This window comes from Athene noctua, chromosome 24, assembly GCF_965140245.1.
Source record: "Athene noctua chromosome 24, bAthNoc1.hap1.1, whole genome shotgun sequence".
Lineage (NCBI taxonomy): Eukaryota > Metazoa > Chordata > Aves > Strigiformes > Strigidae > Athene > Athene noctua.
The window spans coordinates 8,069,068-8,185,833 of record NC_134060.1 but is presented as its reverse complement, the minus strand read 5'-3'; the positions used below and the strand labels follow the sequence as shown (position 1 = coordinate 8,185,833).

Here is a 116,766-nt window from a genome sequence, read left to right as displayed (position 1 = left end):
TTTTAAGAGATATATTCTCAGCTGTTTAAAGCTGTTCAAAATGGGCTGTACTGCAGATCCGGGTGTGCCTGGCAGACTCCTGGAGGCCTTTCTGCAAACTCTTCCCCTCTGTCCTGATGGCCACCCCCTACTTGGGTGCTGTGGGCAGCTGCCTCCGTGAAGATACAGCTTTGCTTCCTCCTCCCTGCGTTAGCCAGCTCCTTTCACTTGGACTTGCTGTCTTATGTGCCCTCATCTTCAAGCGAGCACAGTCCTCCGGGCTGCTCTTTGTGTCGGGGGTGTTGGTGAGGTCCTTCACAGGGACCGGTCCTGCTGCCCCTGAAGAGTTGCCTCCAGCTCCTGCTGTCTCAACTCTAAGTTTTGATTAATGGGCACCTGTTTCTGCCTGCTAGGGAGGAGCGACATCACCAAGTTGTGTTACGAAACAGATTTCTGCAGGAAAAACAGCTCCCAGGGAAGGTAGAACTTTCTGACAGGGCCGAGGACTAGATGAATCTGCTAAAAGGTGTCTGGTGCTCTCCACTTGCCTTCCTTTCTTCCTCTCATGCACTGGTCTGTGTGACCAGATGTGAAGTGAAACATCCTTCCCTAACCAAACTAAGGTATTTTGGTGTTTTACACATTACCGACCTCTTAGAACAGTAGAATACAATTCCCATTTTTTGTGTAAACACAGGAATACAGTTTCTTTACCTTAATTGTCCTCATAGGTATAACCTGCAAGATAGCTAGCTGAACCTCAAGGAGCAAAGCACAGCTTAAAAAACAATGCATCAGTGATGTCTGGGTGGGACAGAAGAGCCAGACAATAACTAGCAGCAGACTAAGGTGGGTGGTGGGTCTGGGAGACACTGAACTGTGCAGCATTGCTCTGGTTCACAGCCTGATCCTCCATGAACTGGGAATGCGTTGGTAGGACATAACTTCCTTCTCCAGGCAACGATAAACCACGTTTGTTCTGGGGAAAATGTCAGTTAACTGTTGGGGTGCTGTCTCTCAGCTTCAACCTCTTCTGCTTCCTGGGCGTAAGGAACGGGCAGCGCTGGGAGCAGCTCAGATGATCAGTGTTTCGAAGCGCAGTCTCTTGCCCAGAGGACACGCTGTCCTTCTGACTTGTCTGCCTCTTGTTCCCCTGTCAAAATATTTCTTAGAGATCTGTCCCAGGCACTCCTGTCCCAAAGTCTTTTGATACGAAACACTGGCCTCTCTAGCAGCATTTCCCTTCAGATGGTGCGGTGTCTTTGCTGTCTGATTGTACTGACCTTTCAGATTTTTTCTTTAGATTTTTTCAGGTAGCTGTGACAACTTGAAACATTTATACGACCCATGTTCTGATTCTGCTTCTTGGAAATGTGTATGTTCTGACCGCTCCCAGCGGCGTGGTTTACCACAGGGTCTCAGGAGTGCTGCCTCTGGCAAAAGTCTCCGAAGTACCAGTCCTACGGCTGCTGTAGTTGGTTGTTTTTTCCACAGAGTATGACTTGGTTGGGGCAGCAAAACATGTAGCTTATAACAATACTGTTTCATTCTCAATTTAGCTATTCTGTTTCCTTTTCTTCCTGTCCTGCCTATGACATGCTTCTATGTCTGAATATGTAGTATTTCTTCTGTCTTACCCTCTCAGCTAAGTCCTGTGAAACTCCTCATCTGCCAAGTAGGCTTTAGCAGCTGCGAAATACCTGGCCCTTTGCTAGATATTTCTTTGCTCCACTGGAGGGAACCTGGGAGGTTCATTTTGATCCTTGTGTTCAGGCCTTGTGAAAGCAAACTGTTTGGAAACAAGTGAATGCACAATGTGGACGCCCACAGATGCAGGCTGTGCTGTTGCCTGGCCTCTGCAATGTGTGTCAAGGCAGTGGGATGGACTGAATGAAATGTTTAATTTCAAGAAGTAGTTATGCTGTAGAGGGAGAGATCTCTAGGTCTGCTTCCTCCTTGGAGCTCTTTTGGGGTCAGTGGTCCTCAAAGACTGAAATATTTGTCTGTGATATGCAGGACAAGAAAATACGTTGGTCGGAATAAGGAGTAATTATATTTTTCTTTCAGAAGGAGAAAAGGTAGCTACAGCAGCACTTTTCAGTAGGGTCTTGGCTTTGGTTTTCTGTGGAAATAACTTGTCCTCTGTGTCCAGTTCCCACAGAATGTACATGGGTGTCTACTAGAGTCTGGCCCAGCTCCTTGCTGCTTTCTGGGAGCCCAGAGGTCTCTCCTGATGCTCTTGGCTCCCTTCTGAGGCAGGGAGGTTGCCTTCCCTTCACATGCAGTTTGCAAGGATGTATCTCTGGGTCAGCAATAGTGGGATGGGAAAGGACCTTTGCAAGTTACTTGGTTTCTTATGTCTGAACAAAACTGCAACAGAAGAAAATGAAAGGGAAAGTGCAGCAGAAACCTACTCACTTGTGGATTAAAGGGGACAGGGTGTAGGACCTTCCTGTCTGGTGCTGTTGTGTCATCTAGGAATGAGAATGGAGGATCCCCTCAGCCTGTAGACAGGCTTAGGTCTAGATTTCACCAGATGTTCACCAGATTAGCTAGATTTCACTGAGTAGAAAAAACTATTCAGTAAAGGCTAGACCAAGTTACAGCTGTAGGAAGCCTGGGTGATCAGCCAGAGATGAAATGTATTCTTGGTAAGACATAAACCACCGTGTTACTTAACATTTATCTTAGTTTGTCAAACACAGTGATGTGCTCTAAATTAGCTGTCCACCCCTCCTCCTTGGGCAGTAACAACTCTTTTGCTGTATGCAATTTATATTTCAGAAGTGTAACTAGTTCTGGGGATCAACTACAGCCAGCCAGTGTAGTGTTGGGTAGAGGGACCCAGGTGGGAGAGGTTAAGGGCTTGTGCTCTCCTCTTCTTCCAGATGAGAGTTTCTTTTGCTAGTCTTTCTCTGTCCTCTTAAAGCAACTGAAACTGGATGGAAACAGTGGAAGGTTGGCCTTAACATAGGAAGGTTCCCTCAGGAGTTGGGTGACTGCAGTGTGTTATCTAGGGCAAATGGGCTGCCTTGACTTCCTTTTCCTGTGCAAGCTGCAGTGTCAGCAACACCCATCCTGCTCGGGCAGCCGAGCCCTACAGTTCACAAGCAGAAAAGGGGCATCGTCCCTTGTCTTGTGCACCAGCACAGCGTGCCCAGGCCTGGCAGTGTGCGGGGCTGCACCGGCGGCCTTGGAACCCACCTCATTTCTGTGTTCCAGAACTCCTGCTGGCACTGCACCCCCTGCTGCTGGGGGCTCTCCTGCCTTGCAGCTCCGTGGGAAACTCCTTTTGCTCCTTGCAGGGTGCAGCTCTCACAGCCCTGTCTTTGTGTTGTGCACAAGGGCAGATGTTTGGCAGTGCTGCTCCCCTGGGCTGGGCTGGGGTCGCAGCGCCGCAGTGAGCCCCGCGCACGCTTTAGATAGATCTGGGACGTAGGTGAGCTGCCCGACTCCCCGCGGGGGCTCGGCAGCCTGTACCAGGAAACCTCCCTGTCCCACCGGCTGGAGGGCACCCAGGGCAAGAGTCGACATGTACTTTGGGGCAATAAGGTAGCAGGAGATCTCTGCTTCGCCCAGTCAGTGCCATTAAAATGGACTCTCCTGCATTACTGGCCTCTCTGGCTGCCTGCTTCATTCCTCTTCCCTCCCTGGGATATTCAGTTGACCTGCAGCAACAGAGAGGTCCACATGTAGCATTAATATTAACATTAAGGTGCAAAGTCCCCTTCCCCACTGCCGCTAGCTACCGGATTCTTACTGAAGCAAACAAAGATGTAACCTAAAAATAATCGATGGGATTTGTGTGTCACCATCTTCTCAGGTCTGATCAAATTGTTCCCTTTTCATGCCAGCAGGCCCCGTCTGGGAACTTCTGTAACAGTTTTTCTGGGTGGAACAGCGTTTGCAGGAGTGCATTTTGATGACATTGGAGAGCACCTATGAAGGCAAATAACACTGGCACATGTGCCAGTGCAATTGTTGCAGTCAAATAACAGACTGAAATGTTTTAGGGAAGGTAGGTCTTTAATTCGACCTTGTGTTTGAAATGGGGCTGTCACTAATGCTGGGTGAGGTCAGCTGTGGCTTTATCGAGCCAAGTGGTGAGGATGAGACCTCTGGCCTCTCAGGGTTCCTGCCCCAGGGATCCACAGCCGAAGTATTTCACCAATGTCCATCCTGCCTGTCCTGCACCCCAGTTTGTGGCTGTTGCCTCTTGTCACACCATTTGCCACTACTGAGTTTGCTTCCATCCTTTTTGCAACTTCCAACAGCTGCAGGTAGTGATCAGTCTCCAAGCTATCCCAGCCTGGCTCCCTCCATAGGATGTGTCCCAGGGCTCCAACCGGGGTGGCAGCGCCTGTTCTCTGCCGGTTCTCTGCCCGTTCTCTGCCAGTGCCTCTCCAGTTCTCCACGTCTGAGCTGCACATGCTGTTCCAGATGCAGCATCCCCAGTACCAAGCAGAGGGGATACTAACTGTCCTTCTGCTGGCCGTGCTTCTCCTAGTGTAGTTTATCTTTCCTTATTCACAAGAGCACGCTGGCAACCTTCTCTGCTGAGAAAGGCCACAGTCAAACTGGTGCAGCTTTGCTGTTTGGTGGGGAAATCAGGGTATTTGCTGCAGCTCTGCATACTGCAGTTGGGTGTCTGGCAGGCTTAGATGGGGGGATTACAGGGTGTGCACGCAGCCAGTTTCTTCTGATAGCAGAACAGGTTGTGTGCCTTCTCCGAGGTGCTTTCAGCATGCGTATGTGCACTGAGCGGTTGTGATTGTCTGGCCCTTCAGGGCTGTCTCAGAAACCTCACGCCTCCTTCCTTGCAGAAACCAGTGCCAGCTCTTAACTGCAAAGAAAACCCAACAACATTTACTTGTTAAACAAGCCACGGTGAATAAAGGGAGCAGACAGAAACACATGTGATTTCTTTTCATAACACGAGTGACTCAGGCAGATGTTATGCCCATGACCTAAGTAATGGCAGTGCCACAGTGCACGTCTGGGGAAATCCCACGTGAAACCCGAGCAGAGCAGTGCCAGAGCTGCTGCCCCATGGCCACAGAGGGAGTGAGTCCCCTGTGTGTCCGTCCACCCTTTCTTCCCAGGCTGGAGGAGCACAAGAACCGAGGGATGTTTATAATGCTGCAGAGAGGGCAAGGAAACGAGCTGCCACAGCCTGGAATATTTTTCTGGCTGATGTTTCCCTGTATGGGGACTGACATGGCACAGTGGTCTCATCCTGTTGCTTTGCCCCACTGCAGCAAGTCTCCACCTCCAATGGAAGCATTTATCAAGCACTTGCTGCTGTGCTGGCTCCCAGGCCCAGCATCTGGAAGGAGATGAGAAGCCCAGAGGACAGATCTGCCAAGAGCGCTGCCCCCCCTGCCAAGGCCAGACCACCTCTGTGACCATGTGCCAGCAGAATCACAGAATCAATCAGGTTGGAAAAGCCCCTCGGGATCATCGAGTCCAACCCTCAGCCCAACTCTACGAAGTTCTCCCCTACCCCACATCCCCCCACAGCTCATCCCAGCCGCCCTGAAACCCCCCAGGGATGGGGACTCCCCCCTCCCTGGGCAGCCTGTTCCACTCTCTGACCACTCTTTCGGTGAAAAATCTTTTCCTCATGCCCAGCCTGACCCTCCCCTGTGGCAGTTTCCAGCCGTTCCCTCTTGTCCTGTCCCTGATCCCCTGGGAGCAGAGCCCAGCCCCAGCCTCTCTGCAATGTCCCGTCAGGAGCTGCAGAGAGGGATGAGGGCTCCCCTCAGCCTCCTCCTCCTCACACTGAACACTCCCAGCTCCTTCCCTGGCTCCTCACAGGATTTATTCTCCAGGCCCTTCCCCAGCCTCGCTGCCCTCCTCTGCCCTCGCTCCAGCCCCTCGAGATCTCTCTCGTATTGAGGTGCCCAGAACAGGACACAATACAATGGAAGCATTTGAACATGCACTTGCTGCTGTGCTGGCTCCCAGGCCCAGCATCTGGAAGGAGATGAGAAGCCCAGAGGACAGAACTGCCAAGAGTGCTGCCCCCCCCCCCGCCAAGGCCAGACCACCTCTGTGACCATGTGCCAGCAGCCCCCCTGCCCGGGGCTCCCCTCCCCGGGGGCAGCTGCAGGGCAGTGCTGCCTCAGCCCCGGCCTGCGCGGTGGTGGGTGACGGGGCAGCGTGAGGAGCCCTGGCCAGCACAGAGCCTCTGCCACTGTTCCCTACCACCGCCCGCTCGAGGAAGGGCCATGGGAGACAGTGTCAAACTCCAGGGTGCAGCCGGGGCACGTCTGAGCCACGTCTGAGCCGTGTCGCAAGTGCCAAGAGGGGAAGTGAGTCACTCACCTGCCAGCGAGCGCCGCGTCCTCCTTCCCGTCCGAGCCTCTCCCCGCTGGCTCCGCTGGTGGCAGGGATCTGCTGGGCTGGGGGCTGCTGGGTCAGGACTCCGTGGCCCCAAGGTAAGAGGTCCCTTTCCCTTCCGCTTGCTCTCCCAGGTGCTGGCCTCCCTCCCTGAGCTCCACAGGCTCCTTCTGCCTCTGGGTGTCTGGGGACACGGGTGGCTGCGTGTCCTCCCTGCTTCCCTGAGCATCTCAGACAGCTCCAGGGGCATCAGAGCCGTCCTTGTCCTCCCCACCTGGGTGTGCTGGGAAGATGTGTGCTTGCTCCCCGTGCCCAGCGAGCAGGGATGGGGCACGTCCTGACGGCGTGAGGGAGGCTGCACCGCTGGCGCCTTGGGGGCGGTGGGATGGGGGCTGCCCTCTGCCAGCAGCACCCACCCGGCTTTGCTTGGTCGCTGCGAAGGGAGGTGAGGAGCCCTGCCATGGACCCTCCTCCTGCCAGGAAGAGTTGGCAATGCTCAGAGCCTCTCAAGGAGCCCAGGTCCCTCATCCCACCAGTTTATGGACGGCCCCTGCCCTTGCTGCTGCCAGGCTGGGGTGGGGGGACAGGGCAGAGGCTGCCCAGGGCAGAGGCCAGGCAGCTGCAGCCAGGAGCAGCGTGACCAGGCACAGGCAGCTCAGTAAAGGCCTGGTTTTCCCTTCCAGCAGAGCTACGACAGCCTGGGGCTGGAGCACACAAATCCTGACGCAGTGGCCCCGGAGCTCACCCCTCCACCCAGTGAGGGCTGGACTTGGCCTCCACCTGCCAAAACCAGCCGGAGTCTGCCCCGCTCTCCGCTTCACCCACTGCTGGGCAGGCAGCCCCGCTCCCAGCAGGGGCATCTCCTGCCAGGCTGGGATATCCAGCGGCCCCACAGCCAGCGGCAGAAGCCGTGCAGCTATCAAATGGCTGCCAGGAAGCATCACTGCTCGCTGCCCCAGAAGGAGTTGTCGGCCGCTGTGGTGGATGTTATTTCCCTGCCAAGCAACCTAGGCTCCAGGGCACATTCCTGCCGAGTTGGTAATAAGGTGGGGACATGTTGTGCTGGGCTCTGAAATGGGCTGGCAGGGGAAAGCTACAGAGTTTATTTAGTTTCTTTCCTGCAACAAGCAGGTTGCAAAATTGTGCAGAGGTTGTGAGCTGAGTAGTGGAGACTCACAGGCAGCAATGCTTAGCATCAGATCATCAGTGCTCTGGCTTGAAAGGAACTTCATGTCCTTTCAAATCCTCACCCTGGCACTCCGGAACACATCCCGGTGCCTGGGACTGGAAGGGATCACACTCACCTGTGTGCTGGCCCTGCACACTGCATGAACACAGCTCAGCCTGGTGGCAGCTCCATGTTGATGTTTCATCTCGTCCCTGCTCACTGCTCTTGCCACTGAACAGGGCACCTGACAGTGCATGTGGGCTAAAATGCTGGTCCTCTGCACTCCGCGGAGAGCTCTTCTCCACTAATACAGTGTGGTTTTGCTCTTGGAAAGAGATCTCTGGATGTTTGCTGATAATACGTTTTCAAAACCTAGAGTTTCTGATACCTGCAAAATCTCTATGTCATCAAAAGTGGATACGTTGCTAACGGGTTCCATCTCAGGAGGAAACAACCCCAAGGAGACCCGTCAGAGGCAAGCAGTGAACACAAGGAGACGGGGTGCATCATTTACAGCAGCATGCACTTGCCATGAGAGTGCTGATACGGTGCCAGAACCAAGGGGAACAGCCTGCTGCCTATCAACCAGCCTGCATGGAGTTATCCCCAGAAAACATCATTTGGAAGAGCTGCTCCAGGATCCAGCATCCTGGTATAACAGCCTGAAGTACCATTAGTGCTACTTAACAGCATTTCATGGAAATCAGTTATAGTAAAAGAAAAATTAGATTGCAAGTTTGCTCGATAAAAAGTAAAGCCATATTCAAGATTTTTTTGTTAAACTTGGCCTTGCATGGCATTCAGTGTTGCCAGACTTTATGTGCAACCCCTGGCCTGGAAGAGTGGCAAACAACACTGAGAACAGGGCAGTCAAAAACTGCCAGGACCACTTAGTAAGCCAGACCACTGCGAACAAAATGCATCTTAATACTGGATTTGAAGTTATGCACTTGGAAACAGGCAGCAGTCCCAGGAGAGCAGGGGAGAAGAGTTCCCAGGCTGGAAGGGATGCGAGAAGCAGGGGGATAACAGGACTTGTCAATGCAAAGCAGACACAATGGAGTTTGGGCAGGGTGGGATGGACTGTTCTCACCCTTTCTCTATTGCTCGGTACTGGGAGTGCTGAATCTGTGCCCTCTTCTACTTTTCATGCTTTAAAAGCAACAGTTGAAAATGGAGATGATGGGGAAGGGAACTCCCCAGCTAATTAAGAGGTGGACAAGTGTGAGCCTGGCAAGAGGCCAGGTTACACGTCCAAGCGGTTGTTCTGGGCATTTCTGTGAATCTCAACAGCTCAAGGCCTAACCTCTGCATTTGAGGCAAAGCTGAAAAATGAGTAAATCTGGAGAGCAGTGAGGAGGCACTGGCCAGCACAGATGCGGTCAGGTCCCAGCTTGGGGCAGTTGGAGGTGTCCTGACTCCAGTGGGAGTGCTTGAATCAGAAAGCGAAGCTTATGACACTGCTAGAGCTTCCGCCCATCAGGTCTCTTTGTGTCTTCCACTGAATTTGGTTCATTTTTGTTGCTTGGTTCTCTGGGTTTTACGAAAGATCTTTTTTGCTGAACTTCACTGACATGTGTGTGCTCCACCAGTGTCAGAGCCAACAGAGGGCTGAACAGAGGAAGGATGAAGAGTTCCTCCCCAGCCCCAAACCTCCCGGGCTTTCATTTCCTCTAAGAACTTGGCTGCAGCAGGACAACAACTTTTGTTTGGCCGTTGCTACAGCCTTTGCAAGTGCCCCCCTTCCCTCTGTGACCAGATACCCTCACTGTTCGCTCTTCCCAAAGGCACGGACTGGCTGCCAGCCAACCTCACTAGCATTCTTTTATTTTGTTTTTAACTTAAGCTCCCAGGAGTAGTCTCACAGGCATAACTGGGGGTCTGTCTGGTCCATGAAGGGTCAGGTTCCTCGATCCATCTTTACAGCAGCTGATGGGGAAAGGGGAAAGAGGGAGGACAGCGGGTGTTGGAGGGAAGGAGACTGCTGCAGCCTGCACTCCAGCACAGATCTGTAGCATCAGTGCAGCAGCCTCATCTCACCCTTCAGGTCACCCTGACATGTCCTGACAGGGACAGAACCTGCTGTCCCCCTGTGCCCTGCTCTGCACAGCCCCCCCCCCCGCCGCAGCCCCCCGCGGAGGCATTGCGGGGCAGAGCAGAGCTGGGCTTCCCTCCCCAGGCAGGGCGTCGCTGCGCAGCAAACTCGCGCTGGGGGAGTTTGGGCCCCGCTCAGCTCATCGGGTTTCCGAGTCCCTTGGACACCCTGTGCTGTTGCTGTGGGGAACAAGGGTGATCCCACAGCAGCTCAGGGAGCGTCCCAGCTGTGGTGCGAGTTGTGCTGTCCATGCACCTCTGGGTGTTTTGGAGCTTCCCCCAAGCAGGGCCCAGAGCTGCAGGATATCCTGGCTTGTGCAGCAGTTTGGGGGCACTTCCACAACAGCCTGCCAGGCTGGGAGCTCGGCGGGGGCTCCTGGTGACTGCCAGGCACCTGGGTGCACAGCGGGCTTCTGCTCCCCCTGGGGCACCACGGTGTGTGCACCAGTGCTTCCCTCTGTCAGGGCCCTGGGAAAGGCTGTCTGCATGCTCCAGAGAAGAGCCAGGGAAGAGCTGACCCAGGCAAAGCAGCCCAGATGAGTGCTGGAGCTTTTCCTGCCCCAGACTGGGGACATCCAGCCACTGGCATGGACAGAGGGTGGGTTCTGGCACCACACCAGCTGCCCTGGCTCCCATCACCTGGAGGAGGCTGAGGAGGAGACCTCTGAGGAGGCTGCGGGGAGACGTCATCGCCCTCTCCAGCTACCTGAAAGGAAGCTGCAGACAGCTGGGGATGAGCCTCTTTAACCTAGTAGTAAGCGACAGGACAAGAGGTAATGGCCTCAAGTTGCGCCAGGGAAGGTTTAGACTAGATATTAGGAAGCATTTCTTTGCAGAAGGGGTTGTTAGGCAGTGGAATGGGCTGCCCAGGGAGGTGGTGGAGTCCCCATCCCTGGAGGGGTTGAAGAGTCGGGTTGATTTAGCACTTAAGAACATGGTGTAGTTGGGAACTGTCAGTGCTAGGTTAACGGTTGGACTGGATGATCTTCAAGGTCCTTTCCAATCTAGTTGATTCTGTGATTCTGAGATGCCGGAGGCCAGGCAAGCCAAAAGTCAGTGTTCTGGCAGAGCAGCATTGCTTCCATTCACCTTGCCGCCTCTATCAGTGCCCCATCTCCCCAGCTGATGACGAGGTTGCTGTGTCCCAGCTCAGAGCCAGGGCTCGCCAGCCCAGCAGTAAAAGCATGACCTGAAGGTGTCCCAAGGTCTGTGCCAGCTCCTGGCTCCTGGAGAAGTTCAGCTGGTGCCCTCAGCTGGTGTGGCCCAGGGGACACAACCCTCAGCCTGTCCCTGGTGGCTCTCCCAAGAGGTGAGACCACACCATGGGGGTCTCAGGTGCTCCTCCCAGCACGGACATGGCCAGGGCCTACCGTGGGCTGTTTGACATAGATGGATTCCATGAGAAGAGCCAGCAGGGCCCAGCCTTCCCAGGGGAGCACCAATGTGGATGGGCCTCTTCTGCTTCTGCTTGAGCCCACGTTGTTCCTCAGCAGCCTTGTTGCAGGCTCGGGCACCTCTTTGTGCTGGTGATGGACTTTGTGGCTCCATTCCTACGTATTTCACACTGAACCCAGGCACCAGACTCGGTGTTTCAGTTCCTGTAGGTGTCTGCAGGTGTGAGGTTTGTGCTGGACATGGCGCAGATGCTCCAAGCTCACATCTGCACTGTGCGCAGGTGTAAGAGCAGTGTCTGCATGGAGGGGAGGTTAACCATCAGCATGGCAGCTACAGCCTGGGATTCACAGCTTAGCTGGGACCATCTGTGCAGCTTTGCTTGTCACTGGTGTCTTCCTGAGCACCCCACCAATTTGTATCACTGGGGTCTTCAGGCTGCCACAAATAATGATGTGAAGGTGGAGGGGCCAGGTGAAGATCTGCCATGCTGTGGTGTCTCAGCGTCCGTTGAAGGTCCCTGAGATAAAAGAACGGCCAGAGTCTTGGGTCTGTTTATCCCCATCACAAGTGTGAAGGAGACTCTGCTAGGGAATGATTCTGTCCATGGAATATATGAGTTTCGTGGCACTTCCTTTCCTCAGTTATTAAGTGAAAGCTCTTCTGGCTTCTGCCATTCATCTGTTTGGAAGAAGGATGCTCAATTACTTTCTAATCCCAGATCTAACCAGGGACATGGTGTGGATTCCTAATTCCTATTCTGCCTTTAGAGGAAAATCCCAACTTTGCCCTCTTACAGCTTTATCAGAAGCAGAGATACTTTGAGGAAACGGCTTTAAGGGCTTTCCAGATCTTCACTGTGGTTACTTGCCTTTCCTCTACAGCTTAATTTATTTCTCATTTCCTTTAAGCTGATGTCACACGTTTCCTCTTCTTTAGTGACTCTGCAGTCATGCTGGAGTTGCTCCCATTCTGGTGTCCTGTTCTTGAGAGCTGCCTGCGTGAAGACCTTCCAGACTTAGGTCAGAGAAAATAACACTTGGAAGAAGACCAAACAGCCTCAGTGAAACACCCGTCACTGCTCTACTGAAGCTGAAGATGGACATATTGTGCTGAATACTTTCAACTGTGGTAAGCAGAAAATATACTTTATTAGCACTATTCCTCTTGGAATATACTTTTGCTGATGGCATAGCTTGTGTTATCATGGTCTTTGCACCTTGCAGCCACGAGCCAGTAAATTCTTATCTGGAGACCATGGCCCATGGGAGAGAGTGTAGCCTGGGAGCAGAATCCACAGTTGCCTCGGGCATGCTCTGCTGTGCAATTGGCTACTTTCACCTCTAGTTCTGCACACAACAGAGTTGATGATATAACCCACTTGGGATTCTTGGCTGGTGTACTAGTGTACAAGGCAGTGACTTGGGCTAGAGTTGCCGGGGATTTTGGTAATGCAGCGCAGGCTGCTGCAGCAGGTAACAGGACTCACACCCACCAGCCCACAACCTGACCACTGTGCCTGTTCTCTCTTCTGCTGGCACGAAGAATATTGACGTGTTTTATACAAAGGGGAACCACTTCAACAGGAAAGGCTCGGTGAGATCCTCCATATGGTACTCCAGGGTCTAGGGGCTTAGGACATCTCACAAGTACACGGAAGATGTGAGCTCATGTTCCTCAGGCTGAAGGGGGAAGTGGGTATTGAGTAAATTTAGTAGGAAATGGTGCCATGCTTTCTTCTAGCTGTATTTTGTAGAATTTCTGGCTTGACAAGCAAGAAGGGAAAAACAAGGTTTTCTTGGGATTCGCTGAAGGACCTTGGCATTGGCACTGCACAGCCTACTACTGCAAAGACAGATGAGCTTCACCAAGGTGCTGTTGGGGCCAGGAGATGGCACTGCCATTTCCCACAGCCAACCTTTTCCGGCAATTTCTAGCAGACTTAACAACATAAAGCACGTCCTTGCATTCATCTTTCCAGTCAGAGTGCAGCCCCTTAGCTCAAACCCATCTTTTGTGCAGGGCTTTGCAGTGGAGAGGGATGTGCAGGTTCATTCTCCCTTTCACCTCATCTGCTAAACCTGGTGGCTGATGGGCAGTCCTGGGGACCCCACCACTAAAACTCACCAGAGCTCCTGGGCAAAATTTGGAGGCTGCCATGCCCATGTACAGCATCAGAAATGGAGGGGTAGATGGACAGTGCCCCATGGCACAGACTAAAGGGACTTCGTGAATAGCAGTTGTGCCTGTGTATTGGGTGTGGGCACTTCATTAATTCTGCTGGAGGGATGCATCACCTTCCCTTCTTCACCCCCCAACTTTTGGTATGTTCAAGTCTGGTGCTACAGTGATAGAGCACCTGCCATTGCAAAGATTCCAGCCCAAGCACCAGAACTATTTGCAAAAGTTGGCAGATAGAGCAGTGGATTTATGATGGAGACTTTAAAAAAACTTAAGTTGTCTAATGATCTTAGGTAATTAGCACTTTTTTTTTTCCTTATTCTAACATTAGAATAAGGTACCAAACACAAAGGTCCCCACTAGTTTCTCTTGCCCCTGTACAGCCTCACTCCTTCCCTGAATGTCTGCATCTGCTAGGTGCCCTCTAGAGCTGAGAGATGCAAACCCTTCCAACTGGCGTCTGTCCTTACCGGAGATGGTCCCTCAGTGAGTGGGAGAGCTGGGCTTAGGCACAGACATTTATTTAAGACCATGTTGTGACAACTACCACTTTTCATACATAGATGAGGGTGTGGAAACAGATCCGTGAGATGACCAGTAGGATTTGCCTTGGGTCATGAATCAAAAGTAGAACAGGGAACAGAGCGCAGGCCCCTGGCTGCTCTGGGACCTCTGGGACCTGCTGCTCCTCAGAGATGTGCCAGACCTCTGTGGCCAGACCCCAAGGTGTCACAGCCCAGGCAACCCACACCTCCTTTTAGAGATCACTGGGTCCTCAGCAGGGTGACAGAGATCAAGGTGAAAGAGGACAGATACGTGTATCACCTGGCCAACTGCTAGTACTGCTACAGCTACTTGTTAATTCATAGGGAACGTGGCTGAAAGATTGAGTTTAAAGTCACTCAGACCTCAGTGCTGCCCATCATGCAGCAGCCTGTGAAGGTCCAGGGACAAGCTGTGGATATCGGTAGTTGTCATGTCCTTAGGGGACCTGTGAGGGGTGAGGCAGGACAGGCTTGGGAAGATGACTACTGTTTTCCTCTCCTAACATCTGGAAAGAAGTGCCAATGGGTTTGCAGAGTTTTCTGAAGAAAGGGAGAGCTTTTCTGAGCTAGAGCTGACTTCCCCATTTGCGGAGGAAAATTGCAAATGTGCAGATGTGTAGATGAGGAACCAACAGCACATGGGCACAAAGAGAGACTCAACCCAGAGAGGGTGAGGTGGGGGTTCATGCCACTATCTGCTGCTGGGGAAGATCCAGAAAGTTTCGAGGCAGGAGGGAGCCTTCTCCAGAAGCATCAAGTCTTTGGGGGAAAATGCTTGTTGTCTGTGGGGCTGGCAGAGCTGAGGCAAGCACGTTAGTGTGCAGCTCCTGGCATTCCCTCATAACTCACACAAGAAGTTTAGGCTTCATGATTGGTGATATAGTCTACTCACTCTTGAGGAAAACCAACATGTGCTGCAAATTAGGTTAAAAACCCAGCAAGTTTAGCATCAGTGAGCAGCCTAGTGTCCTTGCTGGTGGCTCTCAAGCTGCTTTACCTGCATTAGTTATCTTCCCATGAAGGAAGAAGGAGAGAAAACCAAGCAGATCTGCAGGATTGTGTCATGGAGAGGCAAGTGCCTGCCCAGCGTCAGACCAGGAGTTGGTGCTAGAGCCAAGAACACATGTGTGCATCCTCTGGATGGTAAAAGCAGCAGGTTAAAGTATACAAGGGATTAGACCAAATCCATGTAAATCTGAGGCAAGAACACGTACAGTATTGATGATGCAGGAATTTGGTATGTCCAAGCTGTAGGCAAGATTTGAATAAATACTAACTGAGGTGTGGGCTGGTAGTATTAAAAACCTGAAGGCATCTCTTTAGGGACAATGTTTGTCAGCAGCCTCACCAGCCACACAGGACAGTACAGAAGTGCTGCTGCTGACACTTGCATTTGATGCAGAAATGGAGGATAGGGGCTGGGGGGAAGGGAGCCAGATTGGTTTGATGACAACTTGAATTCAACATGATGGCACGATAGACAACAGCCAGGATTTCAAGAGAAATTAACCGTAGTTAAAATCAACAGTGTAGCACAAAACATCACCCTTTAGGATTAGTGACTCATCTTTGCACCAAGTAAAAATACTGAGAGGTCTGGTAGCCTGTAATGAAGTGAATGGGAGATCCTACAGTGCCTGCAACTAAGAAAACAAACAGGATCTTTACATGTGTAAGCAGGAAAATGTCAGAAAGCAGCAAGTAGAAGGCAACTCTGGAAATGGCACCATTAAGACATTTTTACCAGATACTGTTTTACTTCTGGAATTTCTAGGTTAAAATAAATGTAAAGTTAGAAAGAAAGCATTAGGAACCATGGGGGGGGGGGGGGGGGGGGGGAAGACCCAGAAAACCTGTTTGCTTATAGTAAAAGATTAAGAAGCTTGAGACAGAGCAGAGTAACAGATTATTTTATCTAAGAATCCTCAAGCAGAAAAATCTTTTGAGATTAGAGATTAGTGATCCAAGACCCACATTGCAGCAGACAATGCTGGATAAAGACAGAAAGTTTGGTGTGGAAATGGGATCAAAGAGAGGACTGGGGGGACAGGGCAGGGCAGGTGTCCGTGGCTGGAGCCAAGGCATGAGCAGAGCCCCTGTGGTCACAGTCACCTGAAAATGAAAGGTGGGGTCTGGCTTAGCAATGGCACCATACTGACCAGCTCATCTCACGATTTGTATTTTTAGGTAAGAATAAAAGCTACGTCAGGAAATTCTGCTTCAGACGCACCCACTCAGCATCACAATGTCTGGAAAATATAAAGGTGGTACCGAAGGTAGTGCGGATGTCTACATTTTATGCCACATAGACTCTGAGTTTCGCTACAACCTCTTCACTGTTTTCTACAGCATCATTTTCATTCTGGGCTTTGCTGCCAACTGCTATGTGCTCTGGATTTTCAGCCATATTTACCCCACCAAGAAACTCAATGAAATCAAGATATTCATGGTGAACCTGACAGTAGCTGACCTGCTCTTCTTGATTGTGATGCCGATGTGGATTGTTTACTATCACCACCATGGAGACTGGGTCATGCCCGAGTTCCTCTGTAATGTGGCTGGCTGTTTATTTTTTGTTAACACCTACTCTTCTGTTGCTTTTCTGATGGTCATCACATACAATCGTTACCAAGCTGTGACTAATCCCATTAAAGCTGCTCAGTTTACCACTCAGAGAAGGGGTATCTACTTATCAGCAGCTATCTGGATCATAATAGTGGGCAGCTCTTTGTATTACCTTTTTGACAATAATACTAATCAGGAGGAGATCGAGTCAAAGAATTTCACGCGGTGCTTTGAGCACTATGACACTTCTAGTGGTGTTTCAGCTGTTCTCGCCATTCATGTCATCATCTGTGTCCTCTTCTATATCATTTTCTTTTGTATACTAGGCTGGAACATCATCATTATCAGGACCCTGTTCTCCAAACCAGTGCAGCCACGGAAGAGTGCTCATGTCAAGCAAAGGGCACTCTGGATGGTTTGCACAGTGCTGGCTGTGTTCATCATATGCTTTGTACCTCATCACATAGTGCACCTGCCCTGGACCCTGACTGTTCTGGAGCAGTGGGAGAAGGATAACTGTGAGCTGCGCCAACAACTCAATGATGCTCACCAGGTGACTTTGTGCCTCTTGAGTATGAACTGTGTGTTGGACCCTATCATCTACTGCTTCCTCACCAAGAAGTTCCAGAAGCATCTTTCAGAAAACCTGAAAAGCATGAAAGGGAGTCGCAAGTGCTCCAGGCAAACCACGGACACGGTGATTGAGGGCACCATTCACCAAGAGGATGCCATTAGGATCTAGTTCAGCCCTGTTTTGACTGCAGATTGAGATGTGTGACTTAGTCACTCATCTTTTCTCAAGAAGAGGCACCCAGGGACACAACAGAGGACCAGGATTTTCTTTTTCCAAATAAGACAGAAGAATAGACACTCATTTCTTCTATCACATGCAAGTGGCAGAACTGGAACCTGTAGTAATCTGGTAGAATAGCACCTTCTGTCTGGGCTGATGTTCTTGTGGGCCCTGAAAACAGCTCAGACAATCTGCTTTTATGTGAAAGAAATGTACTATTGAGTCTCTGCAGTGAGCAGCTAGAAGCTAAGTCCACTGAAATCACCCATTGTGTCAGCCTGGATAGCACTGTCCCTGCTCCTTTGCCTGCCCAGCTCTCATGAAGAATCCAGTATCAGAGCTGTAAGAGACTTCTAAAAGGCCTGGAAGAACAGACTGAGCTGCTAGTATCAAGTGAATTTTCTAAGCAGCTTGCATGGTTCTGTGAAGAGAGTTTGAGTCGAAGAAGCTCTTGAGTGACTAGAGGGGATGTAGTCCAAGGAGTTCCTCAAATGCCATCAAAGAAGAGATCTGCACCTCTGATCCCTTCTTACCTACTCGCATGGTCTGCTGAGGTCCATGCTCGACAGATGTCTGGGAATAGCCATTGTGAACTTTTGCCTTTGATCCCAGCTCCTGAAAGAGTCAAGTAATTGGACTAGTAGGCAAGAAAAAAAAGAAATGGGTAATGCCTCAGCTCCCATCCCCAGAGAAGCATTATGTCCAAAGGGGATTATTATCTGCCCTGGATTCTTGTATGGTAGCAGATCTGGCAAACCAGTGGCCTCTTGCACTCTGTTTTATAATTTTTGGCTGGCTGCATGTGTCTGTGGAAATCCAATCTCACTTTGGAGGCTCCAGATAACAGAAGATTATTGTCAGCATGGGCATTATGATAAGAAGAAAAAAACCTTAAAATGCATCAGTATCTTTGTTCTTATTTATTTAAATTAGGGTTGTAGCAAGCAACTACACATTATTCCCCATCCTTTCTATTTCTGCTATGAAGAAATGAAGCTGACTAGTTCTTGCTATCCTACCACAAGTGAAGTATTAGGCCAGGTCATGGCCCCTTTCTGAGTAAATCCGTGCTGCACAGTGATGCAGTACTCTTGACAGACAGCATTCATGCTCTCCAGCAAGACTGGAGACTCCTCGCTCAGGGCTGGCTGCAGTCAGTTAGAGCACAGGGGAAAGTGGTTTTCCAGGGGTGCTGAGTTCTGTTACCAGTCATGAGATACTTGAGGTTCCTTTTCTAACCCAAATTGCTCAATCCAGCACAGGAAATTGGGCAGAGAAGGGAAGGGAACTTAAGTTGTTTTCACAACAGTTTTTGGTTCCCTAAACTACATAGGAGAGTCTGCCTGATGACAGGAAAAGTGTATCATCTGACCTGTGACACTGATTATTCATATGCAAGGACAGCAGTCTTCCTACACCCACCAGAGAATGTGAAAGACAAGCTCAAATCCAAAGATAGAACCAACGTTTGTATCAGACTTTGCCTATATTCAGGAGAGATACGGGTCCTTCAGATATATCTCCTGAAGACAGGCAGGCAGCTTTTATGCTCACTTATGCGAATGAGTAAAGAACTAAGATGTTTCTTTTTCTAATGCTACCTGCAAGGGCCAGCCACGCACTCAAGGCCCAGTGCCAGGTAGGGGAAAGAATCTGATCACAATCTGATGTGTTTCCCTCCTGGTGGTGCACTCTGCTTCAGCAATGGCCACCTATAAAGAAAAACTGCTGGCACCTCTTAGCAGAGAGAGAATTCCCCCACTACGTCCCTCAGCCATGCTCAAAGCTTTGCCCTGAATCAGCAGTCAACCGAGCCACAGCACACAGCAAGAAGGGTGATTTCTGTAATTTAAAAGCCTAAATCCTGCTTGCTGGAGGAATCTGCCTCTGTGTTTCTGCCCTTCCCAGATGGCACGTTCTGGCTGAGGAGCTCCTGCGGCTGGCAGACGGGAGGAGCTTTCCCCTTTCCCCCTTGGCACCCGATGCTGTAGGTGTAACAGCTGAGCTCTCTTCTTCACAGCCGCTAAAGCACTGAACAGATGGAGTTTGGCAACTCTTAGAGGAAATAAAAAGGGATATTACATGGAGATCTGGTAGATGCGTGATCTTCTTCTATTGATTCCTGGAAAGCTTTCAAGAGAGTTTACAGTTTAGGCTACTTACTGTGGGTAAATAACATATTTTACTCCACAGAAAACACTTGTAAGGCCAGTGTGGGCTCAGAGAACAAATGTAAACTGGCATCCAAGAGGATAAGTGGAGGAAAAAGCCCTGAGGACACTTCAGGAGATGTTGCAGTAATTAAGTCAGTAACAGTATGTTTTTAAAAACCAGCCTGAGCTTCTACTTCTGTTCCTGGAATTACTTTCTCAGTTTTACCGCAATGTTGCATTACTCTGCTTTGCAACAAAAAGGATCCTCAGAAGTTCTTCTGAATAAAATGTGTTTCCCAAGTGTTTTGCCCTTTCTCTTCTCCCACCTTACCATCTTTCTGTATTTATACTCAAAGGAAAAGCTGTGTGCCCTGGTTTCAGCTGGGATAAAGTTAATTTTCTTCCTAATAGCTGGTATAGTGCTGTGTTTTGGATTTAGGATGAGAATGTTGATAACACACTGTTTTAGTTGTTGTTGAGCAGTGTTTACACTAAGTCAAGGACTTTTCAGCTTCTCATACTGCCCTGGCAGCGAGGAGGGGGGACACAGGCAGTCAGGAGGAAGCCGCGGCCAGCAGAGCTGACCCCAGCTGCTTGGGAACTGGCTGGGCATCGGTTGGTTGGTGAGAAGCAATTGCATTGTGCATTGCTTGTTTTGTATGTTCTAACTCTTTACTGGTATATACTTTCCCTTCCTTTTGTTATTAAACTGTCTTTATCTCAACCCACGAAATGTTTGGGGTTTTTTTTACGATTCCCTCCCCGTCCCACTGTGGGGCAGGGAATGAGCAGACGCCTGGGTGGTGTTTAGCTGCCTGCCGGGTGACACCTCGGTGCCACGCTGACACAGCCTGAATTTGAGGGGTGTTATTTCTTTTTAAATCACCATGTGAATTCTTGAGAAGTGGTAAAATTAAAGGCTCAGCAAGTTTTGACCTGTTGAAAGGGGAAAGAAATTATTAGTACTTCTGAAAATTCTGCTAAAGTTCTGAGAAACCCAACCACAAAAAATAGCCGAACTCTCCGTCCTGCACACGTGGGAACTTTTCCACAGACACCCCATCAGGCGGCTCTGACGCTCCGGCCAGGCGGTGACAAACTCTTTTCAGTAACTGCACCGCAACAGACCCGCGGGGCGAGCAGCGGGGCGGCCCAGGCCCCAGCGGGGCACGGCCGCAAGCGCAGGGCAGCGCTGGCGCCTCTCGGCCGAGCCGGGGCCGCCGCCGCCCCGCTCGGCCGCTCTCGCCCGGCACTGGCGGGGCCGCTCCCCCGGCGCCCCGCGGCCCCGGCCCGGCCGCTCCCGCCCCGGCCCCGCCGCCGCCTCAGGGCCGGTGCCGTCACTTCCGGCGCCGCGCGCGCGGCTTCCGGGCGGCGCTGCGGCGGCGGGGGGAGGAGGCGCGGGGCCGCCGCTGCCATGTCCGCTGCGGGACGCGCGCCCGGGCCCGGCTCCGGAGCCGCCTCTCGGTAAGAGCCCGCTGAGGGGGGCCCGGCCCGCGGCTTTGCGGCCCCCTTCCGCTCCCCCCCCCCCCCCCCCCGCCGGAAGCGCGCTTCGCCCCGCGGAGCCGGCGCCCCCCCCTCCACACCCCCCGGGGCCCAGCGGGCCCGGGCTCCCCTCGGCCGCGGGGACGACGCGCGTGTAAAGCGTGTGCTTCCCCCCCCCCCGGCCCCGGCGTGGCCCGGGCAGCCGTCGGCGGGCGGTGCTGGGTTACAGACCCTCCGCCCCGCAGCGCGGCGGGGGGCACCCGGCAGTGCTGGGGCGTCAGCCGCTGCCGGTGGTGTGGGAAGAGCCGGGAAACAGCCCAAAGGTGCAGAAAGACACTCCCTGAGTCCCCCAGGTTAGCTCCGGGCTTGGAGGAGGGGCTGCCGCGAGGTAACCGGGAAGAGCTCGCCCTGGGCCGCGCCCGGGGCTCGGGGGCTGTGCACAGGGCCAGCAGCGGTAGGTGGCCCCGGCTCAGGGCAGCCCAGCCCGGACGGGGTTGGTTTGCGAGGAGACAGTTAAACACATCTGCGCTCCTTGGGTGGGTTGAGTCGCTCAGCTGGAGCTTGTGCAGACAGGTCCGGGAGGAGGTGTTTGGGCTTGGCAGGGCCACCCTCAGATGGGCTTCACAAGCTGTGCTGGATCCGGATCAGCTCTGCCGGACGTTCCTGGTTCTGGGAATGCTGCACAGAGTTGCCGAAGCTTTATGTGGAGCCAGCTCAAGCACAGCACGCCTTATTAGTTTGGTTTCTGTGCTGCATGGTGTGGCTAAATTGTTTCCAGACTGGAGCTAGTCCTTGATGCGACGTAGCTGCAGTAAGTCAGATGGAGCATCGTGCAGAAAAGCCTTGGTAGACTTTGCTTTCAGTGTGGAGCTAGCTCTGCTTCTGTGATGCACTCTTATCTGTAGTGTAGTAACTTCCAACTGGTAATTAAAAGTCAACCATACTGATTAAGATAAGATTTTACAATTATCTGCCTCTGTTGTTTGTTTTCCTTCAATTTTGTCTGTTGCAGATTATCTTAAATTCATGATAGTAAGGTTTTGTTGAGACTCATAGCAATTCACCTGCCTCAGGTCACTGTTTTCATTTTAAGCTACTTTGAAAAATCCGTGAAGATAGTGGCTTCCTCAACCCGCAAAAAACTCAAAACCCTCAGACTGTACTTATCATGTTCTGGGTTTTTTCTTACCAGCTCGTGGTGCTAGACTTATTACTTGTGCAGTTCTGCAATACAATTTTTGCCACACAAACAATGATAGGCAGGTACATTCTCACTGCTCTGTGTCTTAAAGGGAGCTGAGGTTAAGGTCTCAGGGTTTACAAGCCATTAGAATTATTTTACAGTCCTTCTGCAGCTTTTGCCTCCCTCTCAGCTCTTCCCTCCAACCTCAGCAGCAGTTTTGGCACCCTGGTCACTGTGTATTGTTGGGTTGTGTGACAGATTTGATTGAAAAACTGTGACTGGCCCATCACAGATGTGTGCCATAGCTGTAATAATTCCCGAGTAATTGGGGACTTCAGAAGGATTTATAGCTTCTCAAAACTTTGCTCTGTAAATATCCAGATGTTGAATGAGTTTTGGATTGAATATGTCAGAGTACACCTTATTAAATGGGTTTCCATGTTTTGTGTTAATGGGTTGGATTACTTCTACAGCAAGTTAATGTATGATTTCCTAACTTCCGTGTATCAAAGCGTAGTTTTATGTATGACTAAACATAAAAGTGGATAAAATATACTGGAATATTTTAATTGAATGAAAAGCCTAGCAGTAGTCTGTTCCCATGTGTAAGTCATGTTATGGTTAAAGATTCAAGGCTTAAAGCAGATAATACCTCATTGTGGACATGAGTAACTCAGTGCCCGTATTTTTAGTTATCAGAAGTAGGTTGGGTTTTTTTTCCCTTCCCTGCAAGTCAGTGCTCTCTTTTGTTTTGTTTTCCTGAAAGATGCTCCTAGAAAATGGATGTTTGTTAAAACTGGTACTGGGTCTGCAAAACCCTATGATCGAAAAGGACCTGTCAGGCTGGAGATGTGCAGGAAAGTTCTGAGTTGTTAAATGGAATCATGTCAGAATTTAACTAATGGTATTTTATGTATGATCTTGCACCAAGCAGTGTCTACAGACAACCCACCTCCAGGCAGCACTGTCTCTTGCAACGGTTCCTAAGTGTTTTTGTCACCTAAACCATGACCAGTGGCACACACTGGTTAGTCATAAGTTGAGGAAGGTCTTTTTCAGCTTTTTCTTGCTTTATCTTGTCCTTAATTTCATTCTTTCTTTCATCCTAATTTGTCTGGAAGTTTTTACTTTAATTGGTTAAAAGGCAGCAAACCAAGCCTCTCTCCAGCGTTGTTCTCTTCAGTGGCCCCTCTCCAGCACTGACTCAAGGATAGTTCGTGCAGAGGAGGCACTCCAGTACCTGAGAGAGTATCTTCAAATCCTTTCTTCCTTCTGGCAGCGGCTTCCAGAGCTTCAGTGAAGGTGGTGCTGCAAGGGTTCAGGTCTCATCCTAATGTCTTCCCCAATCCTGATGTTTAGGAGGGTGCTGTGGGCAGAAGAGATGGCATGTCATAGCAGGCTGCTCAGTGTCATATGGACCCAGCACACCACACTGCTGTCTTGTCTTTTCCAGGTTGTCACCGATCAGTCCTGTAACTAGGCAATATAACCAGAAAACAAGCTTTGTATTTATAAAAATAATTTAGCATTGTGATGAAGCTGATTGGGAACTTTTTCTGTCTCTTAAATAAACTTACGGGGTTGAAGGTATGGCTAGTCTTGTTTCAGAGGTGACTGAACAGTTCTTTGACTCTGCAGAAGTTTCTCTGAGCTGAGACCCATCTACAGAGCTCTTCTCACATCCCAAGAGCTTCTTATGAGTCTTGAAATTTGTGTTGTTAGTGTTTGAATACTGACAGCACTGTTTTTCTGAGAGTCACCAGCTGGAACGTAACATAAAGTGTACGTCAACTTTAAACCTTAGGTGACAGTTCATATTTCTATAAATATCGTACTGTCATATGAATTCCATTTTGAAGATTTTACAAATAGTCTCATGCGAATGTCTTTTCTGTGACAAATTTTTTGCCCTACTCTATTTGAGAGAGCTTAGGAAATTCTTCCTTAAATATGATTGACGTAAGATGATTGGGGTAAAAAAATGCATATTCAGGGCCAGGATCATTTGAAAAAGTAGGTGATTAGTCTTCAGAGCAGAAAACAAAGTGGCAGCTGTTTTCAAAACCACGTGGAAGTATTCTGTAGTAGGCTCGATTACTGGTTTCCTATCAAAATTTCCCCATGCTGCTTCTTTGGTAAAGGCATAGTTGTTCTCATATGCATATTGGGGAAAATACTGTCACAGAAGACAACCCGATTGGTTCAAGGCTTTGAAGTTTAACACAGAAGTCTGGTCCCATTTGCAATAGATCTGATGTTTTGGTCAATACATTTATAATAGCTCTTGAAAATTCAGAAGCTGTTGCCTTGAGTATCCCCAGTTTGGGTTATAGGGAGGGACGCTGGCCTTTCTAAAAGATAAAGGGTCTCAAAGATAACAGGGGCTACTTTTTTTTTCTTCATTAGCTTGGCTGGTATTCTGGAGAACGGTAAAAACACGCGAGGTTTAATTCTTTTTCTACTGTATCGTATTTTTTTACTATCCAGTAGTTAGCTGTTATGCCAAGACTGCTGCTATTTGATCTTTCTGGAGATGAGGAAAAATTAATTCTTCTGGCTTAAAAAAAAAGAGTTACAAAATAGTCACTCTTGCCTGACCTGAAGATAGCCAAAAAGTCCCCATGAGTCAGTGATACCACTGCTGTCAGCATTTTAAAGTAAGATAGCAAAAGCAGTTTGCCAGTTCTCTTGAGTTATTAGTCTGTCTAGTAGTTTTCCAGGACCTAAAGAGTTTAACTTTACACTGAAGAAAAAACAGCACCAAGCTATTCAGTAAGTTTCTCTAATCTCTGAATGCAATTAACTCTTTTGTTGATGCTGTTATAAAAAACCTATAGAATTGGTCTTTACTGAAAGTGTTAGTTCTTGCTGAACTACTACCAGAATCCAGTGTATGTCATGCAGGTTCCTTTTCCTGTGATGGAAGTAAAAAGCGGACTAGTTCAAGAGAGTACAAAAATTGGCAGGCTTCGTTAGCTGGAACGGGCCTAAGTCAAATATGACAGCTCTGTGGGAAGTTTCTTGATGTTGACAGGTTTTGGAGTTAAAAGGAAGCAGAGAATACTGTGGACTGTTCTTTCTCAAGAAGATACTAATTCCTTGGGCTGTCATTTAGCCTGAAGGCAGGTGTCATCCTGCTGCTTCTGCGAAACTTCCTCCTTGTTAGTCACTCACTCGCCCAGGGCCCCTGGCTGGGGATGGGCTCGTGGTCACAGGTGACAGCTACCAGGGCTCCCAGAGCTGGGGAAATGAGCTCTGCCTGTGTTCCCTGCCCATCCCAGTTGTCAAATAAAACTGATTGTAACTTAATGGAGTGTAGGGTTAAACAGTCACTGATTACAACTGCAGTAGCTTGCATAATGTGATTCACTTTGCAACTGGTATCAGCTAAAATTAAAATACACAATATTATCACTTGCCACAGTGCACCTAGTTACAGATATCTTAGTAAAACCATGACCTGGTCATTCATCAGTCTGCATTCATTTTGTGTTCTAGATTTTCTGCAGTCATCAGAAACTTCAGAACATACAGCACTATATTTGCTAGGATTTATTTGGTTGGTTAGGGATTAATTCTTAATGAGAAGGTCTGAAGAATGTGTGTTAGAGCAATGAAAATATATCTTCATGATCTTGTTTGCTTTCTCCTGGAAACTTGCACGTAGCAGAAGGTTGGAGGACTTGGTTTACATGATCCCTGAAGCAGTGTAATTAATTTTCTTTTTTTGTTTTGTTTGTTTTTTAAGTATTGACCAGAGAAAAAAACACACAGTGAAGTTTGAGTCTCTTCTTATGACCACAGTTGTGTGAACCCTGAAGTCTTATGCTTTTCTTTATCTCGTCTCCTCTTTTTCTTTCTCTGATTAAAAGCTGTAACTCAGGATATGCCTTAAGCTTAAAAAAAAATCACAAACAAAAAAAAACCACCCCCAAAACCCCCTTGATGGCTCTCCATTAATCTCTGTTCTTGATCTTTGTAATATGTGTAGTTGCCATTTGCCTGAATCTGGTAAAATAGTCTGACAGACCCCTGTGGATCAGGAACAGTCTCAAACAAAGCTTCTTATCTTAATGAAATATCAGACCTTTCCTGCTGAGTTTCCTTTGTCCAAATCTTTGGTATGTGTTGTCCTACTTCTTTGGGGCCTTCAAATGATTTTTTTGTGTATGTGGCAGAAGTTGAACATGCATTTGGTGACCCTGTGATGTTGCTGCTTGTGAATGAACCCAGAGGCTTGCTAATTGCAGTGGTGAGTAGTAATTCATGTTGGGTTTACTGAATGCATTGCTGTTCTACGTTTAGAAAAAGATTTGAAAGAATGCAGGGAGCAAAAGCTATTTTTTCTCTATAGTAGAGAAAAAGTTTCAAGTAGGACAGGTCGAAAGACTGAAAGTTTATATCACTGCAGTTTTGTTGTCTAGAAATATATTTTTGTTTTCTGGAGAAGAGAGTTGTTGAGTGGAATGAGTCATTGTGTTTAGAAGTTAATATATTTGAGTATTCTTGAACTGAAAATATTTTGTATGGGCTAAATATAAAAAGTTATGTAATGACTAGACTGGCAGATAATTCAAATAAATAATGACATGAAAGAGAAAAAAGGAAATGGGAATAGATGGAAGGACAGCAGGGAAGAGAAAGGAAATATGAATCTGTTTTACTGTGAAAGTTTTGTTGTCCTTGCTGCAGTATATTTTGAGGATTGTGTAGAAATTTTGTACTATTTTTGTGCATTTGAATGTAGCTTTTTTACTTATTGTCCTAATCTGGAGCATAAGTGGTTTAACCCCAGCCAGCAACTCAGCCCCACGCAGCGGCTTGCTCACTCCCCCGCGGTGGGATGGGGAAGAGAATCGGAAGAGTAAAAGCAATAAAACTCGTGGATTGAGATAAAGACAGTTTAATAGGAAAAGCAAAAGCTGCGTGCATAAGCAAAGTAAAACAAGGAATTCATTCCCCGCTTCCCCTGGGCAGGCAGGTGCTCAGCTATCTCCAGGACAGCCGGGCTCCATCACATGGTGACTGGGAAAGACAAACACCATCACTCCCAAAGTCCCCCCTTTTCTCTTTCTTCCCCCAAGTTTATGTGCTGAGCATGAGGCCATGTGGGCTGGGACAGCCCTGGGGTCAGTTGGGGTCGGCTGTCCTGGCTGTGCCGCCTCCCAGCTCCTTGTGCCCCCCCAGCCACTCGCTGGTGGGGTGGGGTGAGAGGCAGGAAAGGCCTTGGCTCTGTGTAAGCCCTGCTCAGCAGTAACTAAAACATCTCTGTGTTAGCAACACTCTCTTCAGCACAAATCCAAAACACAGCCCCATACTAGCTACGATGGAGAAAATTAACTCTATCCCAGCTAAAACCAGTGCAATAGGTAAGCTAGAAGCACTCATAGAAAGTAATAGCCCCTTTTATAAAAAATAATGTGTGACATACTCAGGATCAGCTCAGATATTCTTAGGTTGCATGTGAGTTGATCACTGGTAGCGCATGTTAATTATGATTCTTACTGAAAAAGACCCGAACTAACATGAAAGAAAAAGAGAATTGGGAGAAAGAGATCTTTGGGGTAGATCTAGGAAAAAAAGTCATCAGACATTTCTTTAGCAAAATTGTACCTGGAAGAGGAGATGAGGCATCTGTTTGTGAGATGTTAGTTCTTACTTGAAAGTTGACTGGTCTGCCAGGAACAGAAAGGGAAAAGGATTTTGCCAGTGATCTGGAGCAAGAAGTAGTGAATCTTTTACCATGTAAGTCTGTGTGTTTGATACCTGTTGGTAGTACTGTAATGCCAATTGTAAGTTCTGGGGTTGTTGAATTCCAAATGGAACGTGTTCATTCTTGGTTTGGGTGATTTGTGACACAATAGTATTAACTAGTTTTGGATATTGTAATCATATAAATTATTTTAAAGTATGATTAGGGATGGTTTTTTGATGGTGATTATGGAGAGCTCACCTCTCGATTATGCTCTCTGTGCTGTGACAAGTGTCTCTGAGATGCAGGGGAAGGAGGATTTCACTGGGCCTGGAGTAGTGCCAGGGTACCAGTGGCTCAGAAATGGTGGGGTGGGGTATATAGTGGAGACAGGCACTGTGCATGAAGCATTTTTATGAAGGGTAACAGCATTACAAACACAGGAAAAGAGAAGCACTATTGGGTCTGTATGGGTGGAAATCCCAGAGCTTAAATGTACTACTAGGATTATACTGTCAGCCCCTGGATCAGGGCAGTGGCAGTGATCAGGAGCTATTGAGATCAGAGAAGCTGTAAATCTGGGAGAGTTAGAGTGGGAGATTTCAGCTACCTGGACAGAGACCAGTTCTGTGCTTCATCAGGAGGTGAGGTAGAGAGAACATTCTTCTAACTCAGCAAAGGACTGCTTCCTACAGCAACCAAGTTTAAACCAACAAGAGAAGCTGCTTTTCAGAGTGTCGTGGCGCATAGGACCTACTTTAAGCTTGTAGTGGGATGGTTTATAGCAACCACAGTGCAGTTAGATATAACTGAGTAGAAGGGGACAGCAGACAAATCCAGCCCATGCATATTCCATTTCAAGAAATTAAAATACCTAAAAATGAAGCAAGTAGTTTAAAAATCCTTCAAACCATAAAAAGATCTGTCCCAAAAGTGAGCAGCCTACAGGGAGCTTGGAGTCTGTTCAAAAATTACTGTGTCAGAAGACAAGATATATCATTTGAAAGTGAATAAATGAATAAATTGCACTTCCCCCCCCCATTCCTGTGTGACTCTAAAAAACATAGTGGGGAAAAGGTGAGCATGTCAAAATTTAAAGCATGGCAGGTGAGAACAGGAAAATCTGTAGCATAGCAAAAGAATTGTCACAGGAAAATTAAAAAGGGTGAATAGTAAGTTGAAGAGCACCTTTCACAGGGGGTTCAAACGAGTAGTAATGCAGTCTCTAAATCCATCAAGAGCAGGAATCCAGGTAGGGGTTGTGTGGTTCTGCTCGGTGACCAAGGCTGATGGAATGGGCACCTGGGGAGGGTAAAGTGTAACAGAGAAGCTCAGTGAATTCCTTCTTGTCACTGTTATTGCTAATAGTGGGCTCTAGAGGACATGTGACTGACTTCCAGCAGTAAGATCATAGAGTTATAAAGGACAAAATCACTGCTTACTGGAAAATACAGTCCATTGGAAAAGAGTCAGCATGGCTTCTATAAAGGGAAGTTCCACCTTGTTGATATACTGGCGTTCTGCAAGTGCATGGGTAGAGGGAAGCAACAGGTATAATCAAATTTTTGTAAGATGTTTGACAAAGTTGTAGTTAGGAAGCTAAGTTTCCCCAGGCTTGGAGGAGAGGTTCTCTGTCAGTGGAAAGCTGGTGAAAGCATTTGGACTGCAGGGGCCTCATGAGGTGGCCTCCTTCAGTCTCCTGCTCACAGAAGGTAGGTTGCTCAGGGTCTTGTCCACTGGGGTTTTGAAAACGTGCAAGGGTGGACATTTCACCACCCTTGTGGATCACTCTTCCAGTGTGGGCCACTCACATGGTGAATACATTTTTCCTCACATTGAACTGGAGTTTTCCTTGCCACAATTTATGACCATTACCTCTTTCTCTAGGCACTTGAGATGAGTCTGGCTGAGTCTTTTCTATGATTTTTTTTTTTTTAGCCTAGCTTGAGAAAAGCCTTCACTGCTGCCAGGACTCAGCTGACTCATCCTGAATTTCTTGTCCACCAGGATCTCCAGTTTCTTTCCTGCATGACTGTGACCTCTCAGTTTGCTCCCAGCCTGTCCTGTTGCATGGGGTTGCTCCGTCCCCAGGGCAGCACACAGCACTTGCCCTTGTTGAACTTCATGAGGTCCCTGCCAGCCCGCTGTTCTAGCATGTCACAGTCCATCTGAATTGCAGTTCTGCTTCTCAGGCTTTTGGGCTGCACCCCCCAGTTTGATCTTATCCACAGGGTTTTTTGGATGGGATGTTGTGTACTGTTGCACTGGTCATGATGATGTTAATATTGTGTCCACTATCAGCTCTTGTATGTAGCTTTTTGTTACCAGCCACTAGCTAGATTGTAGACCTGTAATCACAGTCCTTTGTACCTGGCAGTCCAGAGAGCTTTTCATCCAGCACGTATTCTGTCCATAGTTTATACCTGCCCACCGTGGCTGCAAGAATGCTGAAGGGCTCTGCATTGCTAAAAGGAAATACAGAATATTTATAGCTCTTATTCCACAGAACAAATCATTTCACCAGAAAGGGCAGTCGGGTTGGCCAGGCACCATTTACCTTTGGTGGATCCATGCTTCTTGTTCCCAGTTGCTTTCTTGTCCTTCATGTGCATGTGAATGGTCTCCATGTGGATTTGCTCCACAGTCCCCTGAGATACTGGGGGGAGGCAGGCAAGTCTGACCAGCCTGTATCTCCCTTATTGCCTGTCCTGAAGGTGACAGACATTTGCCTTTTTGTATTCATCAGTCACCTCCTGGATTGATATGACCTTTCAAAAATGGTAGAAAACAGCTCGGTCTCTATTCTGTTTAGTTTTATGTAGTTGTGTACATCCAGTTTTCTTAAGGCAGTCTCTAATTTCATCTTTCTGTACAACTCTTAGTGTCTGGAAGCAGCAGGGACACACTGGTCCCTAAGGGAAGGGGTGCTAAGTGTAGCAGCAAGGCAGGCAGCAGCAGTGGCCTCACAGCGAGGGTGCAGTCCCTCAGGGCCCATGGGACGACAGCAGGTGATAGCTGGTAGCCGTGTTAAGGCCAGAGCCCTGGCTGGCAGATGGATCCACGGTGAGGCAGCTTTGCAGTCAAGCTGGAAAGTCAAGTCTGTAGCTCAGATGGGTACCAAAGGTGAGGCAGCTTAAAAAGCAACTCCCATGGCAGGGAGTGGAGACCTTCACTGAAGCCTCCAGTAGAGCTTTCTGGAAAAGCCATCCTCAAGGTCACCAGCTGTACTATCTTGGCCCTGAGCCCAGGTAACCAAACCCCCCGGGGCCCCTGACAGGCGGCACTTCCTTCCTCCAAGCTCTGCCATGAGGCGTGAGGACTTGGGAGGCCTGAGAGCAGACCTTGACAGTAAAGCCTGAAGCAAGGAAGACATTGACTGCCTCAGCCATTCCTGTGTCCTTGGTCAGTTGAGCGCCTGCCCTGCTCTGCATCTGACCAACATATTTCTTGATTTTTTGCTGCCAGTGTAATCACAGGAGCCCTTCTTGTTGCCCTTTGCATCCCCTGCCAGATTTGAGCCAGGCCAGGCTTCTAATCTCTGCATGCTTCATCAGTTCTGGTGAAGTCCTCACATGTATCTGAACTTTGCTTGACCTCCCATATATTTCCTTTTTGAGCTTAGTCAGAAATTCTCTGTCCAGCCAAAGTGTCCTCCTGCATCTGCTCATTTTCCTGTGTGTTGGGATGGACTGTTTTCTTGTAAGCACAAATCCCTGATGATCAGCCAGCTCTCCTGGGCTGCATTGGTCCTTCAGGCCCTCTTGTAGCACCATACCTATCAGATCAGTCTACTAAACAAACTGTAATCTGGCTATTTACTTTGTTTTTTCCTGGGATCCTGAACTCTTACCATGTCACATCACCACACACAAAAAATTTCTTTGATGCATTGAGAAACCTGGCTTTTGTTCACCCCACCGTGTTGCTCTCACAGGGGATACTGGGGTGGTTAAAGTCCCTCTTGCAAGCTGTGGTCTGTGATCACAAGGTTTCTTCAGCTGTTTAAAGATGGCTTCATTCACTTTTTGAGGGAGGATGTGTAGTGGACGTCCACCACACTACTCCACTTTTGGCTACCCTTCTTATTCTCACTGTGCAGGTCTGTCCATCATCCTGTAGTGGAGCTGGTTTGTCTGAGAGTTTTTGTCACCCTGTCTTACATCTGCTGTTCCCTACTCGGGGATGGAGCAGGTGCCTTACGAAGGGAAGCTGAGGGCTGGCACTCTGAATTCGAGAGAGAATGTAATCAAGGTGTAGGAAATCCTGAAGGGAGGGGCTGTGCTGAAAGCAGAGCTGCTCTCCCACTCCTGCTGTACTGGGACTGAAGCCGCTCAGAAGCTGATTGCTGTAAAACAGCGAGAAATTCTTGATGCAGCAGGTCATGCGCTGCCCTGGGCGGCTGTGGGAGCTGCGACAGCCCCCAGTTCAGAGAGGGATGGGACAGATCCGTGAGTGGATGCTGGAGGGTGAGGCAGGGATGTCCCCTCTGCGGTGTCACGCCTGTGGGTGCTGGAGCGCCGTGGGGGGGGTGATGGAGGGTGGCCAGGCTCATGCGCTCCCTGCGAGTGTCACCTGCGGACGGCGCTGGGCTGGGCCCTGCAGCCCGTTTGTCTGACCCGGGCGGGTGTTCTGTGCTCCCACCTGCTCCTGCCAGCAGGACTGATGCTGTGTGAAGCAAATGGTGTAATAAATCCACTTAATTAAAAGCAGTGGCTCTTACTGAGAACCTGAGCATTGAACACTATGTTTAAACTGTTTTCTTCCCCAGTAAAAAATCTCAAATATCCAGTACTTTATTCTTTCTTTAATATTTTTGAGCAGGTTACTCTAGCAACTGTTGTTGCTAAGACACAAATAGCTACAGATGTTCTCAGAACTGATTGCACCTTGATAAATACCATGGCTGCCTCTAATGCAAAATAACAGAAGAAATAAGTAAATTTACCGTAGTCGCAACCTTTTAAATGAAATTATAGTGAAAGTGGAGTACTGAAACAGTTTCTCTAATAGAACTGTAGTTTAACTTCGTGGTAGCCTCTGGTGGTAGCTGTGTGACTTTTTATACGTATTAGTGAAATATTTTATTGAAAATAAAGTTTAGAGCTGCATAATGTAAACAGTTCTTTTAGCGTGGTTAATATGATGCAGATTTGCTGTCAGACTTACAAGATTAAATATTTCAGGAAATTTTTTTGTTCAGGAAATCTATTTGAATATGTCTGAAGTGGCTTCTAGAAATTAAAGGCAGTATGCTCTGCTCTTTGAAAATTTGTTTTAGAAAGCTGTTAAGACAAACAACATTTTTTTCCCTCTGGAGCTGCAGCTCTAGACATTTGCCACCCATTTATCAGTTATCTAAACCACAAAAATGTATGCGAGCCAGAAGATACAGGGTATCTTATCGTTTGTGGTCTTTGAAAAAAGTCCGTTAAGTCTCAATGCAAGCTGAATCCTCGTGAACAGAGGAGGTAATTGAATTTTCTACTTTTCTTAGGTTTACATAAATTAACGTGCTTTGTTTTACAACTAAAAGGTTAATAGCAGTTTTGTGTTCTTGTGCCATGTGAGCTATGCATGTTAGATCTAACTAGAAAAAATTGCTGTCTTGTTTCTGGACTCAGGGGGAATTGTTTTTCTCAAGGGTGAAGATGTTATTTCCAAATTTCCCTTTTTTTGAAAACAGTTATTTTCCCCATTAAAAATTTCCCTGCTGTGTTTCAAAATCAAATTATCTGAATTGCATAAGAACCGGGAAATGAAGCTGCGTGTGTCACTGCTCAAGCGAAGTGAACTGCAGACAGCTTAACGTTGATATCCCTTCAAGGATTTAAAAATAACGTGAAAATTCCTATTAATGAAACAAACATTGCTTAGGGTAAAACTATATTTGTATTACCACATTTAATTTCAGTAATTTTCTCACTTTATAAATACTGCACTTTTTTTTCCATTTTAGGATTATGACATTTTAATCGAACCATGATTTTTCAGTCCTACAGGACTGTGTTTACAGGCTTGTCATGGCCACTCGTACATTCAAAAATAGGGCATACAATCTGCCTTCCCTGTAACTTTTACAGTGTTTTATTCTGAGTCATCCTCAGTTGATAAAGAAGGGAACTTCTTTACTTTAACTGCACCAGGAGGGAGCAGTAAACGGTCCAGCAGATCTCATGGCAAAGGTTTATTCTTTGGTATTCTTCACACTATTTTGCAAATATCCGTGTGTGTTGTGTGCGTGTGCCTGGGTGTGTGCATGAGGAGTGAGAAAAAGCAAAGAGTGGTTACCAGAGTATAAACCTTTGCCATGAGATTGGCTGGATTTGTTAAAGATACGAAATCAGCAGACTGGTGTGTAGCACAGCTTTCATTTGTTAACTCTGTTCTGGTTTGTTGTTGTTGTTTTGTTGTTGTTTTTTTTTTTTTTTTTTAAACGGCTGCTCTCTGCTGCTGAAGAAGAAAAATAGTAGAGAACTGTACTTATAAAAGAGAGGGATTTAACAAAACTAAGCTTGAGATATGGTGCCTTGAAGATGGATTTTATTGGAAATTTTTAAGAATTGTTTTGGCTACCAAGACTGTTGTCTGAGGAATTGATTGTTGATAGTGTTAGAAGCAGGATTTGGGGGTTCACAATTTAAAGTTAAAAACCTGAGTTCCTTTTCCCTCTTACCTTATTTTTATTTTCAAGCACCAGCGTAATGCACCTGTTCTCATCTGCTTGGCAGTGATGGGATGACTGTCAGATACTGAACGTGCAAACTTAATATGATATTTATAAATTAATTTGTGAGCACCATGGGAAGGAAATCATTAATTGTGTTACTTGCAGGTCTACTCGTGGAAGGAAGTTATTTCTATTAAGTCTTTCATTCCTTAGTGGAGGAAGAAAGCTAGATGGGCCCCTCCTCTTCTGCTCACCTCTGCCTTTATTTGCATGTTACTGGAGTTGCATTAGTGTATTAAATACTGCAACTCCCTTTTCTTTAAAATATTGTTGAAGTTTTTTTGGGTTTGTATTCAGACTCACCAAATAGAACATTTTACACACTAAGGCATCTATTTACTCATTCATTTTGTTTGCATTATTGTGATAGTACAACTTCATGAAGAATTTTCATTATCTTGTTTCTGCATGAAGGAAATAAAAATGAAGCTTAGTACACAAAATCATTCAATTCCTCACAGCTCCTTAAGGGGCTGTTTTATTACACAGACCAAACTACGAACCAGGCTGATGCTGTCGTTTCCCATGATCTTTAATCAAGCTGTTTAAAAACAAAATGAGAGAATCTTCAAAACTTTAGAGAATGCCTGTTTTTGTGAAATCCTCGTGTGATCCTGTAGGCAGTGGGCTGGATTTGCTTGCTTGATGTAGTCAGAACACAGTTTGGCTGTGTTGAATACCAAGTTGGAAATATTTCAGCAGCTTGACTGATGAAATATTATCACAGTTGGATATAAGAATGCTGAGATATGGGAAAGGATAAAATTGTAAAGAAACCTTCCTGTGGAACAAGGAGGTTATATCCATACACCTGCTCCCACCTTGGTGTGCAGGGGCACGGGTCACTGCCAGTGTGGGAGATGACAGTGTATTTTGCTTGAAGATTAAAACTTAAGTCATAAACTTTCAGAATAGAAAGCACTAGGTAGCTGTGCAGTGCATAGCAGTGTCAGTATGTATCCCTTCTCTCTTCACTTTTTGTGTTTATTTCTTTGGGTGTTTTTAATTAAATTTTTGAAAAAAGGGAGGGTGAGGGGATCCACCACATCCCACTGTGCCAAGTTCTGTTCTGCTCTCAAAGAAGCAGTTTGCACGTGGTGAGTGGCACAGAGTAAAAGCATATTGCAAGGCCAAACCCTGCTCAGGTTGGGTGGTGGCTTACATGGCTTTGGCTGCTCTCTCCCATACCATGTGTGTGTCATGTAGCAGCATGGGACACCACAAAATGCTCCAGTGGAAAATATGGGAAGCTTAGACTCTTCTGCTTAATTCATATATTCATTCCTATTTATGGTAAGGTACTGGCCCTTGAGTAAATAAGAAGTAGAAATAACTGCATAGATTACATTGTTATGCATACAAAACATTATGGCTACTGCTGTAAAAGACAATTAAAAATGTTTCTATAAATACATTAGCAAGAAAAGGTGGGCAAAGGAGAATCTCCATCCTTGATTGGATGCAGGAGTAAACATAGTGACAAAGGATGAAGAATAGGCTGAGGTACTTAATGCCTTCTTTGCCTCAGTCTTTAATATTATTGTAAGACCAGTTGTTCTCAGGGTACCCAACCCCCTGAGCCGGAAGACAGGCAGGGAGAGCAGAATGAAGCCCCCGTAATCCAAGGGGAAATGGTTAGTGACCTGCTACAGCACTTAGACACACACAAGTCTGTGGGGCCAGATGGGATCCACCCAAGGGCACTGAGGGAGCTGGCGGAGGTGCTCACCAAGCCACTTCCCATCATTTATCAGCCATCCTGGCTAACTGGGGAGGTCCCGTTGACTGGAGGTCAGCAAATGTGACGCCCATCTACAAGAAGGGCCAGAAGGAAGATCCGGGGAACTACAGGCCTGCAAGTCTGACCTCAGTGCTGGGGAAGGTTATGGAGCAGATCATCTTGAGTGCCACCACACAGCACGTACGGGACGAGCAGGAGGTCAGGCCCAGTCAGCATGGGTTTATGAAAGGCAGGTCCCATTTGACTGACCTGATCTCCTTCTGTGACAAGGTGACCCACTTCATGGATGAGGGAAAGGCTGTGGATGTTGTCTATCTGGACTTTAGTAAAGCCTTTGACACCATTTCCCACAGCATTCTCCTGGAGAAACTGGCTGCCTGTGGCTTAGAGGGGCGCACTCTTTGCTGGGTGAAATCTGGCTGATGGCCGGGCCCAGAGAGTTGTGGGGAACGGAGTTAAATCCGGCTGGTGGCCGGTCACACGTGGTGTTCCCAGGGCTCGGTACTGGGGCCACATCTGTTCAGTATCTTTATCAGTGATCTGGACGAGGGCATCGAGTGCACCCTCGGTAAGTTTGCAGATGACACCAAACCGGGTGGGAGTGTTGATCTGCTCGGGGGCAGACATGCTCTACAGAGGGATCTGGACAGGCTGGAGCGATGGGCCAAGGCCAATTGTATGAGGCTCAACAAGGCTCAGGGCCGGGTCCTGCTCTTGGGTCACAACAACCCCACACAACGCTACGGGCTTGGGGCAGAGTGGCTGGAAAACTGCCAGAGGAAAAGGACCTGGGGGGGTTGGTCGGCAGCCGGCTGAATATGAGCCAGCAGTGAGCCCAGGTGGCCAAGGCGGCCAACAGCACCCTGGCTTGTGTCAGGAATAGTGTGGCCAGCAGGACTAGGGCAGGGATCGTCCCCTGTGCTCGGCACTGGTGGGGCCGCACCTCGAATTCTCTGCTCAGTTTTGGGCCCCTCACTACAAGGCAGACATTGAGGTGCTGGAGCCTGTCCAGAGAAGAGCAACTGGTGAAGCTGGGGCAGGGTCTGGAGCACAGGTCTGCTGGGGAGCGGCTGAGGGAACTGGGGGCTTTAGTCTGGAGAAGAGGAGGCTGAGGGGAGACCTTACTGCTCTCTGCAACTCCCTGAAAGGAGGGTGCAGAGAGTGGGGATGAGCCTCTTAAACCAAGTAACAAGTGATAGAACAAGAGGTTTGAAATGACCTCAAGTTGCACCAGGGGAGGTTTAGATTGACTGTTAAAAAAAAATTTCGTCACTGAAATGGTTGTCAAGCATTGGAACAGGCTGCCCAGGGAGGTGGTTGAGTCACCATCCCTGGGGGTATTTAGATTACTTAAGGACATGGTTTAGTGTTGGACTTGGCAGTGCTAGGTTAATGGTTAGACTTGATCTTAAGGGTCTTTTCCAACCGAAATTGATTCTATGATTTTACTTTAACTTTCTGTTTAATAGATATAATTTCATTACTCTAACTAAAACATTGTTCTTAAGGAAATAGTGTCTTTTTTAAAGTAATATAAAACCGTATTCAAACAGGTTTTTTTCTAATCAGTGTAATTACTGCTTGTTGGTTTTATCACAGTATCCTTGACTTTAATTATTTGCAGCTTGAGAGAATAATTGTTCCTCACCTGAAATTTTATATTCAAAGCCAGGGAGATGGGCTTGAAAAGAACAGAATGAAAGTAAATAGCAGTCCAACCTGATGCTAATAACGAGTAGCTTTCAGAAACTATATCCAGAGTACCTAGTTCGAGAGAGTCTGACCAAGCTAGACTTTGCATTTTAGGATTTTTAAAACGGGATTTATTGCAAGAAACTGTACGTAGCTTGCCAGGGCTTTTAATAGGGAATTACTGTCCTAACGATCTTGTGCAGAACAGGAGGCAGGTCTGCAGTTTGTTCCTCTGCTTTGGCGCCTTCTGTTTTGAAGTTTAGATAATATGTCTCCATAAATTGAGCAAGCAAAATAAAATGACATGCAAAACACCTATCCTTGATATTTTACACTGTTGGTGTTTTGTGCAATTTGGAGTTATTGGCTATTGAAATAGGATGGCTATTGAAAACAAGTCTAGATTAAATAAATAGTCTTTAATTCACATATTACATAATAGTTTTTATCAGGTAAATAATGAAAACCACCCCATAAAAGGGGAATAATATGGTATTTTGCTGATTTTCAGAAGTGTAACACTTGACTAATTTTTCTCAACGTTTCTTTCATTGCTGCAACTCATTTGATGGCTTGTTGCACACTCAGTTACATTTTGTAATGGTTTTCTCATTCACAATCCCAGTGGCCCACAGAAGTATTCTCACCACCAGAATCTACTTTTCAGACCTCCCTCACACACACACACACAAATATAGATACATAGATGGGAAAAGTGAGCAAACCCTGGCTTCCCCCAAAGCTGTTAATCACTGACCTCTTCTCTTCTGAGGTTAGGAAGCATCAGCCCCCTTGGGGAGCTGTGGCTGTGCGTGGGATGGATGGCAGTTGCTGTTCTGCCTGGCAGTTGTGTTGGAACCCCCTGCCATGGGTGCAACTGCAGCAATTTGGACTCTCTATGGAACTGAAGATATCGAAGATCTGCTTTGATATCTCTTCTGTCACTGTCATGTTTTTAAAATGTTCTGTAATAGAAACTTTGTGATAAGCTTATCTGAAGCACAGTTGCCGTGGGTTTTATATGAGTTAAATCTAATTTTGGGATTTGAGGTGCCACAGAAAAAATAAAAAGCTGTGTTGTTTATCTTCAATTTTTAAAAATGAACTCTGTTCACGGCGAGCTGCTTACTGAGTAAGCTGCTCTGAGGTAGCTCAAGCTGAGCAGGTGCAAGGCGGTGGGTGGTGCCTCAGTGCACAGAATCACCAAATTGTCTGGGTTGGAAAAGAGCTTGAAGCTCCTCCAGCCCAACCATGACCCTCACCCTGACCGTTCCCAACTCCCCCAGATCCCTCAGCGCTGGCTCAGCCCGACTCTTCAACCCCCCCAGGGATCCCGGGGACTCCCCCCTGCCCTGGGCAGCCCATTCCAACGCCCAACAGCCCCTTCTGCACAGAAATCCTTCCTCAGAGCCAGCCTGACCCTGCCCTGGGCAGCTTGAGGCCATTCCCTCGGGGCCTGGCGCTGGGGCCTTGGCTCCAGAGACTCATCCCCCCTCTCTGCCCCCTCCTGGCAGGGAGTTGCAGAGGGCCAGGAGGTCTCCCCTCAGCCTCCTCTTCTCCAGACTGAACCCCCCCAGTTCCCCCAGCCGCTCCCCAGCAGACCTGTGCTCCAGACCCTGCCCCAGCTCCGTTCCCTTCTCTGGCCACCCTCGAGTCATTCCGGGCCGAGGAGGTGGCTCACAGCCCCCGGAGGTGCTGGGGCTGGCCGGAGGGCAGACTGTGCTGGCCGGGGTGTACGCCTGCCCGAGGACTGGAGCTGGCTGGCGGGCAGGGGGGGATTAGCCACGTTGGAGGGTGCTGTTAGGGAAACGAGTGCGGCCGCAGCAGCTGCTCCCCGGATCCTCCTTCGCTGGCGCTGAAGCTGTCAGCAGCTTTGCTGAGCCTCTCCGTGCAGGAGGAGGCAGGCAGGGAGCTCTCCTCCCCGGCTCCCCGCTTGCAGAGGTAATGGCAAGGAGAGGCTCTGGCCCTGCTCCTGCTAAAAGTGCTTTTCGTGCTTGGCCACAAGAAGACGTGTGGCAGCTCTGTGGGACAACTTGGTGATCGGGTGGGTGATACAGGTGGAAAGGCTGCAGAGCCGTTTGTATAGCACTGTGGCTTATGTCCTGTGTTTTGCCGAAGTGAAACATAAATAAGATGGTAAAATTATGGTTTCATTTACTGTGGCTGTTGCTGCAATGGGGCATCCTGCTGCCCCACTTGCACTACCCATCCTGCTGTCTCCCCCCCAGCACGGGGCTGTGTGAGACCAGAATTGATCCCACTTAAAACAGCTTAGCAGAAAGGTGGTGTTTGGGTGCCTCTTTTTTTTTTTCTTCCTTTTTCTTCAGAAGGTCGGATCCCAGATCCACACTGCTGTTCAGCCACACAAGTGCTTTTGTGGCCACAAAGGAAGGGGTGTCAGGTGAGCAAGATGGATTGCTGGAGGCAAGGAGGGACAGGAGCTCTTCCTTCAGCAGCAGCTTAAACTGTTTGTGGTGTAAGAGGCCTTTGTTGGAGAGAGACTCTGTCCCTCCTAGCTAGTCGGGTGTACTGGTTAAGTCCATCCCTTTCACCACAAATGCATGCTGCTGCTTGTTCTGCCCGCTTCTGTGTAACAGCAGCTGTGAGCACTCGGTCTTTGTGAGCTGTCTTCGGTCCAGGCTGCTGTTTCTGGAGGCATGCGGTATTCTCTAGAAGAAAGCATGAAGCCACCAGTTTTCACTTGCCATCTAGCCAAGTGGTTACTGCTCACCTGCTTTGGTTCACTCATTTGTTTCCAGGTGCTACAAGATGCCCTGCTCATCTAGGAAGAGTTTTGTTCACAAGTGTAACTAACATATTCTGATACAACTCTGGGAATCTTTTTGTCTACTTACTTAGATCTTTCTCAAAAACAAAATTAAAGGACTGCTCACAGCTTTTAAACAAAGCATGGAATGGGAAGTTACCACTCTATAGATCGAAGTGTAATGTGAAACCTTTTTCCATACTGAAGAATTTAGTTTGGGATTTTTCTAAGAAATTACACAATGAAACAAATGTGTCAAATAACAAAAATGAAGGACAGGGGACAGGATAGGACCCACTGGTATCAATTTAAAATATTCTTGCCGTTGGCCGTTGTATTTCTGTGCTCCTATTCATAATCTTTGAATGCCACAATTTCCTTTCAATCCTGATTTTTCTCTGTTATTCCTACAAATAGTAAAAAGGAAATAATCTTTTACATTTAAAATAAAACCGATTAAAACTGATGGAGGAAAAAATGGAGTGGTGACATAATTTATTTTGTGTACTTTCTTGTGTGTGGTGTGAATAGAGTAATTTCAAAAGAACCTGAGTTATTGATGAGACTGATTGTAAATTCAGTTGATTTACAGTTAAGGCAATAAAGGTAAGTAGGTTTGATTAGGGGAGGCAGCCTTGGAAAATACTCAAACCTCCATGAAATTCTGCCCTGGCATATACGATACACCCTGGCATGTAAGACCTTTACCTGTCCTCAAATAAGGGAGAAGAAATCCTTTGTGTTTTCATGGTTAATAAATGATTCCAGGCTGCAGAGCGTCCCTGTGCTCGGCACGTGGTGCTCCACCGCAGGCTGGCTGCACGTGCTAGGAGTTTTAAGTAGGTCTGGCAGGGGCCAGGAGGAGAAAATAACATTTGTTTTCAGGACACTGGAAAGTTTTTTCTGTTAATTTGTTTAGTCACTTTGAATGGGGACAATTTCATGATGTGAAGGTGCCTGAATGCTTTAGACAGGATGGGAAAACAGAAGGATGTAGAGAAAGGAGCTCCAGGTAGAGTGCTTTTGCATTTCCACTGAGATTTATCGCAAATCTTTCATGGCTGTGGAAGCAGGAAGAGCTTGTACCTCGGGACAGAAAGTTACTGTATTTCATTCCTTCCAAACCACGAAGTGTTTTTCAGCATTTCTTCTAATTTCTGTAATCTGGTTATGTCCTGCTCTGTGTGCAGTAATGCACATGTGCATGTGGAAGAAACAGCTCTGCTGGGATGGAAGAGAAGGTGCCTGCTTGCTTTTGGTGCAGTTGAGATGAAGCTTGTCTGAAGAAGTTAGGGTTTGTTTTTAATAAACTGGTTCTGAAATGAGAGGGTGAAAGGAGAGCAATCAAATGCGTAGGTCACACTGTTCACGCACACTGGTCAGACAGAGAGGGAAGCCGTGGAGGACATGTATCTTTATCTTTTGCTCAGCAAATTCAAAAAATTAATCAGATTGTGAAAGTGATCTGCAAAATTTCCTTTTCATGGTTTTAAAACCCTGGGGAATAGCAGCTCTTTGGTATAGTATATAAAATCTCTCTGCTAAATGCTACTGGGTTACTTAGCTTCCAAAATAAAACTTATTTTATACATTTTCATCAAATTTCTCATTTTGAAAAGGGAAATTGAAATAATAACCCTCTTTTGTGAATTTGGGTGTACAGTCTTGTCCTGATTTTTTTTTTGTTCGTTATATAAATGTTCTAAATTAAAACAGGTTAGATTGAATCACGCTGTTTACTGACCTAGTAGACCAGACTTGATCATTTAAAGTGTCTTTAAAATCATGGTGCACATGTCTGATTGAGACATTAGCTTCTGTAGTCAGTATGGTACAAGTAAATGTTGTAGAAATGTGCCACGTGCGTGAAAAAGTCTGGATCTTGAAGCTTAAAACTAAATCCCTTGTTTATGAAAGCTTTCCGTATATGAATTTCATCTTTTACTTAGGAGATGGCAACATGAGTTTAGAAAGCTTGTGGGTGGAATATGTAACAATTAATGTTCTCTGATAGCCTAAATGATAAGCCCCCCCAAAAGTACATAAAGCTATGAACACCTTTTTTTGACAGGCTTTGAAGACTGCCGAGGAACACACGATTTGAATCATTTAAGCATTAAAATAGTAATACCCATGGAAGAGCCACAAGACTTACCCGAACAACCAGTAAGTACATTTTTAAAGGCTGAAAATGAACATATAAAACGAATTGGTGATCTCACAAATTCAATATACAGTTATTTGAATTAATAATGGAAAATAAGGCTTATGCTTAGTATATTTATCCAGAGGTGAAAAATCATTTTGCTCTTAGTAAATTGTGTTGTACATTTAATTTACAATAATCATACGGGCATTAGTAATAAAAGGAATAGTTATGTGTGCTTAAACTCTATAGTGTTTCTATGTAAGATATTTACTTGTTATGATCAGAAAACAAGACTATTTCAAGCCTCGTCTAGAGAAACTAAAATTCACTATTTCAGTGACAGAACCAACACGGTGATTATTACAGTGTATATAGTGTTTAATTCTTCCTGTGCTTGAGATCTTGAAAAGGTCTCATGATCCATCATCTCCATAGGTGGAAAGCACTTTATAGATTCTTAATTTAACAGTATGTTCGAGTAAGGAAGCATGTCTTAGGTTAAAAATTGCTGTCCAGACATCTTAACATATTTGCAATGCTGTCTGTATTATCAGTAACTGATAATATCACGTCACAGAAGTTTTGGGTAGAGCGATTATTAATACAGTGCGGTATGAGATTAAATTCATGTATCTAACACATAATAGCATAGGAATTAAGCAAAAAAGTTTGTATTAATGTTATATTCCCAAATTAATCCTGATGAAAAGTTACAAATTGCCAAGTTACCTTCAGAGTGAAGCATATTTTAATTTTGGAGACCTTTTCAAATGCACACAAGACCAGAGTAATATGCTGAGGGCAATTTGGTAATGTCCTCATTGAAAAGATTTTGCTGCTTTTTTAATGTGAAAATTTTATGTTCTTCAGTTAACTAGTTAGAAAATACATTGTAATGTCATTTGTACAATTTTATGACTTAAGAACAAAGTTGAGTGAAATGGAGATGTAAATTTACAATTATTCAAAATATTGCTGGACACAACATACAGATTATATGCCTGAGTTAATGTGCACAAAATGAGAAACTAATTAGTAAAATACATAATTTGAACTCCAGATATTTGTAGGATTTAAAAAATAATTAAATGTGTGTATTAAAAAAGGAAATATCTGTAATTATATCCTTATATAATGAAAACTGTGTTTATAAAATTTTATTCTTCAAGGCATGAGAGACAGGGTACATCTAACTTTCAGTGCATGAAAGCATCCTCTGTAAGGAAGCTCTGCTGTAATTTTTAGCTGAAGATTTTCTTGGTAATTTCTTATAAGTATCTTACGCCAGTCAGTTATTCTGAGACAGAATATGAGATTATATTGATAAGTAAGTGAGGCGGTATTATGCATATAGTAGCACATTATTGCCAGGGGGAAATGAAAAGAACAATCATTTCAGTTTTTTGTACCATTTCTGAAACAAGTGAATTTTCCTAATTAAAAAAAAAAATGCAGTTGGCTTTGCAAAATCCTGTCAGCCTAGTAACGCAATGTTGATATTGTAGAATTCTTTTTTTCGCAAATGATTTTCCTTTTCTTAATCATGGGAGCACGATTAGTATGTTGCTTCAAAAAATAATGTTTATGGCAAACTGTTGATAACTGAATCCAGAAAGGAGCCTGTAGAGAAGTCATCAGGCTTTGGGTTCAGTGTATTCAAAAACAGTAATAAAAAAAAGAAATCCGGTCATTTTCTTGTGTTGGTGTGGTAATGATTGGTCCAAATGTATACAGTCTGTCTTTTCTAAATGAATGTTAGACTTCTCACCTCACATACTAGCGCCTGGCATGTTAAACAGGCATGTCTCTTGTCCCTTTTTTGGAATGTTTCTTCCCTTTTCAAGTCTGAATTAGAATGGAAAATTTCTGTGCACACTGCAGTGCTATAAAACAGAAACAGGCATGGGAAATAAGAGAGCGAAGGGGAGTTTGGGGAAAAATTGTCCAAAGTGACTTCCTGACATTCTCATCACAAAAAAAGTTATTAATTTATAGTAAGTTATTAATCTGGATTAGTTTTTAGAAGTAATCATGTACAGTAATCTCTCACTTGTTGAATGCATTGTGGATGCATGTAGTTGATTTCTGTAATACTTTATTTAATCCTTAATGCTAGAAAATTACAAAAATCTCTTTTTTATAAGGGATGTTGAACTTGTGTTACATTTATTGAAAGACATGTTTGGAAAGAGTTCTCACATCAGACAGCAAAAGCAAGCCAGAGTCAGTGGTAAGGAGAGAATGGTTCCAGAAAGACCCAACGCTGCCGAAAGTGTAGAGAAAAAACCAGTGGTCATGTGTTTGGGCTGAACATTTTTCTTAATTGAAATTGGCAAAGGGCTCGCAATAAAATTCTACATTCCTGACTTGTGTGCAGTCCTCTGTTCACAGTGGCATTGCCGCAGTGTTAAACGGCTTTGGCAGCATTTTCTCCAACAAGTCATCACCTTCCTTGTTGGCTGGCTGTGGGTGTGGGGGTGTCCCTAGGCTATGAATATCAGTTTTAGAGTTGGATTCAGTCGTAGAGCAACTGTTATCTGACATTAGGAGGAAAACTTTGTTTCTGCTTTGATTCTGACTCTAAATACAGCTGAACTCCAACACTGGTAGATCTGGGGAAGAAACAGAGTTTTCCAGCACAAAAAATAATTTGGATTTTTCAGTTATAGAAACAGCTAGAATGTCACTTGACTTTTTTGTCTTTTTTTTTTTAAAAAAAAAACCCAACAAACAAACAACATAAACCCAAAACTGATAGTGAAATAAAAAGATGGAGGTAGGAGCAAAGATATGTCATTCATTGTAGTGCAGCAGGACAGCTTAATCAGATGATGTCTGAAATTGCTAAAGCTGAAACTTGAATCACTAGGGTAGACCATATATTTTTCCTTGTTTGTTTGTTTTTTATTTTCTTATTTTTAAAATCAGTGAATTCACTTCTCCTGCACGAAAAATATTTGAACTGTGATCCTGTCACTCAAGAGGGTACAAAAAACCTCTCAGCACCTCTCCAGAGGTTCTAAGAGGGGAGTGTGTGTTGAAAGGAGGCATTTGAAGAGGTTTCAGCAGCCTTCTCTAATGCTCATGCAGGAGAGGATGGGTAGGTTCCCTGTGCAGGGTTTGGGCTGCAGTGTGATCATGCAGGGCTGGGATTATAGCACGTTATGGCAGCACTCTCTCCTTGTGCCCCAGACATCATCCGTAAGTTATTGTTACTAGGTGCTGTTCCTGCATTAAGTGTGTTTTATGACATGTGTCAGGAGAGAGAGAAAATGCTTTCCAAGCCCATGAAAGACTACGTTTAAAACTCCTCCCTCCCACTTAAACTTTTAGTGTAAATTGTAGTGATTAGTGATGGATAGAAAATGGGGTTTGCATCCTACTGAAGTTTCAAGACTTTGTAAATGTTATTGCTTAGCATTAAGACATTAGGGAGAATTTCTGTTAAAAACCTGCAGAGATAGGGACTAGCCGAGGCTAGCCAGTTGAGGCAGGGACATGATAGACTGAAATTCAAAATTGCTGTTTTGCTTGATATATGCTTCGTACTTACACTGTTATCCCATGTTCCAGACTAATTTAAAGAGAGTATGAAACCCTCTCCTGATATTTACTGATTTTTTAAAAAATGAGATTAGCTATTGACTTAAAGGAAAACTCATTTAAAACATTGTTCTCTCTACAACACCAAGGACATGTTTCTGGCAGGGGGGAAGGTCTCCCATCAGAGGACAAGGCACAGTGACCTTGTGCTGTAGATGCTCATCAAGATGGAAGTTCCAGTCCAGGGACCAAAGTCATCAGAGCAGCAGAGCAGTGGTTTGAGCTCAAGTCCTGACTATCAAGAGGCGTTTTAGGAACAGCTGTTCCATTCTGGTTGTGATAAAAATGTCAATAAAGTTGATGTGTTCTTGCAAAACCTTGCTTCTTGGGGGCGGGGGGTGGGAAGTTGGGGCTTTTCGTTGGGGTATTTTGGGGGGTTTTTTTTGGTAAGTGAGCTGATTTCTCTGTCCACTTCCAATATTAAAAAAACAAACAAACAAACAAAACCCTACTGAATTGAAGAAGCCAGAGCTTATTGAGTACCTGACTGGAAACAGCAGCATTCCTCCTGTGAAATCTCAAACTCAAGCTGCCAACTCTTAAGTTAATTTTTATTTTTATCCTCAATGTAACTTTGGTCTGAAGCCATTTGCTGCTGCTTTTTCTGGTGTGATTCATTTTCTTCTACTCCTTTCCTTAAGAACCCTGTGAGCAGCTTGGCACACCGGGCTATCTGGTGCAGTGTTGGTGGCTGACGTCCCTGCTCAGGAGTGGGTGGCAGGGTCCCGGGGAAGAGCTGAAGCACCTGCTGCAGGACAGAAGGATGCCAAGAAGGGTTGAGGGGCATCATGGATAGGCAGCAGCCATGCTCTGATAACTCGATACCCAAGGGAGCTGGAGGAACACTAGACTGCTGTCCCTTAGTGTTGTAGTTATCATCTTCAGACTGATGCAGCTCCTTTAGGCATTGGACCTCATGGCAGTGGGCACCAGTAGTGTGTATTCCTGGCCAGGCAGCAGAAGGGCTCTGAAGAAACCTGTGAAGCTGTGGGGCTGAAGAATCACAACAGGAGTTAAGGTCAATGCCAGTGTTACCAACTCTTTGCTCAGGTTGAAGCGATGAATGCCAGAAGGTTTGAGTCTGTGGTATCTAAGCCATTGTGTTGCCATAGTCTTTTGTCATTGCCTTTGCCTTGTTTATGTGTGTGATGAGGGCTAGTGAAGTTTGTAGTGTTCTGCTGTGAAATTCTGGAGGGAATAGCTGCTGGCAAGACTAGTGCAGAGATAAAAGCACACTGAACTCTAAAATACTGGTAACTTCATCAGGAAGAGAGGATTATCCTTTCAGCTTTCTCCTTTCCATCTTTACTGTTGATTACTGCTTTCCCCTTGCTGCCTTCTTGAGCCATTATCCTTTTTTATATCTCTGACTCCCACCTCTCTCTACCCAACAGGAATTCACCTGTGGTTTATTAATTTATTTTTAAAGAAAATTCTGAGCACATTTTGATCTCTCATGCTCAAATCGCATTTGCCTGGCATTTTATTTATACTCACCTGCGAGAGACAAACTTGAATAACATGGTGATGCCTCTATGCTGGCAGCTTTCATATGTGGCAGCAGTCTTTCTTTGATTACTGTACCCAAGTTGGGGGGCTGTAATCCCTGCAGCCTGATACCCACCATGTACCTTCCCAGACCCCCTTCCTAGAAAACGTGCTAAACAGTGCTAACTGCTGCGTGCCCTGCGGGGCCCGGGGTGAGCCCCGAATGCAGCTGGGTACTGAAACAGCAAGTTTGGCATCTAAGTGTGCTTCAGAAACATGGGAGGCTGTAAAACTTTCTGCTAGAGGGAGAAGTTGGGGGAGAGAAGTCTGTATATCACAGGAACATCTGGCTCAAAAGACTACAGTCTACAGAAACTCAGCCTGTCAATCTACCAAGGATTTCAAAGTAGTATTTGTAGCCTGCATGCAAAAAACTGAATTTGTGTTCAAGCCAGTGCTTTCTGTTGTGTAATACCTTGTACAGAAACTGGATCCAGCTGGCCACCTATAAAAACAGTAAATGCTCTTTTGTTTTTACTCAGAAAGGAAAATCATAGCTCCTAATTTATTACAGAAAAAATACTCAGGTTCCTATCTTTATATAACATTTAAATAAAGGGGGAAAAAAGCAAAGGACCCAAGTTTATAACAGTTGTGCTGCATCTATGCAGAATTTCTTAAAATTTATGGCTCTTTTATTCAATTTCCATAAAATTGTCCTTATCAGACATTTGTAGCTGTATATCCCATCATCTGTTACTTAAATAACATGACAATTTTGCTAACGTGTTCAGTATTGGCACTTGTTTTCTAATTAGGAAAAAGCTTGTTTTGAGATGAAGAACGCATGGTTACACTGGTTAGCTGTGGAGCTCAGTACAAGGCTTTCTGTATTTAAACACTATCTGAACTCTGTAGTAACCAGTGGGGATCTGCTAACTGAGGTCTGTGTGCATAGATTCAAGGACAGCTCGTGTTAGTTGTGTGTCTGAGTGCTTTTGTCTTTGCAGGTGAAAAAAGCCAAGATGCAGGAATCCAGAGAACAAAGCTTGAGGTATGTAATTGTGATTTTATTAATGTTCTTTTATCGTTATAAGCTTCCATTTTAGAAGCTTGCATATGGTTTTATATTTCACAGAAATAGGGCAAATATGTTACTTTTATATTTGATATAATTTTTAGATTCAATTCCCAATAAAGAAAAAAACCTGGCCCTTTGTTATTAAGCTTTTATAAAACTAGCTACAAAGAGTCTTAATTGCATCATCAAGCATCCTGTTTTTCATGGAATCTGATGAGACTGTCATGTACTGCACATAACATGCATTTATTCTGGTGAGACTCAGAATGTTTTAATAATATATGTGCTGTGATTCTCAGAAAAACTATGTGGATAACTGTTTTGAGAAATTAAACCCTCTCAAATTGATAGCTTCTATTTAAAGCTGTTGTGTCGTACTATTTTTAGCTTCATTAGATGCTTTCTGATGCATATCATATTTAGGAATTAATCACTATTATTATATAGTGAGAACAGCTGTATTAGGGTTTACTCTGTTCCTGTGAGTAGTAGCAAATACTGTGAAGAAAGATTTCTTTTTGAAGCCTCGGACAGCCCAGTGTGAATGAGGAGGAAACAGTGTGCATGCCATTCATGCAGGAGTGGATGTGGTATGTTGAATCCCTGAATGGGGACATTAGTAGATATTTCTTTTAAAAATCAAAGGGAATACTTTAACAGGAACCAGTGAACAAGCAGTGTGTGAAATTCATTATATGTCTAAAAGTTAGAAGTCTGAGCTGATGACTGACTGCAGGCTCCCTTTTCTGGCTGCTATGAGGTGAGATGGACCATGTCCTAGGAGGATTTTTTTCTCTCGGTTGGCTACAAATGAGCTGAGGGCAGCACGGGCAGGTCTGAACATGCTGCAGTGAATGGTGTTGGTTCTCCTTCAGCATGTTACCCTGCTTCAGTGCAATCACAGCTTTCCTACAGGCAGCAGCAGCAGCAGCCTCAAGATTTGAGTGTAAAATGCCTTGCATAGTATTTAAAAATAGAATGGGGGGGAGGGATAAAATTGTATTTCTAACCTGCTTAAATATTCTGTTTAAATATTCTGGCTGTATTTTGGTAAAACTCCATATGATTTTAAGTTTGACCTATGGAACAGTTTAAAATAATTTATTAGACCTGTTTCTCCTCAGCAACGTTATTTTCAGCCAGTGTCAATTCTCTGGCTGTATTTGTTTTAGCTGGATTGTGGATGTGGGGAAGAGAAGAGCTGTACCCAGTGAGGGTCGTATCTCTTGGGAGCATTAAGCACCTGTAAGAGTCTTAACACTTTTGTGAATACCTTGTGCTCTGTGGGTCAGGCCAGCCTGTGGGATGCTCTTGGTGGTGCAAGGCAGCCACAGTGCAAGTGAGAATTTGTCTCTGAGTCCGTGAGAATTGAAAAGTTGTAACTGAGGGAGTATAAGAGCACTTGGGATAGATGTGTCCCAAGAGCCACAGCTGCATGTGTTGAAGAGCAGCAGTGAGAAAGACAGCAAAAACATGGGCTGGTATGGTAGAGTCAGAAATGTTATTTTATCATTACATTTTCCACAGGAAGTGATCACAACAAGCAGCTCTCAACCTACTTGCGAACCATATGGCACTTAATAGCTGTAGGTTGACTGTCTGTGCCCCAGAATCACAGCATTTCTTTCCACAAAGAGCAACAGTACACACAGACCCTGAGTCTGTGTAGAAATATGTTTTCTTGCACAACTCATGCTTTATTATGCAAGGCTGTTGAGAATATATTGAGAAAGCTTTCCAAGGATTCTGGTTTTAAAGGTTTTCAGGGGGAAAAAGCCAGATTATGCATTTTGGTTAAGCTTCACTCCCTCTCACCAGCCCAAGGAAGGGAACACACCTCATAACCAAACCCATGGCACTTACTAGCCAGCTTCCCCCTTACTCTGTCCCAGGAAAGCTTTACCTCCTGTCCCAGGGGATTATCTGCAGCCCATCCTGGAGCAAGGAGTTGGACAAAAGGGGCCTGTCACAGCGAAGGAGCAGTCCAGGGCAGGACGCAGCTACCAGGGCACTGCTGGTTGATATCACACTCTCCTTGGCTTCTCCTTTCCCCCAGCCTGCAGGAGCTGAGTAAATGCTGCCGTGAGGGGTATGTGGTGGCCCTGCTGTCACAGACTCCCATGTCCACGGGAGGTTGCCTCGCTGCTGAGTTTGTCCCCAGAGACCAGTGTTGAAGCATCCTTGCACTGGGTGTCACTTCTGTACTTAAGAAATGTTTGCACGTTACTAGATTATTTTGGATTTGTCACGCACTGTTTCAGATACATGTCAATGTTTGCTTTGTTCATATGTAGAGTAGGAAGTACAGATAATTTCTTCATGAAACTGCTTTTTCCTTTTATGATTGCCTGGTTGGCTTTAGTTTTATTTAGTTCTGCAACACAGCTTTTCATGAAGTTTTGAGGCATCTGTGTGTTATTCTGGTATTTTCACACTGCAGTTTTATAAGGTGAAGAAGCCAACATAACTACTTATTGCTGCTGAGAGGGGGAGTTCTGCCTGTAGCTCCAGTGTGCACCAAGCATGGTGCTTGCTGCATCCCTCCGTGAGCAGAGTCTATTCGGTATCCCAGCAAAAATAGCTGCACAATTGTTGTGCTGGATGAGCAAATTCAAATCTCGTGGAGAGCCTGAAGGGTGCCTGAGCTGACACAGGGGAGCAGGAAGCTGTGCCCATGCAGCAGGAAAGAAATTCATACTTTCTGCCGCAGGCAGCAGCTCGAAGCTGCTAAGTTTGCTGAGCTGACAGTGAAGCTCCAGCCTTATCTTGAGAGACCAGTTGGGGAGTAAATGTACTGGAGCTGAAGCGGTGGGTTGACCCTGGCTGGACACCAGGTGCCCACCAGAGCCTCTCTATCACTCTCCCTTCTCAACTGGACAGAGAAGAAAAAATATAATGAAAGACTCGTGGGTTGAGATAAGGACAGGGAGAGATCATTCACCAGTTACTGTCATGGGCAAAGCAGACTCAACTTGAGGAAATTAGTTTCATTTATTACCAAAATCGGAGGCAAATAATGAGAAGTAAAACCAAATCTTAAAAACACCTTCCCCCACCAACCCCTTCTTCCTGGGCCCAGCTTTGCTCCCGATTTCTCTCCCTCCTCCTTGCAGTGGTGCAGGGGCAGGGACGGGGGTTGTGGTCAGTTCATCACCCCTTGTCTCTGCCGCTCCTTCCTCCTCAGGGGAGGACTCCTCACACTCTTCCCTGCTCCAGCGTGGGCTCCCTCCCACAGCAGACAGTCCTCCACGAACTACTCCAGCGTGAGTCCTTCTTACAGGCTGCAGCTTTTCCTGAACTGCTCCAGCGTGGGTCCCTGCGGGGTCACCAGTCCTGCCAGCAAACCTGCTCCAGCGTGGGCTCCTCTCTCCCCACGGGTCCACAGGTCCTGCCAGGAGCCTGCTCCAGCACGGGCTTCCCACGGGGTCACAGCCTCCTTTGGGCTTCCCCCTGCTCTGACATCGGGTCCCCCACGGGTCTCTGCTCTGGCACCTGCAGCACCTCCTTCCCCTCCTTCCTCACTGACCTTGGTGCCGACAGAGTTGTTTCTCTCACAGATTCTCACTCCTCTCTCCACATGCAGTTTTCTCTTGCACAGTTTTTCCCCCCCTTTTTACCACTGTCACTGATGGGCTCAGCCTTGGCCAGCAGCGGGTCCATCTTGGAGCCAGCTGGCACTGACTCTGTCAGACACAGGGGAAGCTTCTAGCAGCTCCTGACAGAAACCACCCCTGTAGCCACCCACCCTACTAAAGCTTTGCCATGCAAACCCCAATACAGTTTAACATCTAATTAGAGCTGCATACCTGTTTCTTGGGATCTCTCTGTGAACACCAAAGGATGCAGAGCTAGTTTCTGTTAGGAGCCAGTTTGCCTCGGTTAGGAAGGTTAATGCAGGAGTTATGATGCCCAAGGATGTGAATTTAAGAGTTCATAATGTTAATAATTAGCTTTTGTTTGTTCTGGCAGTCATGTGAGCAACGCAGAAGTCAGCGATCAGAAACCTGAATCTTCAAGCCTTGGTTCAAACCTTCCCATGTCCAGTGAGAGTAAGTATCTTCTGGAGTTCTTCTGCTCTCACTGTCTACTCTTTTTTTCCCCTGGTCTCGTTACTTTGCTTCATCAAGCACAAGCTTTGTCTCCTTGTAATCCTTAACTTGCCCTCACTATCAGTTGTGGTGCTTACCTGTTAATTCCTGACAGTAAGCAAATATCTCTTTCTAACAAATATTTTTGTGTCACTGCCCCCCAACTTACTGCTGGATACTGCTATGTCTTAGCCACCTTATACATGATTTTCCTTGAGGGTTGAGTTGTTCAGTAATGATTGTGAAAGATGTTATTTTTATAAACTGTTGTCTCTGCACAGCTGGTTGGGTCTTCTGTAATAATATGCCATACACTTAATCTTAGACTCTGAACTGTATTGGATGTCTGCAGAAATTCCTTATGAAATAAATGGAGAGGAAACTGAGGCAGAAAATAAAACAATTGCATAGTGAGAGGTGGAATGTGTCCTTTCTTCTGGAAAAAGAGGGCTGGAGGTTACCACAAAAGTAGGATTCCTGTGTAGAAGACCTTTGACTGCCCATACTTAAAGTGTAAATCAGATCAACTTGATTGAAAATATGTAATGTGTAACTTTCCATTGCTAACTGGTTGTATCTTTACTCTTTTAATGAATATGCTGTGATGTTGCAGTTGTAGGAGTTACCAGAAGTTTTAGCCTGCAAAATCTGCTGCCTAACTGGATAAGCCATTTATAAATTCCAGAAGTTGCATGCAGTAATATTATATTGCTGGTTTTTTTTCCTTTTTTACCCCATTACCTTATTCTTTATATGCTATTTTAAAAGTCACGGTTCTAGAAATACCATTACTACATTGCTATTCGGATAAATGTTGACATTCTTTTTATAAAAAAAAGACATTTTTGCACGAGGGATGTGAGAATATCTAAGTATTGAACGAAAGCCCTTAGGTCCGACAGTTCCCAGTTTGTGTTTTCTGTTGTATCCTTGTGCTACATGGGCTACATGGGCTTCAAACCATGTGCAAAGGCAAACACAGAGGTTCAGAGCACGTGGCTGATGCTTTGTGTTTCTCAGCTGCTTACACTCAGGTTACGCCAAGAGGAGGTTATTTAGGTAGCAGAATGCATATGTTAGTGTTGGGGTTGCCTGTGCAAACTAACTTGCTCCCCTTAGTGAATGTAACTGATAAGAGAGTTAACTACATGATTGTACAAGAGCAGTAAAGTTGCTAGGACTGTTCCAGATAGGGAAAGCTGGACTTGTTGCAGCACATTACTGGCATCTGGAGCAAATCCCAAGGCAAAGTACGCTGTTGTCCGTGACCATATTTCTTTTTGAAGGTTGTTAGTTGAGTCACTCCAGAAGGGAGAGGGGAAGTGCAGTCTCTTGTAATGTTAATGACGGAGGAACCAGGTCCCTGGACCCGTACAAGAGGTACACTGTGAGCCTGGACCCCTCCTAGGCCGGGCTGGAAGCTGGGTGCTTTGCCAGCTTCAAAGCCAGCTTCAGATGAGTTATCTGGATCCACAGCAGCACAGCTCTGTTTGCTAAGAATCTGGGTATGGTGCTTGGAGATCCGAGTGGTAAACCCGTGTACTGGGCGGATGTGCAGTCACAAAAGTCATGTCACTTGGAGATCAGGGCAGGTTTCGTGCACTACAGCAGTGAAGTGCCAGAGGAGCTGCGCAGTGCCAATTTTTGTGCCAGGGTGCCTGCACATCCTTGCTTTCCTAGTTTGATGCATGGCTGAGTATCAGGTCAGCTCATCTGAATACGTGGGGGTTTTTTAATGACTCTTGGATTAAGACATAGCAACTCAAGCCTCCTTCTCCACCCCAACCCAGAATGCTGTAACTGAGAACTGTCTCATGGGGTATACTAGAGCCAAGTGAGAAGATTTTGAACATTTCCTCCTTGGATTTCAGACTGAGTAACTGTCTTACCAGTTTTAGAGTGCAGTTCTTGTGGATTTATTCAAACAGAAAAATGGAGACATCCCATTAGATGTAACTGCCACATTTCTTTAGAGGTCGTCTGAATTTGGACTCTGAGCATTGTGCACTGCAGCTCCGTTTGTTGTCCCTTTTTGTGTGGGATTAAGTTTGTTGAGCTGGAAACTGCTCCTGTTTAAAGGAAAGACAGGTGCTAGAGCCATGCTCAGGGGAGAGTATGTAGAAAAATGAAGGGGAAGAGGAAAGTTTGGCAAAACAAGCATCTGCCCTGGTCTCTGCTCTGGGACACAGTGTTAAGCTTGGCACAGATGAAGATCCTTTGGCATGTGCAAGGTTTTAGGCACGACTAAAAGTTTTATCATGACAGCTGCAAAAGATGACAGTACCAACTGGTAAAGAGAAAAAACATTGTTACGAAGGGAGAAATAGTATTGTCTGAATCATCTACCTGCTGTGAACGGGCAAGAAAAACGTTTTTGTGCCAGTTTAACAGTGCATTTTTTGAGAATTTGCTTTGAAACAGATATTCAAGGCACTAAAAAGCCTTTGTGAATCCTTTGTCTTGGTTAAAATGTACTGTGCATGCTGATATTTAATTGCCACTATTTGTTGGGTTTTGAAATCACCTATGTAATTATACAAACTGGTTTTTTTCAGTTATGACGTGCACTGATTATATCCCAAGGTCATCAAATGATTATACCTCACAAATGTATTCTGCAAAGTAAGTCAAACAATTTTTACTGAATTCTGTACTTCTCCTTTTTGAAGTAATCTTTTTGCATCTTTATGCCTTTCTGTAATGCTGCAAATCACGCTTTCATATGTGCTGGCAACAGATACTCATTGCTGTGGATACTGAAGCTGATACAATTCACCCTTTGGCTTCAGTGGCTGTTCTTTTAGGATCACAAGGGTAAATGAGTCCCTTCAAGTAACTAACAACTCAGTAGTGTTGTTGAATAATACCCATAACATTTGAGGAATAAACAAACTGCACATAAATGACTAGGAGGAGAATACAGGATTTTCTCGTCATTCACCATATTTGGGGATCTTAACAGTTCTTCCCACTGCAGCATAGTAGGCTTTAAGCCCCCACGCTTGCTTTTGTACAGTCTGTTTGTGTGTTCCAGTGATTTTGACACATACTATTATATTGTATTAGCTTTAGAATTTGGTGTTGTGAGGCATGATTAGTGGAACTAATTGCTCATGCCTGTTGGAACGGGGAGTTTGTTCTTCCCTTCTCACCCTGCCCTCCCAGTCCTGGAATAAGTACTGGTGCTCTCGTATCATTGAGGAGAGAGTTTCCCCTGGTGTCACTACAAGAAACTGGCAGCATAATAGAAAACCAAGAGCCTGTTGTATTGGAAACACAAGTGAGTTACTACACTAAGAGCACCTGTCAGTGTGTATTGTTTCTCCTTTCTAAAGCAATTTTTTGGTGTGTCTCCTGATTTGGAGGCTGAAAGATGCATGTGTAAATAGTTCTTTTTTACTTTTGTTCTCTCTTTTTCATAAGGCCATATGCACATATCCTTTCTGTACCTGTTTCGGAAACAATGAGCCCTTACCCTGGTCAGACTCAGTACCAAGCACTACAGCAGTCTCAGCCCTACACCATCTACCCCCAGACCACCCAAACCTATGGACTACCTCCTTTTGGTAAGAAGTAACTTTTCAGACTTCTTAGTGCCTGAAATTACTGTCCTATGCCTCGTTAAAAAGCCAGCGTTAAGCTTAACCACGTGTATTGGAGAGAAGAGTTTTGTAGAAAAGCACATGCCTAACTTAAATTGTTGATCTGTACTGATGTCTAGATGGGACTTCATATTATAAAATATTATTTCTCACAAAGCTTTCTTCATTGACATTAATTTGGGCGTCTCCCCGTGAAGCTTGCCAGATAGTTCTTAGTTTGGGATCATAATTTTCTCCAATTGTGTTTGTGCACTTCCCTTGTCGGTGAAATCACGCAAGACCCTGTACTACAGCATCTCTGCTGAAGGCATTTTTCCTTTCCTTTTTGCTGGCCAGGATTATAACTTCTTTGTTATTTAATCTTTCAACAAATGTAGATTTCATACTAAAATGTTTCCAAGTTTACTAGGCAAATAAGTTTGCTTAAGTTGCTCTAATACTTGATCCTTCTATTAGCCATCCCAGTTTTTGCAGATGCTTGAAGGGTAAGAGGCCTGTTACAACTGAGCAGCTAAAGCTTAATGACAGAATTATTCACCCTGTGCTTCCCTTATAGCAACGGAGGGAGAAACACACCTCTGGGGTGTTAGTCTGTTCTAGAAGATAATGGCCATCTTCTTCCGTGATGTATAAAGGGAGTTGAGGATGAGTAGTACAGACAGAAAAAAATCTAAATTCTGAGTGGGTTAGCTAATGAAAGGAGCTGCCTGGTCTTTCCTTGTACTCTGTATATTAAAGTGTCAGGCACTGGGGAAGATACCCCTCAGGGGGATAGATTGGCTATCCCCCTGCATGTATGAAATTTTTAAACTGATTATTAAAAATCAGTATTTTAAATTCTCTCTTCATTTTTAACCCTGGTTGATTTCATATGTAAATATTGTATAATGTTGCCAGCTCTCAAATATGTGTGGTGGCAGAGGCTGTTTTTCCCCTTAGCACCTAGCTCTGATGAGAGGGGAGAGCATCACCTTCCCACGCACCGCGTGTGCTGTCAGGGGGCCGCGCAGCTGTGAGACAGCCGTGAAGTGTCTGTCTCAGGGGCTTGTGGTCATGCTGCATAACTGAATGAACAGACCCTCCTGCAGATTTATCTGTAGTGCTAAAATCGTGGTATCTTGAAGTGTAAAAGGGTGAATTTTTACGTATCTGAAGAGCTAGATGTCTTTGAATAAAACTGACAACATGAGGAAAGGCTGAGAGAATTGGGTTTGTTCAGCCTTGAGAAAAGAAGGCTTAGGGGAGACTTTACCATTGTGTTCCAGGGTGGCTATAAAGAGAATGGAGACTCCCTTTTTACAAGGAGTGATGTGGAAAAGACAGGTCATAGGTACAAGTTACTCCTGGGAAGTTTCCAACTGGACACAAGAGGAAAGTTTTTCACAATGAGACCAATCAGCCACTGGAATAATCTCCTCAGGGCAGTGGTGGATTCTCCAACCTTGGACACTTTTAAGATTCAGCTGGACAGGTGCTGGGCCATCTTGTCTAGACGTGCTTTTGCCAACAAAGGTTGGACCAGATGGCCCTTGAGGTCCCCTCCAACCTGGGATTCTAAGATTTTGTGATTTATGGCTTTTGTTTGCTGCTGACAGAGCAAGAACTTTTTATATAAATTACAAAATAATTGATTTGTCATGGTATGTCTGAAAGATGATGTAGAAAAGATAATCCAACTGAGCTCCGTTTTATTAGACATGTTACATTACTAATACTGTTTAAAGTAATACGGCACAAATTGGTATGAGAAAGGTCAATATGTAAAATGAATCTACATGCCTGCCTTTTTTTTTCATATATATACACCTGGGATTCATGAAAAGCCATTTTCTTGTGGTTGAGGGGTCCTTAGGAAGAAAGCAATGGTTTTGTAGTATCTAGGATGCAAGGGTTTAATCAAACATGATCTCCCAAATCTCCTTTGCCCTGTATTGATGCTGAGATATGTTGTTCTGACTGATCACTTGAACACCATAAAGTGGGAGCTTTGCAGGGTGCAAGTGTTGGGCTGTTATATTAGCAACTCAGGGCCCTTCAGGAGAGTAGGGTCATTTGGGTGGCTGTTGGTATTTGCTGCTTCTCCATTTCTAGTTCAGCCCCTGCCAGTAAGGTTCAAGTATGACTGCTGCAGCAGAGGTTTTTAGAAACAACCGACCCTCTCCACCACCTCTCATGTCTCAGGATTTCTGGTTGGACGAGGAATTAGTTGACTCTGTGTTACATGTCCTGGGGAGCCGAAGGTCTGCTTGTTGTGTTTTCTGAGCTCCCTTCATTCCTCCAGAAGAGCTTTTCCCTGGAAAGCTGAAGCAGTGCGGAGAAGTCTGATGCTGTGTCCATACTCAAAGTCTTCAGTTGCCAGTGCAGTTTGTCTGCTGTCTCTCTAAATACTGTTCCTTGTCTTTTTGTCTGGTTGTAGTTGGGTGTTGTCACAATGGTCTGTTACCTACAAACCATGCCTGACCCCATGTTATGGTTGCTGGAACGTACTCCTCATCCCCGGGTGACTGCACTTTGGTTTCAATGCCTTGTTGCACTGGTTTTTGCTCTATCTGAACAGTGGCTGGTGTTTTCCTTTACTTCATTTATTTGATGTTTATTGCTAGTTTGTTGTGGGTGGTGCACTGCGGCTGCTTTGTATGTTCTTAGGTGTTTTACTGTGTCACGTGTTGGGGTTTTTTTTAAGGCAAATATGTGTAAATACGTGTATGTAAATACACTCCCTTGAAGTGTTAGGCCAAGGTGTTTAAAAAGGTGTTTTCAACTTAATTCTAACATTTTTGGGGGAGGGAGGATGTAGGGGGTTTTGCTAGTGTTTTGTATGTGTGTGATGTTTGGGGAGGGGGGGGATGTTTGGGTTTTTTTAATCCAAAGGTTCTGGAATTTGGGGGTACTTAACCGCTTCAGTGTTATATTATGAATGTAACAGTAGAAATTCTCTGAAGACCTAGGCAAGAGATCAGCATTTTCTGTTGACTTCATAGGAACTTTTGTTGGTTAAAAATCTTTTGAAATGTGATCAGTTACTGAAATGCCTTGGTATGGATTTTGAGGTCTATTATTAAATACCTAAATTTTTAGTCTGAATTTAAGTGTTAGGAAGATGTTAAAAGTTGTATTTCCAATAATGGAAATCGTGCTGGAGTGGTACCTGCTCGATCATACTGAGAAGATAGACCTTGCATGGTGTGGTGGACAGGTGAAGGGTAGAGGACTGAACCTGCACAATGCAGAGGAAATTCTACAAATTGTTTCTGCTCACAAAATCTCCATCGAGCAGGTGAGGACTTGGCCAGATTGGTCAGATGTTTTACCAGCATCAAAGGGCCTGTTCCAGAGGTTTGCATGACTTTGCACTGTGTATTTGTTTCTGTGCCAAAAAGAAGGCATTACGGATGTTTCCATCTAACTGGAACAAAGAAGATGTATTTTAAGTTTGAAATTCAAGCAAGCCCACAAACACAAGAATAGTCTAGAGATCACTCGAGTTAGGATGCTGCTTTCAGAGAAGAGGTAACCTTTGCTTTTGCCAATTTATCACCCCTCCTTCTGCTGTAATACTTTTTTGATGGTGTTTGGTGCATTGTTCTCCATGGAACATACTTGTGGTCTGGAGAGATTTTCTTAAAGAAGCATTAAAATAAGAGTAGCAACATACAAGCTGCATATGTGTGTCTGTAAGTTGGTGTCAGAAACACTGTGGATGTGATGGTTTACATTAACTCAGGACAAACCTACAATTGATGGGCTATCCTGGTGGGGCCTTTCCATGTACACAGACGTGTCCTGTGACATTCTCCTGGGGTTCTGCTGTTGGACATGGAGGGATCTTGTTTCCCCTTGCCCAGCTTCGTCTCTGTCATCCTTGAGGCTGTGTTAGCTAAGTGCTGTCTTGCAGAATGAGAGGGAAGGACACGTGCCATCAGGCCAGGAGTGTGCCTTGCTGTGTGGAAAAGAGAACTTGTCTACACTGAGAGACGTACAAAGATACAGGATATACTGAGAGATATACAGAGTCCTGGAAAGCAGGGGCTGAAAGGTGCCTTAACACACGACCCGAGTCAGCTCCTGCACTTGCATCCAGCCAACCCTGCCAACACCTCTGATGTGTGTGTTTGACCTGGTGTTACACTCCTCATGTGATAATTATCCTACAGCATCCAGAGTTGGTTTGTGTTTCGTTGTCACAGTTACTAGGCACCTCTGTGTGTCCTGTGACTGTCTCATGTTGCTGTCTGCTCCTTGTCCATCTGTCTTGCACTGTATGGAACTGTTGGTTACTGTCCCCTCTAAAAACTAATCAGCTATTTGAAGATTGTGACACTCCCTTTCCAGACTAAACAAATACAGCAAGTCCCACTCTCCTTAGACGATCTGTTTCCCATATGTTCTACTCTGGAGTTTCTGCAATATAGCTACAGTCTTCCTTAAATCAGTTTTTCCCTTTTGTTTGCTAATTATCATGGTTCTAGTGGTTTGAAACAGTAATGAAGATGCAACTTGAGAGTTGAAGAATCAAAATCCTGATGTGGCTGTACAGATAGGTGAATGACTTAATCTGACTCATAGGTAACACTTTAAGATCAGGTATGTAAATAAATCAAAGAGCTGTTGCAGAATTTAGTTCTGACAGAGCTGCAGCATGGAGTGAGCTTTTGAAGCTGCTGCTCTTGTCCAGCTCTGGAGAGTCTCACGTGTCTTCTGGGTAAGAGACTTAGAGCTTGTAGCCCGTGGCTTGTCCTGCTAGCGGGGTGAAAGGCTGCAGGTGGCTTCAGGTACTGTTTTTTGGGGGGTTTAAGAAGGAGGGTGGTCTTACTGCTGGCCCTGAACTTTGTGTCTAGCTCCAAACATCATTTGTCCCTTTGCTTTGCACACTCCTGCTTGTTTAAGTAGATCCTCTCAACTGATTCCTGCTTTCTAACCAGGGCCAGGGAGAAATGCCTTTGACTTTGGCTGTAGGTCTGGAAACACTTAGACAAAAGCCTGAAGCGCCCTGAAGAACCAGGCCTGACCTGAGCTACTTCAGTCCGATGCTGTTTTCACCCTGTCAGTGCAGCAGACTAGACCTTAACATGGCACCTGAGCTGAAACCACACTGCCTATGTGTGCCTTGTACAGATGAATTACAGTCATTTTGCTGTCTCTCTGCTTTGCCCAATGTTGTTACAAATGCTTTCCTGAGTGACAGGAAATCTAGAAGATTTTTTTTTTTTCCCCTTTTTTTGAGCTCTGTATTCACTGTTGTCAGTCTCTGAAAATCGCTGACTTGTGGATTGTTTTAAAATACTCAAGCTAAAGCCCAGTTAAGTAGTGGAAGTGTTGACTTTGACCCTAATGGATACCAACTTCAGCCTCCCTCTGTAATAGGTCATTTTCTGTGCTGGGCGACTCAGCCCAAACATCAGAGGGATTAGCAGTTCCTTTTTACCTACCTGACAGTGAATCTTACTGTGACACTAACAGATTTTTAGTTGAAAGCTTTGGAAATTGGTCTTGTTGGTGCTCTTAATTTTCTCTTTTTCAGCCAGTTTTGTCAGCAGCTCTAATCCATGCCTGACAGTCAGCACTTACCATTGCAGAAATTAAACATTTTCCATGTGTGATTTGTTACTTGCTTTTGTGACAAGCAAAAATCTTAATCTGAGGTAGCAGCATGCTGTTTGGTCCCAGCATATTTGTTTGTAACTGGTCCAATTTATCTGATTCAGGTGCACTGTGGCCAGGTATGAAACCTGAAAGTGGTTTAATTCAGACTCCATCTACAAGTCAGCACAGTGTTCTTACCTGCACTACAGGGTTAACCACAAGCCAGCCCAGCCCAGCACATTATTCTTATTCCATTGAAGGTAACTTGGCATGGTTTTTATCTGCATCTCTCTCCACCTAATTGAGTCCAGATACCACAAATAGAGAGGCTTGCACGTTTGTTCTTGGTTTGTGCATGCTTCTTTATACTTTGCCACTTCTCTCTTTGTGTGTGTGTATGTGTTTGGGTTTGTATTTGCTACCTAGCTCTGTATGCACCAGGCTGGCTTGTTGGTGCCACGCTGATGGACTTAACAGGGTGAAGAGCAAAGGGGAAGGGGAGAAGAGACTAAATGTTGTGTTCTTGCATGCCTTCACTGGGAATGCTCTTGCAGCTCAAGCTCTTTGTTGGTGGTCTTTAGTTTGATGTCAGGAAATAAACTGACTGACATTGGATTTAAAAAAAAAAATTAAAAAATTACTTCTGGAGGTAGATGGCTCATCAGTTGTACACACACCCCCCCAGGTTGGTAGATCTGCTAGAAAGTTAATTTCTCAGTATAGAACTAGCCTACAAATATTCCAACTGCTGGAAGTACCACATCTAAGAAGCCAGATGTTGAATTTCACCAGCTTCCAAAGCGATTTTTAGGAGTAAATGTGCCAGTTAGATGAATAATGGAATATTATTGCTTGTGGCAAATATGTGCAAATTGGTTTTTTTTTTTTTAGGCTGGATTTTTGTCATTGATGTTTGGGTCATGAATTGTGAAAATTTGTCTCTTTCTTTGTAGTTTTTTAAAAAGCATTTAAGGATTTCTTAATCTGTTTCTTGTGTGATATTTCCATAGAATAATTCAGGGACTTCAGGAGATCTTTAGTTCGGCCTCCTGCTCAAAGAAGAGTTGACACTGAATTCAGAACAGGTTGCTCAGGGTTTTATCCAGTTGGGTCTCAAAAACCTCCGAGGATGGAGATTTCACCAATTCCAGTACCTGACTGTCATCATGGTGAAACTTTTTTTTCTTCTGTCAGCTTGGAGCATCCCCTCTTTCACATTGTGACCATTTCTCTCCTCCTGCTGTGCACCTGCAAAAAGAGCCTGGCTCTGTCTTCTTGATAACCTCTGTGCAGGTACCAGCAGGGTTCTGTCAGGTCCCCCAAAGCCATCTCTTCTTCAGGCTGGACAGTCCCGCTCCCCCCAGGTGTCCCTCGCAGGGCCCATGCTCCAGCTTCCTGACTGTTTTGGTGGCTCTTTGCCAGACTCACTGAATTTTATCAACATATTTCTTGTGCTTGAGGCCCCCGACTGAATGCCATATCCAGATGTGGTCTAATGAGTGCCAAGTAAAGGAGTATAACTCTTAAAATTAGCAATAAGTGGGTTTTAGCATATCTTTCATTGATAGGAAGGCCATGTGGTATGTCATGGTACTTGCTCAGCTTGCGTCATTGTGACAGTAAAAGGCCCCGTGTACTATTTATCCTTAATTTACTTTTCACATTCATAACGTGAGCAAGACAACACTGGAAATACTACCTTCCTTCAAACATAACTCTCCTCCAGGTACTCCCACTGGCAGAATGAGTTATAGTGTTTTACAGCACCAGCTTTAGTTGCCAAGTGTCAGAAATGGTTCTGCACAACAAGTACCATGGGGAGCCGTGAGTCGCTGGGGATGGGTGGCGTGACAGAGCCACCGTCAGGCCTTGCTCTGCAGCAGGACTTTAAACTGTTCGACCTGTGCTGCTGTGAGAATGTGTGGCTGGAGGAGAGTTTTCCTGCAGGCTGCTCTTTGAAAGTGTGAAAAAGTCACCCAAATTGTGTAAATGCTATCACTTCTTTGAAAAACTTTTTGCAAACCAGCTTGAAACTCTTCTTTTTTCAGATTTGCTACATTTCCTTTTCGTCAAATTAGCAAGCAGCCTGCTGAGGGGTCAGGTCAGTACTTGGCTGGTGCAAGGGAGGTGGTGGAGAGCAGGAGCTGGAAGGATGGATACGGTTGCTTTATTACTAATGTCTTGAAAATCTCTCTTTTCTCTCCAGCCACCGTAGTAGGGTGATACACAGTTGTACCACGCTGCTGTCCCACCAGAGGTGTATCTCAGTGCCATGGGTATGGTTTAGTCTGCAGATGCTGGACTGAAGTAATGTGATATTTGAACCCTGGTAAATGGTCAGATGCACTTAGTGACTAAATTTTGTTTTTTGTACTCACCTGAGCTGTGGCCATGGTGGCATGTCAGAGGTGCTTGGAAGCACTGGGAGCAACGTGGGAGGAACAGCTGCTTCTTGCCTCACCTCTTCCTTCCCTGTGAGAGCAAAGCAGCCAAGTGAAACATAAAATCCATTGATTGCAATTTCCCTTCCCTAGCACATGAAGCAGGTTGAAACATCTTTGAAAACGACTGAAGCAAAACCAAATGGGTTGAATAAAGCAGGGAAGTTAGGGATGTGAGGTCTGAGGATGAGGTTTGGAAGTGGGGGAGAAAGAGAGGAGAAGAGAAAAAGAGTCATGGCAGCTTCAAGGCAGTACTAGTGTTTGCTGGTCTTTTAAGCCTGAGATCATGAAGTGGTCCCTTTTGGCACATCTGTGCAAAACATTTCTGTATGGTTTTGGCCCATTCATAGTTAAAACAACTGACCCACAGTGCAGAAAGGATTTGTTAATCTGTGTAGTGGGAGCTGTTTGTAAAGTTGTGATTTGTAGCACTGTGTAGATAACGGGTAATTAAAAAAAATGTTGGAAGGACAACAGAGTTAAGATAAACAATGAAGTTCATGTGAGGGTATCTGTGTTTTTACCAGAATTCCAGCACTTGGAATCTTTTTTCTATGATTTCTTAACTTCTGTTATCTATCTCGGTGGAGGAGCAGCCTCTTCAGAGCATTACAGATGAGAATTGCTTTCTGTTTGCTCTCCGTGATAATCTTGAGAGAGGTGGTAAAATGATCTGTCTTCTGGATAGTTCATCTCCTCCGACTTCATGGCAGGTTTGTTCTGCATTAGCAAGAATCTTTTCCAGAGAGCTGCTCTTCTCAGTGCCCTAGGAAGTGACATTTTCTTAAAGTAATAGCAGCCTTGATCGTTTCAGTAACATGTTGCAAGGAGTTTTATTTGGAAACTAATCCCTGTTCTCTAGCAGATGCTTATGAGGAGTATCCGTGATGGGTACCTTACTCTCACAGCTGTGCTTCTAGCAGCTGCATAGCTACTGTAGGTCGTACTGTAGGTACTTGACTGTCTTCATTACCATTACTGCTGTTGCAGTGCAGCCTTTTTTCCTTCTAAAGGTTCTCCCCCCGAAGTTCTCTCCCATCTGTTTTTGAACACTGCTGCTCCTATCTATGAGGCAATTCCCAGGGGCTAATTACTAAACCTTTTTTTCTGCTTCCGCAGAGATGCCACCCTTCATGTTTCTCACCTCTTGTAAATGCTATGTATTTCTACACCTCTTTTAAGATATACTTCTTTTGTTTTTCATCTTTTTTGAGGCATATTTTGGATCCAATCCTCTTTCCAGGAGCTGTTCACCAGGTAGTATCTGTGCTTGCCATAACACAACATACATTGATAAGAGTTCATGGTGGGATCTGTTTCCCTGGGGTAGAAGGACTGAAACCTTCAGAAGCTTGAGTTCTTCAGTCTTGGGGTGAATTCCACATGGGTACTATTTGCAGAAAGTGAGGGCTTTTCTCAGAGTGGTGGTAGATACTGTGGATATCTGCAAGTCTTTTTATAAGCATCTAAAAGTGATTTTTAGTTTCAGTTGTGTGCAGAGAAAGAAGGTTTAGCAAAAGAAAATACTTCCTTGTGGCACCTGGTTTAGTGCATCATGATTTTGTTCATGCTGATTTCATTATTTGTTTTCACTAATCCTTGAGGGTCCCAAAACCCCATGGGAAGTAATGTTTAATGGAGTGGCCCTGTGGCTGTAAAACCACAAAATCTGCTAAATGACTGGTGTTCCCAGACTGCTCTAGCAGCCTCTTCTGTGTTTTGGAACAGCCGAATTCAGTGACGTGAAGGCTATTAAACATCTTAAAATTTATACTAACAACTACATGTCTCGAATAATTTGACCTGCAAGCTGTTGACAGAAAATCTCATCCAAGAAACAGTTGTAGTCTCACAGGCATATGGGGAAATATGTTTGCTTTCTCCAGTAGGAAGCACCCTTTTTATACTATTTGAAATATTTTTACTGTTTCCTTGAACTTTTATCTAATTAGACTAAATATGCTAAGTCCAATGCAAAAATAGTATTTTTTATCAGAACTGATTTAAACACATTCATATCCATTTTACTGATTATTCTGATTAATATTCAACTGCTACTAATTGAACATCAGAATGTGATTATTGCCTTCTCAAAACTTTTAGTAAAGGCATGAAACTATGTCAGTTATACTCCAGTTGCTTAGCAGGCATGGAAGGAAAGGTTTCTGAAACATTTGAAAGTACTTTTTTTAAAGACGTCGTACCTCTCCTTCCCTGTAAGCCCAGTTGAAATATTACTGGTTTCAGAATACACTCCAACTCTTTTTTGGCTGTTACAAGAGTGCTGCTGGAAGCACAAATGCTTGCACATAAGCTAGTAAGTACTTGTTCCACAATTTGGGTTGGTCTCGTCTCTTGTGCTTTTCTAGAAGCATTTAATGCAGTAATTCTTAATTTTACAGCATCAACTACCAATGCCAGTCCTGTCTCTACATCCTCAACTGTTGTTAATGTTTCCACATCAGCAGTAGCCAGCATCTCACAGGTAAAACTTCCTTGTTATATTTATGTGCAGCATCTCCTTCACCGTTGTTTAACACATTACTCAAAGCTAACAAAGGAAAGACAAATATTTTCATCACTTCAGATGGAGCACAATGGGTGTTAGAGTTACAGGGCTCAGTATCTAAGTCAGCAGAATTACTCATGCTATCTCTTTGACCATGATGCTTTTCCCTTTGGCCTTTGCAACAAACTCACTTCATCTGTTCAAAGCTGTTTCATTGTCTGCAGGCTGTGTGGTGAATCTTAAACAGGCTACTGAGATCTCTGCAAGAGAGACAGTGGAGAAGAAATTACAGAACTGTTTTGAGAACCAAACCTACAGGGAGGATTGATTATAATTATCAATTTTCTTGAAATCCTTTGTTCTCCCTCAGCAAGGAGGAAAATAGGTTGTACACAAACAAAACTAATTAAAAAAGCCCCAGTAAAGTAGGAGATGCATTCTGATGGTGCTAGAACAAAACAAAGTCAGAAAGCCTTGCATCTAGCACAGGGCCCTTCCCCCTGACTGTGACCTGCTGTGGGTAGTACACAGCACTGTCAGTGGTTAACTGCCATTCTGAATATTTAGAGGAACCCTTCAATGTCACAGTTTTGCAGAAGGAGAATACAGGAAGCATAGAAAATACAATGCATGCATAAAAATTCTTGTATGCTTATGCTGCTGCCTTTTAGTTATTTCATTAACATAAACTTCCTTGGAGCTATAAGGGGAAAAAAGAGATTTTCTTTCAATAGTTCAAACAGTACCTGGTTTGCAAATCCAGGTTGCTCTTTGAGGGAATCAGGAGTGCAGAGTGTGCCAGAACAGTGTGACGTGCCATTTGGGGTGGCTGCTTTCTTTACTATCAGTAGCAGAAATTAAAATCCTCAAGCACAGCTTCAGGTGCTCAGTGATCTCTTCCTAAATGAGTACATAGTCTTCATAAATGGATACCTTTAATCACAGCATGCAAAATAATTGCTTGCTGAAATCAGGCCATGAGTAAAGGCAGTTTATCCTGGAGCTCTCGTGGCTGGGATGGCACCCTCGGCCAAGACCACTTTGTGTCACTGTCATCTGGTATCAGAAAGTAAAACGCAAGACAAAACCACGAATTCCAGAGTACAGACAAAGTGTACTGATGTCTTAACATCCACTCAGTACTTCCCTGTTACTGCCACATCATTCATAATTAATTCATTTTTGAAGAAACTGGAGGCAGAAGAACGGCCCTGTGATTGCTGCTCTCCTGTCTGCAGAACCTGCCTGTGCAGCGGGCCGTTGGGAAGTCAGAGCTCTCAACCCTCGCATGTGCGGAAAGAAATAGTGTAAAGTCAGACTGGGCTTTTGCTGGGGTTTCTCTTTGACAGGCATAGTCTAGCATAAAAGTCTTAATATATAGTGTTTTCTGAAAGATGCATCCTATCCCAACTAATCTTTTCCTCTAACAGGAGTATCCTACGTACACGATCCTTGGCCAAAGTCAGTACCAGACGTGTTACCCGAGTTCTGGCTTTGGAGTCGTAGTACCAGCAGACAGCAACACAGAGAGTACTGCGTTAGCAACAGCCACGTACCCAGCTGAGAAACCAAATGCCATGGTGCCTACACGGACAGTGCAGAGACATTCCTCCGGTAAGGGTTGGATCTTTCTTTAACAAACAGAAATACCTGTGATAAACAGTACAGTGTGCAGACACGAGGAAAACTTTTTTCTAAAATGTGATTGCAGCACTTTTGTGTACTGGCCTGGACAGGATGTCTGCTTTCCCTTGTCAGGTCTCACTGGTGTGCGGATTATGGTGGGCCAGCCAAGCTTATGTATTGGAAGTCCTACGCTGCTGTGATTCAGGAGACACCTACCACGTGCTCCGAATGCCCCAGGGAGAGGAATTCCAGGGGTGACTCGAAGAGTTGCCAACAGCAGTTCCCTGGGGACTGCTGATTCTGTCGTGTGTTGGGCTGGGTGTTCACTTAGGGCAGCTGATGGTATCCAGTCTCAGTAGCTCCTGCTAGCTCTTTCCTTCCTGCAGCCAGGTATTCAGTTACCTGGTACTTGTCAGGGGGAGGAGATTTTAGCTGGTAAGAGAAGAGATGTAGAAGTGGATTGAAAAGATTTAATTGATTATTCTAGAGAAGTCACATCCTTGGCTGGCCTTTTCCACTAATGCTGTGTCATGTGCCAACCGCAGTGGTGGTGTCTAAAATTTCCTCACCAAAAATGCAGCTTTCTAAACTTCACAAGGATGAGAGCAAAGACTTAGTGCTTCTGGTGTCTTACGCAAGGAGTTACGAGATTCTTCCTGTGTTGTTGAACAATTTTAAATTGAAAACTGCTGCTTGTTGTACATTGGTAGGCTGGGAAAGAAAAATACAGATTCTGTTCGTTTTTGTTTGTGCCCTGGGTGTCGCCAGGATGGAGTTAACTTTCTTCATAGCAGCTGTGCTCGTTCCATGTGTTTTGGGTTCATGGCTAAAGCAGTGTTGATAACACACCAGTGTTTTGGTTACTGCTGAACAATGCTTGTACAACATCAAGGCTTTTTCCCCTCTGTACCCCACCAGCAGGCAGGCTGGGGGTAGACAAGAAGGTGACACAGCTGGGACAGCTGACCTGAGCCGACTGAAGGGATTTCCCATACTTTATGATGTTGTGTTCAGCGATAGAAACTGAAGTAGAGGAAGAAGGGTCGGGTGAGGTTTAGCTTCCAAGGTGGCTCTTGCTCGGAGATCGGCTGGGCATCAGCCTGCTTGTGGAAGGTGGTGAGTGATTGCCTTAGCACCATTTTGCCTTCTCCATCTTCACCGAGTCCATTGGTAGTACCTGAGCTCTGCCAAGCCCTCAAACTCATTCAAGCAACCTGAAAGCAGGGATGGGTGGCTGCCAGGGAGCAAAGCATACAAACTGATAGTCTTGAACTCAGTGGAGTTCCAGACCTCTCTCACCTTCACCTTACGGGATGCTGCAGACAGGGATGGCAAACACCATGCCATGATGTAAATCAAGGAGAATGGTGCTTCAGGCACTTTCTCTCTTTCAGAGCAGTTGCCCTCTAGCTGGGGTGAGCAGTAGCAGATTTACCCATGAGAATTTGTTCTTATTTGATGTTTACAACCTAAAGAATTGAGTTGTTATTTCAAGGCACTGAAAAGGGAATGGCCCAGTAATTAACGTTTTCAGTGCCATTTTGTTAACTCAGGAGTTCTTCAAGTTCACCAGTTTGCATGAATTTTTATAGGAATTACAATATATCATCTCAGACCCAGACTGAATTCAAGGTCTTTCAAGTCCCCTGTGCCCTCTACATTCCCACTGCAGTTCTGGTCCTATTTCTGAACTAGTTAGGCAGATGTCTGGGATGTTAACTCTTCTGCCTGAACTGTTACTAAAGGATTCAGAGAGTATCTCTCATCACAGTCATAATGTTCTGCACATCAAAGCATTGATTTTTTTGGTTTTTTTTTATGGTGGTTCTTTACTCTTTCCCTGGGAGGGGTGTTCTTACAGTAGCAGAATAGGCTCCATAATGTATCTCGTCAGCCATGGCCATGGTGCGTGGCCAAGTCTGTGTCTCCAGGGCCAAGATCATCCCTGTTATTCTTTACTAATTCTTGGATAGGCCAGTGGAGCTGTAGTCTAAGTATATCTGGTTCATATTAGCATGTTGTGGATTTGTGTGTGATTAACACACTCCAGATAACTCTGAGTGCTGGCTGTTGTGTAGCTGTTAGTCAGAGGCTACCAGTGGCACAGAAGTGAGTAGTGTATGGGGGGTGGAAGCAGCGTGCATTGTATAGTGATGCTTGACACAAAAGGCCTTTGACTAGTCCAGGAAATCTGGAAGGGAGAAGCATCATTAAATACTCTGTACAGTCATCCCAGCCTGGGGGTTTCTGGTGCTCTCTCAAGAAGTATTAAAAAAACCTATTGAGTAAAACCAGTTCCAGGGTAGTGAGAGAGCTGAGGGGTTACAGGCCTTAAGGCTTTCTGGTGCAGGCAGGATGCAGCAAGTAGCTCAGTCCTGGTGGACCGAGTTGAGGAGACAGAGCTGTTTTGAAACAACGGGACAAAGAATTAATGTTTTAATAAGGGTTCAACTACTACTGCATCAATAAAGATAGCATCTTACCTTTTCAAAGGAGGTTTGTGACCAAATTCTACAAGCTTTATGATGGTGTTTGTTCTGAGACATGAGGGGGTGAGAGCTGTGTGATTTCTTTCTTCTAGGAGATGCATCCACAAGTCCTTCATTATCAAGAGCAACAGCAAGTAAAGAGTTAGATGAGCAGGCAAGAAAAAACATCCCTGGGAAGAACAGGGGGAAGAGGAAAGCAGATACCTCCTCCTCACAGGACAGTGAACTGGAGGTAAATAGTAATCTTGTTTTCTACAGGTAGTTTTGCAGAATAGTGTATTGGTAAAAGTCCTCCTCTCTTTCTTTTGTCCTACCTCTGTGGAAATGGAAGGGAATCATGGAATGGTTTGGGTTGGAAAGGATCTTTAAAGGCCATCTAGTCCAACCCCCCTTCAATGGGCAGGGCCCTGTCCAACCTGACCTTGAATGTTTCCAGGGATGGGCATCTTACCACCTCTTTCTTTGTCCTGTCCAACAGGCCCTGGCCACCCCTTGTCTTATCTCAACAGGCCCTACTAAAAAGTTTGTCTCCATCTTTCTTATAAGCCCCCTTTAGGTATTGAAGGGTCGGAATAAGGTCTCCTTGGAGCCTTCTCTTCTTCAGGCTGAACAACCCCAACTCTCTCAGCCTTTCCTCACAGGAGAAGTGTTCCATCCATCAAATCATTTTGTGGCCCTCCTCTGGACCCGCTCCAACACGTCCATGTCTTCCATGTACTAAGAGATTATCTGGGAAATTCCCATGGCCCATGTTTTCCGAGAACTGGCCCAAATGAGTTCTCCATGGTCCATGACAGACATCACTTACATGTGCCTTGGAATCATAGTGGTGTCAATGGAGGAGACATCTGGATGTCTCTAGTACAGCCTCCTGCTCAGAGCAGGGCTGTCCCCAGCACTAGAACCATGGCTTTGTCTAGCTGAGTCTTGAGAACCTCCATGATTGGAGATCCTGTGCCTGTCTAGTGATCTGTCCCAGGACCACCATACCCACCTGGCGAAGGAGGTTTGGTCTCCAACTGGAATCTCCCAAGCTGCAAATCTCCCCTTCTTTTTACACAGCAATTTTCCATCTACCACTAGTGAGAAGAACTTGTCCTCATCATCTTTGCAGTTCCCTTTCTTTGCGATCTGTGGTCTGCTGTTAGATCACCCTTAGTCTCCTCTTTGCCAAGGTGAACCATCACAGCCTCTCCTCTAGGCTGCTGACCATCCCAGCCTTCTGCTGGCCACTTTCTAGTTACCTCACACACCTCTAGCTACCTCTGGAACTGGGGATGCAATCTGGGGTGACCTTCCCAGCGCCAAGTAGGGTGAGTCAGCACCTTCCTTCTATCAGCTGGGCACTCTGGGTATTCCCCAGTACACAGTTCATCTTACCCACAGGAAGAGTGTGCTGCTGGCTCATGCTGCGTCTGGTGTCCACTGTCCCCTCCAGCTCCTTCTAGCCCAGACCAATATGAGGAGTTATTCTACCCCACAGGCAGAATCTGCAGTTATTGAAATTCTTCTAGTTTTTCTTGGCCCACTTCTCAAGTATATCAAAGTCCTTCTGTACTGAAACTCTGCTATTCCTCATGGCAGCCAGTCCTCCTTATTTATCATAACAGAGGTGTCTGTGGTAAACACCAAGGTCATTTACCTGGTGCTCTCCAGATCACAGACTGTAAACTTCTGCCTTAGCAGGGCTCTAAAGTTCATAAGCACTCTTAAGTTTTTGCTTTTATAACTATAAAAGTAAGAGAAACTTTTGAAATAGTTTGACCAAGAGAGTCTTACTCTGAGTGTGTAAGTTGCACTATAGCAGTGTATAAAGTCCACTGCAGTAAACTGAAAGAGTTTAATAGTGTGTTCAGCCTGTAAGATGGATACTGTTGTTTAATATCGGTAAAAAGCATAACCACAAAATGAACCCTAAAATTTGCTCCTTTCATGTAGCTCAGGGTTTGGAATATCTCAGTTCTAACCTGCTTTTATTCTCTCTGCAGCGAGTGTTTCTCTGGGACCTGGATGAAACCATCATAATCTTCCATTCACTTCTCACAGGGTCTTATGCTCAAAAATATGGCAAGGTAATATTGTCTTTTCTTTAGAAGAAAAACTGTTATCTGTCATGCAGAATTAAATGTTAATCTTTGGAAAAGGAGTAGAAAATGATACTTTGTATTAAATATATAAGGTGATCCTTTTAACTTATTGTTTGGGATGGGGAAAGAATACTAAATTTGGCTTTATACAGAGCTGGGATATGGACATTACAAACACTTCCCTTCTAACAATAAAAGTCTTTGTTGCCTCTGAAAATGCATCAGTCTCTGCTATGCTGTACTGAAGTGTTTTGTTACATTTTGGGTCAGTGTATTACCAGAATGTGGTTGGGTTTTTTTTCAATCGAGTTGTTTAAAATATTAGGAAAGTTGTAGTTCCACCATTGTATGCAGATAGAATTACATCAGGCTTGATATACAGTGGAGACTGTGCAATGTAACTGATTTATCACTATTGACTTCTGCCTGTAACCACTGTGAATTTACATTTTCTCTTTTTGTTTTGCCAGGATCCAACTCTAGTGATTGGCTCAGGTCTGTCCATGGAGGAGATGATTTTTGAAGTAGCTGATACTCATTTGTTTTTCAATGACTTGGAGGTACATGGCAAATGTTTTTGAAAGGCAAAACTCCACATTTCCTTCTTAGAATTACACTGCACTGCTTGTGAGGGCTGTTGTGCTTCAGAGCCACTTAATGCTGAAACATAACAGCCTGCCAAATCTGAAGTGCTTCTAAGCACAAGCAAGTGGAAGAGGTGTACTCTTTTATCTGAGACAGGCATTCTACAGACTTCTAGTGTCATGAGCTCTCTTAGCTCTCTGATAGATTTCTACTTGAACCTGTATAAATAAAAAGAGTGATGTCTGCTTTGTCTTACATTCGCATTCTGGACTGGTAAGCACTTTGCCTTCACTGATCCGGTTTTGAAATGGAGACCAGAGATGTGCGGAAAAAGGTGATCTTGAGAATGTCAGTTCTCAGGGGCTTTAACTAAGCCAAGGACAGAATACAAGTCTTGGCAGCTCAGCCAGTGCCTCAGTAGGTTGTGTAACAGCTGTGAAGGACACGGTTCCACAGACAGGCATGCTGTAACCCGAGAGGTCCCGCAGCACCCTCCGTTTTTCATTCTTGCAAGCTGTCTCTGCTGCTCTCCCATTCCCATCCTGCCTCATGGACTTCTGGTCAGCTCCTGTCCTCTTCCACATGCAGTATTAAATCCATCTCACTGTTCTACACCTGTTCCACAGAATTTGAATATAAATCTTTGCTTTCATCATGGCAGTGCTCTATGCTGTGCTGTGAAATAGTATCAGATAGTAGTGGATACAGTGATGCAACCTATTCAGAAAGGTGTGAAGAATGCCAGAATCTGGTATTAAATGGTTGGAAATAGCAAATTACCTGACTCATGTCTTATCACAAAAATCACAGAATGGTTTGGGTTGGAAGGGACCTTAAAGATCATGTAATTCCAACCCCCCAGCCCCAGGCAGGGACACCTTCCACTAGCCCAGGTTGCCCAAAGCCCCGTCCAACCTGGCCTTGAACCCTTCCAGGGAGGGGGCAGCCACAGCTGCTCTGGGCAGCCTGTGCCAGGGCCTCACCCCCCTCACAGGGAAGAATTTCTGCCTTAGATCTGATCTAAATCTCTCCTCTGTCAGTTTAAAACGTTACCCTACATCCTATCCCCACACTCCCTGACCAAGAGTCCCTCCTCCCTTCCAGCCCTGGGAGGCCGCTCTAAGGTCTCCCCGGAGCCTTCTCTTCTCCAGCTGAACCCCCCAACTCCCCCAGCCTGTCCTCACAGGGGGTGCTCCAGCCCCCCGAGCATCACTCTTCTTTGATATGAGTCCATGAATATGGACTCCTGGACTTAATTTGCAGAATTTACAGGACTAGTTTAAAGCTTAGGAAGGCTGGATATGGGTAGTGTACAGTTAATTGTAGGTGCGCCACTGATGCACATCATGGGAAAATGAGATGTTGTTGATGCAAATAGAAACTTAAATGAAGTTTTCATTTGTGGCTGTGACTACTTGCAGCTGTGAACTTTGAGTAGGTGGTAATGACAGTTACCTCCCTGCCACAGAAGAAAAAAACAAAACAAACAAAACCCAAAACACATCAAATACAGTCTCTTGTGTGGAAAGGTAATCATTGGTATGTTAACTTTATGATCAACAACAGCACTTACTGCTGTAGTGTTGGTTAGTAGCAGCAGTGGGAAATTTCTGAAATAGGAAGAACTCACTTCCTCTCCTAAGGTATTTGCAATTTATCTCTGGGTTAACTGGGCTGTGCTAAGCACCAGAATCTTGGCAGTGCCACCATGCTGATGTTTCTTTCACTCAGGGTTTGTGCTGTGGCTCTCCTGTAAGGGAATTGACCGTTGTGTTGGTGAAATGTAATACCAGTACTTGACTAGATAATGTGGTCTTGGGGTTTGTTTGGGCTTTTGTGAAATGGCAAAAGGATTTCAAACCACAAGTGAGCTTTGAGTCCAACCTGTTTAATGAGTGTCAGGATTCCTTTTTTGTAGACAACTCAAAATGTCATAGAAACATGATTTTTCCAGATTTTCCTAGTACTTCAAATCCCAGTCTTGGCAAGGACCTGTAGGTGCTGAGAAGTAAAACCTAGTACTGGAAGGCAAAGCTAGTAGAAGCTGTGTGTAGCTTTGTGGAGGCAGTGTGGCCTGGTTTGTTGCTGTTGGGAAACGTGAGGGGATTGTTTTATATCACACTTTTTTTAGTCTGCAAATTTCAGTATATTCCAGGAGTACAACAGTGTGACTTTATTTTTTTCTTAAACAGGAGTGTGACCAGGTACACATAGAAGACGTGGCATCTGATGACAATGGCCAAGATTTAAGGTGGTGTATTGACGAATGCATGACATGTATAGGTGATGTAATCTGGCTTTTGTGAAGACTTCAAACCCAAATGGGGTTATGGGGTGGAGGTTAGCATTGAGCAGGGGAGGAAATTTGGCAGTGTTTGTTTGCTGGGTGGTATTTCTTTGAAGATCTACAAAACATTAAGATTTTTGGAATTATAGTGTGAATTATATTGGCAGCTATTGAACATTGCCTGATGTGATGAATGGAGAACAAACACTCCAGACTTCATGATCTGGACCTTTGAAAGTCTCCCTATGGCTTGCATCCCTGTGTGAGCTGATTGTGCACACTGTCAGGTGGGGTGAGAGTAAGTTTGCTGCTGCATTAGTGAGCTGAACTGGCTCATGGAAAGGTCTGAGAAGTGCCCGTCTGTCAGGGAGAAAGAAATAAGGGGAAAGTGGTGAAGCAGGACCTGCTTGCAGTCATGAGCTGGTAGAGCAGCTCGTCTCTTTGTGGAGCTCCGGCTGTGATGTAAAGAGGCAGATGTCATGTTTGGAAGATACTATGCTGGGGTTTATCGCAGCAGGATGAGAAAGGGTTAGCGGGGAGGATGCTCTGTATCAGCGAGGAGTGAGCAGTCAAAGAGCAAAAGAAGGTTTTGTAGCAGAGGGTTTGAGAGAAGAGCTGAATCAATACATTTCAGTACAGCAGTTCAGAACCAGCAGCAAATGTAGTTGGGTATCAGAGTATGTTGCCACAGGAGTTGGTCTCTGCTGTTGGGGTGCAGTGGTGGCTGTGCAGAGTTCCCCTCTGGCTGCTGTCAGAGCTGAAGGCTGCAACCCCACCAGAAAAGCTACAGTGATTTGGCTGCTGTGGCACATGTAACAGATCTGCTTTTCTGAAATAGCAACTACAGTTTCTCCACGGATGGCTTCAGTGGCTCAGGAAGCAACGCAAATCACAGCTCCTCAGTTGGTGTCCAGGGTGGAGTGGACTGGATGAGAAAACTGGCCTTCCGTTACCGTAGGGTACGAGAGATCTACGACAAATACAAAACCAATGTTGAAGGTGAGTGTTCACCTAAACAGGGTTTGTGGTGCCAGTGTCCATCCTTCCTCAGAACTTTTCCTTTCCTGAATGTTTGGACATGAAAAGTAACCATTCTCCTAGTGCTAAATGGGATCAAATCTCCATGGAATCTAAGAGGGTTCATCTTCCAAAACTGAACAGCATGCCAGTGCAGGCTGTGAGTTATATAGATGGGGATGGTTAGTCAGTCCTCTATCCAAGAGAAAATTTTGGTGCAGTGTCCCTTTGCTAATTTTGTATGAAAGGATGCTTGTCATTCTGCTTAGAAAGGGCCTAAATGACTTACATATAATGCTGTGTCTTCACATCAGCTTCACTTGTGTTTTCACTTGTGAAACTTCACAAAATCTGTCTTTTATCATGCCATCATCAGGAAATGCAGTGTTCACCCTTTTGACTGTTGTGCTCGTAGTCTGACTTGACATCTCTACCATCTGTCCACAAAGTCACTTAAAATCTTCTAGTTTTGTTTCCCTTCCAAAGTAGTAATAATGATGCAAACCACAGATACCAAACATAGATAAATTTTCCATTTAGTCTGAATTTTGGCATTGGTATTCCTGGGAAGGAGCTGCTGCTGGAGCAGCTCACCTGGCAGGGTGACTTGGCCTGGTGAGTTATGGGTTTGGGTACCCTTTGCCTAAGAAAAAAAAAAAACAGGAAGTTTTCTTGGACACATTTTCTAAAAAACAGGTGTTCAGAACTGTAACTTTGAGCTTTAAAAATCTTATCAGTGTAGGTCTGCATTTCAGTATGCTGCAGCCACCTTATTTCTGGTAGGGGTCAGACCATTATTCCGTATTTTGCACGTGGGAAACTTGGATGCAGAGTTTTTTGGGACTTGTCTAAAGTGATATGGTAAAGCAGTTGCCAGCACAGCGCACAGTGGGGCCCTCTGCAGCCTCACTGTCCGAGGACTGGTGTAGTTCAGGGCCGGAGTGAGGTGGGGGGAGTTCGTACATCATGTCAGGAAATTGGGGGGAGAGAGGTTCAGACTCAAGGTGCTCCTTGTTGTATTTACTGATGGGAGTAGGTTTGAGTGTATGGGCTCCTTTTCTGGCTGCTTCAAATTCAGAACTGGATGTTTTGAAAAAATTATATCTAAAAGGGATAAAAAATACGGGGATTTAAAAAAAGGCATTTAAAAGAGATATCTAAAAAGGATTGAAGTGGAAAGGGCCCTTGGGAAGTAGGAAGTCCAAAAGGGTGACTGCAGGAGTTCCTTCCCCTGCTCTGTGGTCTCAGACAACACCTAACTGCTGTGAGTGCTTTGTACAAGAGAAACGCTTTTGTTGCATTTATCCTGAGAAATTATTTGAAATAATCAGAGAAAAATATCTACCCAGTTGCCCACAGTTAGTCACACGTGGGTGTCTGGGCTCATCTCTGTCACTCGTTTCTCCCATTTCCTCGAGACAGTCTCAGCTTTCAGATGCCTTCAGTACCGTGTTATTTACTGCAGAACAGGCAGCTGTTGAACTGAGTGATGGCTCGCTCTGTGTTAGACTTGCCAACTCGGCTGAGAAACCTTGTGTTGCTGCCTTCCAGGCCTTCTTAGTCCGCCGAAGAGGGAAGCTCTGCAGAGACTAAGGACTGATATAGAAGTGCTAACGGATTCCTGGCTGGAAACTGCATTAAAGTCCCTACTGCTCATACAGTCCAGGTATGGAAACTGGAAATGTATGTATTGCTTTCCCAGCCCTTTCTCTCACGGAGATTTGCATGCAGTGCTGTGTTGCAGCAGTGTCCATATATAATACCAGTGCTGTTTGTCACAGGTACTGGGAAGCAGAGTGAAGGAGTGCAGGACCTGCACCTCTGAGCACCCTTTGGGATTTTTCTGCTGCAACATCTGTTGTTAGGAAGGTCCCCATAACAGGACTGTGCTTGCATTTCTGCCAGAGAATTTCTGTTTAAAACAAAAAGAAAACAGACAGAAACCACAAATCAAAATCTTGGCCTAAAAAGCCTCTTGAAAGCAGGACAACAAAGCACATGGGACTTTGGAAAGCTGAGCAAGCTGCCCAGAGTAGCCCTCGGCACCACTGGCTGTAGATGTGCTTTTACAAGTTTTTTTTTCTACTTTCAGAAAAAACTGTGTGAACATCCTGATCACAACCACCCAACTGGTGCCAGCTCTTGCCAAAGTTCTCCTGTATGGATTGGGCGAGGTGTTTCCCATCGAAAATATTTATAGTGCTACAAAAATAGGTAAGGGGTTGTGCTGAGTACCTGGCACTGAGGCGTCTGCTGTGGATTAGCTGGAATTATGGAAATAAAATTTCTGCAGCTGAAGAGCCCCTGTGGCTGCTGACATCCAGGTGGCCGTGTAATAGTGGTGGCTTCTGGCCTCATGAGCTGAGCTGGGTGTTAGCCCCTTCTCAGTAAAACGAGAATGTGTTTCTGTACTGGGAAGAAGGGACCTACCTGTTTGGACTTCTGTTACTCTCTGCCTAAGGCTCATTATAGTGGGATTGTCTTTCTGACAGGTAAAGAGAGCTGTTTTGAGAGAATCGTGTCCCGGTTTGGGAAGAAAGTCACCTATGTGGTAATCGGAGATGGGCGTGATGAAGAGGTTGCAGCAAAGCAGGTGGGTTTCTGACTCTGCAGAGGTGGGTGTGGGTTGATGCAAAGGGCAGTTACTGCAGCAGTCTTTATCTGCAGGGACTCTTTTTTCCAGGGCTGAACTCTTCAGGCTGGGGCAGCCAGGGGGAAACTTTGCCTTTGTTGCAAGAGATCTTTCACTGCTTTAAGACAGAGAGTTTTCTGGCTCTTGGGAGTTTAAAGTTTCTGTTTTACTGTTGTTTAGGGTTGTGTATAACATTGTCCCTGTAAAACAGTATCTTGATGTAGCATGTCTTGATCATAGCATGCAGCTATCAGCTGGGGTCATGCCATTTTTCAGAAGCCTGGAGGGAGTGAGGACTCGGGTGCCAGCAGTCAGATCAATACACAGCATCTGCCATCAGTCTGACAAGGGGCAAACAGTTTGGTTTGGACAGGCCTGAATAGGTTGTTTAGTCATGCTAATTAAAGGTGGTGAAGTGCACAGATTACTGTCAGGACATCACCTCTGCAGGCTTCACGCTGTCTGCCAGGTGCCCGAGTTGTCATCTGTGCGGGTTCCTGGGAGCCCTGGAAAGGCTCTTCTGGAGAAGCAGCAGCTCAGTCGAGCGCTGAGGCAAAGCAGCTGATTGTGTCAGTGCCTGTCACAAACAGGCATGCAGATAAGCTGGGTTTACTGGTGTGCACACGCCTGAAGTCCCTCCTGAGCATGGTGTGCTGACAGCGCTGTCGGGAGCACCGCATTGCACAACCCTCCAGGGGCACCTTGAATGCTTCCACCTGGGTGTAAAACCCCTGCTGTAAACCTGCCTTTGTCCTGTCTCTGCCACAGCACAACATGCCTTTCTGGAGGATCACAAATCATGCAGACCTCGTGTCCCTTCACCAAGCCCTCGAGTTAGACTTCCTGTAAGAAGTTGGAGCAAAGGCGTGACTGCAGCTCCTGCAAGCCCTCTCCATCACTGTGGAGGCAGAAATTTCGTACATTTGGGGACTCACTTCTCAGCTTGATGAAGAAAACATACCTAATGCAAACTGTACAGTAGAACATGACAGCAGGTCGTTTCCTCAGGAGCACAGGCCCTGCCACGTACCAAGGTGTCCTATAAGGAAGCACTAGACTCGGCAGAGCTAGAGCTTGTCTGAAGAAGAGACTTACAGAAGCCAGCTGAATTCCTCTAGCAGGTAGTCTCCAGAGGGAGGGGGTGATAAAACAGCAGAAGTATTTGTAAGAGCCTTCTCCTTTCTATTCAGCTTAGTTGTAGAACCCAAGTAAACACAAAACCTTATTTTTATAGAAAAAAACTGATGGCAGAGCTGAACCTCCCTTGTTTCGTAAAGCTGAAAAGAGCTATGTTTTTTCCATAGGAGATATTAATGAAAATGTCAAAAATACCTCTATTGCTGTGAAATGTGTCCTCTTTCCTTCCCTGGGTGTTCAAAGCAGTTAATTTATTACAATGTCCTTATGTTATTTCCTCAACATGGGATTACTGGAAAATAGAAAGATAAGGGAATGTTTCTGGGATACGTGGTTCCTTGCAGAGGAAAGTGTTGGTGTTCCGAGTTGATCCCGGTGGCTTCTAGTCAATGTGTGCACAAGCCCTGTTACCAAGCAGGAGATCATTGGATTCCAGCTATCCATGACCCAGACCATAGATCCCACAGATTTTCCCTGTAAAGGAATACAAAACTGCCTGTGAACATTAGGTACAGCACAACACTATTGCAGACTGCTCCGATGTGAACAGAGTCCTCATCTGGACTAGGAATAATTTGAGAGAACTAAATGCTCATGAATGTTACAAAGAAAGGTATGGTTATTAACCTTCACCTCTGCTTTCCTGACGCCATTTGTGAGAGTTAGTTCCTTTTAGTAGAATCAGATTCAATTTTCCTGTATTTTTCTTCACATTAGCCTAACTACATAGTTAGAAACAAAACCCTTGTTAAGAGGGACTTAATTTTCTAAGACACTGTGACTTGGCAGCCTGGAGCACACTGGCCCTGGGAGTGATGGTTATGCTGATTCTTCAGAAAAAAAAACCCTGGAGTCAGTGACCTGCAGTACCACTGGCCAGAAATAGCCAGCTGAGGACTGGGGGCTGGCATGGGGGGCTGGCTTTGTGCCACATCAGGCTGTGTTTGGTGGTACCTGCCTCCTCCCTGTACCCCGATGGCACCAAATCAGCAGGTGCCTGGGGTCTGTGCACAGAGGACACGTGCTGCGCCCCACGGCTGCTGTTCCTGCTGAGCAGAACGTCACAGCTGCCCCCACACCCCCCAGATCGCTGGGTTCCTCCCGGATCACGCGTCCGGGACGCACGGAGGAGTGCTCTGAAAGCGTGGCTCTTCAGCGGGGACACTGACCCGCTCAGCCTGTGCCCACAGAAGCAGGTGATGGGATTGCTGCATTCTTTTCGTGGCATTAATTACCGAGGAACAATTTCCATCAGCACTGGGGCAGTTGCTGGGCCAGCTCAGCACAGGCTCTGCTGTGCCCTGGGGGCAGCTCCGGTCACCACCGTGGAGAAGGTGGCTAGAGCAGGGGGTTTGGACCCCAGAGTGAAGGGACTGGACACAAAAGTCTCTGTGTCACTTGTTCCTGGCTCCAATTTTGCTTTTTTTTTTTTTTTAAAAAAAAAAAAAAAAATCAGAGATCCTTTTTCTGCAAGGTGGTCACAGGAGTGGGGAGTGCTCTGCCTTCCTGCCAGCTCCGCGCTAGGTGTTGGCCTTGTGCCCTGACCTCAGGCCGATGCTCTGGGTCTGTGTAGTTCCCCAGGAACACTCTATTTCAGGAACGTGCCGTCTGTGTGGAAGCTGCTGCCTGTGAGCAACGTGACCTCTTGTCCCATTAAGAAAAATCCGAGGAGCCAGATTCTGCTGTGGCTGTTACTGCCCAGCTCGCAGCAGAGCCCCGGGGGTGAGGGGGACACGCCGTGGGGTGCTCAGCAGCGGGTTTGGAAGAAGCGGGAGCCCACGGGGGATGTTCTCCTGGGGTGCCTACACGGGATGGAGAGCTCAGGTGTGTTACTGGGTGTTCTCACGCAGCTGGGGCAGCTGGTGTAGTGTGTGCTGGTGTTTTACAGCAGCCTGGGCCCGGGGCAGAGCGGGGAGAGATGCTGCAGGGACACATTCAGGTCCAGTTCATCTGGGGTCCCTGTGAAGTGTCTTTACTGCATCAGCCAGAGCAGATCTGGTAGGAAGTCAGTCACGCTGAGAAACAGCCCCATTGCTCCCAGGGTCTGAAACGTTCCCAGATCAGGACTTACCTGCAGTCACAGAAGAGTTTGTGCTGGATCCTGAACATCCCTGCGGGTCCCCAGCCCATCCAAAGGTCTCCTGCAAGCAGGCCTGGGAGGTGTCCCAGCCTGCGAAACAGCCTCTTAGGAGCATGTCTGGTACTCCAGCTGGCTGAACTTTGGGATTAAAACCTGTGCCTTAACCTCCCACCACCCGGCGTGGCCGAGCGGCCCCTTTGGTGCCCAGAGCAGCTTGCAGGAGCGCTGTGCTGGCCTGCGCTGGGAGGTGGGATGTGTTTTGCCCAGGCACTCACAGCGAGTGCCGGACCCAAGGAACCAAGCAGCCCGGCAGCTGGCTGGCTTTGCTTTGTGTTTGTTTAAAATGTTTTAAGGAAATTTTAAGATGTTGGCAGAATTTTAGCTGAGTGTGGAACTCTTGCAGCCAGTGACATTTCATACTGATATTTATACGATGTTTCCTTGAATGTATGTAAAGTACTTTTATAATAGGAGGTTGATGGTACATTTCTGTGTTTATGTTTAATAAAGGTTGACCTGGCTATTTTATTTTTTCCTCTGCTGGCTGAATTTAAGACTTTTTCTGTCTCTTATATGGCAGGAACACCACTTCTGTCCAAGCCTTGATTTTTTTTCAGTTTCTGTGCTCTCCCATTACCCCTGTCCTGGCTGTAGCTGAACTGATGACAACCCCAAAGGCCTGATGACAGCCGGCCCGGGGCAGGGCCGCTGAGCCCTGCGGGGTGCTGCTGGCCTCCCCTCCAGCTTCCCCCCTGCTGTGGAGCCTTTAAAAAACCACCTGATCCACTGATATTTAGGGGAGATGTCCATGCTGGTGCCCACGGAAAGCAGCAGGACACCCACACACCCCCCAGAGCCCACAGCAGTGTTTTTGCTGCGCTACCGACCCCCGGCAGCGCGAGAGGGGTGAGCCTGGGAGCCTTTGCCTGTTCATGGTCTGTGTAATGGGAACTGTCCTGTGAGCTGGAAAAAAAATAAAAGTCTTTATTTTCTATAGTCACTGCTTCAGCCTGTTCTCTGACACCCCTGCGGCCAGTCCCCATCGGTTTTCTGGGGGGGGACAGGCTGCAGCTCAGGCACAAGGAGCCACCGGAGGCCTCGCTCGCCTAGGGGGGGCCAGCGGTGGAGGCACCGGCTCTGCTGCGGTGCCGGGGGGGGCACGGGGAGGGCCCCAAACCAACCACCCCTTCGCTTCTGTGTGAGGCCGACAGACACCCCCCTCCCAGCCCTCGCTGCGGTGCCGCTGGCCTTGGCCACGGGCTGAGCCTGTCACAGCAGCAGCTGTGGACGGAGCGTTTCAGATGTTCCTGCAGCTGCATCCTGCAGCCTCCCCCCGCCCTGGTACAGGGGTACAGGGTCCTGCCGGGGGGTGGGTGACAGAGGCGAGGGGAGGGGGCCAAGGGACAACGCTGTGGGAGGTGCCTGAAAAGGACATCTGACAGGAGGGTGCAGAGAGGGGGGATGAGTCTCTGGAGCCAAGGCCCCAGCGCCAGGCCCCGAGGGAATGGCCTCAAGCTGCCCAGGGCAGGGTCAGGCTGGCTCTGAGGAAGGATTTCTGTGCAGAAGGGGCTGTTGGGCGTTGGAATGGGCTGCCCAGGGCAGGGGGGAGTTCCCGGGATCCCTGGAGGGGTTGAAGAGTCGGGCTGAGCCAGCGCTGAGGGATCTGGGGGAATTGGGAACGGTCAGGGGGAGGGTCATGGCTGGACCGGAGGAACTTCAGGGGCTTTTCCAACCAAGATGATCCTGTGCCACGGCTGCTGGCTGGGCAACAGCAAGAACAAGCAGGGGACATTTTGGGACCTGCTGGGATTTTGGCACTGAGGCGGGGGTGGCCCTGCCTGCGAAGCCGCGGGTGTCTGTGCCCAGGAGCTGGCACAGCCCCACAACAGCCACCTAGAGCTGAGGAACTGGTTGTGGCCACCTCCAGCCTGGCCCCGGCATCAGCAGCACCGCCCAGGGTGTGGTGGTAGAAATGCCAGCAAAGGGCCCGTGCTATGGCCGCAATAAGCCAGGAGTGCTGAGCCACACACGGGGACACAGCTCTTGCCCCCCCAGGATGGGGTCCCACAGCTGCAGCCCACAAACAGCATTTGCTGCTGCTTGAAGGAGAAAAGTGACAGTGTGGGGCAGCAGCGAAGGGGTGCCCTGCCCAGCCCAGCCCCCAGTGCCCAGCTTCAGGCATGAAGCGTCAGCTCTGCCCCCTCGCAGCCCCCAGCAGGAAGGGAAAGGCAGGCCAGGACCCGGCGAACGTGGCAAAGGGCAGAATCAATGTTTCATGGAGAATCCACGCTGGAATGTGCTTCCCTGTTCGTGAAGGGGCAAAGCGCTGCCACAACACAGGGGGACAGCCCCCACCCGCCCGGACCCTGCACCGTCCCACAACCCCCTCTCCAGGGTGCGGACACCCCACGGCTCTGCCCGCCCCGGACAGCTGCTCTCCCTGCGCATGGGAGACTCTGCCTCCTTCCCTCCCTGAACACGGCGATAACAGGCGATCTTTGACCTTGACAGCAAAACAGAAGGAAAATCCTGGCTGGAAACAGAAAGATCCTTGGCTGGTGCTGATGAGGGAACAAGGTCTCCCCCCCACCACCCACCTCACTGAGCAGCAGCAGGCGGCACAGAGAGAACAAACCATTGCACTTTTTTTTTTTTTTTGAAAAAGATAGCAATAAATAAAAAAGAAGTTGACAGAGGTGCAGCTCCAATATGTTGGACCCCCACTAACACCATGGCTCTCCCTAAGGGCACAGCCATGGGAGCCACGCTGTGTGCCATGGGACTGGGGTGCTTGCACATCTCCCCCTGGTCTCTGCCAAGCCCCTCCAGCTGCCCAAAACCAGGAGTGGGCAGAACCGGGAGCAGGACTAACAAATGTATCTCCCTGGCAAGTCACTTTGGAGGGGTCAGGCTCAGACAGCAGACTCACCAGCAGCAGCCCCGTTCAGGAAAGGCTGCCCTGATGGCTGGGAGACAGGGAACTGGGTCTGGGCTAGCCACCGCATCCGCCGGTTCACCAGGTCTGGCACCGAGAGCGAGCGGAACCCCAGCCCGTCGCTCCTCCCGTGGGCATCCACCTCATCACTGACACCTTCCTGCCGTGCCCGCACGTTGGGGTGCAGCCACTTGTAGTAGGTGACCCTCAGTGCCAGCCCCAGGAGGTAGCAGGGCAGGGCGGCAGAGACCACCGGGACGAGGTACGAGTCCTTGTCGGAGGGGAAGCGGTACCAGAGCCAGGACAAGGCCAGCAGCGTGCTGTCCGCCAGGATGAAGCCGTGATAGATGATGCTGCGGTGCAGCGTCCTCCCCGGCGCCACGTTGAACCAGCTGAAGTAGAGGATCACGGCCACCATGGCCCGGTAGAGCTGCTCGGGGCCGGCCGCCTCCATGAAGTCCGTGCCCTGCAGGCTGACCCAGAGGAACATCGCCAGCCACACGAGCGTGAAGTGGAGAGCTACGGCGTAGGGCCAGAGCAGGGCAAAGAGGGCAACCGTCAGGATGCGGGGGCAGATGAGGAAGAGGTTCCACAGGAAGTAGATGATGGAGGAGCCCCGGCTCAGCTCGTACTTGTCTTGCAAGAAGGAGCGCAGGGACTGGTGGTAGTCCAGTAGAGACCAGGTCACACACAGGAAGGCAGTGCAGATCCCCAGCCCTGCAAACACGGTGGTGGAGATGCTGAGGGCAGACTGAGGCAGGGAGCACAGCTCACACTTCCCCCTGCCCAGCATTCCTAAAACGAGCTTCCCACCAGTTCACAAAGAGCTGCTGTGGCTGGTCAGAGCCTCAGCACCTGCGTCCCTGCCCCGGCCTCCCGCCCTTCCCAGGGAGGAGGCTGGTGACTGGCCTTGCCCAGAAGATGGGGAAGAAGCGAGGGACCGCATGGTTCTGCAGAGTGAATCTCCCATCCAGGGAAGCCCCCAGCCCACATGGGCAGGAGGGGAGTGCTGGCTCCACCCAACCAGCTTGTCCTCCACCTTCTGTCCATATCCACAACAGCACGCCCCCAGCAGGCTCCTCGTTTATCTTCTGACTCCCAGCCTCTCCTGGGCCAGGGAGGAGAACGGCCACAGAGGTCCCCCAGCTTCTACCCTCCCACCCCAAGCCCTGCACCGACTATTGGGAACATGAGCTCAGGACAGGGGCTCACCCTCCTGTGTGTCATGTCAAGGGAAGGAGTGATGTGGGAGAAGAACGACACCTCAGACAAGGACAGATGGACATCCTGCTGGGTCCTGCAGGTCTGCTCTGTCCTGTCCAAGCCCACTCTGACCTCAAGCCCGCACCCTGCACACCCCTCCCCTGGCCCCAGCCCCTCACCCTGGGAGGGCTCTGCCTTGTTTGTCTGCAGGATAACGTAGAGGAGCAGGGTGAGCTGCGGGGTGTTCTCCAGGAAGGTCTCGAAGAGGCGCAGCATGCTGATGTCGTGGGAGAGGAAGGCCATGCGGCTCTGCTCCTCCTCCTCCTCTGCCTTGGTCCAGCACACCTTCCAGCCCACCTTCAGCGCGTGGAGGCACCTGTGTGGGGACATGGCCGGTGGCAAGGAGGTGCTGGGTGGCAACGCCCTGTGCCCCTCGGTCCCCACGCTGCCCTGGCAAGACACCTTAAACCGCTCCCATTTACTCTCACAGAATCACCCGGGTTGGAAAAGCCCTTGCAGCTCCTCCAGCCCAACCATGACCCTCACCCTGACCGTTCCCAACTCCCCCAGATCCCTCAGCGCTGGCTCAGCCCGACTCTTCAACCCCTCCAGGGATCCCGGGGACTCCACCACCTCCCTCTCAAACCTCTCCCTCCCCCTTCCCAGGCCAAGCACGGCAGCGTCCACACGATCCACTGTGGGAAGTTCAAGCGTGACATCGAGCATCGCCCTCGGTGAAAGGAGCCAGGTTATTCCCGCCCCCCGGGGGGGAGGCACAGCCGGGAGAGCCGAGGCCCCGGCGAGGTTTCGGGGTGTTCAGCGCTGCTGCGGGCTCCGGCCCCCGGCCCTGCCCGGTGTGGCACCGGGAGATGGAGCAAAGCCAGTGCTCCACGGGCGGGCAACCTCCGCGGGAGGGACACGGGGAGCTCCCCCCGACGTGTTTCTACCTGGCCCCGACGGGGCTGAGCCAAACGGCTCTGCCTGGGGAGCCCCTTGGAAATCCCGACGCTTCCCCGTCTGCCGCGTCCCCGGGTGTCGCGATGCCCCAGGGGGTCCCCGGGCAGAGCGTTGGATGCGGGGGGTCGGGTCCCCGCCCCCCCCGCAGGAGCGGGGTGAGGGGACGGACTGGGAGGGGAAGGGGGAGGCTGGGGCCGAGCGGCGGGGGGTGATGCCGGGGGAGGATCCGGGTGCCCGGAGGATGCCGGGGGGCGGGGCGGGGCTGCCTTGGGGGGGGCTGAGGGGGGCACCGGAGGGAGGCGGGGGGGGTTGTACCGTACCTGAAGAGGAAGCCGAGCTGGAGGAGGTGCAGGGCGGCGAGCAGCCCCGGGGGCACGCCGGGGCGCAGGGCGGGCGGGTCGGAGCGGAGCCAGAGCCAGCTGCAGGCCTGGGTGGCGACCGAGGCGGCGGCCAGCAGCGCCAGCGCCAGCGCGGCCCAGCCGAGCTGCCCCCGCCGCGCGTACTCCGCCGCCACCCACCCGTCGGCGAACACGTCCAGCGCCGCCGCCGCCGCCCCCGCCGCCGCCAGCACCAGCTGCCACGGACCGAACCGCGGCGGGGCCGCGCCCGGCGCCATCAGCGGGGCCGGCAGCCACCGCCCGCCGCCGGGTGCCCGCCCCGCAGGACACGCCCCGCAGGACACGCCCCGCAGGACACGCCTCCTCCCTGTAGGCCACGCCCCCCGCAGGCCACGCCTCTGCCGCCGCCGCCGCCCCCCGGGCCTGGCCGGCCCGCCCGCAGCGCGGAGGGGCTCTCGGGCCCCGGCACGGCTCGGGCCGCGGGGGGGTGCGTTGCCGCTCACCGGCACCGTCTTCCCCTGTCCCCACGCCGCGGCGGCGTGACGAGGCGCAGCCACAGGCACCGCCCGCACCCGCGGGCAGAGCCGTCCCCACCGCACCGAGACCCCCCCGCGCCCACCGCTGGAGGCTGCCCCACAACGGACCCGGACCGGCGGGAGCCGAGGAGGCCGGTGCGGGAACCGCAGCGCCGTCACCCCGCGGCGAACGGGGAGATGGCAGGACACGGCCGGCCGGGAGCGGGCAGGGGGGCCCCGGCACTTACCGGATTCCCGCACGGAACCGGCTGCCCGAGGGCCGGCCAGGAGCCCCCCAGGCGCCCCGAACCAGCCCACGGCAGCAGGTCTGGGCGCCCATAAGGACGGGGGGTGGGTGTGCGATTCACCCATTATGGTCACAAGCAAAGGACAGACTCCTTAGGGGAAGGAAAAAAGAACATAAATTTAATACAGACACCACCACCACTCTAACAAAGAGCGTCGGGCCGCGGGGAGCATTCACACCTTAAAAACACCTTCCCCCACCCCTCCCCTCTGCCCCGGTGACCCCCACAGGTGCAGGGGGGGCCCTGCCGTCTCACCAGGGGGTGCAGGGCTCTGCTCCGTGCAGCACCCCCCCCCCCCCCATGTTTTTTCCTCTGTTCTTCCCCTGACCTTGGTGTTCGCATAGATGTTGTAAAAGGAACAAGCTTTAAAAAACTCTTTTTTTCTTAAGATATTAATAAGGAATAATTAATAAATAGATATTGTTTCATGGGTTTAATTACTAGAGCACAGGTGCTCTAGAAACAACACTGACAGTTCAAGCAACTTAGAAAGGCTAGGTAATGAAAAGCTAGACAGAGATTAAGTATATGTTAAATAGAACTTTTTGAGTCTTTTGTCAGGTCTAAAAGTGAATTATGATGAAGATTATTCAGAAGATGAGTAACCACGATGACTGAAGTCTGCATCAATGAGCAGTGGTGTCTGAAGAGGAATTAGAACGATAAGAACTAGCTGAAACTGTGGAATACGATGGATTTCTGAAATTAATGATGAATTGAGAGCTGAGAGTTCCTGGAAAATCACCGAAGACTCGTTGTATTGTGTGTTATATCATACAGAAAGAGGGTGCTTTTTGTGAGCTGTTGCCACTCCCTGTGGTGGTGGCAGGTACCCCCAGTCTGGTGAAATCCTTTAACAGATGTTCTCCTTGCAACTCCTCCTCACAACTCCAACGCCTCCACCCAGATTCCCCTTCTTAAATACATTATCACAGAGGTGTCACTAACTGGCCCAGCCTTGGTGCGGAGGTGGGTCCAGCGTGGAGCCAGGGGGGCTTTGAGAAGCTTCTCACGGGGTCCAATGCTGTGACCCCCTCCCCCACTACCAAAACCCCTCCACTCACTCAAACCAGGACACTCCAGCTGCACGTTCAGCTCCTGCTCTGCCACGTCAGACCTCTGGGAGAGCCCACAGCTGCCTTTGACAGACACACCAATATTCCTTCTGCGTCTCATTCACTCATACCTAAAGGGTCCAACACCATCACTTTGTCCTGCCTGCCTGGAGGCTCTCTGAGAAGCTGGCAAAGCCCCGGGCTGGGAAATCACCAAATCCTCCGTGTTTAACAGTGAAGTGGTCAAGGTCAGCTTGCAATGCCTGGCTGAAGAAAGAAACTAAGTGGATGTGAGTTAGTAGAGCACAAAAAGGAAGAGCTGTTTATGCTCAGCCATTGGGGGAAAAAATAAATTAAAATTTAAAAAAATAATAATAATCAAGCTTCTTACCCTGGAGCCTCACTTTGGGCACTGACATGTGAAAGTCATAGCCCAAACCTGCTGAAGTTCATACACTGTCAAAGGAAGAACCAATCTCACCTGGCTTTGCTCGTAAGCCGAAGGCAAGGCTGGTGCTGTACAAGGTCACCAAAACAAGACCTTCTGGGTCGCCCGTTGTGTGCTCTTTCCAGAAGAGAGGCGTGCACCAGCATGAGGAAGCCACCTGGCAGCAGACTCCTCGGTAACACGTGGCAGCTCACAGCTCTCGTCCACGGGGAGGCAGACTACCTCCAGTCACAGCCCAGGGGAGAGAAACTCCCTGACACAAGCCAGTCTGGCACAGAAAGACTGCAGCAATTACTATCCTTTCCCAATACATTAAGCTTCTCTAGAAGATTTCAGATCAACATTGTAGAGCTTTTAGTAAAAGCCACTGATTTTGTCTTGGTTTTCGAGTGAGTTCTCAATGCTAAAAGCATTCACAATTGCACGTGCATCATGAACTGGTGCTCTCTTCATTTTCCCTTAAGGCTCTCAGTCATTGCAGCACTTGCTGGGGACTGAGAAGTCCTACGAGTAAGCAGAGGAACAAAAGCCAAACACTGATGATGGCAGAGGCAGAGCTGCTGGTTTTAACGCATGCATCGTATTTCGTAAAATCAACTTCCCTGATGGCACAGACGTGATCAACACGGCAGGCCTTGTCACACGGGGCGAGGTCATATCTGACAGAGTTAAACTCGTAGTACTGCTGCAGATAGTGGGGATCCTCCAGCAGCCTCTCCAGCACCGTGTGCATGGAGCGCGCAGAGCCGTCAGGGACTTGGAAGGCTTCTGTCAGATTATACTCTTCCTCCCACATTGGGAACTCTTCCTCCCACGCTGAGCCCATCATATTGGCACGAGTTAGGTTCAGGTAGTAAGTCACCATATCCTGCAGGGAGAGAAAAACCAGAATGAGGACAAATCAGGAAAGGATGGGCCCTCCAGGGAGACATTTGGCTTGGGTGGGATTGGACCCTTCTCCCCCGTGCTGGCGTCAGCACTGCACTGTGGGGGTGCAATTCTCACCCCTCCCTGCCCCTCCTTGTTGGGCTGCTCGGTGCTGGTGTGATTCCACCCACCTCCCCCCCAGCTGTACACCCATCTCTGGATAAGGACTGATAACGCACGAGCCTGGCTCCTGCCCCTCCCGATTGCTCGGAAAAACAGTTATAACGGCCCATCATCTCCCAATGGCCTGGCACACCTGTGGCTGGGGTGGGGTCAAATGGAACAATAACAGAGCTGCACATTCATCAAGCTCTTGTGCAGCTGCTGGAAGGCACCAGAAGTTATCTGACAAAAGTCAATTATCTTGGACCCTATAAATGGTGACCACAAGGGAGAGCCTCTGAGCTCTCCCGGATCGCAGCGGGCTGTGACCTGCATCTCCCCTGAGCTGGGAGCTTCTCGGGGACCAAAACCCTTAAGGTGTCGTCTGCTGCCAGAGCTGAGGGAAGGCTGGGGCGAAGTCCACCCGCTTGAGTCTCAATTATCGCCCGTTGAGGAACGCCGAGGCATTGGGAGTATTTGCTCTAAACTCGAGAAGAGGGAAATTTTTCTTTGAGCTCACTTCTCTTTCACCCATTCTTTCTCTGTTTATTGGTGTGTGGGTACATACTTCATTCTACTGGATCCAAATACTTTTGTCTCTGTGTGTGTGTGTTTGTACGTTTTGTGTTCATTCTACTGGATCCAAATACCTTTGTCTCTGTGTGTGTGTACATTTTGTGTATATATGTATAAATTAAGGTACCGTTAGGTAAGTTAGGGTGAATCTTGTCATTTTAGAATCTGCAAATAAGTCGCTTCTCTTCCTTTCAACTTTTCTGAATTATTTTGTAATGATAAATTGCTATTAGTTATTAATAAATCTAGATTTCCTACTAAATCATTCCCATGTCAATCCTTCCACCTGCCACCCGCGCGCTCACCGCAGGCAGCGCATCGCCTGCCCGGCGCGGGGTGAGCTGCCTCCCAGCAGCAGCTGCCTACTGTGACACGAACCTGGGGACAGAGACCTCAGGCGATAACCTCCAGAACTCACCACAAAAGCATCCTGTTTCATAAGGGATAAGGGGATGGCTTTGCCCTGCTTGACTTTTATCTGCAAACATCAGGAAATTCGAGCCTGGTCTGTTCCAAAACCACTCTATTTACTATCAGCACTGCCCACTGGCAGAAGCAAGTGTCACAGTGGTGTTAATTACTGAGTGGAGTTATTTTCTCAACTGTGAGCAAAATAAAGTTTTTCACAACTTCTCAGTCTCTGGCCCTTTTTCTCTCTGCTTTGCGAACTCCCTAGCCTTCCACAGTGTATTTTAGCATTAATTTTTCATGCTATAAACACATAAATAGAGCATCTACAGAGCTGCTTTATCCCTTGCAAAGAAAGGCACAAACAGGCCATCCTCTACCTCTTTGCTAATAAGAGACAGAGGAAACAGAAGCTGCCCCTACAATTCACCTAAATTCAGATCCATTACAGATGAATCAATTTAGCAAGTAGGGGGACTCAGTTTTCTAGATGTTTAAGGTTTTGGAGGGAGTTTGACAAGTCTGTTAGTCCTCAAAGAGGAGTTCTGCAATCCACATTACCTTGGTAGCAAAGCAAGTGTCAAAGGAAACTAGCTAAAGACATGAAAAATATGACAAAACCTGTCCTGCACTGCCCTGGGGAACTCATCCCAGCAGAAGGCCAGGGCCAGCTGACTGCAGTCACCTGGCCTTTACTCACTGATGCTCTTACTAAATCTTTGTGCTAGACATGAGGCTGAAATATCTTGGTTGAGGTCCTCTCCTACATAGTCACTTGGCTCCTGTAGTCCTGCCTGTTAAAGCTGTATGGAGGAGCTGAAGTACTCTCCTAGAACTGCAGTGTGCAGCACATGGGGCTCCCCTACCAGCACTTGAAGGGTGTCTGGATCATAGCTGATCACCCGAATCCCAGGGTTGTTGGCTCCATTGTTCACTCCAGGTAACGTTGTTTTCCAGGGAGTCACTCCAGGGGCCAGGAACATGACATTGATTGGAGAACCTTACAGAAAGGCGAAACAACCCATGAATGGGAGACCTTGGTGTGTATCACACCCTGTTCACGTTGCAGTGAGCATCCTGGTAACTGATCACCCTGCAAACAGCAGCTCTGTCCCCAGCCCTAGTCACAACAGCACACACATAAAGATCAGGACACTGAATGGCATCAGGGATTGAACAGGGGACTGCTGCAGCTGAGAACAGCCTTTCCACTACTGTTAAAGACTCCTGCAGTGAGAGTGTGCAAGAGAACCATGCTCAGCAAAGGAGACCGAGAGCACTACCAGTAACCCCAGGGCAAAGATTCATAACTGCTCCCTTATGTCTCAGCTGATGTCCAAAACCCACTAACAGGGAGCAGGCAAGAAGCTGCGAGGCATTGAGCAGAAATGATAAAAAGTTGAGGGTAGACAGGAGGGAGGGTTGGAGCTACAGGCTGGGGATGGAGATCAGAACCTCTATTGTCTCTTGCTGACCAAAGCATTTCACAAGCCTTTTCTGGCTTCTCAGCTGCACTCAGCTAACAGCCACTGAAAACTCCGTGATTTTCTGGAAGTTGGCAGAGCTATCATGCAAATGCCTGGGTGGCCAGAACCGGTACCTGTATCACTGTAAAACATCCGAAAGCTGTCCGTGTGATGGTGCCCAAAAAACTGGGCAGCGATCACTCTGTGGTGCTTCTGCACGATTTTCAAGTATCGATCATTAAAGGTGCTCCGGAACCAGGACTTGCCTCGCTTCTTCTCAAAGAAGCCAGGAGGGACATGCCCCGCAATGAAAACCTACAAAAGCAAGAGTGGCACTGAGCACAAAGCCCACAGTCCTCACAGAGCACCGTCCTGCTGAGAGTGCACAGAGGGGAGAGCCGGAGCGAAAAGAGCTTCCAGGCTGGGGGAAGCCCTCTACAAAGTTTTATTCACTTCTTTTAATACCATTTCATCTGCTCTAGAGGCATTGGTCAGTGTTTCTTCCAGCCACTGGAACTGCCCTCCAGGATCTTCCTCACCAGCCGTCTCGTCATTCTGGTCATAGTACAGGTTGGTGTTGAGGACAACCATTCGCCCCCGTGTCACTGGGCTGGGCAGCTTCTCACTGTAGTAAGCTCCTGAAAAAAGCAACCAAGAGGGAAAGAGCTGGAGGTCTGGTCATGCTGGTTGCTGTGACCCCTTTGCTTTCATCCCTCTCAGCTCTCCTTGGCAACAGCCATAGCAGTCACCATCCGGACAAGGGGCCAGCAGTGCTCTGACCACCCCGGGGTGGGGATCTGGAGAGACTCCTCTCCTCGTGTGCCTCTTGCTGTGCTTAGGTCTCAAGGTGAAGGGAGCCCCTGCATGGGGACAGGGGCAGCACCAAGAGCCAGGCAGCTCTAGAGCCACAGTGCTGCCTGCACCAGCAGACTTCTTAAAAGACCTTTTTTCTTCCACTGAAGCTCACTACTCTGCATCCTCTGTAGGGACACTTTCCAGTAACTTGACAAAAGCAGGAGGGACTAAAGCATAAAGCAATTTCTTTTCTCGCAAGCAGGAGAACTCAGTGCTAGGAATCAGCATTAAATTTGATACTTCCTCCAGAAATACTCTACAAATATTGCTCCTCTGAGCACAGAAGCAGGGAGAACCATTCGTGGTATTTTCCTAACCACCCCCGTCTCCCCAGAGCGCAGCCATACCAGCTCTGAAAAGAGGAATGGAAGCATCATTCAGCCACGGACGCCACAGTTCAGCTGTTTGGTTGTAGATCCTGTGCTCCTTCCCTGGAAACTGATTCTTGGGGTGGAAGTCATGATTGCCCATTGCCGCATAGACTTTAGTATCTAGAGACAGAGAAAAGGAGGCACGGAGGAATCCATGCTTGCTTCAGAGTTCCCCAGCACCGAAGCTCCCTGAAGCACTCAGAGACTTGGAAAACCAGCCTGGCTTGAGGACTGCAAAAGCCAGTCACCCACACCACAGCCATGTGGCTGCGTTGGCCGGGGGTACGACACTGCGACAACCATCCCTCCCTGGGACAGGCCACCCCAGAGCCACAGCTCTACAGATGAATCAGTGAGCTTTCACCATCAATAACGATCCTTCCCCCACTGCTGGCATGGATTAAGCGTGAGGAAATCTTGCAGTTTTTTCTGCCTTACTGACTAATTACAGAAATGTTTTTTTTCCTCTCTTCTGGGTGAGTTAACCTGAAACAATGAGTGCGCATCAGACGCCTCAGTTCAGACACGCCTCATGCCATGCAGCAGCTAGGAAGAGGACAAACAGGTCCCATCGACTACAGCCTGTCCTTGCCTTTCCCCTTCTCCACCCTGGTAAGCTCCTCCCACAAGACTCTGTGCCTCTCTCCCCTTCTCATCCCCTCAAATTCTACCTGGAAATGCCTCTTTTATCAGAGAAGTCAGGTTTTCTATTATGTGCAGAACCTTTTCTTCTCCAAGCTTCTCATTGGGGACATGAGGAGTATCATCTCTGGAAAAAAAAGTGGCAGAGTCACTGTGGCATAAGCTTAAAGAGGTAAGCAAGGCAGAGAAACCTGCATACATGCTGCTCTTTGTGCCTCCTAGAAGATAAAGTTGAAGCTTTTGGGGGCAGGAACCAGTGCTATGTTGACTGGCCAAGGCACTGAAGGAGTTTCAAGGAATTGGTTCAAAGTGAAAATGGGCTCCACTTTATAAACCTTGATAAACTTATGCACAAGCATATGAAGTGGAGGCTCACTCTGCCTCAGGGCATTTAATAGACACTAAAGCTGACTGGAAATATTGCAAGGAACAGCACTTTGCAATCTCGGGTCAACATCTGATCGGCAATAGTGAAGCAAAGTTGCTTGCACAGCTGATTGAGCAGCAGCATAACAACGCTCATTACAACGGACGCAGGAATGCCTCCAGCAAGTGACCACTGAGTGTGTCCAACACTGCGGCAGACAGCGCTTCTGTGCTTTCACCAATACACTTACAGCATTCATAGGTGAAGCTGGGCTGTCAGCAAGCCCATCGAAGAGGAAGATCAGAATTCAAAATGATGTCAAAGAATGGGGGGAAATAGTTTGAAGGAAAAAAAAATTAACATAAAGTCATAAGGACTGATAACTACTTTAAGTAGGAAAAATCATCCACAGAGACAGAAAACAAAAACGTGGAGTCAGGCAACAGCACTGCAAACTAGGATTTACAGCAAATTACAGGTTGATGTTGCACTGTCAGATGAAAAGCAAACATTACAGGAGGACATACACACAAGAATCATGCAAAATAAAACTTTTACTGTCTGTAAGTGCTACTGAGGCCTCCTGTGGAATTGGGTGCCCACTTCTGGAAACCAAACTAGGAGAAAACAGCTTCCATTTAGGGAGGTTCTTCACACTTCTAACGGAAAACAGCCCCTTTTTGAAAGAAATCTTCCAAGATGCCTCTTTACAGTCTGAAGAAGTCTGTAGCAGCCACAAGTCTGTTCTGCAACGCTCTCCATCCCAAAGCCTCTTACAGGTGTGCCAACAGGAAGAGCATTTCAGGCACTCAGAGTTTGTGTGAAGTCAGGCAGGGTTGGCAATAATTAAACGAATAGGAAGGATGATGAATTGTGATCCTTTCCTTACCTCACCGTTTCTCACTGCTGGAGCTTGCTGCGGGCTCTCGCTGGCATCAAGAGGCCTCGTTGCGGTTACGCTCTCCCCTGAGCCTCCATTTGCATTACAGGGCAGATCCTCACCTCCCCTCTCCAAAACGATTCCCATCTAGAGCCCCGGATCCCCACGAGCTCCTCACGCCCCTGCCCTCGGGCTGCCCCTTCTCCCATCCAAAGCCCGGCACCCCCCGCAGCAGGGAGGATCGTGCCCGAGAGCAACGCCCGCCGCCAGCCCCGGGATCGTTCCGTGCTTCTCCTCTCAGAGCAGCAGCTCTCAGGGGGCAGAGCCCGTCCCTCGGCCCCAGCGGCAGGACGGAGGAGCTGAGCTGCGCTGAGTCCCGGCAGCGAGTCCCCCCCCCGGCGGGACCCCGGCCCATCCTCACCCGGTCCAGAGGACGAAGTCCGGCCGCCGCAGGCGGTTCCTCATGGCGCGGACGGCGGAGGCGAGCAGCGGCCAGGGCGCATCGCAGAGGTAACTGCCCCAGGGCCCGGCGGCGGGCACGGCCCGGGAGCCGCCCGAGGGACACACCTGCCCGGCACCGGCCGCCGGGTCGTAGTCGGGGTCCCAGTGGAGGTCGGTGACGTGCCAGAAGCGCCCTGCCGCCGCCGGGACAGCCGGGGCTCAGCGGGGCGGGGGGCGCGGAGCTGCCGCCAGGCACCGCCCGGGGCCCCCCGCCCGGCCGGGCAGCGGGACACGCCGCCCCCCTTACCTGACAGGGCCGCGGCCAGCGGGCACAGCAGGAGGAGCGTGACGGGCTGCATGTCTGCCGGCGGCCGGGCTCGGCTGGGCTGGGCTGGGCTAGGCTGGGCCGGGCTGGGCCGGGCTTCCCGCCCCGCCCCCTCGGCTCCGCGCGGCCGGGCAGCGCCCGCACTCACAACGGCGCCGGCAGCTTCGCGGCGGCGTCCCTCTATTGGAAGGGGCCGGAAGGCGCAGGGCTCTGATTGGCTGCCGCTCGGCGGAACGGCGCCCACGGATTGGGCAGGAGCCGGCGGCGCGAGGAAGGGCGGTGCGCGCGGGCCGGCTGGCGCCCGACGTTCGGCCGCCGCCATGTGGAGCGGGCACGGTGCGGGCGGGGCGGCCGGGCCGGGCCGGGTCGGGTCGGGTCGGGTCGGGTCGGGTCGGCGCCCGGGGCCCGAGGCCCGGGTGCGGTGCCCGAGGCCCCTGGGGACGGGACGGGGCGGGGAGGGGTTGGGCTGAGGCCGCCGCGCTCCATGATGGCGGTGGCGGCAGGGCCGGAGGGCACATCGCCTCACGGGCTCTCCCTCTCCCTCCTCAGGGACCTTCGACACCGGGTACGGCCCCGTGGGCAGCTCGGGGCTCGCGGGCGGCTATACGCAGTCCCCGGGCGGCTTCGGCTCCCCAGCCGGCACACAGGCGGAGAAGAAGCAGGTAGGCCAGGAGCGGGGCCTCGGTCGGTCCCGGGGCGCTGGGCCGCGGCGGGGGGCGGTGAGGGGCGGCCGCTCCCCGGCCCCGCTGACGGCCCCGCCGGCCCTTGCAGAGAATCCGCTCCCAGAACATCGTGCCCTGCACCGTGTCGCAGCTGCTGGCGGCCGAGCAGGTCGACGAGACCTTCCGGATCCACGATGTGGAGATCTCCCAGGTGGGCGCCGGGGGAAGGCTGCGGGCGGGGGCGCCGCGGGTAACAGGCGGGTTTCCCGGGGCCTTCCCGGATAAACTCTTCCCTCTTCCACCGCAGGTCACCGTTATGGGGATCATTCGACACGCCGAGAAAGCACCGACGAACATTCTCTACAAAGTGGATGACATGACGGCAGCCCCGATGGATGTCAGGCAGTGGGTCGATACTGATGTAAGCATCAGACTCGTTGTCAGCACGCTCCCTTAGAAGCTTTTGGGAGCGGTGAAGAGAGAAAAGTTACAGAATCATAGAATATCTCAAGTTGGAAGGGACCCGTAAGGATCAGCAAGTCCAACTCCCTGATCCTGGCAGGACTTCTTTATCAAAAAGATGTGGATTTTCTGAAAAGCGTTTTAGGGATAACGTGTCTCAGAAATCCAAGGGAGCTGCTGCTGTAGCAGAGTTGCTGTGTGTGACTCTTCTCCTGTTTTGTGATTTATGCGTGAGACTGCATTGATTCACTTTGTATAATTTTTTAGAGCTTAGGTGCTGAAACTCAGCTGTTATTTCATAGCTGAACCAAGAGATGCATGCTCAGCCCTTCAGTGTAGAAATATAAGGAGAGTGAACAGAGATTTTGTATGTGGCTCAGTGACTGAGGTGAAGATACGTATGAATGAACGTTGTCTTGTTTTCTGATGCCTGACTCCTGAAGTGCTGCTGACTTTCATTCATGCTGGTACAGCAGGTCTTTAAAGCTAGACCGTGTTATTGTAACATATATTTGAAGGCAAACATCTGGGTTGGGAGAGTAATTAGGCAGACATTCAGTTGGCTTAACTGCAAGTTTATCATCACTTCTGAAAAGGTTGTGGCCTGCTTCCATTCCCCTAGCTAAGTTACACAATTGAACACCTACTTTTGTACAATTTGAGGGTTCTTTATTCTTGTTGCTCAGTGAAAATCTCCCAGAAGTGGACAGACAGCAGAGCAGACAGCTGGCTTTGCTGTCAAGTGTACAGTGCATTCAAACGAGCAAATATTTTGTTTTTCTATTTTTCATTTCTGGTTGTGTTTACCTGACTCTTATTGGACATAGGGACGCATGCTGTTCCAGAGAAGCCTCCTTCCTAAGTCATTTATTGTGATAATTGAGAAATGGAAATGTGAATCAGTGAAACCTTCCTTTCTCCTTTTCCTCTCTGTTAGGAGGCAGGTGGTGAGAATGTCGTGGTACCTCCAGGAACTTATGTAAAAGTAGCTGGTCATCTTCGGTCTTTCCAGGTGAGATGATGTTGCCCATGTCTGGCCAAGCCCCCAGGCTGGAGCGCTGGTGTGAGGGTTTGGTGATTGGGCACAGTGTTAGTGGGCTCACTTTAGAATATCCACTTGATTGTGGCCTTTGCTCATCCTTTCCTGTGGACAAATCAGTGGAACAGAATTACCAGCCACGAGGTTCTTGGGTGTTTGTACTGTAGAGCTTAGACCAGGTTCTGGTTAATGGGGATGTTTCTTGTAGCATATTCTGTGATGTGGTTGTCTCATAACTAAATATTATAACTAAGTATGTGAATAAATAAATAATAGTGCATGCATTAAAGCAAAGTGCAGTTAATTACCAGCTGATTAGAAAGAGAAGCTCAGCTCTCTGCATTGTCTTGCAAAATCACACAAGAAAGTGTAAGGCAGAAAGTTTTGGACTAGTTACATGCAGACAAGCTCCCTACCCACCACTATCCCTGTTCCTGGAGAGAATGGTTGGATTGGCTCTTAAGCATGTTCCTGCTCCTGTGTTATTAACTTTTTTCCTTTGCCTTTTTTTTTTTTTTCCTCTGAAAGAATAAGAAAAGCTTGGTGGCATTTAAGATCATGCCTCTGGAAAATATGAATGAGTTCACCACACACATACTAGAGATTGTCAATGCACATATGATCCTCAGAAAAAATCTCATGGTATGTACTTGGCGAGATCCTGATTCCATCCTGGCCCTTACTGGGTTACTGGTTATGTCCCAAAGAGAGGAACCTCTTGGTTCATTGGGGAAATTGTATACGTGCTGGAGGGCTAGAGTGGAGGTGTAATGAGTCCTGGCTTCCTTGGAGAGAGGTTGTGTTGCCATCCATTTCCAGCAGTTTCTTCTGGGAATCTATTTTTAATTACTGTTTCTCTGAAATAACACCAGGTCTTTAATGCTGTGGGCTTGCGGCAGCCTGTGTAACCACAGCAGTTTTACTCTTGTAATTTCAGTCTGCATCAAGAGTGCCCCAGTCGTTTTCCTCCGGTGGGATGGGTGAGATGGGGGGCTATGGAGGAGGTGGCAGCCTGCCAGTGAACGGGCTCACGGCGCATCAGAGTCAGGTGGGTGCAGGCAGCTTCTCCAGGAGCACAGTGTTCGCAGCAGAGGCTGCTGTGGTCTGAGGTAGGACACAGAAACACCAGCTCAGTTACTCTTTTGAGGACAGATAGTTCTTCCTCAACTGTGCTGTCTCCCATGACAGAGAAGCTCAGCTGAGTGCTAATGGTGCCTCTTGGTTTTCCAGGTGTTGAACTTGATTAAAAACTGCCCTGTCCCAGAAGGTATGAGTCTTCAAGAGTTGAAACTTCAGCTCCACAATATGAGCATGTCGACAATCAAGTAAGTGTGTAGAAGCAAAGGATGTTCTGGAAATCCAGGGAGTCCTTCCTGGAGTCTGATAAAAGGAGGAATAGAAGAAAACAGTGGGCAAGCCCAGACCCTTTCTTGTGGAACTGTGCTAGTAATTTCAGCTGTTCCCAGTAGGATGCAGTAGTGAGCTCTGAAGCTTCCAGTGAGCTGTTGTCAGTGAAGGGGTGATAAAATGCTTCTCTCCCTATTTTCCGAGAAGCTGTTTAACAGTTCAGTAGCAAAGTAATAGGTACCTGGGAGTACTGCAGTGCCTCAGCAGTATTTTGTCCCATTCAAGGACTACCTTGCTCGCTGTGCACTCATCAGAACTCAGGAATAGACTCTTTTTGTTCTCTTCTTTGTTGTCTCATAACTTCTGCTCCCTGAGACTTAGAAAACCAGTAATTAACGTCCATTATCTTCCTGCTGCCTTTGAAGCAGAGTGGCAGGTACTCCTTCTACCTGGGAAGTACTGTGTGGTGGCCTTCCCCTCTGCGGCAGGCTGGGCGCTGCGGGGGAACGTCTTGCTATAGCTTTGGAGAAACTCTGTGCTGCTGACTGCTGGAGCAGCACTGAAACCGCTCACGGGGTAGAGCCACCGGGAGCTTCCCGTGGCAGATGCCAGAAGGGGACAGTAAGGATGGGGTCTGCAAATGGGAAATCCCCGAGAGAAAGGTGTTGGCAAGAACTAGGCAGCCATTGATTTTTCTTTTTTCTTCAAAGGCAAGCCGTTGAGTTCCTCAGCAGCGAGGGACACATCTACTCCACTGTGGATGATGATCACTATAAGTCAACGGATGCTGAGTGAAGTTACTTCCAGCTGGATTTAGTTCTAAGCAAATGCTTGTCAGTGTTTCAAGTTACCCTGCCGAGCTTTGTGACATGGAAGGTGATCTTTGCTCTTTCTAGCCTCCGAAAGTCTCAGTTACTCTGTGAGTGCCTCCACCTTGGAATTCAGGGACGAGCAGAACGCACAGGATTCTGTTAACTGGACTCAATGACGTGCTGTGACCACGTAACAAAGCATAAACAGATGTGGGAAAGCTGAATTCCCACAAAGCTACATCACCTTCAGTTTGTTTTTGTCTCCTTTGAGGATGCCTGTGTTAGAAAGAAGAACCTTTCTAATCTTGTCCTGGGCAGATTGTCTTTTGTTTCCAGAGCTGTTTCTCCTAACTCAGCTTCCATTTCATTTCATTTCATTCACAAAGTGGGTAGCTATCAGTATATTCCACTAATGTATAGTAATCATGAATAGATTTTTTAATTGGTTTCGTTTTTGCATTTATATTTGTACTATGAGCTGATCTTGTTACTAGAGCTTTTGAATGTTTCCAATAAAATTTTAATTTGGGTAATCTTGCATGTGTGTGTGGCTCTAGCGGCTTCCATTCTTCCTTAAAGAAGAAAACTGTCTACATAAAAACACAGCTCATGCTTTCAGAGTTTAACTATACTTATTTTTTCCTTTAGCTTTTGAAGTAAATTGCTTTAAAAGGTCAAACTGAAGTGAATGGATGCTAAGAAATAATTGTGCTACTGAAGAAAGCTACATGTTGTACCAGTGTTCCAAATACAGCCAGGGTGATTTCTGCCACCAAAAGTAGTTTAGCTGAAGCTCAAATGAATTGCGTCATGTAGAGCAAGTTTTTCTTTAAAGCATAGCTGAGAAGACGAAGGAAAGAGCGGGGTTGGTACTGGTGCTGTATCAGTGTGGAGGGTTGTGCGTTTCCTGTTCCCCTGCGTGGTCCTGCCTTGTTCAGGGAGGCAGTGTGCTGGGGGCAGCTGTTGCAGCGTATTTCTGTCCACTTAGTCATGATACGCTTCCTCTTATATAAAATGCAAAGCTGAAAACTGCCTTCTGGGAATCGTTTTGCATTTGTTAATAGAAGCACTTCAGGAGTTTTGAATATTAATTGAGGAAGGTTTTTCACCACACCACTGTCAGGCGTGTAGCTTCTCACAGGAGGCACCACAGCGTTTGTGGTGAACGTGGTGCTGAAGGACCCGCCATATTTCAAGCTTGAAATGCTCTTGCTGCCCATCAGGGGAGCCTGGTTTGCTGCGCTGGCACGGCCTGGCCTTTGGTTGCTGCTGCTGAGTTCCTGGGGACACGGGGCCAGCTGGCAGAGCTGCGCGTGCAGCCAGGGCTGATGCTGGTGGGCTCCGGGTGCCATGGGAGGTGCGAGTTGTGGGATTTTTGTTACCTGGGAGTGGTGAAGTGAGCTGGCTTTGGAAAAGCACTTCATCCCTGTGTACACATCGTGGGGCTGGCTGCTGGACCCAGGCGCTCGTGCTGGGGCAAAACCCACTGTCGTGCTCAGCTCAGTGGCACAGCTGTAGCACTTCTGGGGCCAGGTTGTGCTGTAGGTGTGTGACGGGTGAACTGCCAGGCAGAGTCCGGCAGAGCTAGAAGCCAAATTACTGTCATTTCCCTTTTGCAAGAGGTGTGCAGGTTAGGAAGAAAATCCCTGATGACTTTTGGAAATGCAGATGAATGAAATTGCTTGCAGTAAAGAGAGTAGTTGTGTGACTGGACAAAACACTTTTGACTGGAGAGGAAAAGCTCATCGGCTGGGGAGGGAGTTTAAGTCTTTGCCCAGTGTTTCTTTGCTGTTTGATCTTCAAAGCATCCAGGAGCATCGGCTCTCATCTGGAGGGTGAGGCTAGAAGGATGATCTGGAATAGGTCTTGTAGGACAGAAGCCTTGGTTGCTTCACGGAAAGTTTGCATTTAAAACTATCTGTGAACTACCTGTGAAATCCAAACTCGGAATGCTTTTGGCTCAGATGAAGGAGACAAGGAAAAACACTTGGGCATTTTCAGTTGTTCTGGTTTCCTCTATGTTCTGCTCCCCTCCTCCTTCATGGAGCCCATCTTCTCCCCAGCCATATTCCAGCAATTACTTTTATCCCTGGATAAAAACAGAAATAGATTATGTGGTGACTTAAACGCCACTGCGGTGGGTCTCGGTTGGAGTTGTGTATGTTGTATGAAGCCATGAAGAAAGTCTGAGAGATTTGGGGCTGTTCAGCCTGGAGAAGGGAAGGCTCTGGGGAGACCTTAGAGTGGCCTTTCAGTACGTAAAGGGGGCTTGTATGGAAGATGGAGACATTTTACCAGGGCCTGTAGTGACACGACAAGAGGCAATGGTTTTAAATTGGAAGAGGGTCGATTTAGACTGGACATAAGGAACACATTCCTTGTGATGAGAGTGGTGAGGCCCTGGCACAGGCTGCCCAGAGAAGCTGTGGCTGCCCCCTCCCTGGAAGGGTTCAAGGCCAGGTTGGACGGGGCTTTGGGCAACCTGGGCTAGTGGAAGGAATTGGACCAGATGATCTTTCAGGTCCCTTCCAACCCAAACCATGCTGGGATTCTCTGATCCTATGATTTATGTGCTGTTAATGAATGTCTCGTGCCTGTTTGCAGATGGGAGCTGGGTTGTCTGACCTTGGGTGAGTATTTGGTGAAAGGACCTCAACAGCAATAGCCAGTGTCTCTCTCACAATGTTGGTTTGAGAGAGTGCTGATACTGAGTGTAAATCTCAGGGCAGAACCAAAGCCAGCAAAGTAAACAGCCCAAACCCAAGCCAGGACTTGTGCCAAATGAACGAGATCCTCTCTGCAGCTTTGGGACTCTGCCCAGGGCGCTGGGTGAGGAATGACAGGAACTGAAAAACTGAACCCAAAGCTACACTTCACTGGAATAGGGTAAAAAAAACCCAAAGCAGTCTGATCTTAAATGAAATTTAAAGAGTTTATTTTCCAGCTCTGATTTGAAAGAAGAGGAGCGCAATACATGATGCAGGAGTGAAACGCCTACTTGCTTTTGGTGTAAAGTTCTCCCCTCGCCGGGTCTTTTCCCTTAATGCACATCAGGACTATGAGGTCTTTGTCTATGCCACTTTCCTGGGGTTTTGCCAAACTTCCAGGAAAAGAAGCATTGGTCCTTATTTGTTCTTCAGGTTATTTTTTGCATCCCATGCCATGAGTGCAGCAGAGGCCTTTGTAGGCGCCAAGAATCTGCAAGAGCGAGCAAGAGGGGGCCATGGAGGTCTGGGACAGATGTTGCTTCTAGTTGAAAGTGTTAAAATGGATGAGAAAAATGGGTAAAAAATGGATGAGAAAACCAGCAAAACCAGGGCCTGGGCTGGCATCTTGGTGGCTGCCCAGCTGTGTGCTGGTCTGGTGCTGCTGGAGGGTCCCCTGGGTGACAGCTGAGGACACCACAAGGGGATTTATTCTGTGCCTGGGTCTGTCCTGACAGCATACAAGCTGCTTGCCTTCGAGGAAAGCGGGTGCCTCTCTGCAGGGTCAAGGCAGCTGGAGGTTGCACTGGGGATCCCTGAGGCTGTGTTTAGCCTCTGCAAGTAACCAGTGTCACGTGAGGTCTCAGAGTATTTGGAGGCTGGGAGCTTCCAGAAACTAGAGGGCTAGAAAGGAAAAATTGTCTGCATCTTGTGAATTGTCTTTTGAACATTGTTATCAACGGTTTCATAGTCATGTTCGGCGCTGTCGCTCTCTGTGCCTGGAAGGGAAGGGAGAGCACAGCCTGCGGACCTGCACTGCCACAAACCCCACGTCCCGCCCTGCCCTCCCCACCTCCCTGCTCTGAGCTGCCTCGGGCACGGTGGGGACCGAGGGCTGAGGTGACAGGGGCCTCCCGTGGTGCTGCCACCCCAGTCACCAGCCTCTGGGGCCACAGATGCCCTGTGATCCTGGGGGTGGGGGGTGTTCCGTGGCAGACCGAGAGGTGCTCACTGCGCCGCTGCCCTCGAGGTCAGGCCTTACTGCCCCTTGTGCCATGGTCCCTGTGTGGGACAAGGCGTTGGGGTGGCCTCCCCATGGGTCCCCCTGTTTGTGGGACAAGGAGATGGGGCAGACCCTGTGGGTACCCCCAGCCTGTGGGACGCAGGGGTCAGGCAATCCCCCATGGATTCACCCTGCATCTGGGACAAGGGGATGGGGAGATGCAGCACCCGCAGGGCCCAGCTGGCTGGGGCGCAGCGTCACCAGTTGAGCATCCCTGCGCCAGGTCCACGGGAGGACAGTGCTGGGGAGGTGGTGGCCGGTTAAACACAACCTGCTGATGCTGCTGGGGGGCCCTGTCCTCCTGCCAGGGCAGTGCGTCGCTGGGCTGAGCCCCACGGAGGGGTCAGGGGCCTCACCTGCATCCCGGGGGGGTCCCCGCCAGCCATAGGTGCTGGGTCGAGCCGGGGTCGGGAGCGGCGGCAGTGGAGAAGCCAGGCGGGTTCTCGCTGGCGGGGGGCTGGGGGCCGAGGGGTGCCTTCCCCCCGGGCCTGTCCCTGCCGGCGCCGGCTTGGGGGGCCGCGGGGGTGGCGGGGCCGTGCCGCCGGGCAGCTGGGCCAGCAGCCGGTAGTAGAAGGCCTCGGTCAGCTCCTCCACCCGGGAGCGGCGGGTGCAGGGAGCCGGGGGGTGGACGGGCTCCTCGCTCAGCAGGACAGAGAGGTCCAGCCACCGTGGCGGGATCTCGAAGCCTTCCTCCGGCTCATCACAGAAGCTGCCCACCAGGAAGGGCTGGTCCAGGCGGGCCTCCAGCCGCAGGGCGGGCAGGGTGCCCAGCGTGTCCCGCTCCAGCCCCGGGTCAGGGGCCACCACCCGCACCTCGCAGGGCAGCGCCTGCTGCGCCAGCAGCTCCACCAGCCCGTACTTCTTGCTGTCACACCCCTCCTCCACGAAGCTGCCCCCCAGATCCAGCGGCAGCAGGAGATCCTCGCCTTCCTCCTCCTCCTCCTCCCCGCCATGGCGGTGGCAGAGCAGGTGGGTGCCAGGCCCGTTGCCCCACAGGCCCCGGGCCTCCAGCCGGTCGCCCACGCCGAGCGGGGGCACATCGCGCCCGCGGCCCTCGCAGTCCTGGGTCACCACCACGCGCAGGCACCGGCCGGGCTGCAGGCCGCCCGCCAGCTCCCGCACCCCCGTGAACCGCCGGGGCCGCTGCCGGAACCGGCCCTGGTAGGCGCTGGACAGGAGGAAATGGCGGCTGCTGCCGGGGGCTGAGGCCAGGACCCGCCAGGTGCAGGAGCGGCCATGGAGCTGCAGCTGCTGCCCCCGCTGCAGCCGTGGCACCCAGGAGCTCTCAAAGATGGCGGGGCCGGCCGGGCCCTCCAGGATCCTGGCCTGGGCCGGCAGCGCCTCCTCCATCGCCAGCACCTCGCTCAGCAGCAGCGGCCGGGCGAAGTGGACGTGCTGCGCCTCCTCCGTGACATCTTCCACGTCCACCTCCAGCGAGGAGGGGATCTTCACCACATCACGACGCACTGCGGGGACAGAGCTGCCCTGACCCCATGCTCAGCCTCTCACCAGCCCCATGTGTGAGAGGACCCCCGCCTCACCCCCCCCTCCCCACAGCTGCAGCCACCCACGCCACGTGTGTCGGGGTCCCAGCACCAAACTAGTGTGTGCTCCCAGCTCCGCAGCACCCCCATCCCCACCCCACAGCACCCCTGCCCTGGCTGCACGGCCCCAACCCTCTGTGCCGCAACCCCAAGCCCGCGGCATCCCAGCCCTGACCTGGCGGCACCCTGTCCCAACCGCTCAGCACCCCACCCTGACCCCGCAGCACCCCGCCTGCCCCGCGCGGACTCACAGTGCATGACCGCGTGCACCTCATAGACGGGGTGCAGGAGCAGGGCCCGGGGGCCGATGGCGTGGCACAGCAGGGGCTGGGGCCACCTGTCCCACTGCCCCAGCACCTGGTGCAGCGTCAGGCCCCGCTGCCTGCCGCCCTGCAGCAAGGGTCCCTGCGGTGTCAGGCGTGGCGCTGGGGCTGGGGCAGGCTGGAAAAGACCTGGGGAACAATGAGGATGAGCCCATGAGGTCTGCAAAGGTCACCCTGGGGAGGAGGGCACCCCGTGGGGTGTGGGCTGGGGCAGGGCAGCCCCACTCACCCTTAAATGTTGGTGGCAGCTCTGTTGTCTGCCCTGTCTCCGTGTCCTCACAAACGACCTTCTGCAGTGCCACGGCCGTGACTTTCAGCAGGTCACCCGTCGACAAGCAGCATTCGTTGCCTGAGATCTCATACACGGACCCTGCAGGGTGAGGAGGGAATTTCCTCAAAGAAAATGCCTCTACCAGCATCACACTGAAACACAGAATGCTTTGGGTTGGAAACGACCTTTAAAAATCACCTAGTCCAACCCCTCCATCACGGACAGAGACATCTTTCAGTAGATCAGGTTGCTTCACATCCCATTGAACCTGACATTGAACCCTTCCAGTGATGGGGCATCCATAACCTCCCTAGGCAACCTGTTCCAGCGCCCCACTACCCTCTGTAAGCAGTCCTTCACTGCTTCCTCAGAATACCTGCGGGTGGTTGGTGCTCTTGTCCAGCACTTGGACTGACAAGACAAGAAGCCATTGGCACAAGCTGAAGCACACACAAAACTTCCTCTGAACCTAAGAAAACATTTTTTTACTGTGATGATGGTCAAGCACTGGGATGGGTTGCCCAGAGAGGCTGTGGAGTCTCCATCACTGGAGATACTCAAACCCCAGCTGGACAAAGTCCTGAGCAACCAGTTCCTGCTGGCCCGGCTTGAGCTGGGGGTTGGCCTGGATGATCTCTGGAGGCCCCTGCCAACCTCAGTGATTTAGGGATTCCCATCACAGGCAGTCATGATATGTGCCATTAGCAAATACCAGATACATAGTGGGAGTCCCTCTGCTTGGCCAGCTGTGATGAGGTCCCCAGGGCAGTGGGGAGGGGGCTGAGCTGTGGCCTGGCCCTGGCCACAGGCTTGTCCTTTCTGGGATGTAAGCCAAGCCCGGGTGTCCTGGCATTCACGGGTGCAGGGATGTCCCTGAGAGAACCCCAGTCCCTGTGGCTGTGGGGGTCCATGGGGAGCACCAACCCCTGGGACTGCAGAAGGGGGCCGTGAGATGGGGATGGAGAGTGCAGGGGAAAGAGGACAGCTCTTCGGGGAGGGGTAGAGCTGGTCTGTGGGCTCAGCAGCGGGCAGAGGTGGGGCTGGCGCAGATTAACCCAGTGCGTGGGGCAAGCTGGTGCCATTGGCCATGAGGGGAAGATATTGGTTTAGGGCCCTGGCACACACAGCTGCCCTGGCGGGTCTGGGCAGGACAGATGGAGCCAAGGCTGGATATGCAACGAGAGATGGGCTGGATATTGCCACCCGAGCTGTGGAGGGACGGACACTGCTGCAGGCACGGCCACACCACTGACCATCGCTCGCCTGTGGAGCACAGGTGGGAACAGTGGGTGGGACTGGCTGGGAGAGTGCCTATCCCCCAGGAGCAGGGGGAACTAAATAGTGGAAATAAATGTGAAAAAAGAAACCAAGAGTGTTGGACAGGGGGAGGTGGATGAAAGCCAGGAAGTTACATAAAGTATTGCGTGTTGTGTAAGCCCCAGTTCCCCTCCTCCAGCACCCCTGTGCCCTGCCACACTGTGCCCCGGGAACAGCATCAAGAGCATGGTCTGAAGAGGGAGGAAACACAGAGCCAGGCTGCGCTGCCCAGAGCACAGAGATGCTTCACATGCTGGGTGCAGAGACTTGGTTAACGCCACACACACGAGACAGCTGGCCCCCTCAGCTGGCAGCAAGACACACAGACACGCGTGGCTGTGGATGTTCTGTGCAGGACCTCCAAGCGCTCCTCAGCTCCACCACAGCACCAAGCCAGGGCAGTTTTGCAACACAAAGCAGAATCAAGAACGTAGAGGAGGTGAGGAGTGTGCAGCTGGGAGAGGATCCTGAGAAGTGGCCAAGACCAACAGCAGTTTTGTCTAACATCTTGGGGACCCACCCCAATTTTTCACAGAAACACACAATTGCCTCAGTTGGAAAAGCCCTTGAAGCTCCTCCAGCCCAACCATGACCCTCACCCTGACCGTTCCCAACTCCCCCAGATCCCTCAGCGCTGGCTCAGCCCGACTCTTCAACCCCTCCAGGGATCCCGGGGACTCCCCCCTGCCCTGGGCAGCCCATTCCAACGCCCAACAGCCCCTTCTGCACAGAAATCCTTCCTCAGAGCCAGCCTGACCCTGCCCTGGGCAGCTTGAGGCCATTCCCTCTTGTCCTATCGCTTATTACTTGGTTAAAGAGACTCATCCTCAGTTCTCTGCAACCTTTTGCGAAGAAAAAGACAGAAGCAGTAAGATCTTCAGTAATGGCAGGAAATCCAGAAGTGTTCAAGAAGTATCATCAATGCAGATGGCACATGTGAAGGGTGCAACACCGATTCATCCCCAGGGCCCTCTGATCTGTCTGCTATGTCCAGCACTGTTCACCAGCAGCCAAGGGAACACACAACCAGGACACTGGCTGAGGGGAATTTGTTGGACTGATGCTTATTTCTAAGGAATCAGGAATACCTGGAAGCTTGTACAGCCCATGTTCTGGAAAGCTTCCAGTGCTGGTAACAGTGGAGGGGTCATAACAGGGGAGAAAAGCAGCACAGAAGAGAACAACAGGAACAGCTGGAGGCTGAACTGATGTAACTCAGATGAGAAATGCAGCAGGAAAGATTCGGTGCTTTGATCACTCTGCAAAAGGCCTGAGGTACATGTACCTTTCCTGGAGCTCGAGCCTTTCCTGGAGCAGGAGCTCCTCAGGTTACACTACCACATCACGATACCCTTCAACACAAGCAGTGCCTCCTTCTGCTCTTAAATCTCTGTATTCATTGTGCTGCTACTAAACCTTTTGTGCAGCCCCAAATTTCTACCCTCACTGGGATGAACTCATGACAACCCCCTCGCTATGTAAAGAAGCTCCCTCAGCCTACCAGCAACTGCTAAACAAATTAACTGCTGCTGTTGGAACGGGAGCATCTTTACTTGCTTAGTAACATTACGATGTGATTAAGGCCACCAGAAGTCTTTGGGAATGCTAAACATTCACCCCAGCTGAGCTGAGGAGAAGCAGCCCAACCACTTCTCCTGCCCTTCAAAAGCCAGTGTAACCTAAACAGATGCTACAAAAGTCTTGATGGTCATTGCCACAGTGGTGTTGCCAGGATCCTGCTCTGCATTCCCAATACTTGTGGGAGCCCTGGAAATCAAGCAAAAGCACTTGCTAATTTCTGGTTCCATTTAATTACCAACATTGCCACCAGCTGAGGAAGCCGTGTTGGTGAAGGCTTCTCCTGGACTTAAGATGTCTCCGGGGACAGAGCCCAGGAGGGAGTAGAGAGGTCAGACCAGGCTGCTCTGTGTGCCCTCGCTGGACTCCTTGCACTGGGGCCAGGGGCGATGCCATCCCACCTTCCCCCCGCCACCGAGTGTGTGGCTCCATCCCTGCCAGACCCACTTAGTAGTTCACTACCCAGGACGAGAGTTGTGCATGAAGTGCAGGACCAGCTTGGATGGTTTTTGGTGCCCCACCACTTTCCTAGCAGCATGACTGAGTGCACTCGAGCACTCAGCTGGGTGGGACTGGATGTAGAAGGTTTTCCACAGGAAGCTGTGCCTCAGGCACCAGTGTCTCTACCTGGGCGCAGGCACCCGGTGGCAGGGGACCGGCTGTCTTCAGGGTGGGAGGGGCAGCCCAGGCTGCAGTGGCAGGGGGAGGTGGCACAGCCCTGGGCACCCTTTGGAGGAACCGAGCACTCACCTTGGAAGTAGACACCAGAGCAAATCCTGATGATGCGGGGCAGGGTGGCAGGGTCCAGGGAGCAGATGTATTCCTGGAGGGACAGGGGGTCCATGGCCATGCCGCTGGGTACTCCGGGACACTCTGAAGAGAGGGGAACTGTGTGGTGAGAGGCTCTGAACTCTGCTTTCACTTCTGCCTGCCTTTTGCTTCTGCTTCTAGCAGTGGTAAGTTCCCTCTCTGGACATAGACCCACGCTGCTGGCAGCTCTCCAGCCTGCACAGACTGATCGATGCACTGCTGGGACAAGCCTCTTCCTGCCCCTATCACCATGGTATACTTGGTGTACCCCTGTCCTGGTCCTGGTGGTGCTGCTGGTGCTGAAGGTGGGTGAAGGCAAGGATGCCCCAGCTCTGCCATGGTGCTATACTGGCTGGGCTGATGCTCCAGCCTGTCCTAGCCAGGCCAATGCTCCAGCTTGTCCTACTCAGCCCGATGTTCCAGCCTGTCCCACACAGGCTGTCCCATCACCATCTCCTGCCTGCCAGCCTGCCCTGTGCCTCTGCATCTTGGACCAGACAGAGTGATGGTGCCGTGGAGCTGAGGGCAGGGCTCGGTGGCCCACGCCAGAGAAAGCGAGGGGCTGTGTCCAGAGAGCCCTCACCCCTTACAAACACACTGCTCAGCTCTGGGCATTCAGAGCCCACCTGCCCCTGGCACAAACACCCCGTGCATCGTGCCCTGGCGTGTTCAGTGTGCGGAGGAGAGTGGGAGTCAACGGGTCCGGACTGTGTCACCACGGCACCATCAGCCCGGGAAAGGCAGAGCCGAATGCCCACACCTCCAGGACAGGCAGCAGCACCTGCCCCACTCTCCCGCAGATGGGCCCCTCCTTCGCCCGAGCAGCTGAGCACAGTCCCCGTGGCTGCCAACCCCACAGGCTGTCAGGCTGGAAATGGCCCTTCTGAGAGCTGCTGCTGAGCTGCATCTTTGTAAGGACTTTCCTTTCATTTGCCCTATGAATCAAACCAAAGCTGCAGGCTAGGAGTGGGATGGGACTTAATGTAGAAATGAAACTTGAAGAATGGTATTTTTAAGTAGATGATGCAGAAAAAGAGGTCTTTCTGCTTTGACTCCAGCTGTGGAAGTCAGCCGTGTTAATGTGAATTTGTTTCCTGTTAGTCAGCACAGGATGCAGCAATCTGAGGGACAGAGAGTGCCCCTGCCCCAGCAATTCCAGCATGCCACTGAGTCCCCTCTCTGCCGCACACAGAGCCCAGCCGGGGTGTCACAGCAGCAGGGATGTCTTGTCTGGAGGACTTCAGGCCAAACTGGCACTTGGAGCTGGACTATCCTTGGCACCTGAGCAAGTCAGATGTGTCAAGGTCTTGACAGCCAACAAGGGAGGGACCTTCCACTCTCTGATGATCTGTCAAAGGGCTGCACCACCCTCCCAGAGAAGATATTTTCCTAATGCTCAGCCTTGCATCTCTGACACTGTGTGTGGCCATTGGCCCTCTCTTGTCTGCCATTGCTGCGAAAAGTTTGACTCTACTGTCAGCAAAACTGTTCTTCCAGTGGTTGTGGGCTGCTATGAGATCGCCCTTCTCCTCTTCAGACAAAACCAGCCCGGATCCTATAAACACTCCTTGTAGGTTGGGTGCCCAGCCCCATGACCATCTCGGTTGCCCTTTGGAGGTCCCTCTCCCACATCTCTCTTCTTAAACTCGGCATTCAGCACTGGGCCTGCTATCCCAGCACAGGCAGGCAACAGGGACAACTTCCCTTGATCCGAGAGCCACGATCTGCTCTCAGTCCAACACATGGTTTGCCCCCTTCCCAGCAAGAGAACAGGGGTGGGGTTGCACATTTAAGACTGAGGATATAAGGGAAAAGACGTGGGAACTGCTACATACCAGCCTCCTCTGGGGGCTGTTCCCAGCAGGACAGGCTGGCCCCGCAGGCAGGTTGGCAGAGGTTGTGTCTGTGCTGATGGGACATTGCACAATTTACAGCTGGGCAGTGGCACACAAACCCCTGCAGAACTAGAGGAATGAAGTTGAAGTGGGTGGAAGAGCCCAAGCAGCAGAAGTTTAGATGCCATCAGCTTGATCATCATGAAATGGGAATGGGACACAGTGCCTGGGAGAAATATCCTTTGTACCAATAGCTGGGTGGAAGAAAGTGTATTTTATTGTATCAAACACTGTCAAGATCCCTGAAGGGCAGGACCAGACTAACCCTGGGTGGTCAGGAAACTCTCAATATAGTATAACAGAAGCTCCCAAACCTGCATAGATAGTCCCTCCAGGGGTGTTTTGCTGCTCTAAGACAGAGCCCAGTCAGGAGATGAACAGATGTGCTGCTCTGGAAATCACAGGGTAAGTGGAAGCGCCAACAGCAAAGGTCTCTGCACACCAAGTATCTATTCCTCCATTCCTAAAGAGGCACTAAAGAACCAGCCACATGCCTGGACAGTCTGAAACCCCAGTGGCAAGGCTGAGTCCAGGGCTCTCTGCAGGGAGAGGTGTCTGGTGGGCACCCCTGCACACCTGGGCATGGATTCTGGTACAGCTGAAACCTACGTTCACAGCTGCAGGAAGAGCAGCTGCTGATGTGCTGGTCTGATTCTGTGATTCTGTAATTAAAACAGAAGAGCCTGGCCACAGCCACCCCTGCACACCTGTGCTCTGCTCCCCATCAGGAGAAAATGGGATGAAGACGGGACAGAAGGAATTAGTTTGAATACCAGTCATAGAAAAACATGTCTAAAAATGAGGTCACTTCAGGAACCAGAAATGCACAGTGGCCTTAACTGAAGAGCTCAGCAGCTCATGGTTCAGCATGTAACAAGCTGATTGTCGCTGAAGATACCAAAGACTCTGCTGAGGTTTCCTCCCAGGGACGTGTGATAACCTAACACCCAGCAGAGCTGACGCAGAGGAAAGACCCGGCCCTACTGCCACTTCCCGGAGCTCTGCTCATTAACACGTTTCTGGGATGCTGCTGCCTGCTGCCGCTCTGGTAGCCCCCGACTCCCAGGGCAGGTGAGGGATAGAAACGTGCTCAAGGGGGATGCTGATCCCCCCCCAGAGCGGGGCTGTGAAAGGGCAGCTGAGGACCCAGCGAGCAAACCTCTGCGGGAACTCTGGAAAAGAAAAAGGGCTCATGGAGGCGTCCAAGCCCTGGCCACAGACCAGTGAGTGCAGCCATGGAGAGCAATCCTGGTCAGCTCAGAGGCCCCCTGGCTCTTGCCTGAAGGCTTCTCCAGGCTCCAGAGCTTGGCCACAGCAAGTCAGAGCCAAGGACGCAGCAGCATCTCTTCAGGGATGGGGAAGCGCTGCAAGGACAAGGAAGTGAGGAGAGGCAGAGACACGTTTGAAACAGCTCATACAGGCCATTGGCCCGAGCAGCTCTGCTCCGAGGCCAGTGATGCCTGTTTTCCCCTCCTGGTAGCTTGGTCTTGAGCCTGGTTTCACCAGGGGGGGGGTGGAGGAGGCTGCTGTCACGTATATCAGACCTGTGAGGTTTGGGATGCCTCTGGGAACAACAGAGCAGCTGTAGGAGGAAAAGGCAGCAAACCTGTCAGGGCTCCATCGTCCCAAACAGCTGAAGCCTGGAGCTGAATAAATGGGTGGAACGTTTTCACTTCCTCCTGCTCAGTACCAGGGTGGTGCCCACCTGCCTGCTTTGCCTGCGTGGGGAGGGCCAGGCCAGACACCGTGGGGCCCTCACCACCGCTGCTTTATTTCACACACTAATCGAAACCAGCCCATCCGCTTCCACAAACAGCCCTCGCTTCCCCACAGTGAGCCAGCACTGCGCAGGGCCTCAGAAGACCATTCTTTCCCATAGCAGAATTTCCACATCTGCCACCCAGGGCCTGGTATCGGGACGGCTTAGGGTCAGGCTAGAAACACGGTCCCTGGACTGAAGGTCCTTCTTTGTGAGCACTGTCTTCACCTCTTCAAGGTCAAATTCAGAGGTGAACCTGACCAGCAACTGCCCCCTTGAGAGGGGTCCCCTGTGACAGCAGGGCAGCATACAGAGATGCTCCAACTCAGCAGCATGTGTAGTGTAAGAAATCAGAGCACCCAGGAAGCAGGAGCCAGCTCATTGCCAAGGCCAAGAGAGGGAACGTCAGCAGCAAGTGCAGGGTCACATACAGCACACGATACTGTCCGTGCTCACCTGCTGAAGCTCACGGGTGCTTCCCTGCCATTCACTGCCCAGCCCTGGGGTGCTAACCCAGCATCACGCCCCGCTACACCAGATGTGCCCTCACGCTCTCCAAGGTCAGTGTCTGATACAGGACCCATCCCAGACGCTATTTCCCGCAAACAGATCCTCTCCTCCTACTTCAGGCAATCATGTGGAGCACAGCAAACGGTGGTGGGTGAGCCCAGACCCATGTGTGGTTTTGTGGAGGCTCTAACAGGGGTGAGGATGGTTGGGAATAGGAACAGGAGACTTGCAGCAGAGGAAGTTGCCACTTTCTGCCTCATGCAGTCAGCCAGGAAACAACGCAATTGCTTCCCCCTCCAGTTGTGCATTTCCCTGAGCAGAACACACTCACTGTTAACACCGTGGACAATT

General features: G+C 48.5%; 6 protein-coding genes across 11 annotated transcripts; 3 read left to right on the top strand and 3 right to left on the bottom strand.

Moving 5' to 3' along the window:
• Window positions 1-13,097: 13,097 nt before the first annotated feature.
• Window positions 13,098-17,761, top strand: PTAFR (platelet activating factor receptor). Its single transcript, XM_074926124.1, is given in 4 exon segments — window positions 13,098-13,202; window positions 13,205-13,225; window positions 15,889-15,926; window positions 15,928-17,761. Coding segments are annotated over 4 exon segments (1,209 nt in total). The 5' UTR covers window positions 13,098-13,133; the 3' UTR covers window positions 17,009-17,761.
• Window positions 17,762-20,575: 2,814 nt separating this feature from the next.
• Window positions 20,576-83,976, top strand: EYA3 (EYA transcriptional coactivator and phosphatase 3). 4 transcript variants are annotated; one of them, XM_074925890.1, is made up of 18 exons: window positions 20,576-20,676; window positions 42,568-42,662; window positions 48,747-48,790; window positions 52,787-52,866; window positions 55,461-55,527; window positions 56,329-56,471; window positions 62,213-62,350; window positions 66,934-67,016; window positions 68,471-68,654; window positions 71,248-71,387; window positions 73,144-73,227; window positions 73,713-73,802; window positions 76,020-76,078; window positions 76,953-77,113; window positions 78,683-78,797; window positions 79,224-79,345; window positions 79,624-79,724; window positions 80,532-83,976. In XM_074925890.1, exons 2-18 carry the CDS (start codon window positions 42,630-42,632, stop codon window positions 80,610-80,612), a joined length of 1,725 nt encoding a protein of 574 aa, XP_074781991.1. In that variant the 5' UTR covers window positions 20,576-20,676; window positions 42,568-42,629; the 3' UTR covers window positions 80,613-83,976. The 4 variants fall into 4 exon arrangements, with proteins under 4 accessions (XP_074781991.1, XP_074781994.1, XP_074781992.1 ...); XM_074925891.1 differs by lacking the exon at window positions 20,576-20,676 and adding an exon at window positions 21,001-21,047; XM_074925892.1 differs by lacking the exon at window positions 20,576-20,676 and adding an exon at window positions 39,587-39,670.
• A 1,627-nt stretch (window positions 83,977-85,603) lies between these two features.
• XKR8 (XK related 8) lies at window positions 85,604-88,707 on the bottom strand. The gene is made up of 3 exons (XM_074926152.1): window positions 88,396-88,707; window positions 87,298-87,494; window positions 85,604-86,632 (listed from the first exon to the last, which is right to left on the bottom strand). The coding sequence occupies exons 1-3, from the start codon at window positions 88,689-88,691 to the stop codon at window positions 85,893-85,895; spliced, it is 1,233 nt and encodes a 410-aa protein (XP_074782253.1). The 5' UTR covers window positions 88,692-88,707; the 3' UTR covers window positions 85,604-85,892.
• Window positions 88,708-89,569: 862 nt separating this feature from the next.
• Window positions 89,570-98,180, bottom strand: SMPDL3B (sphingomyelin phosphodiesterase acid like 3B). 2 transcript variants are annotated; one of them, XM_074926080.1, is made up of 8 exons: window positions 98,082-98,180; window positions 97,755-97,968; window positions 96,116-96,213; window positions 95,421-95,564; window positions 94,684-94,856; window positions 94,353-94,533; window positions 93,619-93,752; window positions 89,570-91,607 (listed from the first exon to the last, which is right to left on the bottom strand). In XM_074926080.1, the coding sequence occupies exons 1-8, from the start codon at window positions 98,131-98,133 to the stop codon at window positions 91,212-91,214; spliced, it is 1,392 nt and encodes a 463-aa protein (XP_074782181.1). In that variant the 5' UTR covers window positions 98,134-98,180; the 3' UTR covers window positions 89,570-91,211. The 2 variants fall into 2 exon arrangements, with proteins under 2 accessions (XP_074782181.1, XP_074782182.1); XM_074926081.1 differs by having other exon boundaries at window positions 97,755-97,976; window positions 98,072-98,133.
• A 177-nt stretch (window positions 98,181-98,357) lies between these two features.
• RPA2 (replication protein A2) lies at window positions 98,358-102,948 on the top strand. 2 transcript variants are annotated; one of them, XM_074926079.1, is made up of 10 exons: window positions 98,358-98,435; window positions 98,649-98,761; window positions 98,871-98,972; window positions 99,069-99,182; window positions 100,161-100,235; window positions 100,791-100,904; window positions 101,162-101,164; window positions 101,200-101,310; window positions 101,493-101,587; window positions 102,320-102,948. In XM_074926079.1, the coding sequence occupies exons 1-10, from the start codon at window positions 98,420-98,422 to the stop codon at window positions 102,402-102,404; spliced, it is 828 nt and encodes a 275-aa protein (XP_074782180.1). In that variant the 5' UTR covers window positions 98,358-98,419; the 3' UTR covers window positions 102,405-102,948. The 2 variants fall into 2 exon arrangements, with proteins under 2 accessions (XP_074782180.1, XP_074782179.1); XM_074926078.1 differs by lacking the exon at window positions 101,162-101,164.
• Window positions 102,949-106,029: 3,081 nt separating this feature from the next.
• THEMIS2 (thymocyte selection associated family member 2) lies at window positions 106,030-112,300 on the bottom strand. The gene is made up of 5 exons (XM_074925850.1): window positions 112,192-112,300; window positions 108,505-108,645; window positions 108,204-108,404; window positions 106,765-107,874; window positions 106,030-106,124 (listed from the first exon to the last, which is right to left on the bottom strand). Exons 1-5 carry the CDS (start codon window positions 112,289-112,291, stop codon window positions 106,030-106,032), a joined length of 1,647 nt encoding a protein of 548 aa, XP_074781951.1. The 5' UTR covers window positions 112,292-112,300.
• Window positions 112,301-116,766: the final 4,466 nt, after the last annotated feature.

Excerpts from the sequence above, each read along its gene's own strand:
- SMPDL3B (XM_074926081.1), bottom strand. The coding sequence starts at position 98,133 with ATGCAGCCCGTCACGCTCCTCCTGCTGTGCCCGCTGGCCGCGGCCCTG. Across the intron at positions 97,977-98,071 it reads GCCCTGTCAGGTAAGGGGGG|GGCGGCAGGGCGCTTCTGGC; the intron begins CGGCGTGTCCCG and ends GGCTGTCCCGGC. Across the intron at positions 93,753-94,352 it reads GATGTTTTACAGTGATACAG|GTTCTCCAATCAATGTCATG; the intron begins GTACCGGTTCTG and ends CCTTTCTGTAAG.
- XKR8 (XM_074926152.1), bottom strand. The coding sequence starts at position 88,691 with ATGGCGCCGGGCGCGGCCCCGCCGCGGTTCGGTCCGTGGCAGCTGGTG. Across the intron at positions 87,495-88,395 it reads CAGCTCGGCTTCCTCTTCAG|GTGCCTCCACGCGCTGAAGG; the intron begins GTACGGTACAAC and ends GTCCCCACACAG. Across the intron at positions 86,633-87,297 it reads CAAGGCAGAGCCCTCCCAGG|GGCTGGGGATCTGCACTGCC; the intron begins GTGAGGGGCTGG and ends CCGTGTTTGCAG.
- EYA3 (XM_074925890.1), top strand. The coding sequence starts at position 42,630 with ATGGAAGAGCCACAAGACTTACCCGAACAACCA. Across the intron at positions 42,663-48,746 it reads AAGACTTACCCGAACAACCA|GTGAAAAAAGCCAAGATGCA; the intron begins GTAAGTACATTT and ends TTGTCTTTGCAG. Across the intron at positions 71,388-73,143 it reads CACAGGACAGTGAACTGGAG|CGAGTGTTTCTCTGGGACCT; the intron begins GTAAATAGTAAT and ends TTCTCTCTGCAG.
- THEMIS2 (XM_074925850.1), bottom strand. The coding sequence starts at position 112,291 with ATGGCCATGGACCCCCTGTCCCTCCAGGAATACATCTGCTCCCTGGAC. Across the intron at positions 108,405-108,504 it reads GCTGCCACCAACATTTAAGG|GTCTTTTCCAGCCTGCCCCA; the intron begins GTGAGTGGGGCT and ends ATTGTTCCCCAG. Across the intron at positions 107,875-108,203 it reads GGTGCACGCGGTCATGCACT|TGCGTCGTGATGTGGTGAAG; the intron begins GTGAGTCCGCGC and ends CTGTCCCCGCAG.
- RPA2 (XM_074926079.1), top strand. Across the intron at positions 98,973-99,068 it reads ACGATGTGGAGATCTCCCAG|GTCACCGTTATGGGGATCAT; the intron begins GTGGGCGCCGGG and ends CTTCCACCGCAG. Across the intron at positions 99,183-100,160 it reads GGCAGTGGGTCGATACTGAT|GAGGCAGGTGGTGAGAATGT; the intron begins GTAAGCATCAGA and ends CCTCTCTGTTAG.